This window comes from Cervus canadensis, chromosome 29 (assembly GCF_019320065.1).
Source record: "Cervus canadensis isolate Bull #8, Minnesota chromosome 29, ASM1932006v1, whole genome shotgun sequence".
NCBI classification, from domain to species: Eukaryota; Metazoa; Chordata; class Mammalia; order Artiodactyla; family Cervidae; genus Cervus; species Cervus canadensis.
The window spans coordinates 45,316,960-45,448,852 of NC_057414.1; the positions used below are offsets into that span (position 1 = coordinate 45,316,960).

The 131,893-nt window shown below is 61.2% G+C and overlaps 3 protein-coding genes and 2 long non-coding RNA genes across 30 annotated transcripts; 2 read left to right on the top strand and 3 right to left on the bottom strand.

Moving 5' to 3' along the window:
• Positions 1-1,279: 1,279 nt before the first annotated feature.
• TNNT3 (troponin T3, fast skeletal type) lies at positions 1,280-17,265 on the top strand. Of its 22 annotated transcripts, none has more exons than XM_043452766.1 (17): positions 1,280-1,406; positions 4,459-4,491; positions 4,604-4,617; positions 5,032-5,049; positions 6,110-6,127; positions 6,281-6,322; positions 7,267-7,287; positions 7,486-7,500; positions 9,822-9,840; positions 12,377-12,422; positions 13,120-13,236; positions 13,340-13,417; positions 13,688-13,801; positions 13,879-13,988; positions 14,073-14,163; positions 15,653-15,693; positions 17,066-17,265. In XM_043452766.1, the coding sequence occupies exons 1-17, from the start codon at positions 1,288-1,290 to the stop codon at positions 17,118-17,120; spliced, it is 951 nt and encodes a 316-aa protein (XP_043308701.1). In that variant the 5' UTR covers positions 1,280-1,287; the 3' UTR covers positions 17,121-17,265. The 22 variants fall into 22 exon arrangements, with proteins under 22 accessions (XP_043308701.1, XP_043308703.1, XP_043308715.1 ...); XM_043452764.1 differs by lacking the exon at positions 15,653-15,693 and adding an exon at positions 15,051-15,091 and having other exon boundaries at positions 1,285-1,406; XM_043452768.1 differs by lacking the exon at positions 7,486-7,500 and having other exon boundaries at positions 1,281-1,406.
• Positions 17,266-27,412: 10,147 nt separating this feature from the next.
• On the bottom strand, positions 27,413-48,679 carry LOC122431115. 3 transcript variants are annotated; one of them, XR_006266445.1, is made up of 5 exons: positions 48,607-48,679; positions 46,896-47,027; positions 45,726-45,969; positions 33,741-33,987; positions 27,413-31,472 (listed from the first exon to the last, which is right to left on the bottom strand). It is a non-coding gene; the product is annotated as an uncharacterized LOC122431115 (long non-coding RNA). The 3 variants fall into 3 exon arrangements; XR_006266446.1 differs by having other exon boundaries at positions 27,413-27,702; positions 29,766-31,472; positions 45,726-47,027; XR_006266444.1 differs by having other exon boundaries at positions 45,726-47,027.
• MRPL23 (mitochondrial ribosomal protein L23) lies at positions 47,189-53,860 on the top strand. 3 transcript variants are annotated; one of them, XM_043452215.1, is made up of 5 exons: positions 47,189-47,271; positions 48,994-49,116; positions 49,968-50,050; positions 50,561-50,616; positions 53,656-53,860. In XM_043452215.1, the coding sequence occupies exons 1-5, from the start codon at positions 47,255-47,257 to the stop codon at positions 53,818-53,820; spliced, it is 444 nt and encodes a 147-aa protein (XP_043308150.1). In that variant the 5' UTR covers positions 47,189-47,254; the 3' UTR covers positions 53,821-53,860. The 3 variants fall into 3 exon arrangements, with proteins under 3 accessions (XP_043308150.1, XP_043308149.1, XP_043308151.1); XM_043452214.1 differs by having other exon boundaries at positions 47,191-47,271; positions 50,561-50,634; XM_043452216.1 differs by lacking the exon at positions 47,189-47,271 and adding an exon at positions 47,352-47,514 and having other exon boundaries at positions 50,561-50,634.
• A 205-nt stretch (positions 53,861-54,065) lies between these two features.
• LOC122430764 (vegetative cell wall protein gp1-like) lies at positions 54,066-67,629 on the bottom strand. Its single transcript, XM_043451581.1, has 4 exons — positions 67,625-67,629; positions 67,220-67,396; positions 67,002-67,080; positions 54,066-54,515 (listed from the first exon to the last, which is right to left on the bottom strand). The coding sequence occupies exons 1-4, from the start codon at positions 67,627-67,629 to the stop codon at positions 54,066-54,068; spliced, it is 711 nt and encodes a 236-aa protein (XP_043307516.1).
• Positions 67,630-83,329: 15,700 nt separating this feature from the next.
• Positions 83,330-85,910, bottom strand: LOC122431075. The gene is made up of 5 exons (XR_006266431.1): positions 84,607-85,910; positions 84,396-84,518; positions 84,202-84,315; positions 83,989-84,117; positions 83,330-83,903 (listed from the first exon to the last, which is right to left on the bottom strand). It is a non-coding gene; the product is annotated as an uncharacterized LOC122431075 (long non-coding RNA).
• Positions 85,911-131,893: the final 45,983 nt, after the last annotated feature.

The following is a 131,893-nucleotide window of genomic DNA, read 5'->3' on the forward strand; positions in this document are numbered from 1 at the left end:
GGGAGGCAAGACAGCCCGGCGCCTCTGGCTTCGGGGGCTCCCCACCCCCAGGAGCTCTGGGAGGGTGGACAGGATGGGGGCTCCATCCGCCCTCTGGCTGAGGACGGCGGGCCCACCCTGCCTGTCTCGAGCCCCACGGCCTTATCTCCGGCTTGCAGAAATTGGATGAGGTGCTGAGGGAAACCTTCCAGAAGGCTCGGGGGGCCAGAGCAGGGCGCGGAGCCAGGGGGCTCCAGGGCTGGGGTGTGAGCGCGGCCGTCCTGACACCCCTGGCCCTCAGCCTTGGGAGGACAGGACCCTCATCCGAGTCTGCCGGAGACCACCCCCTGGCCTGGCCCCTGGCCCACCAGCCTCGGCTCTGGGTCAGGCCAGCATCCTCGGAGCAACCACGGCCCCACCGAGCCTCTCGGGTCTTTCAGGCCCCTCTCCCCTGCTCTGCATCTCGGCTTCCTTACCCGAGGGGCAGACCCAGAGGAGCGTGTGGCCTCAGTGGCCCACGAGGGACCCATGGGAGGCCGTGGGCGAGATGCCTGCCGATTGGATGGTGCCGCCTGGGGTCTGGTGAGAAGAGAAAGAGTGGGCTCCACGGGCGCGTGGCAGAGCCCGCCGTGGGCAGCGTGCGGAGCCCAGCCTGCGGGCAGAGGGGGGCCCGCAGGGTCTGGACCCCGAGGTGGGAGTTCCCGGGCTCACTGCAGAGGGGCGGCCCCCGGCACTGGGAGCTGCCAGACCCCGCGCGGCCAGACGCGGGTTAGCGTCTCACTCGCCCGTGTGTTCTGTGTGTCCCCAGCGCGTCACCCAGGGAACCCGGTCTGGCCACTAAACGGGCTCCGACCCTCTGGGGGCCTGGCCGAGGCCTCACAGGCCCTCCGTTCCCCAAGGGCGCAGAGACCGCAGGCCGCCCCCTCCGACGAGGAGGCTGGGTGGGCCCGGGGCCTGGCTGGACAGACGGCAGACCCCCTCTCTGGGCATCTCCTTGGAGGGAGGGGCAGCTGCCGGGAAGTCAGAGCCCCAGCCCTGGGGGCTCCAGTCCAGCCAGGCCCCAGGAGAGTCCTTGGCTGCCTCCTCAGAGCCACCCAACACCTTCTTCACCCTCCTCGGCCCATCAAGAATGTGCCCGCTGTCGGGGGAGTAAAAATAGAAGCTGACACTTGCGGGGGAGGAGGGCGCCCCCGACTCCTCGGACGCGGCCCCCTCCTCAGGCCTCCTCTTCTATTCCTATACTTGGTCAGGGGCCTCGGGGCACGGCCCCTGCCCGCCTGCACGCGCCCGGCCACCCAGGCCCGGCCAATGGGCTGCCGGGCAAGATCGAGTGTCACTATAACTCGAGGGCGTGCGGTTGGCGGGCAGTGCCTGAGCCGGTCTTGTCCACAGGGAGCTCCTGCCCGTCTCTCCAGACCCAGCTGCAGGTCAGTAGAACCATGGGCAGCCCCGGGCCTGGGCCAGCCTGCTGCGTGCTGGCAGCCTGGGGTCCCTGGACGTGGACACTGGGTCTTCCAGCCTCTCCACTCTAAGGACAGCATCTCAGAGATGCCGGGAAGCCGCCCCGGGGTCTCAAGGGTCTGGGATGTGAGCACTCCAGGGTCACGTACTCTGAACATTGGATGGGGAAGAAGCTGTTTTATACCTGAGCTCTGGGAGGATCAAGAGGGAGGAAGGAGGGGGCCTCTGGAAGGCCCAGGGGGGTGGTCCCCGGGGAAGACAGCCAGAGAGAGCTGAGGATGTAGGGTGAAGAGGCCAGGAAGGGGCTCTGTCCAGGGCTGCAAGGCCACCCGCCGCTGTGGGACCACTGCTGCCCACTTGGCCTCGGCCAGCGTTCCCTCGGAGGCTGAAGCTCTCGGCCTAGTGGCTGCTGCCCCCAACACCACCGTCTGTGAAGACGAAAATGAGGGTGGGCCTTGTGTGACGCCCTGCAGAGCGGGTTTGTGCAAGAGGGCGGCCGGGACCCCAGCAGTCTGGGAGTGAGTATCCAGTGGTCCAGGCCAGGAGTGGACAGGACGGGGGCCGGGGCAGAGGGAGCAGCGGGCAGCCGGCGTCTGTCCTGCCCGCCCGCCTCGGCCTGGGCAGAGAAACACGTGCTCCCAGGAGGCCCAGCCCGAGCTCCCCAGCCCCGTCCCCCGCCCGCCCGCCTTTCCTGTGCCCCCTGGGGCCGGGGCCCAGCCATCCTCCTGACGTCATGGGATGGGGCACCCTGGCTAGGCAGCAACCTTTCTGGCGCCCTCGACCATTCTGGGAGGAGACGGCTGGGGAGCCACGGCCACACGGGACGGCGGGGCCCCAGGGGTCATGGAAGAGGGTCAGGGTCCCACAGTGAGCAAGCGGCAGGGCCTCCTGGCTCCTCGCCCACACCCCCCCCTTGTCACTTGGGAAGGAAGGAAGGAGGAGGGGTCCCCGAGGAGCAGTGACCTCAGAGGCTGTTTGCACAATGGCCCCTCTGAGGGCAGGACACGAAATGGACAGCCGGTTTCCTTCTCAGCTGTCTCAGTGCCAGCCTGCCCCCAAGCGCAGCCCACCCCGGGCCCCTCCCTGGCGGCGGGGGGGTGGGGGTGGGCACAGAGGAGCCACGGCAGGCATCACCCCCCGGCCTTCACTGGGCGGGGGAGCAGGGGCCCCGAGGGCCCTCAGTTTCCCTGTTTGGAGGCTGGGCACCCTTCCCGGGGGTGCAGGGCAGAGTCCTCCAGCCCAGAAGACAAGAGGGCAAGTGGAGACCTGCAGGGGAGCTTACGGGGGAAGAGGGGTGGGCAGGCCAAGACCTGAGCCAGAGGCTGTTCTCAGCCCCCCTCCCACCATCTTGGGTTTCTGGGCAGAGGTGTCTTGGCTAATCTGGGTGCCTATTTCTGGACGTCTCAGCTGCCGCTGACTCCTTAAAAATAACCCACCCTGGACTCTAGCCATGACCACCCCTCTCAAGGCGGTGACAGGTGTCAGGCCCTGCCAGGGGGAGAGGTGGGCACAGCCAGGGTGTGATGGCATCCTGGGTGGGGTGGGGGCCCATGGAAGGCTGTGGGAGCCGTGTGCTGGATGAAGCAGGAGGCTGTGACTTGAGGGGGCAGCAGGGCCCCAGGAAGGGAGAGCAGGCTTGGGAAGCGCTGCTCGGTTTCCTGGAGGGGGTTAGCAGAGATCCATCCGCTGGTTAATTTTGCATGGAGCTTAAATTGCTTTGGGAAAATTAACATTCTTGACAGAGGCTTCGGAAAACTGTTCCCACCTTAGCAATGCGATGTAAATGCATTTTTCGATGATGAACTTGTGTTTTTCTTATACAAAGCTCCCGGGGGGACCAGAACGATTGTCTTCAAGTGGGCTGTAGCGTTGTCATGAACTCTGTTTTTCAAAACCCCGGGCCAAAATTCTGATGCAGCTGCCCCGCGCGTTCCCAGGCCCCGGCTGCCTCAGGCCTGCACGGGGGCCAGCTCACGGAGAGACGGTCCCTGAGCGTGCTGGCCCGGAGCCGGCCGCACCTGGACGCACGCAGCCGGGCCCGGGCAAGAGCTTCTTTGCAGACGTTGACAAATTCAAGAACATCTTTGGGGCCTGGGAAAGCAGGCTGAGGAGGAATGGGGCCGTTCGCTCGGTTCTCAGAGGGCGTGTGGGCCTGGCAGGGGCACAAGGCTGGGGAAGGGGGTGGCCACGTGGACTCTCAGAAACAAACCAGACCCATCCCGATGAGCTCAGGGCTCAGCCTGCGGGGGCAACGGGGAGAAGGGAGGGAATGGATGCCTCGTGCTCTCTGGTGGTTTTGGAAAAGGGCTCTGCAGAGGGCCGTGAGGGACCCCAAGGAATCCCCGGGTGCCCCCATCAGAGGACGCAGCACCCTCATGGGAAACCATGAGTGGGAGAAAGGAGCGTGGCTCATTCCTGAGGAGCAGGCCTTGTGGGCACGGTATGCAGGAAGGCCAGGGAAGGTCCACAGTGCCCATTTTGAGGAGGCAAGCTCTGAAATTCAGAGACTCCCTGGGAGCCCCCTCCCCTCCCGCCCCACTATCTAGACCCAAGAGCAGAGACCACCAAGAGGGATGTTTTGAGCAACCTCAGCAGGGCCTCGCGGGGGCCCGGAGCTGCCAGGAAGGGCCCCCCGCCCCGGCCCGCTCAGCCGCATGCTTTCTGGATGATCCTCCTTGGGGAACGTTGCAGAGAGCATTTCGGCCCGGCCACCACCTCCCAGCTCCCGCCCAGCTCCAGGATTCCAGGCTGCAGGCCGGAGCCAGGTCCGGAAGGGGGGCGGAGGGGGATCGGATCTGGGGCGAAGAGAGCTGGGGGCCTGGGGCCTCAGAGGAAGCAAGGCAGCCTGCCGAGGAGGCCCCGCGCAGGCCCGGCCCGCCCAGGCCAGGGAGCTGGCCCTGGACCCCTGTGCAAGGATGGCCCCCCACAGTCAGCTCGCTGAGCCCACCCCCCACATTCCTGCACCTCGAGGCCCAGGCAGCTCCTCACTCTTGCCCCGTCTCCCCCCACCCCCCGCAGAAAGCACCCAGCCGCCATGTCGGACGAGGAAGTGTGAGTACCCGCCCGCTTCTGGACCCCTGGACCTCGCGTGCTCAGAGGCCAGAGGAGATCCCCCCCCACCCCGCCAAGAATCGACCCCTCACCCTTGCCCCTCTCCCCACAGTGAGCACGTGGAGGGTAAGTGTGGACGCCAGACTCTCTCTGCATCGGCTCTAGACAGAAAGCCCAGGTGGGACGGGGCCCTCCATCTGCGGCCAGTGCCTCGCCCGGGGAGCCCCCCGGAAGCCACAGGCGTGTGGACGCCCCTCTGCAAAAGGGCCCCCACCCCTGACCCTGCGCCTCTTCTCAAAGGACAGGTCCCCAGCCCAGCCCGTGGACACCCTGCCCCGTGACACCCTGCTTGCAGAGTGGGGAGCGTGCTCCCATCGCAGGACCAGGCCTTCGAGGCCCAGACCCCTGCCCACGAGCCTCGGCCTCTTCGCCGTCCTCCCCTGACAGTGGGCGCCAGGCAGGCTGGCCCCCCGCCTCTGTCCAGGCTGGCCCCCTGCCACCCTCTAACCGCTTCCTCTCCTTTGTTCTACCCCCTTGCAGAAGAGTACGAGGAGGAAGGTAACGGAGGCGCCCCCCAGGCCCCCGCCCAGCTCACCCATTAACCGTCCACCTCCGTGGTCATTAATCCCCACCTCCCGCACCCCTAACAGCCACCTCGTCACTCCATCGAGAGGCGCTCATTAATTGTTCATTAATACTTCTGTATTATTATGTATCATTTATACATAATAATCTCATGGTATCCCTGGTGTGTGAGGTTAGCTGGAATTTGGCCATGAAGACACTCACCTCATTAATAGCAAGTCTGGTATGCCGCCCACCCATCCCTCACTCTCTGATTGTCCCTGTCTGTCTCTCTTTGTCTATCTCTGTCTCTCTCTGTTTCTCTATCTCCATCTCTACGTCTCTGTCTCTCCCAGCCTCTCCCCCTCTCCCTCTCTCTGGCAGTGGGGACCCCCAGGTGGGTCAGGAGACCCCTCCCGGCAGGCGCAGAGCCTGGCCCCGGGAAGGGTGTGCAGGGTGGTCTGCAGGCCCGACGGGCGCCCCTGGGCCCCACTCAGCCGCGGCCAGGCTCTCCCGAGCTCCGCTGGGCCGGCTCTCCTGTGGGCTGTTCTGGGCGCTAGGTTTTGAAAATATTTTGAAAACACTTGGCTACCCTAACAACGTGAGCAAAGCTCTTCTTTTTTCTGCTGAAAAGGTGGAGAGACTTCTTTCTGAGAAGGAAGCGTGGTCCCAGGCAGTGCCTTCCCAGGGAGTTGATGGGGCGCGTTGGCAGGTCCCGCGAGTGGGCTCCTCCAATGCCTGCCTCTGCCACGGGGCCCCCGAGGATGCCAGCCCACACCTGTCCAGGTCCCCACCTCCGGGACCTTCAGGGCCAGGTTACTTAGTGACGCAGAGACACCTCAGTCCACTCCCCAAGGACAGGGGAGGGCGGGACCCCCAGGACCCAGAGCAGGCTGTGCCGCAGAGGCCCTGCGGGTCCACGATGCCCACCAGCCTCCCTGGTGCCCGCGGCCCCCACCCCGGGGTGCCTCCCTTCCCGGCCGCCCCACGCCCGGCCCGCTAACGACTGTCCTATTCTCTCTCTCCCTCCTGCTCCCCCCGGTTCCCACCACAGAAGAGGCCCAGGAGGAAGGTAAGTGGGGTCCAAGACCCCGGCCCCAGCCAACGCCCAGCCCTCTGTCCCGCGACCCCAACCCTCACGCGACCCCGCGTGTCCCACCCTCTAAGGGCGTGCAGTGCGCTCCCGGCCTAACCTCTCGTCTCTCCTTTGGCCCTGCTCACCCAGCGCCCCCCCCGCCTGCAGAAGTCCCTGAGGTCCACGAGGAAGGTATGCGGACGCAGGACTTCTGACCCCCATGTGGGGCCCGGGGCTGGCTGCGGCACAGTGGGCGGGGGAGGGGGCGGCGAGGTGCCAGCCAGCCAAGGGGCCCCCACATGTGGCCGCCCCGTAACCCACTAACCATGGCCAATGCTTGACCTGAGCGGGCCGGCCCCCCGAGGGCCAGCACTACCCCCTCAACATGGGCCCAGCCACCCCCTAGCCCAGGGGGCGCGGGTCAGCGGGGAGACCGCTGGACCACATGAGACCTAGCTGCCCCGGGGGCATCCCTGAAGCCAGCCTCCTGCCCCAGGGTGGGCACCTGAGAGCCCCCGGCACCTGGCCCCCCCACAGGGGTCTCTCCTGCGGTCTGTGCCCCCGCCAGGCAGCAGTGCCCCCCGCGGGCCCCCTCCAGCCTGCCCCCGGGAGCTCCCTCCCGGGTCAGGGGCGGGACTGGGCAGTGGCAGGGCAGGGAAACCTGGGGTTGGCGCAGTGGTCAGGGCAGCTGAGAGCTGGTACCCAGCGCCCAGGCTCCTCCATGGGTGCAGAGAGAAAAGGCAGTGGGCGCCCTGGCCTCGGGCCGGTAGGAAGCTTCCCTTCCAGGCCCCGTGGGCCACCCTGCAGGCCACGGCCCTGCCCCCATGGAAGTCCTCGGGGGCCTGAAGGAGACGGGAAGCGGCGGCGGGGGCGGCCAAGTGAGACAGGACTCCAGTGGCCCCTCAAGCAGCAGGGGTGTCCCGAGAGAAGCGAAGCCCGGCGTGCAGGCAGGGACAGGACTGGGGGCGCTGCCCCGGCCGACATTGACCTTGTCTCGCTCACTCCCCACACGCTTCCCACCCGCCGGCCTCGGCCACTGACCCTCCTGTGGCGACCGGCTGTTTCCATTAACTCGGGATCCTTGCTCCTTTGACCTCTGACCCGCGTGTTGCCTCTTGCTCCATGGCCCTCCTTAGTCCATGAAGTTCATGAACCAGGTATGTGCCATGGCTCCAGTCCCGTGTGGGCGCGTGTGCACACGGGGTGTGTGTGGGTGTGAGCCGCAGCCTGGCCGACGAGGAACAAGAGGGGCCACGTAACCCACTCACCTGCTTGCCCGCCGCCTGCCCCCCGCCTCTGCCCGAGGTTCACAGTGGTTCTCTCTCCCCCCCCCCACAACGGTGCCGCTTCTACAGAAGAAGTCCAGGAAGGTAGGCTCGCCCCCCATGCTGAGGCCTGAGCTCCGCCGCTCCTGCCTGACTCTCCCTGCCGCCGTCCCGAGGGCTGGGCACGGGGTGGAACGCTTAGGCCGGGGATGGGGAGGGTGGCTGTGTGTCAGACGGCCGACAGGCAGCGAGCATTCGGGGCTGAGGGGGTGAGGCCCCGCCCGGGTCGCCGCAGGAAGGTGGGGGTGGCCAGCCTCGAAGGGCCTCAGAGAGGGGTGCTGGGAGGATGCCACTGGGGTCCACTGGGACCCCCGGGACCCACCAACCTGGGTGGAGAAGGGCAGGGGGGAGAGGCAGGGCCCCAGACAGCAAGGAAGGCAGAGTGGGGAAGCCGCGGGGGGGAATGGGAAGGGTGGGGAGGCAAGTGGGTGAAGCAGAAAGTCAGGCTGAGGTCGCAGGGGGGGCCCAGGGGCCTGGAAGTGCTGGGGCCCCCTGGGTGGAGCCATCAGGGCCCAAGTCAGAGCCCCCCGCCTTCACACAGCCCTCGTCGGGGCCGCAGAGGGCCTCCCCGCAGGGCCTGCACCCAGAGTGCAGGCTCCAAGCTGCCTCCCTGTCCCAGGCCTCAGCGAGACCGCCTGCAAGACAGAGGGGCCGGCCGGGCCCGAGGTCACGGGGTGGACACTGGGCCTGGCGGGGATGTGGGGGTCAGGAGGTCACCCAGTCACCCTGGAACCAGCCCTGGGGCCTACAGACAGACAGGCTGGGGATGCCAGGTTGCTTCCCGCTCGCCCGCCGCCTGGGAGCTTTGCCGCGTGGCGCTTTGCCTCCCCCTGCTCCCCGCCCCCCTCCCAGCCCTCCACCAGGTGCCGGGGGTGGGGGGCAGTGACGTCAGGCCCACCTGAAAGCTGAGCGGCCCCAGCAGGCGCAGGAGGCTGTTTGTGCGAGTGGGGGCTGGTTGCTAAGCAACCCAGGGATCTGCCAGGGGAGACCCTGACCACAGTCCTCCTGCCCCGGCAGCTCAGACAGGCTGAGGGCCAGATGTGAATGGCGCTGTCCCTGCCACCAAAGGCCCGGGAACAGGGGCAGGCCCTCATGGCCGAGCTGATCCAGGCTCCCGCGCCCCTCGGGGCTCAGCCTCGGTGCTCTCGTCCCCTTGGCTTGGGACCTCAACTAGCCAGGCTTCCGCAGGTCTGAGGCCCCAGGAGACATTATCAGCCTTCTTGTTTGAAAACCCCTGGGTTTCAACCCAACGAAATCCAGGAGTCAGGCCCCCAGAGCACCCAGCCCTGGTCACTGAGGCTCAGTCACTCAGGCATGTCCGACTTTGCTCACAGTCACGTCCGCGGAGTCGGTGATGCCACCCAGCCATATTATCCTTTGTCACCCCTTTTCTTGCCCTCAGTCTGGACCAGCATCAGGGTCTAGGTTTCCCATAGCTTTTCTTCCAGGGAGGCCACCCCCAGTGGAAAGGCTTAAGGAAGCCTGCAGCCAGAGCCCACAGGCCCTCAGCAGCCCCTCCAGCCACTGCTGGCCTTCTGGGGCAGGGGGCAGTCTCCCTGGGCATCCTGGCCCTGCAGCTAGCTCTTCCGACCCTCCTGGACAGAAGCGCTGCAGCCCTCAGAGGGGGTCAGCAGTGGGGTCCAGGACAGCGCCCGCCCGGGGGGCGCGGGCTCAGCTGTGCCCTGGCTGGCCCGCCCCTAGCCCGCGCCCGCGCCCGCCGCTTTCTCTTGCATGTGCGCTTTCACCCGAAGATGCGGAGCAGGAGGACTGGGAGGACCAGGCAGGTAAGGCCAGGCCCCTGGCCGCACGCGGTGCCTGCGCGGTCCGCACAGACCCTGGCAGAGAGGCCCGCCCGCCCGCCCGGGTCCGTCTTGAGGGCTCTCGGTGCCTCTGGCTCGGCCGCCTGCCCACCCGTCCGTCCTCCTCTTCTGACGCCGGGGCCTCCGAGGGCCGGGCCTTGCTGCTTCGAGCTGCGTCTGCCGCAGGGCTTAGCTCTGTCCTGAGCTTCACACCACCCCACATGGACACCAGGGGGTCAGCAGGCACATCAGGAGGCGGGCAGGAAGACGTGTCCTCCACCCGGGCCCCCAGCCTTAGCCTTGTCTCTGCCCCGAAGGCGTGGCACCCCCGGGCCCCTTCTCCCCTTCTCTCCGCGCCCCCTGCCCTGAGCCCTGCACCCATTCTCCTCCTCAGATCCCACAGGGAATCCTGTGGGCCCCGGTGGGGGCAAGTCCCTGGCCCCTGGTGGGTGGGAGGGCGGGTCCACTGTGGGGGGGGGTCCTGGTCAGGGGCGCGGGGACCGGCGGGCTGCCCTCTCACCTGGCCTCCCCTCTCCTCTCTCCCCCCGCCGCTGCCCTGCTGATCAGAGGAGAAGCCGAGACCCAGGTGAGTGCGGGGCTGGGCCGGGCTGGACGCCAGGCGGGCGAGGGGAGCCTGTGAGGCCCAGGGGCCGGGCTCAGATGGGGCTGCGAAGCTTGTTGGGCCCTGCAGACCCAAATCCTCCAGGGGCCGCAGCCACTCCTTTGCTCCTGAATTCGGGGTCCTGGATTCTGGGTGAGGCTCGCCCGGGGAACGGGGTCACCGGGGCAGTGGTGCACTCCTCCGGGTGGGGCTCACACCTGCCCTGGGGCTTCACCCCGGGGACGGGTAGGGACGGACTCTGGAGGCCCAGTCCGTGCCCCGACCATGCAGAGTAGACAAAGATGGCTTCCTGCAGGAGCAGGCGCTGGGCAGAGGAAGGAAGGGGGCAGGAAGTTGGGGGAGTCGGGGCAGAGAGAGGGAGGCCCCATGGAGCTCCCACGGCCCTTTCTGGTGCCCACCCTCCTGGCCACCCTGCCCCCTGCATCTCCCGGGGCCCCCGATATGAATGGTGGGGTGCTGGGAGGGAGGCTTTCGGCCTTGAAACCCGCCTGGGAGCAAAACCTTGACCGGAGCCCCAATCTTCCCCTTCGTGGGGGCCTTGAGCCCCCAGGGGAAGCTTCGTCCTGGTTCAAAGAGACTTTGGCTCATTTGGCCCGCGTGCTAGTGGTTCAGAGGTTTCTTGTTTTAATCTGGCGTTACTGATTTTCTGTTTCTGATAAGTACGTGTGAGCCCACGGCCCTCGTACGTGATCCACCCCCCGTCCTCGGGGGACACGTGCCTCCTTGCTCTGCGGGGGAAGGCATGTCAGAGCCCGTGAGCACAGGCCAAGTGCTCGCTCCCACTCAGGGGAGCCCCGCGGACTCTGCACAGAGGGCTGGAAATATGCGAGTGTGTAGCCAGCACATTTCCATCCGTTACACTTTATTTTTCAGCAATTTTAAAGAAAGCTGCCGGGTCACAAGATATTTTCTAGTTTTAAAAAAATGTTTGTGTTTTCATTATGAAAATAAAACACCTCATTAAAGAAAATTTGGAAAATACGTAAAAGTCCAATGAAAAAAAAAATCATCTATAACTCTCCCACCCCGCCAGCCAGACTGCGGAAAAGAGGAGAAAGAAATAAAAAGGCTTATTTCTTCCTACTCTTTTTCCATGCATAGGACTTGGAAAAAAGGTTTGAAACTCTGAGCTGTTTTTCAAACATCGTCTTGTCTATACAGCCTTGAATTCTGCTTTTCTAAAATGCAGAGCTGTGTCCTAAGTATTTTTCCATGTTTTTACATAGTCTTCTTAAATATTTTGAATGGCCACATAATATTCCATCAATTGGACAAACCATAATTTTCCTAACCATTCCTCTATTGCAGGATATTAAGGCTTTCCCCAATATTTTACTATCATAAATAACGCTGGGTGGAAAGCATTTTCTGTCTTTCGGGTTATTTCCCTAGGCCGCATTCCCAGAATGGAATTACTGGGTCAAAGAGTAGGAACGTTCTTAAGGCTTTTGATGTCCTCTGCCAAAAGGCTTCCACGAGGGCCGCCAGCGGCCTCCACACCACATGCCCAGGGCCCGCGACGTGCCTGCACATGGGCCTCTGGCGGGCGGGTGAGAAGCGGCCTCTCTGGCTTGTTTTTGTTCACATTCCTTTGATGGCTCGGGAGCCTCTCCCACGTGTGTTGACTGGTGGTCTTTCTTCTCGGGGAGCCGCTAGCGTTCACCCTCTGCCCATTTATCTAACGGCGGGGGCGTCTCTATGTTTTCTTAATCATCGGTTTGCATAAGGATATAAGTCTTCTCTGTATTTGCTGAAAATATTTTTCTAGTCTGGTTTTTCCCCCCCTTTCACGTTGTGCCTTTTTCCATAAGTTTTTCATTTGCATGGCCTCCTCTGGCCATCTTTGCCTGAGTGGGACCTTCTGAGCTCAGAAAATCGCTTCCCTCGCCAGCATGCCGATCTACGTTCAGTTCCACTCTCTTCTCTTTTGAAGAAGCTCTTGTTTCTGTTGTTGATTTAACTCTGTGCTCCGTTCGAGATGTATGGGGGGAGGGGGAGTCACGGCCGAAGGGATTCGGGAGGGATATCCTTTCTTCTCCGCACGACGTGCGTTCTGCCCAGCACCCCCTCCTCTGGATCCCCAGAAAGAAAGGTCAAAGAGGGACCAGAGAAACGCAAAGGGTCAGCCGAGATGGCCGTTCCTGACCACAGAGGCCAAAGACCCCAGAAGGGCCTATGGTGACTGCCTTGCCTTCTTTTGTTTGAGAAAGAGAGCAAGGTCACCCTTCCTGGGTGAGCAGGGGTGAAGCAGCCCTTGAGAGGCCCAGGAGTGGGCAAGACAGGCTGACGCTAAGAGGTTATAAACTTCTAGAAGGGTCAAGCCACTCTGGGGACAGTGGGCTATATATTTGACAAGAACAAGGTCAGGCCATGTGCCCTCAACTGGGTGCCAGGGTGAAGGGCAGGAGGGCCAGCCTAGGGCCAGGCCAGGTTGGGTCCAGCCCACCGTCCTGGTGGGGACCCACTCACCCGTACTCATGAGCCTCTCTCTCTTCTTCAGACTCACTGCTCCTAAGATCCCGGAAGGGGAGAAAGTCGACTTTGATGTAAGTTTACGGGACCTGGGTTCACACAGACTCCCCAGGCCTCCAGCCTTCGGCTCCAGGCTAAGCCTGAGAAGGGGACATCATTTAGAACAGCCAGAACTGGGGCCTCCTGGCTCCGTGCACTCTTGCTATGATTCATTCCTGCATCAGAGGGAACTCATCCAGGAATAACACCTCCTCCCCACTCATCCATCCACCCATCTCCCCGTCTCTCCCCATCCATCCAATCACCCACCCAACTATCCATCATCCATCTGTGCATCCTCCCATCTGTCCATCCACTCCCCACCCATCCATCCACTCATCTCTCCATCCATCCAGTCACCCACCCAACTATCCATCATCCATCTGTGCAGCCTCCCATCCATCCACCCACTTCCCACCCATCCATCCATCCCCCATCTACTCACTCATCATGCCCCCACTCACTGTTACACCCATTTACCCACCCATCCATCTGTGTATCCAACAGACTACTTCGTTCCCCAATTTCCTTTCTGTCCAACCCACCCAGGCATCTCTGGGCATAACAATGAGGCCAAGTCAGAGGAGTCCATCCCAGGGGTGCTCACTGACCTCAGGGCTCTGCATGGCCTGGACTCAGCCACAAGGAGGGTACCACTCTGACCCCATGGCTGAGGGAGCAGGCAGCCCGAGGATCGAGAGGAGAGCGGGTGTGATGGGCCTGTCCCCATAGGACATCCAGAAGAAGCGCCAGAACAAAGACCTCATGGAGCTCCAGGCTCTCATCGACAGCCACTTCGAGGCTCGGAAGAAGGAGGAAGAGGAGCTGGTCGCCCTCAAGGAGAGAATCGTGAGTCCAGCCCTGCAGCTCTGGGTGGAAGTCGGGCTGGTGGATGTGGCCGGGGGTCCAGGGGCGGGCCAGGCCAGGCTGACCCGCTTTCCTCCGGCCGCAGGAGAAGCGCCGAGCAGAGAGAGCTGAGCAGCAGAGGATCCGGGCGGAGAAGGAGCGTGAACGCCAGAACAGACTGGCGGTGAGACGGCCCCCCAGCCCCCAGCCCGGCCCCCAGCGCGGCCCCCAGCCCCCTGCTTCAGGAGCCCCGGCTCCCAGACCTCCCCCTTTCTGACAATCCCCTTGACACTGGCCTAGGAACCCAGGCCATCAGCCAAGTCCCCCTGCCCCGCAGAACCCCTGCGAGAGGGTGGACCCAACAGGGACCAGGACCTTCCAGAAGGTTCCAGGCCCAAGCAGGTCCTCGACGCCTGCGCTGAGGTCTTGGTTGGGGGTGGGGGTGTGCCCGCAGGAGGAGAAGGCGCGGCGGGAGGAGGAGGACGCCAAGAGGCGGGCTGAGGATGACCTGAAGAAAAAGAAGGCTCTGTCCTCCATGGGTGCCAACTACAGCAGCTACCTGGCCAAGGTGAGTGCGGGCATGGGGCTGAGCGCCCCGCCGCGGCCCCGGACCGGCTCGACGCGCCCCCTCCCGTGTCCCCCCAGGCAGACCAGAAGAGGGGCAAGAAGCAGACAGCCCGGGAGATGAAGAAGAAGGTCCTGGCCGAGCGGAGGAAGCCCCTCAACATCGACCACCTCAGCGAGGACAAGCTCAGGTGAGGACCCGCCCGGTGGTGGGGGGCGCCTGGACCCTCCTGCCGGGGCTGACCCAGCAGCCCCTCACCCACGGCCACCCTCAGGGACAAGGCCAAGGAGCTCTGGGACACCTTGTACAAGCTAGAGATGGACAAGTTTGAGTATGGAGAGAAGCTGAAGCGTCAGAAATACGACGTGAGTGTCCTGTCCCTGGCTTCGCCCGCTGGCGGGCGCCCCGCGTCCCCAGACCTCGACCAAGCCCCCTGCCCTGCGGGGGGCCCCGCCCGGGGTCCTCCAGGCCGGCCTCACGTCAGGACGGCGCTTATGGCTGGCGGGGGGTGCGGTGGCGCAGAGTGCCCTTGTCCGGGAGCAGGGGTCTGGAGACCCAGTGTCCTGAGCCCGCCAGGGGGGCATTGAGTTCCTCTGGGGTGGGGTTTCCACCTCACCCAGACTCCTCTGCACACCCAAGTTCCGGCCAGGCCAGCCCTGGGGACTCAGAGCTGGGGAGGGGGCCTGGGCGGGGTCTCCCCGACCCTGGAGTCACAGCTCAGGTCGGCAGCCCTGGGTGGACACTCCCCTCGGAGTCAACATGGGCCTGGGATGGGGCTGGGTACAGACCCTGATGATAGACCAGAGGCAGACCCTTCCCTCCAGCCTCCGGCGTCCCCCCGGGAGGACCGTTCACTCTCAGGGCCCCTCTCCCGCTGGCCCTTGAGACAGAGGGTGTGGGCGAGCAGTGCTGACAGATGGAGGAGTCCTGCCTCCTTCTCAGGAGCCCGGGGCCCTTGGGTGGGTTGCCTGGCCCTCCTGCACTTGAATTTCTCCACCTCCCTCTGGGGGAAAACGCTCCCCCGGCGGCCCAGGTGAGGGGGCACCACGCTCTGTGCCAATGCTCCCGGCCGGCCTTGGAAATGGGCTTCAGAGGGTCCAGACGGGCCCCACTCGTGCTGAGCCAGGAGAGCAGGCCCCGACACACGTGTGCACAGGGGTTCCCCAGAGCTCGGACCAGGCTGGCCCTGAGCACGCAGGGCACCCAAGCCTCGGCCGCCCACCCAGCCCCCTAACCATCTCGGTCTTTCTAGATCATGAACGTCCGGGCCAGAGTGGAGATGCTGGCCAAGTTGTAAGTAGCCGGGGTCCACCCTGGACCAGGCTCTAGTGTTCATGCACGGTGGGCCTCGCGCATGGCGGAAACCTGGGTCGTTGCGGGTGTCGGCAGCAGCGGGCACGGAGAACCCGGAGGATGTCCCTGGGTCCCCCGCCCGCCTCCTCCCCCTTGCCTGCCACCTGGGGGCTTCCGAGGCTGACCCGCTGCCCTTCGTCGGCAGTGGAGGCTGGCCCTTACCTCTCGGACCTCCCCTGGGCGGTCAGCAGGAGGGAGCAGCCGGGCCGGGGAGCGAGACGGCCGCGGGGCTCTGAGCTCCGGCCGCCAGGCGGGGGCTGTGTTTGCGAGCCCACCTCCGGCCCCTGCCCCCGCGCCACACCCTGCAGAGGTGGGCAGGTAAGTGGCCAGCTCTGGGGCTGCAGTGTGTCGTGGCCCAGGTGTCCAGCTCAGGCCGCCGAGAGTGAGTCAGAGACACGAGTCTGAGCTCCTCCAGACCAGAGGAGCCAGGACACGGTGAGAGCGCCGAGGCCTGCCAGGCCCCGTGCGGACGCGCAGGTGAGTCCCCTGTGTTGTTTGCAGATCACCAACCTCAGGAGCCGCATTGACCAGGCCCAGAAGCAGTGAGTAGCCCTGCCCGCCCCATGCTCTGCGCCAGGCACGCAGCCCCACGGGGTTGGCTGCCACTGCCCCCAGGGGCCCGGAGACGTCAGCCTGTGCTGGTGGCACGCGGCCCTCAGCAGAGCAGTAACAGGACTAACCGGCCGGTCCCTTGGGCCAGCATGTTGGGCCCTATGCCCCAGACCTGCAGCCTCCAGTCTCCCCCATCCCCAGAGCCCAGGAGGTGGGTTGGGAGGGCCAGCAGGAGGCCCCCAGGGTGGCCTTCAGGGTGACCTGGTGAAGCCAGCCTGGGCTCCTGGACAACCCGCAGCGTGTCACCTTGGCGATGACCTGGGCAGGGACTCAGCAGACCCTGCACAGCCTTGGGTGAGACCCCTGGTCTGGGGTTGATGAGCCTGCTGGGTCCACGGGACCCTTTGCAGCTGCTGCCAGGAAGGGCAGGTGCCACCTGCTGGGGTTCAATGCCCGAGCCTGGAGGCTGAGCTGGGGTGCCCCGAGGGCTGCAGAGGGGGCTGGCGTAGGTGCACGCCCTCCGCCCTGGGCTCCATGGCAGGAGGCAGGGGTTCTCGCAGGTCACTCGGCTAGGTGTGAGTGTGAGCACGCACGTGTGTGTGTGTGTGTGTGCATGGCCCGAAGGGTTCTCAGGCTGGCTTCCGCTCAGGGACACGGGCTGTGGGCAGGGCTCTCAGTGCCAGGCCTTCCCCTGCAGCCTCGGGAGCCGCAGGGCCCACTCCAGCCTGAAGCTGCCCACGACGAGTGCCGATGACCGCCCCCCGCGGCCCGGCCCCTGCCAGCTCCTGGCTCCCTGCTGTGCAGAGGGCTCAGGCAGAAGGGGGGCTCCCAAGGACCCCCATCCCCCGAGGTCCCGGTCTCATTGGTGACTGACGGGCTGAGATTCTAGAACAAGACAGAGGCCTCCCAGGTTCCAAGTCTGTCAGGCTGGACTGCTGGCCTGGAGTGAAGAACTGGACCTGCCTGCTGCCCCTGCCCATCCTGGCCAGGGTGGGGGCTGGCTCTTTCCAGGCCAGAGTTACTGAGAGGATGGCAGCTACCAGTAGGGACAGGCAGGCTTGGGTCCGCCTGACATAAGGGCCTGTGCCCCGAGTCCCTTGGGTGGGGAAGGGAGGGAGAGGGGCCCAGCCCTTGCCCACACCCCCTTAACCTCACTAACCTCCCCAGCACACAGTCGCCCAGGCCTGGTGGGCAGGCACAGGTGAGTCACCGCTGCTGGACCAAGGCTGGGGATGCCCCTGGGCTGCTAGGGCTGGGCCAGGCCGAGCTGCCAGGGTCTGGGGTCTGCTGGGGGCTGGGGAAGGGGCCAGCCAGGGTCCCAGACCCCCTCACGCTCAAGACCAACTTGCTTCCCATTTACAGCAGCAAGAAGGCCGGGACCACGGCCAAGGGCAAAGTCGGCGGGCGCTGGAAGTAGAGCGGCCAACGAGGCTCCCAGAGGCAGAGACCCTCGGCCCGGGGGACTCACGTGCGGGGGTCCAGCCCCCAGGGGCCCCCTGCGTCTCTGTCCTCACTGCGTCCATGCTCTGGGGCCTGTGAATAAAGGAGCAGGCTCCCCTTCACCGCGTGTGTGCTGGCTCATCAGTGGGGCCCCAGGGTGGGGAGGGTGTGGCGGGGGCTGCTCTGCAGCTTGGGAGCCCACGGGACCCAGCTGCTCACCTAGGGGTCAGCTCAGGAGACCCCCAGCAGTGGTCTTCTACGCCACAGAGACCCCCAGGTGCCCACCGGCTCTGCCAGCGGCTTCCACTTGTGTCAACGGACAGTCACCCCATCCCCACCCCGCGTGCGAGCCCACTTTGCTGGCCCCCAGCCCCCCCAGTTTGGGGTAGCAGAGCTTGGCCTTTGCAGGGCGTCCGGAAGGCAGGTCTGGGGCATGAACGTCCCCCAGAAACAGGGCAGAAGGGGGCCCGGAGCAGGGGAGGTGCACGCGGCCCCAGGGAGGGGGAGGAGAGCACATCTCAGGGAGCAGTCGTGGCAACACAGACCGTTCTTTCTATATTCTACAAGAACAGAGCACTCCCTGTGTAATAAGTCTGAAAGGCCTGACCAAGTAGAATTACGGAAAATATAAATCACAAAAATTGGATCAAGACATAGAGCCTTGCTCAGCCAAGTATTCACGGAGGAAGCTGCCGAGCCTGGATGGCCCCCCGGGAGGGCTCTGCGGAGAGGGGGGAAGTGGGGAGCATCCCAGCTCAGGCGGCTGCGGGGCGCCAGACCCCAGACAATGAGCTCGCCCACCCGGACGGTACGTGCCTGTACACAGCATGAACTCCAACACACACACACACACACACACACACACACACGTCCTCAGGCCCTCGGGCAGCCCACCCCCACACAACAGGGCTCCTTGCAGTTGATGTGAATACCCTGCGCCCAGCCACTGTGCCCTCCTGCAGCGGGGGCCTCGAGGGTGAGCACCTCCATGTAACAGTGGGGTCCCCCGATCCCAGCACTGTCCCTCCACCTCTCACAGGAATGACGGGATGAGAGCCGCCCTGGGGAGAGGCGGTCAGCGCACGGGGGCGGGGGTTCAGCTCGCAGAATCCTGCGGGTTCAGCACAACGTGAGCTGAGTTGCAGATGGTGGGAACACCAGGGAGGAACAAGTCGGGGACGGGAACGGGAGAGTTTCAAGCACATCTCGGGGTCACGGAGTCAGGAAGATGAGGGGCATGGGGGTGGGTATGTGAGCTCCGAGCAGAAAAATTAAGCCTGACTGATGGATGCCAATGGACCACAGTCCTTCTGAAGGAGAGTGTACATGGGAAACTCTGCAGGAACAGGTTATAGACAAGGCTTTGCAGCAAGCTTCAAGCTCTAACGGGCATGTCTCAGCCAACAGTCAGCCCTCCGCAGCCCAGTCAGAACCGATGGATGGCAGCTTATGAGCATAGGTTTAGAAATGCAAAAATGCACTCTGAACAGTTGATGGATCTCAGAGGAGATGGGGAGGACACTTAGGAAGCACCTTAGGACGAGTGATGATGCACGATCACAGAACAGGTCCTGCTGACTCGGGACCTACAGTGGGATGGCTTGTTCCGACCGCCTCGGTTAGAAAAGTGAGGGCAAGAGCCGTATTCGTAGTAAGTTAAACAGCTTCCTGGGTGGCTCAAATGGTAAAAAATATATTTGCAATGCAGGAGATCTGAGTTTGATCCCTGGGTTGGGAAGATCCCCTGGAGAAGGGACTGGCAACCCACTCCAGTATTCTTGCCTGGAGAATCCCATGGACAGAGGAACCTGGCGGGCCACAGTCCATGGGGTCACAAAGAGTTGGACACGACTGAAATGTCACAGTCAGAAGTTAGCAAAGGAACAAAAAACCAAACCCGAGCAGAAGAGAAGCACGGACGTGAGTAAGGAAGACAGAAGAAGACAATAAATAAAGAGACAAGATTACCAGGGAAAGTCAACAAAGTAAGAAGCGGGCTCTTCTGAAGGACTGATAAAATGTCTGGTGTGAAAACCAAGCAGATGAGGTGGGAAGGGGAGAAGGCACAAACCACAGTGAAATGAAGAGAAAGCCCATGGCAGAGACAAGTCTGTGGTAACTTTTCTATGAAAAAATATTTGAAAAATGAGATAAAATGGTCAGTTTCCAGGGGAAACGAACTGACTTCCCTGAAGCTTGAAACTTGAATAGACCGATTTCACATGAAAAATGTTGAACCAGTGATGAAATCCCTGCCCACCAAGAGCTTTTGCAAACTACATCATGATCAAGGGAGAATCCCCTCCAATGCAAAAATAATTTTATATTAGAAAACCGAGTAATGTAATAATTAAACACACATAAACATAAACAGTTTAAAGCCTGGGGAAACACGGGATGATACAGAGCACAGTTCATGGTTTCTTAGTCAACCTAGAAGGCAATTTCCTTACCGTGGGAAGGCGTCCTCCAAAATCCTACAGCAAATCATCCAAATAGTGAACGGTTGGAAGATCACCTTGAAGATCAAGAGTAAGGCAGGAATGTCAGCTTCCCTATTTTCTAGCCTACTAATCCCTGGAAAGAAATGATCATTCATCACAATCAGATAACTGTCTATAAAGAAAACCAGTGAAAACTGCAATTTTAAGTTGTGGATATGTCTGGTGTTGAAAGTAAAGTCCAATGCTGTAAAAAGCAATATTGAATAGGAACCTGGAACGTTAGCTCCATGAATCAAGGTAAATTGGAAGTAGTCAAACAGGAGATGGAAAGAGTGAACATCAACATTTTAGGAATCAGTGAATGGTCTGGGATGGGTGAATTTAATTTAGATGACCATTATATCTACTACTGTGGGCAGGAATCCCTTAGAAGAAATGGAGTAGCCATCATAGTCAATAAAAGAGCCCAAAATGCAGTAGTTGGGTGCAGTCCCCAAAATGACAGAATGATCTCTGTTTGTTTCTAAAGCAAACCATTCAATATCACAGTAATCTAAATCTATGTCCCAACCACTAATGCCAAAGAAGATGAAGTTGAATGGTTCTATGAAGACATAGAAGACCTTCTAGAACTAACACCAAAAAAAGCTGTCCTATTCATCATAGGGGACTGGAATGCAAAAGTAGGAAGTCAAGAGATTCCTGGAGTAACAGGCAAGTTTGGCCTTGGAGTACAAAATGAAGCGGGGAAAAGGCTAACACAGTTTTGCCAAGAGAACGCACTGGTCATAGCAAACACCTCCTTCCAACAGCACAAGAGGCAACTCTACGCATGGACATCACCAGAGGGTCAACACCGAAATCAGATTGATTTATTCTTTGCAACCAAAGATGGAGAATCTCTACACAGTCAGCAAAAACAAGACTGGAAGCTGACTGTGGCTCATTTCAGATCATGAACTCCTTGTGTAAAATTCAGACTTAAATTGAAGAAAGTAGGGAAAACCACCAGGCCATTCAGGTATGACCTAAATCAAATCCTGTATGATTATAGAGTAGAAGTGACAAATAGATTCAATCATCAGATAAGATCTGACAGAGAGCCTGAAGAACTATGGACAGAGGTTTGTGACATTATACAGCAGGCGGTGATCAAAGCCATCCCCAAGAAAAAGAAATGCAAAAAAGCAAAATGGTTGTCTGAGGAGGCCTCACAAATAGCCGAGAAAGGAAGAGAAATGAAAGGCAAAGGAACTCTGAATTCCAGAGTTCCAAAGTATAGCAAGGAGAGATAAGAAAGCCTTCCTAAGTAATTATTGCAAAGAAATACAGGAAAACAGTACAATGAGAAAGACTAGAGATCTCTTCAAGAAAATCAGACATACCAAGGGAACATTTCATGCAAAGACAGGCACAATAAAGGACAGAAACTGTATGGACCTAACAGAAGCAAAAGAGATTAAGAAGAGATGGCAAGAATGCAAAGAAGTACTATACAGGAAAGATCTGAATGACCCAGATAACCACAACGGTGTGATCACTCACCTAGAGCCAGACATCCTGGAGTTCAAAGTCAAGTGGGCCTTATGAAGCATCACTATGAATGAAGCTAGGGGAGGTGATAGAATTCCAGTTGAGCTCTTTCAAATCCCAAAAGATGATGTTGTGAAAGTGCTGCACTCAGTATACCACCAAATTTGGAAAACTCAGCAGTGGTCGCAGGACTGGAAAAGGTCAGTGTTCTTTCCAATCCCAAAGAAAGACAATGTCAAAGAATGTTCAAACTACTGCATAACTGCACGCATCTCACACACTAGTGAGGTAATGCTCAAAATTCTCCAAGCCAGGCTTCAACAGTATGTGAACCATGAACTTCCAGATGTTCAAGCTGGATTCAGAACAAAGAAAAAGTCAGAGGAACCAGAAATCAAATTGCCAATATCTGTTGGATCACAGAAAAAGCAAGAGAGTTCCAGAAAGACATGTACTTCTGCTTCATTGACTACACTAAAGCCCTTGACTGTGTGGATCACACAAACTGTGGAAAATACTTCAAGAGTTGGGAATACTAGACCATCTTACCTGCCTCCTGAGGTCAAGAAGCAACAGTTAGAAGTTGACATGGAACAACAGACTAGTTCCAAATTGGGAAAGGAGTATGTCAAGGCTGAATATTGTCACCCTGCTTATTTAACTTATATGCAGAGTACAGCATGTGAAATGCCGGCTGGATGAAGCACAAGCTGGAATCAAGATTGCCAGGAGAAATATCAATAACCTCAGATATGCAGATGACACCACCCTTATGGCAGAAAGCGAGAGGAACTAAAGAGCCTCTTGATGAAGGTGAAAGAGCAGAGTGAAAAAATTGGCTTAAAACTCAACATTCAGAAAGCTAAGATCATGGCATCTGGTCCCATCACTTCATGGCAAACAGATGGGGAAACAAAGGAAACAGTAACAGACTTCATTTTCTTGGACTTCAAAATCACTGAATATGGTGACTGCAGCCATGAAATATAAAGACGCTTGCTCCTTGGAAGGAAAGTTATGACAAACCTAGACAGCATGTTAAAAAGCAGAGACATCACTTTGCCAACAAAGGCCCATATAGTCAAAGCTATGGTTTTTTCAGTAGTCATGTATGGATGTGATATTTGGACCATAAAGAAGACTGAACACTGAAGAACTGATGCTTTTGAAATGTGGTGTTGGAGAAGACTCTTGAGAGTCCCTTGGACTGAAAGATCAAACTAGTCAATCCTAAAGGGAATCAATCCTTAATATTCATTAGATGAACTAATGCTGAAGCTGAAGCTCCAATACTTTGGCCACCTGATGTGGAGAGCCGACTCATTAGAAAAAACCCCGATGCTGAGAAAGATTGAGGGCAGGAGGAGAGTTGGGTGACAGAAGATGAGATGGTTGGATGGCATCACTGATTCAATGGACATGAGTTTGAGCAAGCTCTGGGAGTTGGTGAAGGACAGGGAAGCCTGGTGTGCCATGGTCCATGGGGTTGCAAAGAGTTGGACACGACTGAGTGACTGAACATCAAGTTTCAGAATTTAGGGCTAGGGTGTGTGTCAGTGAGCACAGGAAAGAAAAACTGAAAGTTATTAACAGAAGCAGGGTTCCCAGATGTCATTTAGAACAGAAATGTAAAAAACACAATAAGAATAAATCTAACAAAAGACGCACAAGATAGAGGTATAAGATCCCTTTGTTGAAAAGTATCGAAGATGATCGACATCCCTGGAAATGTCACCCCTGCTCAACGAGAGGAAGATGCAGTATCTTTAAAATGTTCATTATCCCTAAATTAATCTGTGAATTCAGGGCAACTCACCCACATTCCAAAATAGATTCCCAGATAAACTGACATTAATTCTAAAATTCCCGTGCAAGGAAATAGGGCCTGGATATCATAAGACTGAGGGAGGGGATCTTTCCTACCAGCCACCCCTCCGTGTGAAGCTGGGTCCTCTAAGCCAGTGGAGTGGATGGTCCTCTATGGACACAGAAGCGTGGAGCCCCCGACACAGGCAAGCCTGATGGGGGGACAGGTGTGGTGCCAGAAGCAACGGGGATGGGATGGGCTGTGTGGGCTGAAATAAGAACCTGCAACAGGCGATGTGTGAGTTTCAGTTTTATTTGGGGTTTTCGAAGGACTGGGAACCCACGTGGCTCGGTGGTAAAGAATCAGCCTGACAATGCAGGAGACGTGGGTTCTATCCCCGGGTTGGGAAGATCCCCTGGAGTAGGAAATGGAAACCCCCTCCAGTATTCTTGCCTGGCAAATCCCAGGGGTGGAGGAGCCTCGTGGGCTACAGTCCATGGGGTCGCGAGTCGGACACCATGGAGCGTGCACACAGCTCGCACCTAAGGACCACAGTCTGAGAAGCAGCCTCGCAGCAGCTTTGAGGAGCTGGTCCCGAGAGCTGGGGGCTGGTGATCAGCATAGCCGTGATTTTGTCAAAGGGTCCCTGCAGCCAAGCTCCTGTCTTGGTAGAATGTTGCTGAAGGTCATGAGGAACAGGTATCTGAGTTAATGGTTTTAGTGCTTCTCTAAGTATGAAGAGGTGCAAGAATGTGGGTTCATAAATTCTCTTCTGAAAATGTCTAACTAACTGAGGGCCTGTTCTGCCTGTTTCCCCAGAGCACAGAGTGTCTCATTCCTGGTCTCTGCATTGAATTCCTTCCAGGGTGTGTTGTAGGTGGGACTGGGTGGTGGGCAACATTCTTCTCAGCTGAAACAGCTGCACACCCACCGAGAGCGAAACAAAACACCAGCGTTGCCCTCCTTTGTGGTGGTTTGTGTTCCGTCACGACATCGTGTCTGACTCTCTGTGACCCCATGGACTGCGGCACGCCAGGCTCCCCGTCCCTCACCACCTCCCAGAGTCTGCTCAAAGTCACGTCCACTGGGTCAGTGATGCCATCCAACCATCTCATCCTCCGTCACCCCCTTCCCCTTCTGCCCTCAATCTTTCCCAGCATCAGGGTCTTTTCCAGTGAGTTGGCTCTTCAAATCAGGTGGCCAGAGTTCTGGAGCTTCAGCATCAGTTCTTCCAATGAATATTCAGGGTTGATTTCCTTTAGGATTGACGGGTTTCAATCCTGGTCACTGAAAGCTCTACATCTAATAAAGAAGGCATCTGAACTTTTAAGAAAAAAGTACAGGAGAATCATCAGAAAACTCAACTATCAAGGAAAATGTCTTAAACAGGCACAAACTCCACAAACCATAAGACAAAAGATCAATACATTCAACAAGAATAGGGTTTTAAAAAAATAAACTTTTCTACATCTAAAGAACCCACAAGTGAAAATGCAAGGCATCTCTTGGGAGGAGGTATTTGTAACACAGACATCAGCGATGAAGAATTAGTATTCAGTGTATACAGTAGGCCCTCTCCCTCTGGATTCAACCTGCCTCAGATTGAAAATACTCAGGAAAGAAAATTCCAGGAAGTTCTCAAAAGCAAAGCTTGCATCTGCTGCATGTCAGCAACTACCTATGTACTTATTTACGTTGTATTTACAGCTAGTCACACAACATATACATTGTCTTGCTGTTGTTGCCGTGGTTCCGTCACTCAGTCACATCTGACACTTTGCAACCCCATGGACTGTAGTCCACCAGGCTCCTGTGTCCATGGGATTTCCCAGGCAAGAATGCTGGCAAGAATCCCAGGCAAGAATGGGAAAGAGTGAGTTGCCATTTCCTTCTCCGGGGGATCTTCTCTACCCTGGGTTCGAACCTACGTCTGGCACATCTCCTGCATCGGCAGGCGGGGTCCTTTATCACTGAGCCACCAGGGAAGGGCTTCCTTCCTACCAAATACCAATACTGTATTTGGTATTTTAAATAATGTAGAGAGGATCTGAAGAGCGTGGGGGCATGTAGGCAGGGTACGTGCAGGTGTATCACTGTTTTATAGAAGGGACTTAACCATCCCCGGATTTTGGTATCTGTGGACCAATCCCCCTCAGACACCAAGGACCGCTCTGCAAAGAACTTGAGGACACCATCAGGAAGGCAAGAAATCGCACAGAAAAGTGGGCCAAACTGGGAGCCATCGACCACAGAAAAGGGACCCTGAGTGATCACAGCAAGTGGGAAGTCAAATACAGAGGATCACTGATGTCAGCTGAGACCAACGAGATGAGCAGAACCCAGATGCCAGGGAGGGGAAGGAAAGAATGAGGTCCATCAGCGCAGAGGGAGTGGTGGCCTGAGAGAGGCTCCGCGAACGTGATACTTGACTGAGGCAAAGGTCATCACCGGCTGCAGACGAGCCTGGATGAAAAATCACGCATCCAGAACACTCCGTCCCCGGGTCACACCTTCTGATGACTCAGGTCGACAGAACTACGTGCACAGTGTACCATGGGCATGGAAAAGAATCCTGAGCCAAACGAAGGACTATAACCCGGAAGGCAGTCTCTCGGATGACGCTGAGGGACCGCTGCCTGGAAGCGTGTTTTTCAGTCCCGTTTTATGTCTTCTCAGAACAAAGAACATCAAACAAGTCAGGGGTACATTCCTTCAAGGTTTCGAAGAAAAACAGACCAGCATGTACACAGTGAGTCAGGATGGCCTTGGCGCCTGGGAAGGCGGTCTTATCATCAAAGGAGCGCCAGCATTGGCATCCCAGGAAAGGAAGTGTTTGTCTTTATCTGTAATATGGACATTCTTTACCTCTGGTCAATACGCCCTTTTCTTGAATGATTAAAGCAGATGCACAATGCCTGTGGGGCAGGCCATAAACAGGCCGTTTTGACTGAGCTTAATAAAGTTTAAGCTGAATCGTGTATAAGCCAGAATTATTTCCCCCCAACCCTGAATATGCCAAAATTACTTTCATTATTTCTCTCCTTTGATCATACATGTTTCGATAGAAAGCATCAGTAACCAAAATATTTGTCCCTTGATGGCAGGGTGCTCATCATCCGCCCTGGGTCCATCCTGCCCCTTGCGTTAGGCCTCCTTTGTTCGTTTCCATGTGTGAAGAGATTGTCTTAGTTATCCACGTAGGGTGGACGCTAATCAGACTCAGTAAACAAGCACAGAGTCTTGCTAATGGGGAAACATTTCACAGGCTATGCATTTTATCAACCATGTCGAACGGTCACATAAACATTTAGCAGTAGACTTGTGTCATGGACGGATTGACAGGAAAAGACTGATAAATACATGTTATGAAAATAATAATTATCTATAAAGCAGACTGGGAAAAAATTGCTCATGCCTGCAAAGAGCCAGCTAAGCAGGTCATTTGAGGGGTCAGTTTTTCTTACATCTTGGGAAATTCCTTCTAGGCGAGTCTCAGCTGCTCCGGAGGTAAATGCAACAAGAACTCTTCGCCGTAGCACAGACGCCCCCCGTCCTGCCAGCAGAGCATCCGAGGCAGCCCTGTTATCTAATGTGACCCGGGCGAGGGAGTGGAAGGATGTCTGTTTTGCTTCAGTGCGTTTTGCAGCCTCCTCAGCTATTTGACCAGTGGTGCCTGATAGGTTTCTGATCATCTTGTTTACACACATTCCTGTGTCAGGAATTCGTTTTTCTAAGAGACTTTGCCACCAGGGTCTTGGTATCCTGCTGACACGGATCTCTTGACTCTGTAATGGGGAGAGTAAGGAGGATCGCTCATTTCCTTGTGTATTGACAGTGGGGAAACTTAATAAGCCAGCGACCATAAACCTGTTTGCCAGCTGTTGAGATGTTTACGCGCCCATCCTTGGCAAGGTGGATCGTTTCCAACGCCACACGTGAAACAGAGACCTGGGAAAGGGAGCGTGATTCCTCCCCGAGAGCCCCCATTGATAGCCTCATTAATTGGGAGTTTTGTTAACACGGTGTTACACCATGGGTCATTTCCTTTGCAATCTTTCCAAAAGCCATCTGTAATGGTGGTTGACAGGGGGACTCGCTGGCTTCATTTACTTGTGTTTTTCTCTTGACAACATTTGTTAATTAAGAAAGGGTCAGAGCGGGGCTGGGGGTGTCCTAGGGAAGTTGTGCTCAGTCTCTTAAGAACAGAGGGAAATATCAGACGAGAGACAGACACGTTCATATGCTGAAGAATTTGAACCTGAAAGGTCAAGCCAGAGGGAGGTTTGTCGAGCTGCGTGGTTATCTCGGGAACATCTGAAACGTCAGTGACGGCTGCTATGAGGGGCCTACATCAGCCTTGCACTGACCGAGGAATTCGATGACAGGCCCAACGGTCAGTTACTTTGCTCGACGTAGAGGTACTTTGTGACAACTTTACCAAAGAATTTTCTTTCCATCCTGAACACTGGGGCAAAAGAATAGGAAGAACAATAACTTTTTATTTTGCTAGGGAGACAAGCATTTGAATAACCGTTCAGCTGAACTAGCGGGGTGGGTCCCACAGGCCTGGCCCGGGTCCTTGGGTCAGCGGCCCCTCCTGCAGTCTTAGTCGTCCTGATGGTCGTTTTAAGGTGAGTTTGAGGTCAACAGTCCTCTCTGCAGACCAGTCTGATGCAGAGGCCTTTGTAAAGTGGGAAGTGCGAATTCAGGAGTCAATTCCCTTCAGTTTCACTGTGCGTGAGCTAGTGAAGAGTAGCTGGTAAGGGTCCTTCCATCTAGGTTGGAGAGAAAGTCCTTTAAATGATGTCTTTTTCAGTCTACACAATCTCCTGGGTGCAGGTCATAGGGTGTCTGATCTTCATCCAAAGTTAATTTACTGCGATCAGCCTCAGAAAGCAGCTTAGAACATCCTTTTAATAATTCACTTAAACTTTACAATAACGTGACACAGTAACAAGGAGTCATTTAGGAAGTGAGTTTTAAGCAGAAAATACCAAACCTCAAAGACAATAGCACCAGAACTTAATATCCACAAAGGTATACTGTTAAAAAACATATTTTGTCTCTCTAAAATTATCCTTATTTCCATCAAGTATAGCCAGATTGAGACTGTTTGCAAAAAATAAGTCTGGTTTCAAGAAACTTGGCCTGATTATTTACCTAAGGTTAATTGGACACATGGGCTCTTTCTTTTTTATTTAGGTATAGTCGATTTGCAATATGCCATTAGTTTCAGGTATGTAACACAGTGATTCGTCATTTTCATAGATTACACTCCATTCACAGTTATTACAAAACGGTGGCCGTGGTTCCCCGCGCTGCACAACATACCTTTGCTGGTTATCTGCTTTTCACTTTTATTTTATTTTTCACTGCACTGCACAGCAGGTGGGATCTCAGCTCCCTGACCAGGGTCAAGCCTGGGTGCCCTGCATGAGCAGCAAGGAGCCTCAACTACTGGACTACCAGGGAAATCCTGGTTATTTACTTTACGTCGTTTGTACCTCTTAATCCCATGCTTCTATTCTGCCTCTTCCCCCACTGCTTCCCAATGATAACCACTCATTGGTTCTTTGTATCTGTGAATCTGTTTCTGTTTTCTGATGTACAGTCATTTGCTTTATTTTTAGGTCCCACATAAAAATGATACCATAGACTATTTGTCTTTCTTTGTCTGACTTATTTCATTAACCATAATGTTCTCTAGTTAATCCACGTTGCTGAAAAATGGCAGGATTTCATTTTCATGGCTGAGTAATATCCCTCTGGGGCTCCCCAGAGTGAGTCACTAGTAAAGAACCCATCTGCTAATGTAGGAGAGGTGGATTCAATCCCTCAGTCAGGAAGATTCCCCTGGAGAAGGAAATGGTAGCCCACTGCAGTGTTCTTGCTTGGGAAACCCCGTGGAACGAGAAGCCTGGCAAGCTACAGTCCATGGGGTCATAAAAGAGTTGGACACGACTTAGCGACTAAACAACACCAAAACACTCCATTGTGTATATGATATATATACCACATCTTCTTCAGACACTCATCCTTTGCTGAACACTTGGGTGGCTTTCATATTGTAAACCATGCTGTTATGAGCAAGGGGAGGGGGGGGTGCCTTTTCAAATGAGTGCTTTCCTATTCTTTGGATATATACCCAGAAGTGGAATTGCTAAATCATAGGGAAGGTCTATTTTTAGTTTTTTAGGAGCCTCCATACCGTTCTCCATAGTGACTGCGCCGACGGACGTTTCCACCAACCAGGCCTCTCTTTTTCCCATGTCCTGGCCAACCATTGTCACTGGGGGTCTTTTTGATGACGGCCTTGGTGATGGGAGTGAAGCTACCTCTCACTGTGGGTTTGACTGTGATGCTTCTCTGATGATCGGTGACATGGGCACCTTTCCACGTGCTGTCTGCCCACAGGACGTCTTCTTTGGGGTTAAAGTGAGAGGCGCTCAGTTGTGTCCGACTCTGCGACCGCATGGACTACACAGTTCATGGAATTCTCTAGGCCAGAATGCTGGAGTGGGTAACTGTTCCCTTCTCCAGGGGACCTTCCCGACTCAGGGGTCGAACCCAGGTCTCCGGCAGTGCAGGCGGATTCTTCACCAGCTGAGCCATCAGGGAAGCCCTCTTTGGGGTTGTGGGCACGTTCACATTCGGCTGTGCTGAAACTAACTCCTAGAGAATCTCAAATTGGACTTTCCAAAGGCCTCCCACGGCCAGGAAAGCTCTGCTATCAGACTCTGCTGGCAGCACCTGTGCGTTTGGCTGGATTCCTGTCTTCCCAAGGTCCAGAGTGTCTTGAGCTTCCTGTGCCCACCAGGAAGTGGCCTTCCTTACTCACCTGGAAAGGCTGCTGGACGCTGGGGTTTCCTAGTGCTGAAGGGGTCAGGCAGAGAGAAGAGAGAAATGCTTCAATTCTGTTTACAAGGGTGGTAATTTACAAACTTGTTTCCAGTCATCATAAGCTTAAGGGGAGAGGTTCTTTTACATCTGGAAAACAAAGATTAAAAGCCAATAACATGTCAAACAAAAAGTCGTAAAAACTGTAATCACACTTATCAGGTCGCTCAGTGCCGTGTGATTAGTTTTTGTCCTGTGTTGAGTCCAGGCTTCCCGTTAGCTTTGTTGACCTCGCCTGATGACTGAGGGTGATAAGAATACAGATAATTTCAAGAAGTTTGTGAGGTTTTAGTTGTTGTTAAGACTTGTATGATTTGCCCAGCGAAGTGGGTGCCTTGATTATTGGAGACCGTGGGAGGCGAAAGGCCAAGGGGAACACACATTCTTAAACTGTTTCTTTGTCATTGTGAGGCCATAAGCCTTGCATCAAGGGAAGGCTTTACTCCATCAAATAAAAAATAGGGTTTGTCAGGGAGACGGGAGGAAGCAAGCGGCCGTCTTGGGTTTCCCACAGCTCTGATTGTTCATTTAATTTACAGCCGTTGTTTACCCATCTTAATTTCTCTGATTTAGGAGCAGGCTATTGCCATTTTACAAGGTCATCAGGATGGGAAACGTCTGACAGTGAGGGATAAATTTTGTAGATGCAGAGTGGACTTTGTCTACATACACCATAAACTTTACAGATTCTGTTTTTTTACCCTAATTCTTGGGTTCAGCCCCTTCAGTGGGAGCCTCAGTTTTTATGTCAGATAACATTTTATGTCAGAACACACAAGGCTTCCAGGAATTTCATGTAATTTCTGGAACACATAGTGTATAATATATTTATACAGACATAACATAAAGAAGGCTTAATGTTGTTTTTTGTTTGATAATATTTCCCATGTAATTTAACATCCTAAATAAGCCTAATTAGTTTAGTATCTTTATTTTTTAAATTTATTTATCTTTAATTAAAGGATATTTGCTTTACAATACTGTGCTGCTTCCTGCCACACAAAAATCTCTCTTAAAAATTCTTCAGGACAACATCACACTCTTTGCCCTCAACAAAATGTATTTCCATTTTTCACCTCTTATTTTACTGAAAACATTCATCTTATTATTTTCCTTCCTAGTTTCCTTGTATGCTGAAATGTTTCCCTTTTTAAGGTAGCTTTTTAAAATTTTATTTATTTTTAACTGGAGGATGATTGCCGTACAGTGCTGTGCTGGCTTCTGCCATAGACAGACATGAGCAGGCCACAGACACACGTGTCCCCTCCCGCCCCCTCGCCCCAGCCCGCCGGGCTTGAGCCCCCTGCGGCACACGGCGAGTTCCCACTGCCTGTTTCACACGCGGTGACGGACGTGTTTCCGAGCTACTCTCGTCCTCCTCTGCATCCACACGCCCGTCCCCCACGTCTGCATCTCCACTGCTGCCCTGAGCACAGGCTCATCCGCACCATCTTTCTGGACTCCATGTACACGCGTTAATACACGATAGCTGTTTTTCTCCTTCTGGCTTATTCCACTCTGTATAACAGGCTCTCGGTTCATCCACTTCATTGGAACCGACTCAGATGTGTTCATCTTTACAGCTGAGTGATATCCCGTTGTATATATGCACCATAGCTTCTTTCTCCATTCATCTGCCTGTGGGCACCTAGGTTAAAGTAGCTTTAATTACATATATATTATAATTTGTAGCCCTTAAAAAAAACCTGAATCTTTAGCAAAAACCAAGAAGCAAGCACCTGTGAACTGCTTGTCATCTCAACATCTCCTGGTGAGCAAACTTGTAAACCTATTCTGTAACCTCTAGAAACGTCCGCCCCCCCCCCCACCCCAGCACAAACCCAAACAGCTTTAGTTTTCCCTGTTAAGAAGATACAGTAGGTAAACTTAGACTTGCTTAGCAATTAGTGTTTTAGTATTTTATCTCCATTGGAAGTGATCTGGCTATGTAATGAATTCCCATCATTTAATTTAATTTAGCAAACCTAAAGTTTCAAATTACCAAAATCTGGAGAAACTGTTTTTAAGTAGACATACCATAAAACACAATTATCCTTTTTCTCGATTTTTTTAATTTTTAAGTTTTTGGCTGCAGCCCACAGCATGTGGGATCTTAGTCCCCTGAGCAGGGATCAAACCCACACCCCTTTCACTGGAGGCGCAGAGCCCTAACCACTGGACTGCCAGGGAAGTCCCTCAGTTTTTAAGAATGAAGCACAGTTGATTTACAGTGTTCTGCCAATCTCTGCCGCAGGGCAAAATGACTCAGTTATATACACACATATACATTCTTTTTTAATATTCTTTTCCATAACAGTTTATCACAGGCTATTGAATATAGCCCCCTGTGCTAGACAGCAGGGCCTTGCCCTTTATCCATTCTCTGTATAATAGTCTTCATCTGCTAACCCCAAACTCCCCCTCCTTCCCTCCTCCTTGGCACCCAGAAGTCTGCTCTCTTAATTATACTTAATGTCGATGGCCCTAAGGACATGCCTGTGTTAATCAAACCAACAACTTAAATTTATTTTCATTTATTGAAGATCAATCTTATATCACAAGGTTCCTTCTAAAAACTTAGTTTTTTGTTATATTTAGAAATATTTACACACTATATTTAATGTGTAAGCACTTGTGCGTGTGTGTATGTTCAGTTCAGTCGCTCAGTCGTGTCCCACTCTTTGTGACCCCATGGACTGTAGCCCGCCAGGCTCCTCTGTCCATCGGATTCTCCAGGCAAGAATACTGGAGTGGGTTGCCATTCCCTTCTCCAGGGGATCTTCCCAACCCAGGGATCAAGCCCAGGTCTCCTGCATTGCAGGCAGATATTTTACCGTCTGAGACACCAGGGAGGCCTCTACTGTAAGCCAACTAAATAGAGCTCTTTTATAAATTAATTTCAGTAATATTAACCGCAAGGAACAAAGGACCCTATTTATAAGCGTACAAAGATGTACGTACATCCAGATAGACACAGACAAAGATCTCATAGTTTTACTGATTCAGTTTTAAAAGTTTCCCCTCATTTTTTTTTCAGTTTTATGTTCTTCTCGCTGAGCCAAGGCTCTGGCCACAAGCAATGGGGGTTGTGCTTGCATTTCAAGGACATGATGAGTTCTAACACCGAGCTTCCTCCCGGGAGCGCTTCTGTCCTCTCAGGCTCAGAATCTTGAGAAAGGGATGTTTTACAGAGCTAGCTTCTTTAACTATAAGTGCAAAAATAAAAATCCATTTTGAAATGTCCGAAGGGTCCCCATCCAGGCCATTTTAGGGCCAGACAAGGCCTTGCAAGGATGGAATTTGTTCCAGGTATAGAAGCCAGCCAGGGCTCCTGTGGGCACTGCCCATCTGATGGGAGCTGGCAGGCTTTAAAAGCACAGTTCCCCACTTCTTTTTTAAAGTTCCATTTTACTATAAAATGGGCTTCCCTGGTGGCTCAGACGGTAAAGAATCCGTCTGCAATGCGGGAGACCCGGGTTGGATCCCTGGGTCAGGAAGACCCCCTGGAGAAGGGCATGGCTACCCACTCCAGTATTCCTGCCTGGAGAATCCCAGGGACAGAGGAGCCTGGCGGGCCACAGTCCATGGGGTCGCAGAGTCAGACACGACCGCGGGGACTAAGGACTCACCCAGCGAGTCAGTGTGGCCTTGGCACCCGGGAAGGGCATCCCACTGAAGGAGGGCCGGCACTGGTGTCCCAGGAGGGGAGGCGCTTCATCGTTATTTTAACACGGACATGCTTTCCTTCTGGTCAGTGCACCCCTCCCTCGAAAGATTAAAACAGACGTCGAGGGGACGTCTGATCGGCCACCACCAGGCTGCTTTCCTTAGCATAAAATTCAAGTTAAACTGGAATAAGTGCCTCACACCCTAGAGGTGAACATTTCTCCCATTATTTTTCAAGTTAAAAGTATACCTGAAAACAGAAAACTGGTGAGCCTCATCTGAACCCGGTTATCAGTCTCATTACGGTCAACAGCGAGAGACACAGGCCTTGGGCGCCTACACGACCATGAACAGCCCAGAGGACCCAACGCCACTGAAGCCGTGTTCTGGCCCCAAAGTTCAGCCTTGGTCTGACTGTGCAGAAACTGTCCAACCAATTCAATTGTGAGATCCTCTTCAAGAAAACTGGCCCAGACTCTTCAAAGCTGTCGCCGATCCTTCAAAGCAAAAAAGAACAAATGAATGACAAGTTCCTCCTGTGTGGCACAGGGAACTATGTTCAATACTCTGTGATAAACAGAATGGAAAAGAATATTAAAAAATGTGCACATGTGCATAACTGAATCGCTTTACCATACAACGGTATGGACACAGTGTTTTAAATCAACTACACTCCCATGAAAATAAATGAATAATGCATGCTGGATGCTACAAAAAATATAGAACCCACACAGCGACATATACAATTTGTTTGTTGTTTCTAATCTTCTTACACTCGGGTTTACCATGAACATGAGTGGAGAAATAATGAAATATCATGTGAAAACAACGATTTCATCATGGCTACTTAAGAAAAGAATGTATATCTGGCAATTTTATGTTCAACTATAAACAAACAAGAATGTTATGACACTGGCATCTGAAAAGTTAATAAAGTGACTGAGAAGAACAACAACAGAAAAGTGATGACTTCTGCTAGACCAAGAGAGATGAAAGGGCCGGACAAACGGGATACGTGGCCTTGATCATGTCCGGAACGCTGGAGGCCCTGTGTCGGTGGTGTGATCGGGGGGCGTGATCCAGGAGGGGGCCCTGTTCTCACAAGACTCCTGTCTGCACCTCCCTTTCAAGGCTCGGGGAGGGAGGTGTGCACTGAAGCGTGCTCGCCCATCCTGGGAGAAGGCGTTGGAGGATGAGACCTGGGAGACTCATTTGTCCGCCCCTGGGCAGCTTGCAAAGGCCCACTGGTTTCTGCTGAGTGCACACTCTTGTTGGTAATTATGGAAAATGAGAGCAGCTCCAATCCTCCACCGAGAGAAGGCACGTTGGGGAGTATTTGTGAGTGGGGTTGACGGTTAAAACAATGACCCAGAGCTGCATGCGTGCCCTGGCAAAGGTTCCCAGACAGCCCTGGGAGCGCTGAGAAAGGCGCCAAAGGAAAAACACAGGGCGATGGGACTCCGCAGACGTGGTTCAACACATGGAAATAAGTTCCATAGGCCTGGCTGTGAGGACTGCACCTCTCAGATGAGCAGTCCCCTCTGCAGGGGAGGGCTTCTCTGGTGAGGGGTCACTCAGAGCCACGGGACCCTTCCTCACATCCTTCGTCTTTCTTAAGCCAAGTGGTGGGCGGCAGATGCAGGTTCTTCCTACTTTTATTTATGTTTCTGGCAGGTCTTAAATAGTTCATGATCGTTAAACATCAGGGGAAGGATCTTTGCTGAAAGTCAATCCTTATTTCTGAGAACAAAACACCAAGCTCAATAAACTATAGAAAATTATAAATAAGCACTTCCTTTATCTACCCTGGATGGTGGAACACAGGGGTATCTGCAGTCCAAGACAGGAACCAAACAAGGATGCCTGCTTTTACCATTACTGCTCAGCCCTGCTTTATAAACTGAAGACAATGCAAAAGATGTTAAACGGAAATAAGATGTACAACTTCTGGAAAGGAGGAGACCAAAATACCACATTCCTAGGAGCCCCGAGAGAGTCAGCGGAAGAGCGTTCAGAATGAATGAGAGAATTCAGGAAAGGAGCCAGATGCAAAATACATATTTTACATCAATATTTTTATGATTTTCTAGCAACCACCAGTTAGAAGATAAAGCAGAATTTTAAAAAATGTTATTCTAAAACAAAAAGGAGAGGGGGAGCGAAGAACATAAAAATACTTGACAAAAAACCTTCTTCAGAAATGTTCAGGATCTGTAGGAAGAAAACAACATACTTTAATGAGAAATAAAAACATGAAGTCTGAAAAAGAAAGAAAGAGAAAACACACCACGTTCTTGGGTAGGACATTTGCAAACATTAGATCTTCCCAAATTCATGTATAGGTTCGCCAGATTTCCAACCAAAATTCTGATAGGATTTATTTGGGGGTGAGGGGTGAGCCAGGGGTGGGGAGGGAGCTGGCAAGACAAACCTAAAATTCGCATACAAGGAAAAATAGGCAGGAAGAGCCAAGAAAATTTTGAAAATTAAGAGCAGATTTCAGAAGTGAAGGCAGCATATCTGATGTGTGTGGAGAGCTCCCTGCAGACCAGCAGTCAGGCAAAGCTGCCTCGCCTTTGTCTCTTGAAATCCTCACAGTAGCCCCAGGAGGCAAACACTCTCATCACTCGCATTTTCCACAAGAGCACACTGGAGTTCAGAGTGGGCTAAGCTGAGTGCCAAGGTCACACGACTGCGAGAAGGCGCCAGACACAGGCAGCGCTGTGGGGCCCCTCGCCCTCCTCTCCTGTAGGTCGGGCAAGCTGTTTCAATTCTTCAACATTTATCACCCTGATACCACGAAACCAGAAGAATCTGGCAGCACCTCCATCAGAGGTTGCAGGACATTTAATCAGGAGGTTGAGAAAAATCAGAAAGGTATTCAGGAGGAGAAAAAGGTAATGAGCTTTTTACTCCAGGACCAAATATACCAAATATCAAAATACAAGCCAGGAGAGTTACAGAGGTCAGTATGCGAAGGGAAAAAAAAAAAGTTTTAAAATAAAACTGTAGAGAAATATAGGTATGTATTTACCTGCTTTCATCCTGGCAACAGTTTACAAACTTACAAACAATGAAAGTATCATAGAAGAAAAGACTCAGTAAATTTCATTGCTTAAAAGGCTTGTTTTTGTATATCAAAAAATGCTCATCCAAATTAAAAGGCAGACATTTGCTTCTGGCAAGATGGAGAAACAGGGACCAGATTTATCCTCCTGCCTGGAGCAACCCTCCAAACAAAACCAAACAACAAAAAAACATATAAGTACAAGAAACAATTTATTTTTCAGGGCAGTAAACATCAGACAGTTAAGAGCATCGGTCCCTAGGAGATGAGAAACAATCAGCTTCAGGCTTGGAATTGCTCAACTTGCTTCCTCGAGAGAGGAAGGGGGAAGTTGGGGGGGAGCCCAGTGGGATTCTTGAACTGATGAGAAAGAGCTGAGGGTCCAGGGAGACCCAGGCAACAAAAGTTCATGGCACAGAGTATCGGAGCAGAGAGCGTGAGCGGGGCCCCAGAGGCCTGCAGAGGGGCCCGCTCGCATGTCCAGTCGGGGAAAGAGCAACACGTGCTTGGGAGGAAATTATTCAAGGCTTGGAAGAGAACCACCAGGAGGGGTGGAGGGGCCAATGTCCACTGCTCAGGCAGGGCTGGGAACAGGGTCCGTTCCCACCAACCAGACTCGGAAAACGGACACTTCACGGGGCCGTGGGCACTTGGAAAATTCTGGGAGCAGTTAACCCCGATGGGGCACTTCCCCAGGCCCACCTTACAACCGAAAAAATCAAGACCAGAGAGGGTCAGATCATGGCCGGGTAACTTAACTGCTCCCCAGAACAAAGCTCCAGAACGTTCGCAGGAGTAGAAAGAGGTCCTGCACAAACAAGGGGGAAACACACAATGTCTGGCATCTGATCAAAAATTAGCAAACAGGCAAAGAAGCAGGAAAAAGCGAGCCATAAGGAGGAGGAAAACCAATCAATCAAAAACAACTGTGAGAAGTCCACACTGTAAACCCCTTAACGCCAGAACAACAGCACAGATCGAAAGACCCAGCAAAGAAGACAAAACGGAACATATAAAACTCTTGATTGACGCAGAAGAAGAGGTAAGAGGGAGGAAAAAGAGACAGGACCCGTAGAACATGGACGAGAAATGACGCACTTGCTTCCTTCCATGGTTAAGCACGTTACGTGTAACTGGCCTAAACACCCCAGTGAAGAGGCAGAGATGGTCATACTGGGGTTAAAAAAGGAAGAATCCTCCTACGTACTGCCTACAAGAAGCATGGTTTAAATATAAAGACACAAAAGGTTACTAAGAATTACAGACCTTTGAAATATACATAAAGTTAAACAGGCTATAACTGGTAGGATAATTATATGCACAGTTACACTCCGAGATTTCAGTACCCCTCTATCAATAATTAATTGGAAATTAATGATTAATTGTTTAGTGCAGAAAAATCAGCAAGAAGTTAGGAGACTAAAGCAGTACTTGACTTGATTGACATTTATAGAGCATGCCATTCAAATACACATTCTTTCCAAGTGCACATGGAACATTTACCAATATAGATCATGTTCTGGGCCATTAAACAAGACTTAATAAGTTGAGAAGGATTCAAGTTACATAAATTATATTCTTTGACCATAATGGAATTAAATTTTAAATCAATAACAGGAAAAAGTCTTTGGGAAATTCTCAAACATTTGGAATTTAAATAACACACTTCTAAATAGTCCTCGAGTCAAGGAAAAATCAAAAAGGAAATTAGGAAGGATTCTCAACAGACTGAAAACAAAAACACAGCAGATGAGAACTTATGCAGGACTGAGGGTGAGGTTTCTCCTACAAATGCCTGTGTCAGAAAGCAAGAGCAAGCTCGAATCAGTCCCCAGCTTCTACCCGAAGAAAATAGGAAAAGAAATGCGAATCGGCCCAAAGTAAGCATGAGAAAGGAGATAATACAGACCAGGAAGAAGCTGATGAAATAGAAAACAGAAGAACAATAGAAAAAGCAGGAAAACCAACCCAAAACTTTGTTTTTTGAGAATACCAATAAAAATGGATAAACCAGATCAGGAAAAGAGAAAAAGCGATAGAACTGAAGTGACCAACATCAGGAACAAGGAGGTGACATCAATACAGATTGTGAAAGTCAGTCAGTCATGTCTGATTCTTTGTGACCCCATGGACTATACAGTTCATGGAATTCTCCAGACCAGAATACTGGAGTGGGGAGCCTTTCCCTTCTCCAGGGGATCTTCCCAACCCAGGGATCAAATGCAGGTCTCACGAATTGCAGGCAGACTCTTTACCAGCTGAGCTACCAGGGAAGCCCAAGAAGACTGGAGTGTGTATCCTGTCCCTTCTCCAGCAGATCTTCCCGACCCAGGAACTGAACTGGGGTCTCCTGCACTGCAGGTGGATTATCTACCAACTGAGCTATCAGGGAAGCCCAATACAGATTGTGCAGCTATTAAAAGAATAACCAAGGAATATTATGCACAACTTTATGACAATAAATTTAACAAGTGAGATGAAAGTGACTTTCAAAACAAAATACCAAAGACCAATCAAAGAAAGATAGTATGAATAACTCTGTATCTATTAAAGAATTGAAAGTGTAACTTAAAACCTTCTCACAAAGAAAACTCCAGACCCAGATGGTTTTGCTGGTGGGTTATACCAAACGGCTAAAGAAAAAATAATAGCAATTACATCAATCCTAAAGGAAATCAACTCTGAATATTCATTGGAAGGACTGGTGCTGAAGCTGAAGCTCTAATACTTTGGCTACCTGATGTGAAGAACTGACTCATTGGAAAAGACCCTGATGCTGGGAAAGATTGCGGGCAGGAGGAGAAGGGGACGACAGAGGATGAGATGGTTGGATGGCATCACCGACTCAACGGACATGAGTTTGAGCATGGACGGGAAGCCTAGCGTGCTGCAGTCCATGAGGTCACAAAGAGTTGGGCACGACTGAGCTACTAAACAACAACAAGGTACAAATTCTACAAAAAAAATTTTGACTCATCTATGAGGCCAGCATTACCTTGATAACCAAAACCAAAGATAGTACAAGAAGAGAAAATCACAGACCACTATTCCTCATAAACATAGACACAAAAGTCCTAAACAAAATTTTGCAAATAGCACTCAATATGTATAATATTGATAACACATCAAGACCAAATGTGTTTTATCCCAGCAACGCAGGGTTGGGACTTTTAAATATCAGTCAGTAACTCACCATTTTAACAAACTGAAAAATAAAAACCATATAATCATCTCAGTAGGAGTAGAAAAAGCATTTGACAAAATTCAACACTCATTCCTGATTTCGTTAAAAAAAAAAAAAAGTAAAGCTCTCAGCAAACTTAGGAGTAGAGGAAAACTTCCTCTGCCCAACAAGGGCATCTAAGACTGAATGTCTTCTCACTTAAGCCAGGAGCGAGGCAAGAGTGTCTGCTCTCTCCACTTCCACCCAACATTGTACTCGAGGTTCTTGCTAGTGTAATCAAGCAAGAAGAAAAAGTCATGCAGATTGAAGAGCAGGAAGGAGAAACTCCTTTATTCATGGACAACTTGATCATCCACAGGTGCAGGGGCAATTCAGTGCAGAAGTAACAGCCTTTCCAATAAATCGGATATCCACAAGCAAATGAAGGGGAAAAAAAGAAGAAGAAGGAGGAGAACTTGGATTTATACCTCATACTACATCCAAAAATTAACTCAAAGTGAATGAATCATAGACCTAAATGTAAAACTAGAACCATACAAACACAGGGGAGAACTTCTGTGAATTCAGACAAAGCAAAGATCTCCTACATTCGATACGGAACGCATAATCCCTAAAAAAAAAATAAAAGAATGGGTAAGTTGAAATTCATCAAGACCTTTTAAAATTTGCTCTTCAAAAGGCATTGTAAAGACAATGAAAAGATAAGCCACTGACAGGGAGAAAATCTTTGCAAAGCGTACATTTCATAAAGGGCTGATCCAGAATATATAAAGACCTTTCAAAACACAACAATAAAGCAACTTTTGACAATGGGGAAAACCCAGTCTTAGAAGTGACACTTCACGAAACAAGATAATTGGATGGCAAATCAGGATGTGAAAAGGTGCCCGACACCATCAGTTACTGGGAAAATGCAAAATGAAATCACAGGGACACCATTCTAGGAGAGAAGCTAAAATAAAAAAGACTGACCGTCCAAACAGCCAGCGAGGAGGGTCCCCGCATCTCTGTTGGAAGCATAAACCAACACAGTTTGGCAGCGTCTCTTTTTCTGTAAAAGTTAAGCGTACAAGTGATCTTGTAATCCTACTTCTAGGCATTTCCCCACGAGAAAAGGAAATGTTTGTCCTTACAAAGACTTTCACATGAATGCAAATAGCAGCTTTATTTTTAATTGACAAAAACTGGAAACAACCCAAACGTCCATCGGCAGATGAACGGATAAACAGAATTCTTTCTGTGTCCATACGATGGCAATCAGCAGGAATGTCCCACTGATGCATGAACAGGCACGGATGAACCTCAAAATAGTTATGCTGAGAGACAAGAGGTCAGGCAAGAAAGAGTACATGCTGTATACTTCCATTTATAGAAAGCCCTAGAAAATGTACACGAACACAGCCACTGTTATTTAAGACCTGGGGGTGGGGTACGGCATGGCGGGGTGGCAGGAGAGGTTGCAAGGGCCAGAGGACCCTCTTAGAGGTGATGGATGTGCCTGCCTTCCTGAAGGGGGTGACGGCCTCACGGTGTCTGCACAAGTCAGAACTTGTCTTGGGATGTGTTTTAGAATGGGCAGTGTGTTGTATTGATATGCCAACTACATCTCAACAGAGCTGTCTTTGAAACACTAGACGTATAATGACAAAAGTGGGAAAATATTTTGGGTGAAATATGATAGACAAGGGGGTCATTGTTGTCGCTCAGTCACTAGGTCATGTCTGACTCTTTGCGACCCCGTGGACTGTCGCCTTCCAGGCTGCTCTCTCCTGCCTGGGCTTTCTCAGGCAAGAACACTCGGGTGGGTTGCCATCTCCTTCTCCAGGGGATCTTCCCGACCCAGGGATTAAACCTGTGTCTCCTGCGTTGGCAGCTAGGTTCTTTACCACTGAGCCACCAGAGAAGCCCCAAGGGCGTAATATAATTAATACACTAAATGCACTTGGAAATCCATAAGGAAAACATTAACACCCTAATTAGTTTGCTAGGTGACCATAACAAAGGCCCACAGCCTGGGCAGCTTAAATGGCAGACATTTATTGTCGTTTTCCTGGAGGCTGAAACCCGAGACCCAGGTGTGGGCAGGGCTGGGTCCTCCTGAGGACTCTGCTCTGCCTGCAGACGGCCGAGCTCCCCCATGTCTTCACAGGCCGGACCCGCTGCGTGTCTGTGTCCTGACCCCTTCTCACCAGGACCCGGGTCCGGCTGGAGCAGACCCACCCTAGTGACCGCATTGTCATCTGGTTGCTTCTGCAAAGGCCCCGCTCCTAACACAGCTGCATGCTGAGGTGCTGGGGGTCAGGACCCCCAGAGACGGGCCCATCGCAGAGCCTCAGAGGGGGCCGTGAGCAAATGACGGGCCGGTGACAGGGTCAGAAACACGGGTGACCCAGAAACACGCCGGAAAGGTGTGCAACTGAAGTGTGAGCGCAGACGACTGCGGCGCTGAGCCCCCCCCGCCCCGACCCCCGCTGCCCCCGAGCCGAGGGCCCTGGTCGTCGTGTACAGACCCCAGCGAGAGGCGGCCCCTCTACCCTCCAGGAGGCCAGACACACGGTCCCACAACGGTGCCAGGTCCCACAACTCCTGGGGGCAGACCCGCAGGGCTCAGGCGGCCTCCTCCAGCCAGGCCACACCAGTAGCTCTAAACATGGACAGCAAACACCTGAGGAAAAAAATTCAAGCTCTAAGGCAAGGCAAGGCAAATTTTAACACGACATTTTTTTCCCCCTGCCCTTTGGCCTCCCCGCTCCCCTCTGGTGGGCATTATGCATCTGCATTATGCATTAACCAGACCTCCCCAAGGAAAGGAATACCTGCTCAACCATAAAAATCTATTTTTCTTGTTTTGACGTCAACCATGTAACTCTTTAGAAGATAACATTCCTTTCTCGGTCCTGTAAGGGGTCACGATGACCCACCGCTGGCCTTGGACGTGCAGACATCTTTGGTGGACTTTATGAGCAGTGTATCATTTCCCTTAAAGATAGCAACTGGTACAGAACAGACGGGCCAGATGACTGGGGGAGATAGCGGGCCGCACCTAACATTCTCAGCTTAAAGACACGCTCATGACCTTATTAACGCCCTTTGTTATATTACGTGTATTCCGCCTATTTTACAAGACGATTGTTTCTTTGATCAACAACAACGCGATTGAGCCTCAGATAAAATGAATGATGATTACAGACGACTTGAAAGGATTGACCAGCCAGCCAGTTTTGTCAGATCCATCACTGTAACTGTGTAAAATTCTAGGGGTAGGAAGAAGCAGCAAGAGCGACCCGTTTCCTGGCCCGTGACAGAGGAGTCAGACTGGGGGTCCAGAGGTTCGGGGTGACTGTTGACAGGGTCTAGTCCAGTCACATAACCCAAGCCACCCGTCACGGGAATCCTTGCCATGGAACACACTGGTCATGCAATGCCATTGGAGTCTCGACTGAAGTGAAGGCGGAAGGGGAAGGGACTGTAAAATAAGGAATGTTGCCCACCATACAGTTCTACAGGAATGAAGTCATCGCCCAGCACAGCGCTGGCCGCCAACACGCCCTCCAGGAGCTTAAGACAAAGGGCAGGACGGGGGGCACTCTGGGAAAACTGGCAGAACTGGCCCACAGACAGTTTTCCAGGAGAACATGTCATAAAGCCGGCTTCCTGCATCTCCTCATACTTAGAAAAGCATGAGAACCATTGAAAACATCTTCCACGAGACGTGTGCTTGATCGCACGTACGCTCCATCAGGACTGTGTGCTTACTGCCCTCCCCCGCCCTCTTCAGAACGGCCCTCGGAACTTTCTGGAACATTCGGAGTCGCCCAGGTTGCAAGGCTAGGCTGTGATGCTAAGATTCGTGAGACCCGTATGTCTGGTGTTGCCCCCAGTCCCCGGCCCACACCTCCCTCCCCTGGAGCCCCCAGCAGTGAGACCCCCGACAGCCTCACTCGTTACAGCGTCTGCTGTCTTGTCCCCAGTTCCTGGACCTTCTGAGAGCCATGGAGCGGGCACTGGTGCCTTCTCATTTACGTTCAAGTCCCTTCTCCGCGCTGCTGGGTGACGCTCACGAGGAAGCTTTGGGAAAAGACCCAAGGAAGGGGGCTGACGGCCGGAGAGCCTGCCCTGAGTAGGGAGGGCCTCCAGGACCCCCGCCGCCTTGAGGAGGGGAGACAGGCCAAAGGCTGAGCGCACGGTCAGTAGCCAGTGATTTACTCAGCTGTGTTCTGTGATGAAGCCCCCCCCAACCCCGACCCCAGGATGGGGGGACCTGCTCAGCTTCTGGGCCTGTGAACCTGGGGAGACCTGCAGGCCCGGGGCTCGCCCCCACCCTGCCCTCTGCCTCTCTCTCATGTGGCTGGGGGCCTTCGCATGCGGCCTCTGCGTGCCCTGGGAGTGCTGGCTCCTCCAGGAGGCGCGCTGACAGCCGCATGCAAAACCACAGCCCCATCCCACCTCTGCCCCAAGCTCCCCACACCCCCAGCCAGGCCAGTACATCTCACTCTTTTATGTTGAGGCACCGTGGTCCTCAGCGGCAGCCCCAAAGCACTTCCAAGCTCATCTTATCTACCCCCCCACCCATCGCCCAACTTGGAGCCCTCCAGGGATGCCCACTACTCTCAGAAAGAAGCCCTCGCTCCCCAGTCTGGCTTGCAAAGCACAGTGGGGAGGCCGCCCCTGGGAGGGCTCCTGCCCACCCCCCTCCTCACCCGCCTGTGGGGGTGCCTCCTCCCCCGGGCCACTGCCGGGCCTCCCCGGCACCAAGCTCTGGGGGGCCCCACGTCAGGAAGTCAGATCTAACACATGAAAATGTTTGTTTAAAATAAAAGAACTATGTCCCTACACGTCTGTAAGGCCCGAACCAAAACACAGACACCAACAGATACCACCCTGTGGCTGGTGGGAAGGCGAGGCGCCGTCTTACGCACGGCACACACGCACAACGGGGTTCACCCACCACGATCCTTGGTTCCGAACCCCGAAGAGCTGAAAACACAGGCCCAGGCAAAAACCTGCTCCTGGATGAGTGCGGCGGCTTATTCATCACGGCCAACATGGGGAAGCCGTCAAGACGCCCCTCAGTGGGGGAGTGGGGACCCTTCTGCAGTGCATCAGGTGAGGGCCTATCAGCTCAGTTCCGTTCAGTCACTCAGTCGTGTCCGACCCTTTGCGACCCCATGGACTGCGGCACACCAGGCCTCCCTGTCCATCACCATCTCCTGGAGTTTACTCAAACTCATGTCCATCGAGTCGGTGATGCCATCCAACCATCTCATCCTATGTCGTCTGATGGAGTATCATTCAGCTCTGAAGACAAATCCACTCACAAGCCGTGAAAAGACGCAGAGCAAATGTAAGTGCCAAGGGAAAGAAGCCAGTCTGAAAAGGCTACAGAGTGTGTGGTCCTAACCACGGGACAGCCTGGAAAAGCAGACCCATGGAGACAGCAGGACGACCCACGGGTGCCGGGTCAGGACCGGGGGCGGATGGGAGCAGCCCAGCGGGTTTTCTGGGCAGTGACCCCCCCGTAGGTGTGGTGCTGTTACGTGGACACGTGTCCCTGTACATCTGGCAAAATCTGTAGACGGCCCACCAAGAGTGAGCCTCGAGCCGACTGTGGACTTCAGCTAATGACAACATACTAGCATCGCCCCATCAGCTGTAACATACGTGTCACGTTAGTGTAAGTGTTAATGCTATGGGAGGCTGAGGGGCGGGAGAAACTGAGTGTATGGGAATCCTTTGTACTTTCTCAGCAATTTCCCTATAAACTTAAAATCATTCTTTAAAGAGTCTATTAAAAAACAATAAAGACAGTTGTTTATCTGAGCTTTGAATTTAATTGGCATCCTCTCCTCTGTTTGGCAAACTCAGCCCCCAAAGCTGTGTGTTGCTTGGGAAGGGGGGGAGGTGATGACCCGGGCTGGGGGGAGGGTGGTGGGGAGTGGGGTGGGAGGCCGCCCGCGGGGCCCGGGGGATCAAGACTCACCCACCTCGCACTCACAGGTCCCAGGCCGGAAGGGGAAGAATCCAGCTGGCAGATAATCAGAGAAGCGGTCTAGTGTTGCGGGGTCTGCATTGTTGAGAGCCCATCGAGGACCTCCGTGCTCTCAGCCTCACTGATCAGAGCATCGCCTGCCGAGGTCCAGCAGGATGCCGACCCACACCGCCTCCCATCCGCGTGTTCCAGCCACGTTCTGAGCAACATGGAGACCTCTCTCTGGGTTGGCCACGTGTCTGCTGAGTCAAAGCTTTACAAATGAAGCAGAAAGTTTCCCGGCCTCCAGGTTGGGGGACCCCTGTCCTCCAGCTCCCGCCCTCTCCCCACCTCCGGGGCCCTGCCACGGTCACCGTCAGCCTCGCTGGGCCCTGGCCACAGCCGGCCATAGCCCTCCTCTGCCCTCCCCTGCAGGCACGCGGCCCCCCCACTCACAGCTGACCCCCCCAGCAGCCACGCCCCACCATGGGTCTCTTCATCTTAAATGAATCCACTTAGGGTCTCCGGCACCAAGCATGACAGTGAGGAGGGCCCTCCAGCCCCCTCCCACCCTGGGGCCCCCAGGAGCAGCCCCTGCGCCCTCCCAGGCTCCCCTGCTCCTGCCTCCTTGCTGTCCTGCCCCCACCCTAGAGCCCCGCTCCCCCCAGGTCTGCCCGCTGTGTGTACGTGGGGGTGGGTGTACAACAGAGGGTCTCTGATCCTGCTCTGTGACAGGGCCCCAGTGAGGGCTGTGCCAAGGCTAGAAGCAGGGCGGGCCCGCTGCGGCCTGGAAAAGCCAATGGCCTCACGGAGGCTGGGGGGCGGGCATGGCTGGGGGGCCCTGGGGGGCATCTCAGGCACGAGAACTTGGCCAGAAGGGCTGGGGTGGGGTGGTAGAGTTCCACGGACAGAGGGAGGCAGCCACTGTGGCCAGGTGGCGAGAGGTGGTAATTCAGCGATTCAGTTGTGTCTGGCTCTTACAACCCCATGGACTATATGTAGCCCATCAGGCTCCTCTGTCCATGGGATTCTCCAGGCAAGAACACTGGAGTGGTTGCCATTTTCTTCTCCAGGGGATCTTCCCAACTCAGGGATTGAACCCGGGTCTCCTGTACTGGCAGGCGGATCCTTTACCGACTGGGGCCTCCCACGAATTCACACCTTCCCCACTCCCCCAGTCTCCCACCTGGGCCACCAGCTGGAAGGGTGGCAGGCTCTGGGTGGTGGGTGGCCAGCAGTGTGCCTGGGCACTAGGCTGGAGTCGTGGGGGCATCCGTGGTGGTATCCGTGGTGGTATCCGTGGTGGTCCACTTGTGCGCTGGGCCCCGGGGAGGAGGGAGGACGTGAGGGGCTGGTGGCACTAGGGTGTGCTGCCGGGCACAAGTAGGGCGCTGGGTGTGCAGGGCTCAGGGCCCAGGTGGGGCCCAGGTGGGGCCCAGGTATGCGGGCGGTGCGCGTCCTCCCGGGCGCCAGGGGGCGCTGCGCCGGGGGGCGGGCCTAAGCTGGGCCCGCCCCTCCTTCCGCCCGCGGCCCCGGAAGCGGGCGATGGCGCGGAACGTGCTGTGAGTGGGGGGTCACGGCGCTCGGGGTCGGGGGCGTGGCCGCCCCCAAGGCTGGGCTCGGGGCGCCGGGCCGCGGGGTCGGGACTCGGGACCCGGCGGGACGCGCGGCGTCTGGGCGCCCGTGGGGGCGGGGCGGGGCGGGGCGGGGCGGGGCGGGGCCGGGGAGGGGGGTCGTTCCGGGGGTCGTTCCGGGGCCCGCGGGACACGAGCCTCTCCCGGGGTCGAGCCTGGCCTTCGGCGAAGGTGAGCGGGAGGTCGGTGCGGCCGGTCAGCGCCGGCCTCGGGCCTTGGGCCCCGCGGGCTGCGCGCGCCCCCCGCCCCGGCAGCTCCCAGGGGCCCGAACCGTGGCCCCTGCAGTGCCCGCGGCCGGTCACCAGGGGGAAGAGGCGAGCCTGGTGGCCACTCTCCGGCCCAGCCCCACGAGGACAGGGCGAGGCTCCGTCGTGGGCGGGCACGCCGCCCACCCCCCGACCCGCGCCCGACGCTTTGCCGTCGGGAGGTGCTGCTGCTGGTGTCCGGCAGCTGCCACGTGCGACGGGGTCACCAGGAGACCCCAGTAGATGTCAGCTGGCACTTAGCTCAGAACTGGTCTGCCCGCGGGCGTCCCCACCTGTGTCAGGGTCCAGAGCCTCTGCCACTCCCAGGATGCCCCATCCAGGACCTCGGCCCGGCCAGTCCTACTCCCCAGAGTTGAGAGGCCCAGAGGCATCCTGGGACTTGGCTTCACCGAGCCCCTCTCCCCTGGTTCTTGGTGCCCCCCCAGATCAGAGGCCGCCGTGTGCCATGCTGCAAACTGGTCACCAGGATCCCTTGATGGCATCGTCAGCCCCTGTGCCCACCCTCCACCGAAACACCTCTCCTTGGCTCCCAGTGGACCCCTGACCCCTCACAGGCCCTGCCGACCTTGGGCCCCCACCTCCTTGGACCATGAGCCCTGAGGCCTGGTTGGGTCCAGTTGGCAGTGTGGCCCTCCTCACCCACCAGACCCACGGGGGCATAGGTCCAGTTGGAAGGGATGGGTTGGAACCACAGGTGGTGCCCACCCATACGTTCTAGATGTCTCTGTCCCGCTTTGGGGTTTGAGGGGTGAGGGAGGCAGGCAGTGAGCATGTACTGGTGACCTGCACACACCGCCTTCCTGAGCCCCTGAGTCCCTTATCTTTTTTTTCCGTTGTTTGTTCACCCTTTATCGTTTGATCTTCACTCTTGTCAAGGATGAGCAGGCGCTTCCAGCATGGGGTGGGGGGGAGCGGGGGTGGAGGTGGCCCTGTCCTTGTCCTCTCAGCGGGGCTGAGCCAGCGCAGATTAAGCTGGTTCCGACTGATCCCACCTCACCTGAGCGGAAGGGAGCTGGAGGCCATGCTGGGTGTGGGGCCCATTCCGGGGGGACAGCCATGCGGGGGCTGCGTGCCTGTGCAGCCGGCACTTTGAACAAACACATGACTCTGAGCCTGTTGACAAGGCAGGGTGGGCACGTCGTCTGTTCGTGAATCATTCACTGGTTCTTTCCAAAGGCCGACCTTGAGGGTCAACAGGCCACACTGCCCCGGGGATGGGACTGGCTGCCCCATACCGGGTGAGGGAAGGGCTGACCTGTGGGTGACTGCCCCCTCGGCTCCTCAGCCCCGTGGGCGTGATGACCTGTGCACCCTGCTGGGGCATCCTGGGAGCCTCGTGTTCTGGGCGTTTGACATGACCTGTTTTCCCCCCCCCGCCTTGCAGGTACCCTCTGTACCAGCTGGGCAACCCCCAGCTCCGGGTCTTCCGCACCAACTTCTTCATCCAGCTGGTGCGGCCCGGCACGGCCCAGCCTGAGGACACTGTGCAGTTCCGGATCCCCATGGAGTAAGCCTCCCCTGACCCCAGAGGAATTCAGGCCGGGGGCCCACGGCCTTGGAGGTGCCGCTGAACCCCACTCACAGCAAGGGTCTTCCTACCACAGAAACTCTGCAGGCAGCCCTGCACCGACACCTGGTGTGTGCAGAGCCTTGGGTGAGGGTGCCTTGGGCTCCTTGCCACCCCCGGGAAGTCCAGCCTGAGAGACCCAACTTCTTTCCTTGCATTGGTCTGGCTGCCCTTCCCAGGAGGCTGGGCTCTGACCCCGGCACCCGCTCACCACAGCTCCCAGAGCCTCCGTCCTTCGGTGGGTCCTTCACAGAGGCCTCTGTTGCTGAGGAGACACAGCTTCTCTGCACCCCATGCTGAGGTCTCAGGGCTCTGGGATCAGCTCGAGCCTCCGTGGGAGCTGAGGGTCATGCCGTCCGCCTCGGAGGCCAGGCCAGGAGAGGCTGGGCCCTGTCAGGGGAAGAGGGGATGGCACCGCCATCGCCTTGGCCATCCTTGCTGGGAGACGCCTGTGCTGGTGGGGGGCGGGGGCGCCATGGACAGGGCGGCAGCTGCAACGCAGGCGACTGGGCACTGCAGGCGGCTCCCGGCAGCCAGAGGGCACTCGCAGGCCGTTCCTCCCCTCCGCTCGTCAGCTAGGCCCCCAGGCAGGGTGACCAGGACTGAGTCCTGGGAGCCGATCCCCCATCGCCCCCATGTTGCTGCGTCCAGACGCCTCTGCAGGGTCAGCAGGGCCCGGCCCCAGCCCCGGCCGGCTCCCACCTGGTGTCTGCGCTCAGCAGCTCACGCCACCCGGCAGGCTGCTTCCTTCTCCACCCTGTTCAGAGGCCCCTCTTTCCCTCCTGCCCCAGGATGACCAGAGTGGATCTCAAGAACTACCTCGAGCGCATCTACAGCGTGCCGGTGGCTGCCGTGCGGACCAGGGTACAGCACGGTGGGTCGCAGGCCCGGGGGCTCCTCCCGAGCTCAGCAGGCCTGGCCCCTGTCAGCCCCGCCAGCACGTGGTCCTTCGCCTGGGGGGAGAGGGGCCCTCCTTCCCGGGGCTGGGACTCGGAGGCCTGGTTCCCACCGGCTCCTCAGAGCAGGGCCCCCACTTGGCGCCCCCACGCTGGCCTTGGTCAGCAAAGTGCTCATTTTACTCCACTGGGGCTTTCTCATGCCTCCCCGTTGACCCCTGCTCCCCAGCCTCTGGTTTCCTAGTTGTAAATATGACGATCCTCTGTCGAAGGGAGGTCAGGCTGTGAGAGCCTCCATGACACCAAGGGAGAGCCAGTTCTCCGATTGTCTTAGACCCATCTGGGTTTGCACCAAGCAGAGGCTGGTGGCCATCCTCAGACGTAGGTGCCCACGTGTGTCCCTCTTTCTAGAAAGCGGGTTCCTGGGTTAGCGGGGCTGAGAGCTGCATGCTGGGAGTGAAGGCTTCTGTCTCTCCCGCTTCCGACAGGCTCCAGCAGGAGGAGGGACCACAGGAACGTCGGGATAAAGCAGCCCGATTACAAGGTGGCGTACGTGCAGCTGGTGAGCGCTCACCCCGCCGGGGCCCGGGCCGGGCAGAGCCCGGGGCCCAGGCTGGCCCTTCGTTCTGGTCCGCACGGGGCCCCTGGAGGAGCTGGGGCGGGAAGGGCTAGGCGGGCTCCCGGGAACTTCTCCGGGGCCAGCTGTGAATGTGCTGAGGACAGAAGCAGGCTCCCTGGCCTAGGGGTCGGTTCAGACAGTAACCAGCGTCCAGGCCAGGGAGCGGTTGGTGCCTGGGGTGGAGGTGCGTGGCTGCAGGGGCCCCCGTCTCAGGGGCAGACCACGTGGGGAGTCCTGGGTCCTGACTGACCCCCTCTCCTCTGGTCTGGACTGTGGGGGTCGGCACCCCCCCACCCCACCCCAGCCAGCTTCTCTTCACACGGTCTCCTGCCTAGCAGGGGCTCCGGGAATGGGGTCCAGCACCCCAGCTGAGCCTTTGCTGACCGAAACCCCGAGCTGGTGAGAGTGAGACCCGCATTTCCAAAGCCCCTCTCCACTCCTTCCTGCCGACCTGAGCTTCCCCTAGACAGAGAACCCCTGGAGTTAGGATCTGCAACCTTGGCCGCCGGCAGTGAGGCCCGTGGGCTCCCGGTGGGATCCCTCTGATGGGGCAGGTGACCTTGGACCCGCGCATGGAGTCAGCTAGCTGCTGTTTGAAACCCTGGCTGGGGTGGGGTGGGGGCAGGGGTCTTCTAGCTCCTTCAGTTTCCCTGTAAACAACCTGGTCGGGCAGGCGCCCACAGGCCGGCCGCTAGGTGGCAGTGGTGTTATTATGAAAACAGCTCTGCCCAGGGCCCTGTTTCGGGCCTTAGGAGGCAGTTTGGTGAAAGACCCAGTTAGCATGGCAGCTTTTCTGAAAAACAGTCACAGTTGTTCTAAACAGGGGCCCCCGTAATTATTTGGCCTAATATTTGCTGTGCATAAAATCAGCCAATCCAGGGCAGGAGAGCAGCCGTTGGCCTTATAAAGACGCCTGTGTCCTCTGCGTTCAGCCGGGCCATCTGTCTTTGTCATGGCAGCCGGTTGACACCCCATATGTCGGCATTCGCCACGAGGCCCTTGAGCGGGAGCTATAGTTACAAGTGGCTTTTGAGTCACCCGAGCCTGGCGTTTCCCGCCCCACCTCGCTCTGGAAGCCGAGCCGCGTATCTGCAGCTGCCGCCCGGCCGCCTTTCTTCCCTGTGAAGCCCCAGCGCGTCCCCGCCCGGCACGCTTCCCTCTGCTCCAAAATTAAATTCGTAACGGACTCCCTCCCTGCTGACTCCAGCAGATCTCTGCCTGGAAACGGGCCGGGAGGTTGGGCCCTCGCCCCCTGAAGGGCTCCGTTCTCTGTCCCCCACGAGTCCTGGCAGGCCTCCCCCCCAGCGTCTCATCAGAGCTGACAGTGCAGTGCCCCAACATCGGGCAGCAGGACAAGTGAAGCCCCCAGATGCATGTGGGGTTGGCTGCTTTGAGAAAGCCAGTCTCACGTGGTGGGGGTCCTGGATTTCCCCCCACAACCCAATGAACGTCTTTCTGGTGGAGAGTTGGGGAGCTGGCGAGCCTGGGTCACCCCACAGCATGGAGCCTCGGCCCCCAGCTGCAGCCTGCCAGGGACAGAGGCTATGTGTTTGTGGAGACCTCTGTTTTGTAGAGAAATCGGGACTCGGCCCCCACGCCCTCCCGGTGTCTTCACTCTTCACTGCGATGCCCCCCCCACCCGCTCCTTTGCTTTTCTGCTCATCAGCTTCACAAGGGTGGAGAGTTATTTCTGAAAGCACAGGGCGCCTTTCTCTAGGAAGGGAGCCCCGTCTTGGAGAGACGGTGGGGGAGAGCACAGGCTGACCTTCTCCAGGCACGGAGCCCGTCGCAGGGAGAGGCGGTGGGGGACTCTGCGTGGCGCCCTCCGTCCCTCCCAGGCTGTTGCAGATTGCCATCTTTGTATTTATAGTTAAAAATGTCACTTTGGGTTCCCCACCTCAGAAAGCTAGCAGAATCACCTCGGTATATTAAACATAAATCCCCCATTCTGGGCAAGCAGCCCTGCATGTAAACTATTGCCCTTTGGTATTTTAAAGAAGAAGAAAGAGAGTCTTGAAATGTGTAAGCGACCCCTCCTGCAGGCGGGCTACCGCGCGCACAGGCGCGGCCTTTCATGGCTTGGGGCCTGTGCTCGCCGCGTGAGCAGGCTTTGTGAACGCCCCACTCTCGGGGCCGGCGCTGTGGGCTGCTGCAGATCACGCTTGGCCGCCTGCCCAAATCCAAACTTCTTCACAAAACAAGGGTCTCCAAGAACCAAGCTCACTTCACTGATTTTACTTATTAAAACTTTCCAGATCCAGGTGCCAGCCTCCATCTCTCTGCCCATCCAGAGGTGGACGGCATGGCCCTGCAAACATCGGCAGGTCCCCCCAGTCTTTGGAGCCGCTTTGCCACGTGCAGCGTGCGGAGGTGGCTGCTCACCTCCCGCCATCGGGGTCCCCTCCTCTCCCCAGCCCCCTGACGGGCCGGACTGGTGTACCCCGGCCATGTGTTGGGGGTTCAGGCTGGGACTTAGCCAGCCCTCCTGCATTCTGAACTTTCAGTGAAAGACGTAAAACCAGTTAATTTGCAAAGCCGGTCTTGATTTATAGACGGCTTGCGTGTACATTTCATTGTACGTTACATGTGTTTTGTTTGCCAAGCTGAGCCAGGAGGGGTCTTGGTCTTTCATGTGGGTGAAGGCATGTAGGTACTTCGGGTGGGAAACGTCCCGGGGAGGCAGCAGACGCGCGCTGTGCCCCGTTCTACTTGCCCCCCTGCCTTCAGTCTGGCCTGGCAGCTCCTGCTGGGAGCGGGGCTTCACTGGGCTCCGCCAGTGAAGAGCCGGCCTCAGTGAGAAGGGGCCTGTCACAGCAGTGGCTTCTGCTGCTGAAGGCCGAGGCCCAGCCCGCGTATCTGTCCTCTGGCCGTGCGTCTGTCCTGCAGGCGTGGGGCAGGCAGCTCCATCTCCCCCCGGACCGCCCCGCCAGGGTCCCGGGCTGAGCCCGTCTGTTTTGTCCGCAGGCACACGGGCAGACCTTCACGTTCCCAGATCTGTTTCCCAAGGGAAAGCAGTCCGGAGGCCGCCCCACAGACGAGGACCTCCGGGACCAGGTGCTGGAGGAGCAGCGGCGGCTCCAGAGCCCCGACCCGCGGCGCGGGGGCGTCCCGGGCTGGTTTGGCCTGTGACGGGCTGGCCGCCCCGCCAGAATAAAGTGCCGCTTGTGGAGACGGCCTGGCCCTGTGTGCTCTGCCCCCGCCCCGCGCCGGGATCCGCCGTGTGAGCCGGCCTGGGTCCTCCTGGCCCCCTGGGCCTGCGGGCCCGAGACAGCCAGGCCGGCCCTGAACCGCACCCCCCCACCACCCAGCGGCAGGGAGGCCGCCTGCCCCAAGCCCTGAAGTCACCCTGAGCCACTCCATTTAAAAGCCTGCCTTCATGCCCTTTGGGGAAGGGGGCAGTTAGAAAGTGGGGGGGTGAGGGCAGGGGGTCTGGGTGACGGGAGGGAGCCCGCCTGGCTGGGGGTCCTGTGGGGCACAGTGGGCTTGCTGTGGAGGGTGGGGGGTCCGCAGGAAGCTGAGCTGAGTCCAGAGCGAGGTTGGTCCCCAGCAGGAAGCAGAGCCCGCAGGGAAGGTGGCTGCCGCCGAGGGCTCCGGGACGGGACGTGGCGAGCGGTCAGCAGAGGCTGCACCCGGGGGCAGGCGGGAAAGGAGGGGGTCTGGGGACCCGTGGGGTGGGGGGCAGAGGCGGCACGGGGCTCCAGGAGCTGGTGCCTGGGAGCTGCCCATGGCCTGGTGTCTCCTGGAAGCAGGCTGCCGCTGGAAGCTGCCTCGAGCACCCCCGGGGGGTCAGCTGGGCCCGGCTCTTGAGTGTCCGCGGTCTTGGTCTGGGAGACAAGCAGGAAGGCGTCGTGGGTGCTCTGGGAATCAGGCTGTGTTCTCCCTGGGTGGGGGGGGTCACAAGCCACAAGGGCTGGGGGACCACCCTCTGTGCAGCCTCCCGGGTCCCCAAAGCCCATCCTGGAGCTGGGCCGTCCCCTCGGTGGGGGAGACAGTGGGGAGCCAGCCCGCCGGCTCCCCCTCCCTGAGGGACCCCAGAGGCGTCACGTGGGCCTTTGAAGCTCCCCTCGCCTGAGGGTGAAGGTCCGGGCAAACTGCAGCCTTCAGCGTTGATTTAAAGTGATGGGGAAGGTCGGGAGGGAGGCCGAGCGCAGAGTCAATGGTATTTTCCTGAGAGAAATAATTCATGGGGCCCCGCGGCCCCGAGGACCCCGACTCAAGGCCAGGGGAGGAAGCCCATCCTTCATCCGCTGCACGTCCAGAGCCGGCCGCCCCCGGATGCAGGCCCCCCGAGCCCCCCCACCCGGTGGCCCGCCGCCCCGCTCGCGGGGGCCCCCATGTCCCCCAGGGCCCGGCATCTGCGGGTCACGGCCACGGAGGAGGGGGCCGCCCCCCACCCACAGTCTCCTCAAAACCCCCAGGGCCGGCGGGTGGGATGGCCACGGCCGGGCCGCTGGGACAGAGGCAGGCGGGAGGGAGGCTGGGCGCGGTGGCCAGGCAGGGGTGGGGGTTGCCTTGCAGGCCGCGCAAGAACAGGAAGCCAGTGGGCCTTCGGCTGGGGGGCTGCCCGCCCCACCCCCAGTCACGGAGCCTGGAGAAGGGGCTGTGTGACCCCCCCGCCCCTCGCCGGCTGCAGGCTGGAGGCTGACCGAGACAGCCGGCGCCTCGGGAGGCCCTGCCCCGGGATGCGGGCCCCGCGCTGCCTTCTCTGAGACCCCGGCTCCCACTTCCTCCCACAGCTGGGAGATGACGGCGCTGCAGACTCCTGGGCCCCGCCGCTTGTTCCCCTCTGCTCCCCACACACGGGGCCTGCAGGGGGGTCTCAGGAGCCCCTGGGCTGGGCTCGCCGAGGCCTCTGCTAGTCAGCCTTGTGGGGGGCTGGGCACAGGAGGGCCTGGTGCAGTGGACTTGGGCTCCCTTCCCTGTGTGGGGACAGCCCTGCTGGGAGCACCCTGGGCCAGCGCTCGGGGAGAGCCAACTGCACTGCCCCCCCAAGGTCCCCATCTACTGTGTGGCCACGGTGGCCAGTGCGGGGCCGTGAGACTCAGGGTCCAGCAGGGAGAGCTGGCGGGCCTTTGCCGCTGAGTTATGGCTGCAGCAGGCCCGGCCCATGGCCCCCAGGACACATCCCAGACCCCCTGGCAGCGCCAGGTGAGGCCTGCCCGCCGGGCAGGGCCGCCAGGATGGAGCGGAAACCCATCTGGCCACAGCCCCTCTGCCGGCGTCTGGTTTTCCTCTCCCAGGGCCGGGGGCCCCCGGGGGGCCTCCCCATGGTGTCCTCACTCCAAGCACATTGCGGGAGTCGCCCACTGCAGGCGCCCGCTGCCTGGCCGGCCCCTCACCACTCGGGGAGGAGTGCTCGCTCCTCCTGCTGCCGGGACCTCCGCCCGAGTCCCAGGAAGCCTGCCTGTCTGAGGCTCCGTCCTCTGTGCTCTGGGTGGGCTCCCCGGCTGCCCCGACAGGGGGCCCAGGACAGGGACACAGCCGTTACCGTTGCCTGCCCCCCCGCAACTCCACACCCCCCAACCCCCTGCTAGGCCTTAAAACACAGAGGGGACTGAAGAAATCAGATCAGGGGCCCTGATGGGGGCTCTGGCGGGGTCCCCCCGCCTCCCGACTTCCGTGTAATTCAGAGCTCCGTGCACAAAGGCCTGAGTGTGCGCCCCGGCCGGTCAGCCGCCCAGTCCTGCACGTCGGCTCGGCCACCCAGGAGAGCCCAGCCTGGGGTGCGAAGGGGGGGGCGCCTCCTAGGCTGTGGCTCCTGCCTCCTGGCTGCGAAGACTGGGGCTCCCCCTCCTCACATCACAGAGGAAGGAAGAGCCCGCCAGGGTGGTTCTTTTGTGCTTCCAAGCAGCTTTATGGAGGTGTGGTTCTCATCCGTACAGTCCTCCCCGGCACGGAGTGTCCAGGCGGGGGTGTCTCCGTGGCTGGCATCACTTTGAACACAGGTTGCTGTCACCCACAGAGCGACCCCGCGCCCCGCCCCGGCCCCTGCCCACACGAGCCTGCACTCCGTCTCCGGACCTGCCTGTCGACGTGGCATGGCCGTGGAGTCACGGGGGTGTGATCTCCTGGGTCCTGCTTCTGTCACTCGCCATCACGGCCTGCAGGCCCACCCAGGCCAAGCGGCACCTCTTTAAGGTCGAGCAACACTCCGCCGTGTGCGGGAGTGGACTTCACGTGCCGTTTGCCCGTGGGAGCTCGGCATGCGTGTTACCGCTGCTCTGGGGGGTGGGGAGCTTAGCCTGGAATGTTTCACGGCAGGCTGGGCCTGCCACACCACCACCCAGGTTGTTTATCAGCCTCTGAACGTCCCCGCAGGCTGTGGGGAGAGGGGCCGGGTCCAGTGCTGAGGCCTGGGTGGGGATGTCACCCCAGCCCGCCCCCTTGGGGGCCTGGGAGCACCACTGGGGCCAGGGTCAGGGTCGGGGGACTGGCTTGGGGAGGGGCTTTCCAGCCAGCCCTGGGACGGCATTCCCGTGCCCCCTGCTTGCCTGCAGTGCTTCTCCCCGGGTGCAGACAACACATGGCTCCGGCCCTCAGAAGGCCTGTCAGCCCCACGTGAGCTCTGGCCCTTTTCTCCTGCCTCAGCTTCATGACCCACACTGAGTCCCGTCCTGACCAAGGTGCCCACCCCCTCCTGGAGCCACGCTGGCTCTCCCTCGGGGTGCCCCCACCCCGGGCAGTTCCCTCCACTTCCGCCCGCGCCCCCACCTGCCTGCCCGGCTTCTCTCAGGGTGCTCAGCACCCTGGGAGAAACGGCAAGGTGGCCCAGAGCCTGGGTCTCCTTCCCAGCGCCCCACCTGCCCCACCCGGGGGAGCCTTGCCCCGCATGTGCAGCCGGACACCCCGAGGCAGACGCAGGGACCCCAGGGCCGCCAGCTGCCTGCACGGCACACACGTCGCTCCTTCGTGCCTGTGATCACCCCCAGCGCCCATTGCCCCGGTCACTTCATTATTTCTCTGACCAGGGCTTTTCCTGGTCAAAATGATCAACATTTTTTGTGCTGCTCCCACATCTGGCTTTGATTGGCCCCCGCCTCCTCGGGTGGGTCTGGACCCCTGAGTCTGCAGTGGAGGGAAGGCAAACCGGCCCACTCTCCTCCCTGGGGGTGCCTGGGGGACGCCGTCCTTCCCCCCCTCCCCGCCCCATATCTGCACCCTGCCTGGGCCCAGCTCTGCGGGCACATCCCCGGTTCCGCCTCTGCAGGGCTGGGGCTGGGGCGCCCCTCATGCCTAGGCCCTTCCCGCCCCGTGGCCCCAGTGGCCTCCAAGGGGGCCCCACAGACTCGGCCTGCAGGTCTCCTCGCCGGCGTCCTCCCTCTCCCCTGGGCGGGTGCTCTTTTCTCCATGAAGGCGCCCCCAAGAGTGTCCTCATGGAGAGTCCTGGTTTGGGGCGCCCAGCAGGCCACTCTGCAGGTCGAAGTCAGCCCCCCTTTCCTCTGGCCCGCCCGCCTGGGTGACCTGTCCCTTTAGTCCTCCCAGCCCGAGTCCCAGGAGCTGCTCGCCCCCTGAGCCTCTGCCCCGAGCCAGCCCTCCTGCTGCCGAAGCTGGCGGAGGGGACAGCACAGGCTCTGACATGGGGGGGTGCTGCTTTTTGAGCGGGAGAACCCGCCAGTGCCTGGATGCTCTTAGAATTGGCACTGACGGTGTAGGGGGGTCTGTGCCCCCTGCCCCGCTCCTAACGTGCATGTGCAGAGGCTTTCTGGATGCCCCCCTTGCTGTGCCTCCTCCAGCCCCGTGACACTCCGCATGGCCACAGACCCTGGGCAACAGGCCTCTGGGCTGTGGGCAGAGGGGTGGCGGGATGGTGCCCGCCTGCAGAAGCATGCCCGCCGACCACCAGGGAGGCCGGCCCTCAGGGGCGACCGCTGGGCTGGGCCTCGCGTCCCCTCGGAGGCGGGCGGTGCGGGCCTCACAGACCCCCTCAGGCCGCGCCGGAGCCCTGACAGCCGGGACAGCTCACGCTGCTGCCGGGGTCTCTCTGGACTTTGCTGGCGGCCAGAGCCCTAAATAACTCTTAGAAAAACCAGCGTCAGCCCCAAACCGTGGGATATCTGATTTGTAGCCCTAATAAAACCCCACGCCTGCGGTCAGAGGGGGAGCCGTGTGAGTCCGGAGGTAGAGAGGTCGTGTGTCACGCGGGTGTGTGTGCGCGCGTGTGAGCGAGAGTTCGAGTGAGGGGAACTGTAGGGGGAGGCCCCCTCAGCTCCGGGCCCCACTGAGGCCTGCCGTGGGCCCCGGGGCGGGCGGCCCCTCGCTCTAGTGCTGCGGGGCCTCGAGGCCCAGGCGTCCGGCCCTCCCCTCCGAGCTGCCGGCCTTGCTGCCATGAAGCCTGGGCTGCGGCCTTGTCCTTCTCATCTACTGATGTCCACGTTCTCCACCCGGGGGTGCGTCCCCCTGCAGACCCCTGCCCAGGCCAGGGCTCTGTCCCTACGGCTGCCCATCACCGTGCCCGGCGTCCTGTGCGGCCTGCCATGCCCCAGGTCCCTGCCAGGTGACCCCCGCACGTGGCCACGGAGTGGCAGGGTGGGCACGGCAGAGGCCCCAGGAGGTCAGTAGAACTGTGGGAGGGCCCACGGGGCATCCAGGCCTGGGATGGGGGGAGGTGGGCACCTGGTCACTGCCGGTGTGGCGGCCCCGAATGTGCCACCCATCCTGCTGGCCTGAGAAACATCCCTTCACGCTGGCCCGTGACCCCCACGGAGCCTTGGCGGCTGGTCCCTCCGGAGCAACTCCAGGACTCTGCTCCTCCAGCCCGTGTTCAATCTAACCCGCATACAGAGTGTCCCTGGGGGTGCGCCCAGCCCCACACGCTGCCCCTGCTGCCCGGCCAGCCCCTGGCACCCCCAGAACCCCGGCTGCCCGCTCTGTGGTCCAGGGGGCCACCTGGCCTCGGGAGTCTCTGCGCTGCTGTTGGTTCTGTTTCCACCTAAGGAGACCCTCCGTCCCCGGGTTCCTTCCTGCTGTGTCCCTTGGCCCCATGTGTCTCTCAGCTCGGGGCTCGTGAATTTCCCCTCCCACCGCTCTACGAGGCTTCCCCCCGGGCCTTGGGGGGCTTCAGGAAAGGCCCTCGCCTCCCGAGGTGCATCTGTGTGGCTGAGTGTGTGGGGGGTGATGCCCCCAGAACTAGTCCTAGTCACTTGTCCCCAGACACCACAACTGTTGTGCCCCCCCACCCACGCCACCCAGGTCTCCCCTGGATCTGGGGGCCACCTGGTGCGTGACCACACTGGGCTTGCCCTGTGTCCCCAAGAAGAGGCAGTGCAAGTGCCCCAAGGTGTCTCCTAAAAATAACAGTCGGGCACAGGGCCCTCGGGGCCAGTCCTGAAGGAGGCCAGTGGGATTAAGACCAGCTGCCGCTCCCATCCCCAGCCTGTCCTCACCTCCCGAGCGTCCCCGGCTTCCCCGTCCCCTGGCCTCACCCCGGCTAAATCCGCCTTGGCCCCTCGGCTGGTACAAAACGGGAAAACTGTGCGTTCCGAGCCTCCTCTGGGGCTTAGGGGGTAAGGGGAGCCGCAGCTGTGAGCAGAGTGGTGAGCGACGCCCTTTATCTGAAAATATCGAGTTGCCGCCGGGATGCTGGGCCCGCGTGCCAGCCCTCCTGGCTCCTGCTGAAATTCAAATAGCTTCGGGAGGTGGGTCGCAGCTGTCCACATCAGTCAAGATGACCCCGGCCGGAACGGGTCCCAGCTCCCCTGAACGCAGGCTTTGCCAGGGTGCTGGAAGGCCCCCCGGAGAGGCCCCCAGGAGGGGAGCAGAAAGTGACCACACTGGCCATCCCAAAGCCCTGGCGGCGGGCTTGGCCTCCATTCCCAGGGCCGGCCGATGTCCTCCCGATTTCTCCTCCCCACCCAGAGACCCCGTACGGGCCGGAGTGCTGGGCCCCGTCCCGGGCAGAGCCCCGGGCACCAAGGCCGCGGGGGACCGCGGGGCGTGGGGGCAGGAGGGAGGCAGGACAGGAAGTGTCGCCCGGGGTCTGTGTGCCGGGACAGAGGGGCAGGGAACCAGGAAGGCCCTTACAGCAGGAAGCTGGGACCCAGAGCAGCAAGGAAGAGGCTGCAGGCCGTGCGGTGACCCCGGGGCAGGAGGGGGCCAGGCGCCGGCTGGGCGTGCTGGGCCTGGCATGCGGGCCACATGCTTGCCCACGGGGCTCATGGAACATTCTTGCAGGGGGCCGGGGCCCGAGGTGTGTGCATCCCGAGGTGGGGGGGTGGGCGCCGGGCGCTATAACGGGAGGAACACACACACTTAGTCACCTCTGAGGTATGGCTCCCCGGCCGCACCCGTGTCGTTGCCATGGCGACTCCGGGAGGGGCTGCAAACAGCCCCAAACAGAGTGGCCCCCTGACTCCTGGTCGCCCCCTCGAGGGGTGGGACGCTCGGAGAGACACTGCCAAGTTTGGGAGAAGGAGCTTGCAGGCTGGCCTCGCTCCAGCCCTGTCCTGGGATGTGTGCACCCCATCCCAGCCCTGCCCCGCCTGGCCCGGAGCCTGGAGCCACTTGGGGGCCAGGGCACCAGGGCTGAGGGGCTGGGACCAGGTGGCCAGGCCCCCCAGGTTCAGGGCACCCCAGAGTGCTGGGCTGGTCTCTTTGTCAAGAGAGGGGCCTGGCTTGCTTCAAACTCAGATTCCGGGGGCTTTCGGGCCTGTGGCTCACGGACAAGCCCCCTCCCAGCACATCTGCCTCTCCTTCCATTAAAGTAGAGACCCAGTGATCCCCACCGCAAGTCCCCCTGCTGCTCAAGCTGTCAGGGTCCTGGGCCATCCGAGCGGGACTGGAGTAGGGGGCACGGGTAAGGAGGGGTCCCCAGGATGGAGTCCCAGGGCGGCCGCCTGATGAGGCAGTCATATTACACCCTGAGGGCGGTCAGGGCCAGCGTTCAGCCTGGGAGCCCTGCCCCCTAAGAGAGGCCCCTTCCTACCGCCCCCTCCCCAGGAATGCGGCCCGGGGCTTGGCACCCGCATGCCCAAGGAGCACCCACCCACCTTTCTGGGGTGCCGGCCTGGCCCGAGCAGTGACCTGGGATTGGCCAAGGGCTGAAGAGGAGGCTTTGGTCCAGGGCAGGGACTGCCGGGGACCACCCAGAGGGGTTCTGTCTGCAAAGCGGGGAGCGTGCCAACGGCCTGGGCAGCCTGGGGTATCTTCCATGCCCCCCAGCAGGCTGACACCTGGGCCCACCAGGGCAGCCCAGAGCTCCCGCACCCACCGCACCCAGGCTGGGCCCCCGGAGGGCGGACGGCCTGGGTGGACCCAGCGCCAGGGCTCGGGTGGGAGACGGTGTCTCTCAACTGTGCGTGCATCATGCCCCCGCGGGCGGCGCTGTCGGCCAGGAGGGAGCCAGGCCCTGCTCGGAAAGGTCGTGTGCGGTGACGGCTGCACTGCCCTTCCCGGCCCAGCTGTCAGCAACCTGAACCCCGGGCGAGGGCTAAATCAGGGTCTGACGCAGGGGCCGAGGCATCACGGGACGTCCGAGGCTCCATGGCCGCAGGCGCGTCCAGCAGGGCAGCCGGCAGCCACACGCGTTTCCCATCGCACTCGAGCATGCCCGCCGTGTGGATGCCTGGCCCCCCGAGGGCCCGGGCTCAGCCCCCTCCCCAGCCCCAGCTCAGGCCCCCAGCCCCTGCCTTCCGGCCCTCATCGGCGTTCCGGGTTAAGGGCCCGGGTTCAGCCCTCCTCGCACGGCTGGGTCTTATCTCTGGGAAAGAGATTATGGTGCTTCTGACATTAAATTTTCATGCTGAAGTTTTCAGCATGTAGTTTGAAAAGTTTTTTTTTTTTTTTTTTTTTCCCCAAATAGCACCTGGAGGGGAGGACAAGAAGGATGTTGAGTCTGCACAAAAACGACTTTGAACCTGGGGGTGGGAGGGACCCGCCATCCGTCAAGTCTCGCTCCATGCTGCAGCCAACCCCTCCCCCTCCCCGAACTTGAGTTATGGATTCTGGCCACACAAGCCTCCTCGCTGGGGCTCGGCTCCCACCAGAACCCCTCCAGCCCCCCAAATCCTGCCAGCTGCCGGTCCCTGGACTTGGGGTGGATGCCCAGGGTGGCCTGAGGTCACAGGGCTTTAGCATCGCGCATTGTTCTTTGTCCTGGGCGCCAGCCCCAGGCGGCCACGCTCACGTTTGCGGGGCTGCGGGCAGCCAGCTGTCCTGTACCCCACCCCCACCCCCGGCCCCAGGAGAGGCGCGCTGAGGGAACCAGGGGCTGGAGACCGCGCTGTGCCCTGGGGGTCCTGGGGTCCCCACTGCGGCAAGCGTTTCTGCCCAACTGTGTCTTCAGGAGGCTGAAGGGCCTACTTGGGAAACCTAGTCTCAACTCGTGGGTTGGGTCATTTCGATCTAGGGCTTTCCGAACATCGGGTCCACTAGAGGTCACCCACTGACCCCGGCCTGCCTCATTATGTCCCAGCCGGACGGCTGTGACACCTGATGGGATCCAGAAGGCCTGGGGCGGGCGGCGGGCTGGAGGTGGGGGTGGGGCAGCCGGCCGGGGTGGGCTGGGGGCTGCGGGCTCTGCTCGCCCAGCCTCACCCGAGCTCCAGGGCTCTGAGCAGAGGGCCCCCCTCATTGCCCACAGGCCAGCCGGGGCCTCCGGGGCCCGAGTCCGGGTGGGCTCCCCACATCCTGAATGTCCTCAGTGTCGGCCAGGCCCGCGTCCTTGGCCTGTGGGCCTGCTCCCACTCGGGACGTGGCCCTGCGCCCTCCAGGCCCACTCCCTTCCCACGGCCCCGAGGGTGAGGGGCGGCCCCAGGTACACCGTCCCCCAGGAGCCTCCTTCCAGCCTCAGCAAGCCCCGCGTGCCCCTCCTGGCGAGACGAAGTGGCCCCCACCCTGCCCAGCCCACCACCCCGGAGCCCCAGCTGCCCTCTACAGCCGGGGTCCCTCTCGGGCCATCCCTCCTGGCCCTCATGGCCTGTTCCTCAGGAAACGGAATTATCGGGCTTGATCCGAGACCCCCTTCTCTCTCGTGACCTCCCCGTGGCCCCAGATGAGGCCCACACACAGAAGAGGTCTCCCCGAGGTCCAGCGGGCTGCCCTCACCTCATCTCCAGACGAGCCCGCCCACCTGTGGTCCCAGCCTTCCCCTCTTTCTCCCTTGGGGTCCCTGACGGACGCCCCCTACACCCGCCCTGTGGCTCTTGGCCCTTCTCTACTTCCTGCCCAAGTGCTGCCCACTCTCACCCGCAGTGACCCACCAAGAGTGACCACTGGGGCATGCTCAGGTCCTTCCTGTGCCCGCCAGGCCTCCTCCTGCAGAAAGACCCTGGGGATTTGCTTCTGGGCTGCTCTGCGAGCCCCCCCAGTGCCCCCACCCCGCCTGGGGCCGAGCCCCGCCCTGCAGCCCCCGTCTTCCAGGCGCCAGTTAGCCCTGAGGTCAAGCCTTCCTCCGTCAGGAGGGGGCCCCGTGAGAACTGGGGGCAGGAGGGGGGCACGTGGGAAGGTGCCCTCGGGGCCGGCAGGGCCTCTGGCTCCATCCGCTTCCTTCCTCCTCCCTCGGCTCCCAGGGGAAAGGTGCTCGGAGCAGGGTCTCGGAGGAGGCCTGAGTGAGGGACCCGCCCCGGGATGTCTGACGCATGGTGGACGTTTAACCCTCTCCCTGGTGACGCGGACAGCCCGGCCCGGAGTGACCAGGCATGCCCGCCCCGGGCACAGAGCCGGCAGGGCTGGTGGCCCCGGAGCCCTGGAAAGGGGAGACAGGGCCGCAGTGTCCAGGGCGGGCAGCTGCCTCTTCCTGTCCCCTCTGGGCCCGGCTTGTGGGCTCAGAGCTCCGTGCTTGCTGCAAACCCCGCACGCAGCGAACGGCCCGGCCACCTTCCCCGGGGACCCTCCCACCACGCTCCTCTGGGGCCTCTCCTCTCTCCTTACCCTTCCTGCCCACCCCCAAGGCCCTTCCCAACTCCTAAGGGGAGCAAAGTGGCCAGGGTACCCTCTTCCCCGCCGCTCCCCCTCCACCTGCTGGCCCAGCTACAGAGACAGGCAGGCAAGCCCCGGGAGGAGGGCACCCCGGACCTGCCTGGAACCCCGCAGGCAGCCGTGGCCCCTGGGAACGGGATCCAGACAACAGGCCAGCACGTCTCTTGGGATGGGAAGTCCTGTTCAAGTAAGGCCTTGGCTCTGCTGGCTGGAGGACCGGGTTGTTTCTGGATCCCCTGTGCCCTCACCTTGCCAAGGGACCCCAAGTCCAGTCCCACCGAGGTTCAGAGGCTCGTGAGCGCTTCAGCGGGGCCTCAGGGTCATGTGGCAAGGTGAGCGGCAGTGCACCCTCACCCGGCGCTGGGACGAGGCGGCCTCGGCCAAACTCACATGGTCCGCCGGGGCTCAGCTGCCGGGGCTCAGCTGCCCCTTAGATGGAGATGCTCAGGCCCCAGTGCAGTGACCACTCACTGGCCCAGGCCAGACACGGCCCCGCCAGGTGAGACCCGCCCCCGTCCCAGGACAGGCTCCAGCCGCCCCTGGCTGAGGTTCTCCATCCAGTGGTTCCACAGAGAGATCCCCTGGCCCCTACGCACCCATCCCCACCCGCCGGCATGGCTTCCCTGGGCGTCCGTCAGCCACCTCGACCCCCAGGGCCCCCAGGCCACCACCGTCATGGCCCAGAGTCTCACTGCATCTTTCTTGCCTGCTGCCCTCCTGCTGCTCTGGGAGAGGCAGAGCAGGAAGCGGGTGGGAGTTTCAGGGTGGCCCAGAGCACCTCTGGGGAGAGGAGGTTGCCAGGAGGCTGGAGCAGAAACTGAACCACCTGTGAGAGAGAGCCTGGGAAGGGCAGAGAGCGTTCAGTGGGGACAACGGGAGGAGAAGAAGAAGGATTTGGGGGAGAGAGACAGCTCGGGGCTTGGGGAAGGGGACAAACATGAGCCTGGAAGAGGCAGAGGACTGGAGGGGAGGGAATGGAGCTCCGGGGCCGGAGGGAAGAGTGTCCTGATGCCCACTCCAGGGGAGAGGAGGGGGTGGGCACAGGGTGGGCAGCGTCCGTCCATCCGAAGAACAGCATCTTCCTTCTTGCTGAGGAAGCAAGATGGGAGCGATTGTGTGTGGCCGTGTGTAGCTGTGGGGGCCCTCGGCGCCCCCCTCCCCCACCGCCATCCACATGGGCAGCTGGGGTCCCCTCTAGTGGCGGACACAAAGCTGGAAGAGACATGTGTATCTCGGAGGTTGTCAGTGGAGGCAGGGGATGTAGGATGGGCTGGGAGTCCCTGGCCACATTCTGCCCTCCTGGCAGCCCTGTTGGAGGCTGGGGCATCTCTGGGCAATGTGGGGGTCGGGGCGGGGAAGGAGGGGTTATAGACAGACAGTGGTCTTCAGAGCTGTCCCGTGTTCCCTCCCAGACTGAGGGCAGGGTGCTGGGGTTCGGGGTCTGGATGAAGGGGGCCTTGTCCCAGGGGCCAAGTGGTGTCGAGTCACTCAATCAGAAGAGACACTGAGGAGACTTCTAGAGACCCAGATCTGCCTCCTCGCCCTTGCCCCTTTCCCAGGACCCCCCTCAGGGCCAGCGGGGCCCGAGCTCTGCGGCCCCCTGTGGACCCCGCCGCGCCGGGCCACGGGCCCCTTCCCTCCTGGCCTCTGTTTTCTCACCTGAGGGGACGGCCTGTCTCCACGGAGCTGGGGCTGGATGGTGTCTGAAGAAACCCCACAGAACGCACAGCACCGTGGTGTTCAAGGCCCAAGTCGGGGGGTGGGGGGCCAGGACAAAGGCGCGGGGCAGGGCCCGGACCCCTGGCGCCTTTGTTCAGCTGGCACCAATGATTTGCTTAAATCAGAGCTCCAGCCCAGTGGGGTTGGGGGCTCAGGAAATAGGGTGAGGGGCACAGGGGCCTTTCCCTGACGACGTCTGCTTCTCCCTGAAGCCGATTAGACTCCACGCAAGGCCCGTGGCGGTGGCCTACTTGTCCAGTGGGAGCAGGGTGCGAGAGGGTGGAGCGGACCAGCCTTCTGGGACCAGGGCGCCCTGGAGGGCCAGCTGCACTCCCTACCTCCTGGAAGCCAGGGTGGGAGGAAACAGGCTGACACTGCGTGGGATTGGAGACACTTCCTGATTTGGGGTGGGGCTGAGCTCCCCCAGGGGCCACGGCTGGACACTTGGGTGCCAAGGTCCCGGCTGGGGCTGGCAGAGGGGCGGCCGCCTCCAGGTGGGACTCGGACTCTCCTTCAGGGAGCGGTGGCCAAGGGGAGGCATCACCCCCTCCAGAGCAGGAAACCCAGCACCCCGTGGTCACATCCTTAGAGCCCAGAAGCCCTCACCTGGCCCTGTGCCGGGCTGGACCCTGAGGCTCTTCAAGGGCTAGCTCCAGCCTGGACACCTGGGAACTGACCTGTCCCAAGCTGGACAGCCGAGACGCCGTGGCCGTGCTGGGCTCCAGCCCAAGGTGGTCTCCGGGTTGGTGCTGGGGGCTGGGGGGAGAGGGTTGCTTTTCATGGTTTGGCTGAGGGGACGGCAAAGATGTCCTCCGTCCCAACCCAAGCGCCTCCTTCACGCGTGGACATGGCCGCACGCCAGTCTCCATCCCAGGTCCATCCTTGACCATCTCACCAAGACCCGGGGAGACACAGTGTCTTCTCCCCCACCGGCCGGCTGGGAAATGGCCCACGATGCAGGGCGCACGCCAGGATGGCCGGGGATTGGTCACTGCCTGAATGTCCGCGGACGGATGCCCGGGTGCCCTTGGGCAGCCTTCCCCTCGCCACAGGCTGTCCAGGCCGGGAAACCCTAAGCCAAAGGGATTAAGAAGAAAGGACAGAATCGGCAGTTCCTTTGGCTGTGCCTGATTGAGCCTCGTTTAGTGTATATTCGCTCGGTGGGTACAAACACGGAGGTGGCGACGCCAGGAGCCCGGCCCCGCTCCCATCTCTCTACTTAGCGGGCTCGGAGGCCGCCACGCCCCCACCACGTCCCACTGCCACGCCACGCCCCCACCACGCCACGTCCCACCACTACGCCATGCCCCACCCCCCCCCACCGCCACGCCACGCCCCCACCGCCACGCCACGCCCGCACGGCAGCCATGCCCCGCCACGCCCCCACCACGGCAAGGCAGGCCCCAACACACCAAGCCCTCACCACGCCTCGCCCCCACCTGCCACGCCTCACCCCCTGTTACGCCACACCCCCTGCCATGCCACACCACGCCCCCTGCCACGCCCACCGGTCCCAGGGGCGCCTTCTTGCACATTCCTGTCGTCAGCCAGGAGGGCTCCTTCGGAGGGATGGGATGCGTGGGGACCCTCTGCGTGCACCCCTAAGCCGGTTCCCAGGACCCCGCTTGGACCCCGCTCTGTCCACAGCCCGGAAAGTCCTTCCTCCCCGGGGTCTCCGCTCCACCTGGGTGCAGGAGCTGCCAGCCTCTTGCCCTGGGCCACGCTGGGGGACGCCCTCCCCAGACCCCGGCCCCTTCCCACCTGGGACCCAGGCATCTCCTGTCAGCTGAAATTCACTTTGAGGGGGGTCTGGGCACCCTGAGCTCCTGTAACTGCAGAGCTGGGGTCTTGGGCTGCCTGACTGGGGGCCCCAGGGTCCCCCCTGCACCCTCCTGGCTCCCTCCCCTGCTGGAGGCTTCCTGGGGTGAGGTGAGGTGGAGGGAAAGCCACTTGGGTCCTTCCCAGGGTGAGGGGCCACAGTGCCCTTTCTGCCCTCCCACCTGTCAGAAACAGGACATTGACGGTGGCCTAAACTGCCAAATACTGCAGGCCCCTTGGGGGTGGGGGAGGGCTGCCAAAGGGACCCCAACGGATGGTCCAGGATCTGCGCTCACCACCCCCGAACACACCCCTCCAGCCCACGCTGGTCTATCCCCTGCTGGGCGCAGCCTCCCACACAGGACCCTCCCGGGGTTCTGGGATGGGCCTGGTTCTGTTTTACTCTGTGACAGAGCCGCCGCAGTGCTGGCTTGGAGGGGTGTGGGTGGGGCTGGCTGTCCCCCGGCCCACTCACAGACCCGACCACTTAACGAGTAATGAAGTCCAGGTGGCCCCTTGTGAGCCTAGATCCTCGCTGGCTGCAGGACCCACATCCTGCCCTGGAGCAGCTAATGACAGCCAGAGGCTGCAAGGCGAGACCCCCTCCCCTTTGCTGGCAGGGCCATGTGGCCAGCCCTCCAGCCGGCAGGTGGGCAGCCGGGCCCCAGCCTCGGGACGTGGGCCCCTTCTCTGTATCTCCCTGGTCTATCCCCCTGGGTCCTGCCGCCTTGACCCAGCCTGGGGACTTGGGGAGAGTAGTTGACATTTCTGTCTCACGTGGCCCCTGAGGAAGTGACACCGACTGGCCTTCCTGCCCGTCTGCCTCCTGGGGTGAGGTTCCAGGAGGCCGGGTGAGGCAAGGCCTTTCTGCTTGAGCAGAGGAAGAGCCCAGAGCGATGGTGATGGCTGCCCAGGCGCGGGAGGGTGCCCACCACCTCCCTACCCCTGACAGATGAGCCCGATGCAGCCTCTGTTACATCCTTTTCACCCCAATAAAGCAAAGACCACTCACAGGGCTGTGACACAGATGCGCTCCGGACTGTCTGTAGGCGCCACGCTCCCCAGGGGGCAGTACCCATGGGCAGCAAGGGGGTGTCCCACCGGCCCAGCCCTGGGGCCGCTGCACCTGCTGGCTCCACCCGACCCCACCAGGACAGTCTCCTCTCACGCCGCCTGCGCAGACAGGCCCAGCCCAGGCCCAGGCCAGCAGCGGAAGCTGATGGGTGGGATGTGGGGACACACTCGGGGCTCCCTCTTCATGTCTCCCAGGAAATGGAGGATTTGTCCTCCAGGAAAGTAGCTGGGCTCAGTGACCAGGCCTGCAGGGTGGACGTGGAAAGAGTCTGGGTTTGGGGGGGCACTCTGAGAAGTTCAGAAAGGCAGCAGGAGCCCCCCCAGAGAAGGGCGAGGGGGTCACAGGATGCAGATTTCAGGTGGCCAGGTGCAGGTCAAAGTCAGCCAAGGTGGACACCAGGCCACACTGCCTCGGGGTTGTCCGGTAGGCAGGAGATGGAATTATGATCTTTGTTACGGAAAGGATTAGAAAATGGCTGCTGGAGAGTGTTGAGTTGGAGCTGCAAGATGGAGGAGCTGGGAGCTGAGCAAGGGGAGGCCGGCCAGCCTGGGGGAGGCCTAGGGTCCAGGCCCGTGTAGGGGCCGCTGGCTGCAGCCCGAGACCTGAGCGTTGCTGCAGCCCACCCCGGGCTGCCGTCCAGCAGAAAAGTGCTGGCCTTGCAACTTCAGATGGATCCAGAGCTGTTGTGCAACTCTGGGCTGGCTGAGACCAGGGCGGGCCTGCAAAAACGTGTGAGAGGAGGCCTGGGGTCTGCAGTCGGGCCCCCCCTGCTCCCCCATCGTCGGCAGGGAGCCCACCTGGGGCTGCAGGATTGGGCACCTCGCTGCCAGCTGCGCCTGTGCAAATACGTCCTTCGGGCCCCGGAGCCCTCGAGCTGGGCCTGGCAGAGCGGGTCCCGGCACCCAGCAGCTCCGGCCCTGTGCACTCCTGTGGCCCAGCCCACGTGCTAGCCTTTCCAGGAGGGCGCCTGGCCCCGCGGGAGGCCCCCTCCACACATCCAGGGCCCTGTCTGTGGAGCCCGCCTGCAGGCTATGTCAGGGCGTGGCTGGCCCATCCTGGGTCCCACGAGTGGGTGTCAGGGCTGGTTCCCGCGCCCTGAGCCAGGTAGCTCTGCCCAGGCTGATGGACTTGTGGGGCAGAGCCTGTGGCCAGGCGGACACAGTGGTTCCTGTTGGAGCCCCATCCACCTCCCTCGGGGGCCACTTGGAGGCCAGAAATCCAGTGAAGGAGCGGAACGGGGCTGCGGGCAGGAGGGGTCTGGGGAGCATCTCCTCGCAGCTTTCCCATGACGCCCCCATAATCTGGGCTCTTCTCCTTGGCACCCCCGCACCTCACAGCTGCTGGGCCCGGCCAGCTGCTCCTCCCCCTCCCCGGGCCAAGACGAGCAAGTGTCCGGGCACTGCGGCCTTTCCCATGGCAGGGGGGGGCGCTGGGGGCGGCGAGGAATTTGAGGAGGAAGCAGCAGTGGCCCGAGAATTTGGAAAATGTGTCCAACTGCTTGGAGCACTGGGAAGATGCCGGCCGGGGGATTAGGAGGAGGAGGGGGTGGACGCAGTCCTGGGTGGGCCATGACGGATGGGGCGGCCGGGGCTCCAGCGGGAGAAGGCGGCCCGTCCGAGCGGGTGAGCTGAGGAGGGCAGCTGTCCCCATCCCTCAGCCGGCCCCCTCCTGCCGGCATCTCAGCGGACACCTCTGACCCCAGGCTGCTGAGGCTGGACCCTGGGCCTGGTCTGCTCCCGCAGGCTGCCCTGGCCTGAGACGGGCCCTGGGTGTTCAGGGCGTGGGGTCCTCGGCAGGCAAGGCTGAACCCCGCTGACTGCCTCCTCCGCCAACTCTGTCTCCTCTCCAGCTCTCTCCTCAAGGGCTGGAGGCCCCCAGTTTGGGCCCTCAGTGGGGGCACCCATCCGGGAAGAGGGGGGAGCTGAGGCTGCTGCCTGGTGGGTCTGGCCCCTGGGAACCCTCAGAACAGCAGCTGGCCCTGCCGCTTGGAGCCGGCTGACAGGTTCGGCCAGCCCTGGGCTAAGCCCTCCGTGATTAATTGTGGTGGATATTCACACCAGGGGGAGTGGGCCCTTGGCTAAGCCCAGCAGCTGCTCGTGGGGGCCCAGGGGGGCTCGGGGCGCCTCCTCCATCGTCCACGCCCCACCCTGCCGGCCTGCACCAGCTTCACCGGCTTGCCTGAACCGGCCCAGTCCCCTCTTGGGGGTCTCAGGGAGGTGCCCCTTCCCCCTAGAGTGAACAGGCATGGGGGCCGGGGCTTTGATGACCTTACATAAACCAGATCGTCCCTGGGCCATGGAGGCAGCACTGGGACGTGAGATTCCAGCTGCCCCCCGCCAGGTCTGAGCTCATCTGCAGCCCCAGAGCTGCAGAAATCATGCTGCCCCCGCAGGCAGAGGCGGGCTCCGCTCCTGGGGACAGAGGGGCCCCAGGACCAGTGACTCCATGGGGATTGCAGGCCCTGGGGATGGGGAGAGGGGAGGAGCAGGGCGCGGACCGGGTGCCGGGACCACCGGGCCTTCCGGAACATCCGACCCCGAGGGGGCGGATCCGGAGTTGGATTTTGACCTGGAAAACAAGCTTTTTCCAGAAAAGGGAGAGGGGGCCCGCAGGGGCCGCTGGCCACATCTCCCTGACCCCTGACCCCTGGCTCTGGCGTTTGCTCAGCCAGCTTTGCAGAGACCCGGCAGAAAATCCCCTGGGTCACTGACTCCCGGGCCCCCTCCTGTGTCCTCCTCACTGGCCTCCTCTCCCTGCCCACCCCTCCCGGCTGCTCGGATTCTCCAGAGGTGCCTGGGAAAAGGCCCTGCCCCCCGCATCCTGGCGCCTGCCTGCCTGCCTGCCCCCCCAAGGGGAGCAGGGGTTCCGGCTCTGTCCCCCGTGGCCCTGAGTGCGGGGCACCCTCGTCGCTGTGCTCAGACAAGGGTGGGAAACTCAATGTGAGGCGACCCCAGAGGCCGGCCTGGGCGCAGAGGGCATCAGGCCTGGCGAAGGTCTCGTGCCGCCCACCTGCGTGGGCAGCGGCCCCAGAGTGTGGGCCACCTCCACCCCGTCCTGGCCTGTGGTCCCCTCTCTTCACGGGTCAAAGCGGGGTCCGCCTTACAGGGCTTCTTTATGCCCCGTCCTGGGCGTCCCCCAGGGGCAAGAGGCTGCAGTAGGGCCCTGCGGGCGGGTTCCCGGGGCACCAGCCTGTCCAGCCTGCCCCAGCCCAGGAGCCCTCCCAGGGCAGCGTAATTGTGGGAAATGCAGACCGCATGCCTCAGGCTCATTTATACCTAATTCAATACAATGAGCTTCCCGGGGCCTTTGATGTCCCAGGACCTGCCGGCCTTTAGTGCCTTGTGGGCTGCAAGGCCGGAAGCCATGGTTTAGGGCAGAGCTGGGCGCCTCCTCCCCTCTGCGGTGGGCTGTCAGGGACCCAGGGGCTGGTTTCCCTGGGGAGGGAAACCTGGTTGCCAGGCAGCCTTGGTAGCCGCACGGGCCTCCCCCAGCACCCTGGACCCCTCCCCAGACCACGGGCATCCTCTGGAAGAGCCAGGCACTGCAGGGCGGGGAGGGCCAGGGGGCCTCACGGAAGCCAGATTTGGAGAGCAGGTTCCAGGGTGGGCTCAGCGCCCATCAGGAGCAGCCCCAGGCCACAGGCCACCACACTGAGCCGCTGCCACCCAGGGGCCTCCGGACCAGCCCCTGGCCTGTGGGTGGAGGTCACACCTGGGGGACAAGGGCCAGCCGGCTCGGCTTGGGGGGGGGGGGGCTCCTGGAGATCATCGAGGACGGGGGCCATGGGGCCAGCTGGGCCCCAGTGTGCCCAACTGGTCAGCCTCCACCTGAGGGCCTGCGGGCAGGGGTGTCCCAGGGCCTTGCTGCAGGCAGCGGGTGGAGGGTGGGTGGGAGCATGCCAGCTACCCACTGGGAACAGGCCCTCCTGAACTCTTCCCAGGGGCTTCCTGGAGGTGGGGGCTCGGAGGGCAGAGAGGGTTGTGTCAGGCTGCAGGCCGTGGTGGACACCGGCTGGGAGCCCAGCAGGACGGGAAGCTCGTAGCTCCCCCGGGCGTGTGGTGAGAGAACACGCGAGCTGGAGCGAGTGTCCAAGAGCTCCGGGCCTGGGGCGCTGGGGCCTGTGGGCTGGCCAAGACAAGCTCGCCCTGCTGGGTCTGCAGGGGCGTCAGGGCCACGAGGGCACGGGAGCCCGAGGAGGGCCAGGGCCCGGGGCCGGGCTCCACGCCGTGCCCGCGTGCACACAGCGTCCCCCAGGATGGCCTCCGCCCCCGCCCCCACCCGGAGGGCCGGGCCGGCTCTGGGGAGGGGGGGACAGCTGTTGGTCTCTCACATTCCAGACTCGGGGCCAAGCATTTGGGTGAGGCTGTTTTTCTTAAAAAGTGTCATTTGAAAATAAACAGTGTTGCTGGCGCTTCTCTGATTGCCCCAGGTCCCTAGGGAGCAGCAACAGGCAGGCAGCGTCTGGGGGTCCAGGTGGCCAGGGTCTTCCAGCCAGGTCGGCCCCCCTCACCACCTCCCAGAACGGGCCCTGCCGCTGAGAAGGCCCACCAGGCTGGGGCCTCCCTCACCATGCCGATGGCTCCAGAGGCTGGGTGACCCCGTGGGCAGCCAGGCCTGGGGAGGTGGCCAGGAAAGACAAGGTCTTCCTCGTCACAGGGCAGGTCCAGGCAGGCCCAGTTGGTCTCACTGCCCAGGGGCTGCGTGGGGTGCCCAGAGGCCTGATGCCTCTGATTCACCTACACGCCCAGGGCTCTGGGGGGCCCAGATTCACACACACACACACCCCTCGCCGCCTTTGCTCTTAGCTTCTCAGTGAAGGGGGTAGGAGACCCCTTCCTGAGCTCCAGAACCTGAAGGCTCTGCGCTTCCTGGGGGGCTGCCCACCACCACCCCCCTGCCAAGCACAGTCCTAGCTAAGGCAACCACACTTTCTCCTCTTGGAACCCAGTCCAGCTCCCACCTTCTCAGGGTCATCTGAACCAAGGCCAAACCATGCCCTCTGGGCGCCATATCTCTCTCTCCTGCTTGCTGCCCACTGCCCACAGGACAGTCGTGCCGTGACCCACCCGGCAGGTGTGAGCAAGCCCTGGGCTGTCAGTCTTGGGGGAGGTGTGTGGACCCCCGCCGGCCTGAGGGCCTGGAGCCCCGTCGTGGCCCTGCGGCGTCTAGAAGCAGGGCTCACTCGCCTCTCCCACACGCTCGCTGCTCCCTCTGGCTGGACAGGAGGGGGGAAGAGGGAGCTGGCTTTGGTGCACAGGCCCACCTTGGCCTGCTCCCAGGCCATGCACCCCTGCAGAAGCTGCCTGGGGTGGCAGTTACTAGGGGTCTCATGGCCCCCGATGCTGCATGGGATGCTCTGTGCCTGCCCCGCACCCCAAGGAGCTAGGAATCCGGCTGCAAGGCCCTCCCCACCCAGGCGGAACCCAGGGCCCCTGCTGAGCAGAACAGCAGGCCTCAGAGGGAGAGGGTCCTCCTGGGTGGGGGTTTAGGGGGTGGCCCACCATGTGCCCCCGACACCACACTGCTGTGACACCGTGAAGCTGGGCTGCCCTGGGGGCGCGGGCAGCAGGAGCCCCCCACCCCATGCTGGACACAGTGTGAAGGACACGGGAGGCGAGGCGGCTCCTGCCCACCCCCAGAGCGGCCCTGTGTGCTTTCCTCCGCTGCGGACGTGCTGACCCTGACCCTCTGTCCATCCGGGGTGGGCCCGGCCCCACCGGCCCTGTTTGAGCTCCGAGGTCAGTGCCCAGGACTTTGCCTGGGGGCTGCACCCCAGAGACCATGCACTCCTCACCTGCCTGACCCGCCCACCCTGCCGGGGCTGGGGAGTGGGTGGCGGGTGGTGGGATGACATAGAGCCCGCCCCTCTCCGGCTCGGCCCGCGGAAGCCTTTGACCTTCCAGGAGGTTCCTCCTCTGCTCCCCGTCCGCCCCCAGGCCCCTCTCACACGCTCACACTCTGGGGCTGTTTTCCTGCTGGAGTTTGTCCCTCCGGGCCTGTGGTGACCCCTCCACCCACAAGTGCACACAAAGCCAGAAGTGGGGTCCGAGCCAGCTGCACCCACGTCCTGCGGGTCCCCTCAGAGCCTGTGGGGCTCAGAGTCCCCTCCGCCTCCCTGTGGAATTCAAGGGAGTGGTCGGTGTGCACGAGAAGCTTCCTGTTAGTGCAGAAGCACTTCCCCGAGGTCTACCTGAGGTTCTGGAGGCAGGGCCCACGGGCCAGAGCACACTCCCAACTGGCATCTGGAGGCCAGAGTCACCCCGAGTCTGGGACCCCCGGGCCCTCTCCCAGGAAGCTTCCCCAGACCACTCAGCAGCACTTCCGCCGGGTGGGCAGGGGTGCACAGGGGCTGGGCCTGACCCTCAGGGGGCGCTCCCAGTCTGGAGTGACCACAGCCAGGAGGGACAGAGGACTCGGGCCAGGCTGAGTGGGTGCTCTCACGGGGCAGGCTGAGGGGCGGCAGTCACGGAGGGAGGGTCAGGCTGCCCAAGCTGGTTGTCTGCCGAGGTCAAGTGTTAAAAAAGAGGGAGACTGTGTGTGGTGTGCCAGGGGTGAGGGCCGAGGGAGACCGCAAACCAGACCCGCAGCCACCCCCAACAGGGGGCAGCTTCTGTCCACCAGGGGCCAGGCCGCAGGGGCCGAGGGTCAGCCGGGGGCTTCCCCTTTCCCAGGAAATGCCCCCATTCGGAGACGTTGCCCAGGATCCCCCCTCTCCAGGGCCTCTCCCCTCCATCCTCACCCCTGGCTTCCTTTGTTTCTGGGCAGGGTTCCTGGGGAAGAGGCGGCCGCTGTGCGGGACCAACCCTAGGCCTCTGTTGTCCCCCAAGCTGACCCGGCCTGGGGGAGGCAGGGCTGAAGGACTGTTCCCCAGGCTGGCTGCCCCGAGAGCAGTGGGCTCATCCTTAGCAACAGTACTGCCATTTTGGACGTGGCGGGCCTTTTGCTCTTGGCTCAGGCTGGACTGGCTGCCTGCTCTCAAGGCTCCAGGAGCACGGCCTGGATCTGTCGGTGCCTCCCCACCACCACCAAGGCAGCCAGCGAGCCGGAGGAGGCCAGGGCTCCTGGGGGGAAGGATGGAACACTCGTGCGGGGGCCCATGTCCACAAGGAGAGCAGGGTCCCAGGCCCGGGCTGGGAAGGGGCCACTGGGGCAGCGCGGGCCCCGTGTTCACAGAGCGCGGGTGTGTGCTGGGGGTGGGCGGGGGACCGGAGCCTGCCTGGGGCCTCCTCCCGAGGGGAGCGCGTCTGGAGCACGTTCCTGGGTGACAGCTCCGTGATGGATGGCAGGGGAGCGGGGACGTCTGGGGCCCATCCTGACCCATGGGCTCCCTCCAGGCTGGGCGGCCACGGCCCTCGGGCCGGCCTCTTCCTACCGGCCCCAGCCTCCCCCGGGAGGGCTGAGCACGGCGTCCGGCTGGCTCGGCTGGGCCCCACGCTCAGCTCAGAGCGGAAGTGTGGGTGGCTCCCTGGGCCCCCGCGTGACAGCCGTGGAGGCCTGGGGTGGGGGTCTGCTTCCAGACCCGAGGCCTTCTTGCTGCTCCTGAGGCTCCCAGGCCGGCTGGGCGGGCGGGCAGGCAGGGGTGGCCCTTGAGCCATTTCCTGCAGACCCCCTCCTGCCCGCTTCCCACCCAGCCCCCACCGCCCCTCCTCTGCACAAGCACTTATCCGTGACAGGCACATCATGTCAGCCCTTAATCCCAGCGTCCCGGCCTCCCTCCTGCGGGCCCAGAGCCTCCCTCTCCCCAGCCCCTTCAGCCCCTCCTCTGGCCCGGGTGTCAGCCCCTGTGGACAGGGGCCGTGCCCACCAAATCCAGGACCCGTGAAATTTGTCCTTAATTAAGTCGTCGCATGACAGGCTCCCACATGTGGGAGGCTAATACTCTGAGACCCTCTCAGCCGCCTGCGGGGTGGGGGTTCCTGGGAGCCCGGGGGGAGGGCTGGCTGCTGGTGGGGGAGGCAGGGCTGGTCCCCCCGGTTGGCGAGCGTGGGCCCGCTTTTGCAACTACCCCCTCCTGCTCCCCTCGGGGCTCCATGCAGAGGGGCACCCGAGGCAGCGGCCTGGCCTTGGCTGGGGCGGCCCCACGGCCCCCTCTGGCTCCAAGCCCACTGGGAAAACAGCCGCTTTATCTCGGGCACCTCCCGACCTGCAAACAGCCGTGTGTCCCCCGGGGGCCGCTCTTGGCACACATGCCCTCTGCCCCCATGTCCCAGGTGAGGTCATTCACCCTCGGACGGGCCAACGGGGGGCAGAGGCTGTAGGCCCCCGGCCCTCAGCGGGCCTGCAGGGGCAGACGGGTTTGGACTGAGAGCCCTGGGCTCGGGGTCAGTCCCAGGAAGGGCCGTAGGTGGGGGTGGGGGGGCACGTGGCAGAGACTGGTGGGGGGGCGCTGCTGGAGGCTGTTGAGCAGAGCTGGGCCTGGGTGGTGAGCCCAGGAGCCGTCCTGTCGTTCGCCAGCCCTTCCCTGGTGACCAACAGCAGGAGCCCACTCGGCCCCCCACCACCCCAGGCTGGGGGCTCCAGGGCCTGCCCCAGGCCAGCAGACTCTTGGCCTGGGAGGGCCCTCCAGCCTGGCTTCCTCGCCACGCTCAGCCAACTCATCCTATCTGGGTCCCAGAAACCTTTGCAAAAGCAGCAGTAACCTCAGGGAGCAAAAGCTTTAAATCCGAGCCCTTCACAGGCCTGCACGGCGGTGTGGCAGCGGGGGGCCTGGAGGGGAGTGAGCCCAGCCTGTGCCTGAGGCCAGGCCTGCGGACCCCGAGACTTCTGGGGTCCCCTAACCCAGCAGAGTCTGCCTCCCCTCTGCTGAGGGTTCCTTGTCACACACAGGGGTTCCGGGAAACCAGGCTTTTGGGCCAGGCGCTGCCCTGCCTGTGCCCCGGGCCTCCCCACACTTTCCCGGAGATGGGGGTCTTGGCTGCAGAGGGCCGGCCAGCCCCCTGACCCCAGAGGAGGCCCCAGAGGTCTCACTGGCAGGGGCGTCACCAAGCCGGGTGGGCCGGCTGTCACCACACTGCCTCTCCCCACCTCTCCTCTGAGTAGGGGCCCCCGTCCAAGGCTGGGCGTCCACCAGAGCAAGGGGTCGGGAAGGGCTGGCCCCTTCCGGCTTCTCTGAGGTCTGTGGGGGCCTAGGCAGTATTGGAAGGGACCCACTGGAGCCCACTGCGCCACGCTGGGCCCGAGGCCTGTCTCAGAGGCCTCTCTGGACAGAGGGAGGAGGAGGCGGAGGCCAGGCCGCAGCCCCCGCGTTCCCTGGTGGGGAGCGCCAAGGTCTGGGGAGCGGATGGAGGGACAGGCAGCCCTGTGGAGCCTTGGGGGGCCTGGGCTCCCAGACCCCAGAACAGTGGGCCAGTGTGTGCGTTGGGGGGGCGCGGGTGGAGGCCCGGGCCGGTCTGGTCCCGCTCCATAAAGCCCGGCGGGAAGCTGTCGACTCCTTGGTGTTGACATAGAGGTGATGTCACTGCCGGCCAATGGGGCGCCTGCCGGGGGCTCCGTGTGAGCTGCTCTGCGGCCCGTGGGCCCCGCCACGCACGGGGCAGAATCTGAAAGCCACCTGAATAAACCCAAGGGGCCCGCGTCTCCCCAGGCCTTGTCTCCTGCCCGCACGCGTGAGGTGCCCGGGAAGGTGGGCCAGTCTGAAGACACCCGTGTCCTGAGTCTGCTCTGTCCTCAGATCTGAGGTCCTGAGTCCCCCCCACCCTGCCCCCGCAGCAACCCTTTAACCCCATGGACCCCTCCTCCTTCTTCTGGAGCTCCCTGCAGCTCACGGTCCCCGAGACCACACTCTGCACCCTCTCTCGGGAACATCTGTGCCCCCTCCATGTCCCCAGCCCAGTCCTGCAGCCCTGCTAGGCCCGCCACCCCTCTCCAAGCCCCCCAGGTGAGCCCGGCGCCCCCGGCACACAGCTCGCCCAGGCCTGGCCCGGCCCCCCGGCGACTCAGGGTCCCCAGAGGCCCCTCATGGCCGGTGACCACCCTGTTCCTGGCACCCACCCATCTGGCCCCCCCTGGTTCCTTGTCCCTGGGAGTGCTTTTCCCAGCCTGCCATCCTCCCCTTCCTCCCTTCCCTCCGGGGGCCTCTTCCTACCCGGTTCAGGGTGACCGCTCCGGCCCCGCTTCCTGACCCCGCTCCTCCACCCCCTCGGGCTCTCTGGGCTGGCCTTCCATGCGTGCTGAGGCCTCTGCAGAGCGTGGGAACCCATGGCCTGCCGACCCTGCACCCCTGCCCCCTCCTCAGCTCTGCGCCCGCAGCATCGTGGCCCCTGGGATGGTCCCGCCGGGGGGCGCACAGCCAGGCGAGGCCAGGCAGCCCGCGCGGCGCTGGGACTGTCCGCGGGCCCGGGCCGAGGCCTGCGTGGCGCCCCACGGCCCCAGCTGCCCGCTCATGTCCGGCCAGGTGTTCGGAGCTGGAGCGCGGCGTCTGCTTCATGCAACACGGTGCTGACAAGGAACAGAACACCCTCAGTGACCGTTTCCAGGAAACGGCGCGGGCGGGGGGCCGCGAGGGGCCCTTCCCAGCAACCGGCCTGCAGGTGGGCTTCCAGGAAGGGGGCCCCTTGTCCTCCCAGCCCCTGGCCAAGGGCCAGCCATGTCACCAGGCGCAGCCTGGGAGAGGTGAGGGGAGAGGGGCCGGGAAGGGAGGCGGGCAAATGGCCTGGGCCACGGCCCAGCATGGTCCCCACGGCCTCAGGAGAGGCCCGCGCTGACCACACGCCTTCCAGCACCTTCCATCTGCCCTTTTCAGAGTCACGCAGTCTCTGCTGGGGCCCCTGGCTTGGGAGCTTGTCAGTACAACACATCCATTCAGTTCAGTTCAGTCGCTCAGTCATGTCCGACTCTGCGACCCCATGAACCGCAGCACTCCAGGCCTCCCTGTCCATCACCCACTCCCGGAGTTTACCCAAACCCATGTCCATTGAGTTGGTGATGCCATCCAACTATCTCATCCTCTGTCGGCCCCTTCTCCTCCTGCCCCCAATCCCTCCCAGCATCAGGGTCTTTTCAAATGAGTACAACACATGGAGAGAGCTGAACACAAGAGGGAGGTGCAGAAAAGGGTTCTGAGCCCAGGCCGGGTATGAGGTCCTGGGGCTGAGCCCGGGGCCGGGCCTCCTGGCCTCCCTGCAGCCCGTAGCATCGCCCGGCCAGCCTCCAGCCCAGGCCCGCCTCTGCTGCTCCCACGCTTGCTGCAGCCCAGAGCCCAGGGTGGGACAAAGCCGCGTGGCAGCCCTGCCCTGTTCACCAGGCCTCCCAGGGCACCTGTCCACTGACCCCAGACATGACGTTGGCCCTGGTAGGGCATCACTTCCTAGACCGTTGGAGATTCTTCTGTCACCTTTCAGGGCTACAAGGAGGGCTGCCCCCCTCACCCCAGCGTCCACAGTCCCGGCCTGAAGGTGGGCACAGAGGTCATGAAAGCCGGGCCCAGCTCACGCCTACACGTGCAGCCAGGGCCGAGCAAAAGCCAGTAGGCCCTGCAGAGCAGCCCTAGCTGGACGGGGCGCCTCCACTGTGACCGGCCTGGCTAACGACCCCAAGCGGAGGCCCTCAGTCGTGCTGTGTCCACAGACCTGTGGACACACAGCCCAGGAGAGGCAGCCCGCTGAGCCTGTACGTGCCGAGAGCACACAGCCAGACCACTGGCCCGCACACACAGGCCCACGGGGACGTGCTGAGGTGGACACACAAGCCCACACATGGAGATTCCACTCACAGGAAGACACACATGGACACACACGGGCGTACACGCACCCCACAGACACACGGACACACGTGTGGACACAGGAGCGCAGGCACACGGACACATGAAGTCCTGTTTTCTGTAGGCCAGAGGCTGGACGGTTGCCCCGCCTAAATGCCCTGTAGCAGCGTGACTGCAGCTTGACCTAGGTGTGAGGACCCTGCGAGGGCTGGGCGTGGAATCCGAGCCCCTGTTTGCCTGGGGACCCAGCTCGGCGTAGGGGCATCTGAAGGTGGCTTTGGGTGGGGGCCTGGCTTGCCTTCCAGCCCCCTCTGGGCCTCTTCTCTAAGGCAGGAAGTGGGGCTGGGCCAGAGGTAAACACATTCCAACCTGGGGTCCCCGCTCCCCAGAGGGGCCCTGCGCAGGTGCTGGCCACCCGCTCTCCTGGCCCCGGTGGGGCCCCGGGCCCACCCCCGGCCTCCCCGCATGCCGCCTGCACCCCCGCAGGGCCCTCCTCGTCGCTGGTCAGGCAAGCAGCCTGGAAGCAGAGCCGGGGGCCGCACCCAGCATGCACAGTGCCCAGTGTCTACGGGGCGGGAGGCGGGTGGACGCAGCCTGGGTCAGGCAGGGCTTGAGGGCCTGGGTCGTTTCCCTGGGCGGGCCTGGCAAGGAGCGCCCACTCCCCCAGGTGAGCCTCAGGGTCCAGGGGAAGCCTGGAGCAGAAGAGTGGGTGTGACCAGGAGGGACTCAGAGCTCCTGTCCCCCTGCTCACCCCTGCCACAGCCCGTCACTCTCGGGGCCCCTGTGGCCACTTGTGGCACCCACTACACCACCTCCAGCCCCGGGAGACTGGGTTTTGTCTTCTGAGGCCGGCTCTGCAGAGCTCCAGGGGAGACAGGCTCGCAGAGACTACAAGTTTGGATTTCTTTGTCCTGCTGGCAAAGCCCATAGGGGCAATCCAGCAGGCCGTGGGCCCAGGGAGGGACAGGTCTTGCCCGTGAGCTGCCGGCTGGGGCCTGTGAAGCCCCCAGGGGTTGGGGGGTAGGAGGCTTTCAGGAGCCCCCAAGTGCGCCCTGGGTGGAAACATCATGAAATGCCTTCATCCCAGCACACCGTGCCGACCACCCGCCCGGCTGGTCTGGGACTGTCCCCCCTTGCAGCCCTGGAATTTGCACGTCTCCGCTCGGGGGGAGCTGGGCCCAGAGAGGCCAGATACAGAGCCCGTGGGGAGTGTGTGGAGGGTGGGGGCGACTCTTGGGGCCGGAGCCAGGGCAGCCAAGGGCCGGCCGCCCGGACGCTGGGAAAGGCACGAGCTGGGGGTCTCCCAGGCCTCTGCTATCTCCTCTCGGTCAGTCGGCCCGCAAGGCATTTCCTGACTGCCCTGAGCACGGGAAGGGGCCAAGGACCCAGCCCTCCTTCCAAGGGTTCCCAGCGTCGCGCCTGGCGCCCAGGAGCTGGGAGGCCTGGGGTGGGGGTGGGGGCTCAGAGGCAGAGGGGCGGCTCCGGCCAGCTGCTGCCTTGTACCCGTACTGGGGCCCCAAATGCAGGCGGGGGCTGCCCGTGCACCCCAGGCGCACCCCCAAGGCCAGACGCCAGCAGGACGCGGCCCCGGGGAAGGCTATCTCTGTGCGCCCCCCTTCCCCGAAGCCTCACCCCCTCCTACTGCTCCCCACTGTTGCCTGCCTGATGAGCGCTCAGCCCCCAGCCCCGTTCTGCCCCCCACTGCAGCCAAGCAGATTCCACGGACCTCCTGCCTGTAGCCCCCCTCAGCGCCCCCTCCCCGCCTCAGCACAGCAGAGAATGGGGAGAGGGGGCCTCTGTGTCCTAGCCCAGCACTCTGGGCCTGCAGTGCTGAGGACTAGAGGGGGCGGTGGGCTTCCTGGAGGCGTGGCCCACCTCCTGCCAGCACTGCAGCTTGCCTGATCCCACGTCAAGCCCACTCTCCTGGGACGATTCTAGAAAGCAGCCTCTTAGATTCAGGACTTGGGGGTCTGACTGGCGGCTCATGGTGGCCTGGGTATCGTGGGCGGAAGGGGCTCTCTCAGGGCTGACGGCCCCTTTGTTCCCCCTGCAGGGACCCCGGGTCCTCCTGCCCCTCACCCAGCCCCCACGTGTTGCTTGCTGCGGTCCCTGAAGTCCCGGCCCCCTCGGCCGCCTCTGCCACAGGACCCCACCCCGTGTCACCAGCCTGTTCATTGCCCACCCCTCACCAGCCCGTTCATTGCCCACCCCTCACCAGCCCGTTCATTGCCCACCCCTCGAGTCCACAGGCCCCCCCCTCTGTGTTCCTGCTCCAGGCCGTCCCCCTCCCCTCCCATGTGTCCCCACCCATGTGTCTGGCCCCTTGCGGCCCGATTGCCTTCTTGTGTTCCCTCGCCCCATTTTCCCCCCAGCCCCCTCCCCGTTCATCTCAAATGCAAGAGTCCTGAGACAAATTCCTGTAACTGAGTTTATTGATGAATCCAGGGCTTCTGGGGAGGCCCTGGCAGGGAGGGACATGAGCGAGATGGACACACAATGAAATGCTTGGTGTGCTCCTGATGTTTGGAGCCTCCAGACTAGGTGTGGGAAGGCGGGGCCCCTCACACTCGGGCCCCCCAGTCGGGCCCCCTCCCAGACACCCCCGAGGGTGGGCGGGGTGCTGGGTGGGGGGCACGGGCCGAGGAGGCCTACACATTCAGCAGTGGGCACACACACGCGCTTACACACGCTCAGAGACCAGGGCTGGCTCCAGAACCCCAACCAGTGCAAACGACTTTTAGTGCAAATTAATTCAAGAGGGACGGGGAGAACGGGGCTCTGAACGCTCTGAGTCTCCTGAGCAAAGGATAGCAGAGAGAAGATCAGAAAATAGAGACAGAAAAGGAGGAAAAGGAGGGAGGGAGGCTGTTGGTGGTCTTGGGGCTGTGGCAGGGGTTGGCCGCAGAGATGGAGTCGCCGGGCCAGGGTGGGTGTCGCCGCGGGGGCTGCTCTTCCGGTGGTGTGGGCCGTCCGTTCCTTTAGATCAACCTGCGGACAGAGACAAGGCGTGAGGGTCGGGTCTGGCGGGACAGGCTGGGCAGAGGGGCGTGGGGGGGCTTCGAGAGGCAAGCACCTTCCAGAGCTGATTCCTGAGTTAAGGTGTATAGTGGTTCCAAAATGCAGCATATTCTCGAGTCAGAGCTAGAAAGACTTGAAGAAGTCCATGTTCCAAGTCCCAGGCATGAGCTGGGTAGCACCATTTCTGCGGGGATAGGAGAGCGTGAGTGCCCACCTCTGGGGCCCGTGCCGCCCCCCCCCCACCCAGTGTGTGGCAGGGACCTCTCACCTTGTCATCTTGAGGGTTCTGGGGGTCTGAAGAGCAGCAGTACTGTGTTTGCTCCTTCAGGAGACTAAAAGAACAGAGATATCCCGACTCCTCGCGGGGCCAGCTGACAGTATTCTACAGGAGAGAGGCGCCCGTGAGGCTGAGTGTGGGTCAGCGGGCCCGGGGTGGGGGGCACAGCCCGTGTCTGCACTCACCTGGTAGGCTGGACGGTCCCACCTACTCTCTCCATCACGCCGGACCATATCATATCACTCTGCGCACGTCCTGGCCGCCCGGCCTCCGTGACTGGCAGGCACGACCACCCCACTAAGACGTGGCTGTGGGCAGGGAGAGAGGGGAGGGGGTGCTGACTGGGTGGGCAGAGGCAGCCGAGGGCATCAGGAGGGCAGCGGGCTGGACACTCACCATCGTCTCTGGTCCGAGCTCAGAGGCACCGATCCCGCTCCGTCATCGCCCGCAGAAGCCCGCCTTGGCCACGAGCTCGAAGTCCAGTGCCCCTCCCACCAGCTCGGTGCCCGGCTCCGGCCCCTTGCCCCTGCCTGCGCCCTGACCTCCCTTCCCCCGAGAATGCACACTCACGCCACCCCCCCCGCCCCGCCTAGCCTGGTCTCGCCCATGTCCTTGACTCCCCTGGGTGCTGTCCTGTCTATCAATGCCCGTCCCAGGGGCCTGCGGTTCGGGTCAAGTGTCCCCAGTGTCCCTAAGTGCACTGGGGCCCTCCCGCGTGGCCCCCAGGCCGCAGTGCCGCGTGGGGCTAGCGTCCGCGGGCTGGGCCCGCGCAGCCTCCCTGCTGCGGGTATCTCTCCGGGCCTGTCCCTGCGGCCACCGCCCCCCAGGTGACGTCCCGCCGCGGTTGCCCGCGCACTGCGCTGCCTTCTCTCTCTCTCCAGCCCTCGAGGCTCCGGCTCAGGCCTGAGAACGCCTGGCCGGAGCCGCTCCTGTAACCTGCTCCTAAATGAATTGCAGTGGGTGAAGTGGCGGCTGGGAACCCCTCTGTCCTGAGTCCCCGCCCTGTCCTGCTCGCCCCGGGGCCTGGGTGCCCCCTACACGTGCTGGCAGCCCTGCCTCCTGAGCTCCCGCCTGACTCTCTGGAAATGCCCTTGCCCCCTGGGGCGGCCTGCGGCCCCCCAGCCCGCTCTGTCTCAGCTCCCCCTGAGACGGTATCACCTGTGCTTCCTCACCAGCCTGCGTCTTGCTGCTCTGCCGGGAGGCCAGCCTCTCCGCCTCTCTGGCCCTCGCTCTCCAAAACCTCCTTCTGCAGGAGGCCAGGAGAGCAAGACCCAGGGAGGAGAAGGGGACTCACCTGGCCGGCAGAGCGCTGTCTTCCCCTGCCCACGGCTGCCAGCGACACCTCCACGGCCCCGGCTCCAGGGCGAGCCTCTCTGCAGCTCCCCTGTCCACCAGCCGCCACGACCTGAAACCAAAATTGACCGGGATGAATGCCTGGCTCCCCCCTCTTCTCCTCCACGCTGCTAGCTTGGGTCTTTTACCCTCCCACGCAGATGTTGCCCGGCCTGCGGGGCGCCCGGGAGCAAAAAATGATCCCCAAAAGGCTCCCGGGCACCCCGCGGCCCTCCCCAAGCCAGCCCCTTCACGAGTCCGCTCCTGCCAGGCTCCAGATGTCCAAGGTGATCCTTGGCCCACCCCACGCAAACTTCCCTGCACCCCACTTCCCCATATTCCCCCGGTTACCCCTCCGCTCCCCCGCTTCCCCAGTTTCCCCCGTGCCCCCCCATCCCTCCCACCACCCCCCTCCCACACCCTGCTCCTCGGGCCCTAGCCCGGGCTTTTTCTAACTGGAGGCGGCCCCGCCCAGCATCCCCGCCCCCGCCCGACCAGCCAATCAGCACAGGGACCGTGTTGGGGCCCCCGCGAGGCCCGCCCCCACCCGGGACGGTCCAGCGCACGTACCTCACCCATCCTGGAATTCTCCAAAGAGGGCCATCCCCACACCCCTCCTTTGGCATCCGGTGGGGAGGCTCTGGCATTGTTCCCGAGCGCCCCCCCCCCCACCGTGTCCCTGCAGGCGGCTGCCGCCCAGCCCCCAGGGGCACGCGCTGCCCCCGGACAGAGGTCTGGGCGGGAGCCGCCAGATGCCCCGTGGGACTTCAGAGTCGCCTCTTGCTGCCGCTGTGGCTGAGACCACACCGTGGTTCCAGAGCCCGCGGTGTGGGGGTGCGGGGTGCGGGGCTCGGGGCTCAGGGCGGCCAAGGGAAGTTCTCCGGGTCTCGCGGGCTGGCGGGGCCGACTCTCCCGCCTGAGGGCCATCTGGCCAATGGAGCCTGCTGTGAGCACCGCGCCCTGAGTGGGGCAGGGTCTCCGGCGTGGCCGGGGAGCCCCGTTCTGTCGCCCCCACGGCCGGTCCCACGTCGGGGCCAGGCGTGCCACTGTCCTCTGCGCTCGCAGGCGCGCCGGGGCAGTGAGCCTGATAGCCTCCCTGCCGGCTGCAGCCGCGGTCCACATCCAGAGTCCAGACAAAGACCAGAGCCTTGAGCCCCCCAGCCACCCCATCCCTGGGGCTACCACCTAGGCCTCATGGGGGTCTTTGGGAACCAGCAGTCTGGAGGGTTTGGCCACCACGTCTACAGTGACGGGGCCATGAGGTGGGGGGCATGCCCCAGCAAGGGACCCAGAGCTCTCCATGTCTGAGTGCACCTCAGTTAGGGCCTTGGGATGACCCTGCTCTCCTGGACATGCCTGATGGCCAGCCTTTGCTATGGGTGAACCCCCAGATTTACATGGGAAAACTCTATCCTTCACTTTGGGTGAGCTCACAGAGTTACATGGGAAAGTTCCAGCTTTGACCGTGGGTGGACCCCCAGATTTGTGTGAGAAAACTCCAACCATGGCTGTGGGTGAACCCCCAGATTTACATTGGAAAACTTTAGCCTTGACCATGGGTGAACCCCCAGATTTCTGTGGGAAAACTCTAGCTTTGACCATGGGTGAACCCCCAGATCTCTGTGGAAAAATCCCAGCCTTGGCCATGGGTGAACCGTCAGATTTATGTGAGAAAACCCTAGACTTTACCGTGGGCAGACTCCCACATTTGGCCGTAATCATTCCTCAGGCACAGCGGCCGCGGGCGGTGACTTTAGCCCTTGCACTGCCGCCTCGCGGCCGCATCTGTCTCCACACCTACAGCCACTCAGACCTATTTGGGGGGCGACCAGCCAGGGAGGTGGCCCTTGGTGCAGCAGGGAGGACCCCGGGATCCTCTGCCTTGGGCAGGCAGTGCCCGGGGCCCTGTGCCCTCAGGGGTCTGGTGCAGGAGGGGTCCCTCTAGAGCTACGGCTGTGCCTCACCCAGGCTCCCCATCAGATCCCTGTCACCCCCAGCACAAGACCTTTTAGTCCCCTGTCCCCACTTGTCCCCCACCTTGGTCACAGGAGGCCATGTCTCTAGGGTGCTGTGGGGCCCACTTCCAACAGCACACAGGCTCCAGGGCAGACTCAGGGGGCTTCCATCGGTCAGGAAACGCACGACCATGAGACTGTGAGGGTCCCAGAGTGTGGCGTGGAGAAATGACCAGCCACTGAGCACGCCTGCCCAGCCCAGATCCCCACCGGTAATGACCCCAGGGCACTAGAGTGCCTGCTGCAACCCACTTTGGTGGCAGTGCTCCGGCAACCAGCAGACCAGCCGTGGCTGAACCCAGCGGCAGCGGCAGCGGCACGCCCAGACCTTTAGCATTTCAAACAGCCGAGCTGCATGGAGATGCTAATGACCGACTGTTAGGGGTGGAGGCTCCCCTTGAAGGCAGATGCAGCTCAATAACAGATCCAGAGTTTGGGAGGTCTCTCTGGGGTGGGGGCGGGGACGGGGGCAGACAGTACACTGGGCTAGAAGCACAAAGTCCAGGTTTTAGCGGCACAGGCTGCCCTTCTCATGCCAGGGAAATGTCACTTCAGTCCCACACCATGAGACTTCAGTGGAGGTTGGGGGGAGAGGGACCTGTGGCTGAAGCTGACGTGTGGCCCGACCTGGCCCCTTAGGTGGCTCAGGTGAGTGCCTGTTCCCTCTATGGCCCTCATGGGTCGCCGTGATATGACTTGTGCAGACCATCAAAGTCTCTGGCCGGGCGCGCACGGACCCGGGCCGCCGCGTGGGCGAACCCCCTCTGCTGATGTGTGAGCCCGCACTGCCGCCTCGCGGCCACTTCTATCCCCACATCCGCAACCCTGGGCTCTATTCAAGGACTGTGATGGGTCTATCGGGGCGGCCCAAGACGAAGAGAGAAGACCCCCGAAATCCTCCTGCCCTTAGCAAGGCGGTGCCCAGCACCCAGGGCTGCCGAAAGTCCCATAGAAAGAGTCTCTCTCTGAACTCAGCTCCGCGTCGCCCCAGGTATGGGGATCCCTCATTGTCCCCGAGTGCTCTGTCTCCTCTCCCACCTTCAACAGTGCAGCCCAGGCTGACTTGGGGTGACACGGGGTAGCTCGGACAAGCGTCCCATCTCCCTGATGATCCTTGTGGACCATTGCAGTATCCAGCCTGGGTGGACCCGGGATGCCACGCGGGCAGATTGCGTGGTGGGCAGACCCCACCGCGGCCACCTTGGGTGGTGATGTGTGAGCCTGCACTGCCGCCTCGCGGCTGCTTCTGTCTCCACACCCACAACCACTCAGCCCTATTTGGGGTGAGACCAGCTAGGGAGGTGGCCCCTGATACAGCAGCAAGGACCCTGGGATCCTCTGCCCTGCGCACTGTGTCACCAGTGGTCTGGTGCATGAAGGGTCCTTCTGGAGCTAGGGCAGTTCCCCACCCAGGCTTCCCATCAGGTCCCTGTCACCCCTGGATATAAGGCCCTTTATTCCCCCAGCCCCACTTGTCCTCCGCCTTGGTGACCTGGGGCCATGACTCTAGGGTGCAGTGGGGCCCACACTCAACAGCGCATGGGCTCCAGAGCAGACCCAGGGGGCCCTGTCAGTTGGGAAATGCACCTCCAAGGTCTCACGTGGGTCCCAGAGTATGGTGTGGAGAAATGACCAGCTTCTGAGAATGCTTGCCCAGCCCAGATCCCCACCAGTTAATGACCCCAGGACACTAGGGTGCCTATTACAGCTCACATTGATGGGGTACTCTGGCGAACCGCAGACCCGCCACGGCTGAGCCCAGAGGCAGCAACACGCCCAGACCTTTAGCATTTCAGTGAACGGCATGGAGATGCTAATGACCGGCTATTAGGGTCTCCTGTTCCTATTGAAGGCGGATGCGGCTCAATAAAAGACCCAGAATTTGGGAGGACTGTCTGGGGAGGCAGTAGGCTGGACTGGAAGCACAAGTCCAGGTTTTGGTGGCACAGGCTGCCATCCTCCTGCCGAGAAGACATGACATAGGTCCTACGCCTTGGGACTTCGGCGGGGAGGCGGGTGTGCGTGTGTGTGTGTGGGGGTGTGTGTGTGTGGGTGTGTGTGGCTGAACCTGCAGTGTGGTCTGACCTGGCACCTTGGGAGGCTCAGATGAGTGCCCTGTCTCCCTTGTGACCCCCGGGCCCACCGCGGTTTATGGCTGCGCGTCTGGACCCAGGATGCCGCGTGGGCGAACCCCGGCCGCTGATGTGTGAGCCTGCACCGCCGCCTCGCGGCCGCTTCTGTCCCCACACTCACAGCCACCGGTTTCTCTTTAAGGGCTGTGACAGGCCAGCTAGGTCAGCTCAAGACAAAGAGAAGAGCTGTGAAATCCTCCTACCCTCGGCAAGGCAGCGCCCAGCACCCTGGGCTGCCGAAGGTCCCATAGAAAGAGTCTCTCTGAAGTCGGCTCCGTGTCGCCCTAGGCATAGGGACCCCTCATTGCCCCGAGTGCTCCTTCTCCTCTCCCACCTTCAACAGTGCAGCCCTGGCTGACTTGGGGTGACACGGGGTAGCTTGGACGGGCATCCCATCTCCCTGATGACCCTCGTGGACCATTGTGGTAATCGGCCTCGGCGGACCCGGGATGCCGCGCAGGCAGATCCCGCAGTGGGCAGACCCCACCGCGGCCACCTTGGGTGGTGATGTGTGAGCCTGCACCGCCGCCTCGCGGCTGCGTCTGTCTCCACACCCACAGCCACTTAGCCCTATTTGGGGTGCAACTAGCTAAGGAGGTGGCCCCTGATACAGTGGCAAGGACCCCGGGGTCCTCTGCCCTGGGCAGTGCCCAGGGCCCTGTGTCACTAGTGGTCTGGTGCAGGAGGGATCCCTTTGGAACTAGGGCTGTGCCTCATCCAGGCTCCCCATATCAGGTCCCTGTCACCCCAGATGTAAGGCCCTTTATTCCCCTACCCTCTCTTGTCCCCCGCTTTGGTGACCTGGGGCCATGACTAGGGTGCAGTGGGGTCCACACCCAACAGCGCATGGGCTCCAGAGCAGACCCGGGGGCTCCTGTCAGTTGGGAAATGCACCTCCCAGGTCTTGTGTGGGTCCCAGCGCGCAGTGTGTGGACCTAAACAGCCACTGAGCATGCTTGCCCAGCACAGATGCCCGCCCCTTCATGACCCCAAGACACTAGGGTACCTGATGTGACCCACACTGATGGCAGCACTCGGGCAACCAGGCGACCAGCAGACCCACCATGGCTGAGCCTAGAGGCAGCAATACGCCCAGACCTTTAGCATTTCAGTGAACGGCATGGAGATGCTAATGACTGGCTGTTAGGGTCTCCTGTTCCTCTGGAAGGTGGATGCGGATCAATAAAAGACCCAGAATTTGGGAGGACTGTCTGGGGAGGCAGTAGGCTGGACTGGAAGCACAAGTCCAGGTTTTGGTGGCACAGGCTGCCATCCTCCTGCCGAGAAGTCATGACATATGTCCCGCGCCTTGGGACTTCGGCGGGGAGGCAGGTGTGCATGTTTATGTGTGTGCGTGTGTGTGTGTGTGTGTGTGTGTGTGTGTGTGGTTGAACCTGCAGTGTGGCCTGACCTGGCACCTTGGGAGGCTCAGATGAGTGCCCTGTCTCCCTTGTGACCCCCGGGCCCACCGCGGTTTATGGCTGCGTGTCTGGACCCGGGATGCCGCGTGGGCGAACCCCGGCTGCTGATGTGTGAGCCTGCACCGCCGCCTCGCGGCTGCTTCTGTCCCCACACTCACAGCCGCTGGTTTCTGTTTAAGGGCTGTGACCGGCCGGCCAGGTTGGCTCAAGACAAAGACAGAAGAGCTGTGAAATCCTCCTACCCTCGGCAAGGCGGCGCCCAGCACCCTGGGTTGCCGAAGGTCCCATAGAAAGAGTCTCTGAAGTCAGCTCCGCATCGCCCCAGGCATAAGGACCCCTCATTGTCCCCGAGTGCTCCTTCTCCTCTCCCATCTTCAGCAGTGCAGCCTGGGCTGACTTGGGGTGACACGGGGTAGCTCGGACAGGCATCCCATCTCCCTGACGACCCTCATGGACCATTGCGGTATCCAGCCTCGGTGGACCCGGGATGCCGCGCAGGTGGATCCCGCGGTGGGCAGACCCTGCCGCGGCCACCTTGGGTGGTGATGTGTGATCCTGCACCGCCGCCTCGCGGCTGCATCTGTCTCCACACCCACAACCTCTCAGAAATTCTCGCAGAGGAAATGGGGCTGGGAGGTCAGCCCAAGATCAAGGGAGAAGACCCCAAATACTCTTTGCGCTGGACAAGGCAGGCCCCAGAAACCCTGGGCTGCTGAAGGCCATGTGGGAAGGGTTTTCCTCTGGACTCAGTGTCCTGTCCCTGGACAGTCCTCCCCTGGGCTCCCAGTCACATCCACCACGGGGCAGGGCCTCCCTGTCTGCCCCCGTGGACCTGCTGTCACTGTCCTGCGGGTGCATGTGGGGGCGCCCCAGGCCCGCTGTCCCTTGCGGTCAGGCTTGCCATATCACGTGGGTTCCTGGGTGGCCCCGGGGCACTCCTCTGGGCCCTTCTGCCCACTCTCCGGTCACCGAGCCGGGGCCCATCGGGGGGTCCTTCTGGTTTAGATGTGCACTTTTCTGGGGTGGGTAGCCACCGTTTCTGCTCACTGATGCCCTTGGGGGAGAATGGGAGGTATTTGCTGAGAGAGCTGGCAACCTCCGCCTGTTTGCATCCTAATGGGTTATTTGCATCTCTGTGGAAGGACTTGGAGGAGAGGGAAGACTTTAGCATCCAATCTCAAAGGCTAGAGTGGGCTCCCCAGTGGAGAGGCTGCGAGGCTCCAGGGCCTCTGGTGTTAGGCTGGTCTTGGTGTGACAACAGTGGGCGCGGCTCTTGGCACGTGGGGTGGCACCAGGAGGAGCTTGAGGATCGCCAGCAGACGCGGCCTTGGGTGTGGCCGGTCCAGGGCGGTGGGCCATCGTGGACAGACCTTCTCTCTCTGGCAGTCTTGCGCCTGTGCTGCCAGCGTCTCCAGCCCCAGGCTGGACCGGTGTCCCGCCACACATGTCTCCATCACCACCGTGTGCCCCGGAGTAGCACTCAGAGCGCGCCAGAGCGGAGGCGGCTCCACCCTCTGCCCCTCACCTGAGTGTGGGCCAGGGGCTCCTGACTGGCCCCCGGACCCCAGGCTGCTGCAGTCTAGCAGCCAAGCCAGAGGAAACGTAACTGGTGCCTAGACTGCAACCGCTGAGCCGTGTCCTGGGGACCCAGCGTGCCCCTTCCAGCCGCCAGGTAGGCGTGCACATCCACCTGGGTGCTCAGTACTACCCGAGTGCTCAGTACTACTTCCGGGGCAGGTAACACGGGAAGCGCTGCTGACGCTGAGAAGCTGGGGGAAAGTGCTGACTGGTGTCTTGCAGGGTCGTCGCCCTCCAGTCACCTACAGGCTTACGGGTGCGTGGAGAGGGGCTTGCCACCCCAGTGCCTGGAGCGGGTGTCAGAGAGAGGCCCTCACTCAGCCCCGGGGCAGGAGGCGGGGAGCACACTGGTGCCCGGCGGGCTTCCCTGAAGAGCTGAGAGTGACTCCCTGGGGTGGGGGTCGGGGGCTCCGTCCATCCGAACAAAGGCACGTCACTGCGTCCGGAGGGGCAGAGAGCAGGAGAATGGGGAGGGGGCGGGCGTGGCGGAGGGTTCAGGGTGGAGGGTCAGCTGGGCCCTCGGGCTGGGGCACAGCCAAGAGGACGGCGGATGGCACAGGCCCCGGGGCCACGAACAACGCAGGCCCTGGGCTGCCCTCACCCCTCACGCCCCGCGGCTCACACACAGCCCTGCCGGCTGCCTGCACCCTGCCTCCCAGGCCCTCGGACTCCCGGATGCTCAAGCCTCAGGGCTCACTAGGCCTGGGTGTGTCACCTGGAGCCCTGTGTGTGCCTCCAGCCCACCAGCCCCAGTCACAGCCGCTTTTTCTCCACCCTGCTTCTCTCAGTCTTTCCTTCATGGAAGTGGTCCCATCCTCATCACTCTCTCCCTTGCCCCCTCACCTTCCCAATCCGGTCATTGAGGAGGCAGTCACCGCACCTCCACGGGCCGAACCACCTACACCCGCATCCTGTTGGTGGAACTCAGCGACACCTCCACAGGGCACTGACCTCCTCTCTGGGTACCGGCCCCGCTGGCGCTGACCTCCCGCGTGTATCAGGGACCCCTTGCTCGCTTCTCTCCGTGGCTGCCAAGGCTTCTGGAATCCACCCTCGGCCGTTCTGGCCTCCCTGGCCTCCAGGCTGTGACCGCGCCCTTTAACCCGGATGTCACCCCCCAGCCCCTTCCCACTCAGCTCTCAGGTCGCCCCGGGGAGGCCCCGCCCGCTTCCTCAGCCAGCTCCTTCGCGGCACTGGGCTCAGGCCTGTCACTGTGTGGTGGTCCCAGCCCATGCACCTTCCTCCCCAGGGGCCCGAGGGGATGCCACCTGGGGCTGGGCACGCAGAAGGCAGGAGAGAGGGGCGATGCAGCCTGAGGGAGCTGAGCCAGCCGACCAGGGGCACGTGCTCCCCCAGCCTGGCCCGCAGGCTCCTCAGGACGCAGGGCTCTGTCTCCTGTGTGGTGTCCCGTCCAGCTGACCGTCCGCCACTGTCTGGGCCTGGAGCTGCTGCCTCACCGTAAACCCAGCCAGCACAGACCCGCACCTCACTCACCTGTCTGCATGGCCGCCTGGCCGCCGTGTCCAGGTACAGTCATGGGGCTGTCCTAACACCTCCGTGAGCCCTGGCTCCCGCCTCCTACTCCTGCTCAGAACCTTCTCTCCTCTTTCTCAGCTGCCGCCCAGACAGGCCTGGTCCTTGGTGCCCGTTGGACCCAGTGGTAGCCTCTTCCCTGCCTCCTCACTGCACGACACCCAGCCCACCCTCTCCTGGAAGCGGGGCTCGGCCGATGGTCAGAAAGAAAGGCCATTTGTTCTGACCCTTGGAGGGCATCTCTGCTGCCTGAATGAGGGTGGGCCAGTTTTCCCGATGGCTGTGGGTCCCACGGGCAGAGTGGCCTGGTCAGGCATTGGGCAGGTCCTCCAGGGCCCCTTCCTAGGCAGCCGACCCCCACCCCATCCTTTTCTTCCTCCCTCTGTGACCCACACAGAGACCCATCAGACTCAGCTGCAAGAGGCAGGCTCTCAAGTCAGACTGGCTTCAGCCAGATCCCAGAGCTGGGCCTCCACAAGCCCTTTGCAGCTCCCCACCCTGATACCTATTTTTTCTTGCTTTCAGAGACCGTCCATCCCCAGGCCAGTGTCCACTGCAGCACAGCATCTCTAGTGAGCCAAACAGGTGCTCAGAGGACATGTCCACGTCCTCATCCCCAAACTGACTCACTGGAAAAGACCCTGATGCTGGGAAAGATTGAGGGCAGGAGAAGAAGGGGATGACAGAGGATGAGATGGTTGGATGGCATCTCCCACTCAATGGACGCGAGTTTGAACAAGCTCCAGGAGATAATGATGGACAGGGAGGACCGGTGTGCTGTGGTCCATGGGGTCACAGAGTTGGACACGACTGACTAACTGACCAACAAATCCCTGAACCTGTGAGTGTGGCCTTATTGGGAGGAGAATCTTCACAGCTGTGATGAAGGATCTCAGTGGAGGGCATCCTTGGTTACCCAGGTGGCCCTAAATCCAATGGCAAGTGTCCTTAGAAGTGACAGAAGAGAGCAAGGGCGCGGAGGGGGCCAGGTGAGGATGGCGGCAGAGGCTGGGGTGATGCAACCACAAGCCCAGGGATGCCTGGGGCTCCCAGTGCTAGAAGGGGCAGGAAGGACCCTCCCCTAAGTCTTTAGGGGAGAGGTTGCGGCCTTTAGGGGAGAGGTTGCGGCCTTTAGGGGAGAGGTTGCTGCCTTGGGACTCCTTGACCTCAGACTTCCTGCCTCCAGGACTGGGGATAGGGGATGAACTTTAAGCTGTGCTTAAACCTAAGAGCTTGAACCACCTAAGTCCCATCCTGACCACAAGCAGAAAGCTGGACAGACAGATTTTTGTGAACCCATCAGAGAACCAAGGTCACAAAACAAATGACCATCCCCACATCTGTAAAGAGACGGGGGCCTTTAGTAGATACACAACATGAGCATTCTCTTATCTGAGGTAGAAGTCCCCACATGCTGGTAGGATGATGAAACTAGAAATTTTGGTGAACTCCTGGGGTCACACAGAGTCGGACACAACTGAAGTGACTTAGCAGCAGCAGCAGCTGGAAGCCAAACAGTCGTAGGAGGGCTCTGTTCCTCCTTTGCAAGCTTACACGTGGAAGACTCTCTTCTTGAGTTTTCTTTTATCTTGTTCTATTACCACGCCCCAGCAGATGGATAGGCTTCAGGGCAAAGAAGGCTTCTTTCTCAGTGGCCCCAGCAAAGGTCCCGGAGATGGACCTCATGACCTAGCTCAGGCCTCCCTTAATTCCTATGGCCCATAAGTCCAGGTCCCGTGCAGCAAAGGTGGGTTACCTTGCAGGACCCAGTCGGCAAAATCCACCCTGGCCCCCTCCCGCTCTCTGTTCATCTTCTCGAGTGTCTGCCCTGCTGGCCTCAAGCCCCAGCCCAGAGCAGGGGCACCAGCACCTCCTGGACCACCCAGGCCTCCGCCACCACCAAAGTCAGCTCCCTAAAAAGCGCCCCTGTCGTTTGATCTGCGTCCATGGTAGAACGCTGACTCCATCTTCAGCCCACAGAGTGGCGCTTAGACCAGACAGTGTGTCCTTAGGGGATGCAGAGCCGAGGATGGTCTTCTCCGCTGACTGGTGTTGGGACCCTGACCACCTCCCCCGACCTGCCCGCAGAGACAGCCCGTCCTCTGGGCCTCTCCCCGCTTCCTCGCAGACTGGCCCCCGCCTGGCTGGTCCAGGGAGGTCTTCTTCTCCTTGACCCCCGTCCTCCAACTCCTGGTGACCCTGCCTCTTGACAAGTGCCCGTGGACCCCGCGGACCAGACACCAGGGACTGGAGACCTCTGCACACAGCAGCCTCATGGAGGAGAGGCGTCCAGCCTCTCCCTTCTCCCAAGGGAACCCCCGCCAAGGGCGATGGGAAGGGAGTGGGCAGAGGGGGCGCTGATGCTTCTGTGAGAACGGGGGCCAGGATGCAGGGGGCGTATGTGAGAGAGGCTGCAAGGCGGGCGAAGCAGCTGCCCTGCTTGCTCCTGGCCGAGCAGGGGGACTTGGCCAGGCGGGGCCCTGAGCCCCTTCCTGCAGGTCTGTGTCGCAGCAGAGGTGTTTGTTGAATGAATGAGTGAACGAGTGCCCGAGAGGTTGAGCTGACGCTGCAAGAGAGGAAAAGAAGGTGGCTTCATCTTTTCAAGGTACGGAGGTGCTGCCCTGGTCCAGATTCCAAGCGGAGATTAAGGGCCTTCCTGCTGTAGCCAGGGCCATTGTTCCCAGCTCCTTCTAGAATCATCTGGAAGTTAATCCTTTACAAAACAAATATTTTAGACATCTCAGCACAGCCCTCCAAGGGGGAGCCTCAGCAGATGGCCGGAGGCCTGGCCACGCTCCCACACCCCCAGATGCAGGAGCGCCCCACGGCCTTAGAGCAGTGTCCACAGGGGACGCGGGCTTGGGCCAGGAAAGTGTCAGAGCCGCCAGCCACCTGCCTGGGCCCCCGCCCCTGGGCCCCGTCCATTTTCCTTGGCAGCTCCCGCCAAGGACAGGACATTCCTGAAGACTGAGGCTACACGTTGGGGGCCCGGGGCTGGGAGGCCAGGCAGGCCTGCGGCCGCCTCGAGGCCAAGCTTCCCCTCTGTCCTCCCTGCCCTTGGGGCTGGCCCAGGAGTAGGGCTTCTTGCCCTGGCTCCCTTCCCACACTCACGCCAGGGCCTGCCGGCTTTGGTCCTCATGCATCTGAGACCCCTCTCTGCCCCAAGTGCGTGACACGCAGGCCCAGATTCGGGGAGGCTTTGGGCCTGTCCCGGAGGCCCCCTGCAGGCCCACTCTCCTGCCCTTCTCACAGCTGGGGGGTGGAGGCTGTGCGTGGCACTTTAATGACCCCATCTGAGCCTTTTCTCCCGCATGGACTGTGAGCTCCCTGAGGACAGACTCAGGGAAGGAGGTCCCCTGCCCACCATCAGCAGAGCGGCCAGTCTGGGAGCCCCGGAGCGACCGACTGGGCATGGTCATGGTCCTGACTGCCACCCCCGACCTGCCCGCAGAGACAGCCTGTCCTCTGGGCCTCTCCCCGCTCCCTCGCAGACTGGCCCCCGCCTGGCTGGTCCAGGGGGGTCTTCTTCTCCTTGACCCCCGTCCTCCAACCCCTGGTGACTCTGCCTCTTGACAAGTGCCCGTGGACCCCACGGACCAGACACCAGGGACTGGAGACCTCTGCACACAGCAGCCTCATGGAGGAGAGGCGTGCAGCCTCATGGAGGAGAGGCGTCCAGCCTCTCCCTTCTCCCAAGGGAACCCCCGCCAAGGGCGATGGGAAGGGAGTGGGCAGAGGGGGCGCTGACGCCTGCAAAGACCAGGCGGCTGCCTCGCGAGGATGGTGGGAGGCCTGGGCAGGGAGCAGAGGGCCGGGGTATGCAGGCAGAAGGGGCCCCAGCCCCACACAAGACGGGCGCCCCGCAGGGAGAAGAGCAGGACGAGTGGGCGGCAGGGGCAGTGCGCTTCCATCCGGGTCTGCAGAGGGACCCTCAGCCTCTCCTCTGTCCCAGCGAGACGGGGGGCGTCTCCAGCATCCCCGGGTGTGTGGAGCCACAAGGCTGCAGGGACCTGGGCCCCACAGACTCCTGGAGCAGAGCCCCCGCCTGGTGGGGACAGGCCTGCCTTGGGAGCAGGACCTGCTGCTCCTGGGGGAGCAGGGGGGTGGGGGATTGGGGTGGCAGAGGCGACTGTGGGGGGCACGCGTGGAGGCCGCCCGGCGCCGTGGCTCTGCTGGTCGGGTACAGCAAGCCCTCCTGGGACCTGGGCTCAGACCGTCTGCCCCACGGCACGGAGAGTTAGGGCAGTCGGTGGTGGGGTGGAGGGTAGCGGGGGTCCGTGAGGAGACCAGGGTCCTGGGAAGGAGGGGCTATCAGCCAGTGGAGACCCCCGTCTCTGTTAGGAGCATCCCGGGCTGTCCTCTGCCTCACCCCTCAGGCCACATATTTCCAGAAAGAAATCATTCCCAACCCCGAGGCGCTCCACGGAGGCGGGTTTTTCCATCTGGGCTCTGCTGATGAGCTGATGAGCTCTTGTGGAGGAAAGGTCCTCGTGAGCTGCTTCCTTTGTCCAAGCCCACACGGGGCCCCTCGGGGGTGCCTGGGGGCTGCTGAGGGGAGAGGCCAGCTGGGCGCACACGGGGCCCCCCCACCCCATCCCCAGGCTGGGCCCCACCTGCCGGCACGGACTCCGGGGCTCGTGTGAGGGGGGTCTGAGTCCTGGGGCGGCCCCTCTGCCTCCGCCCAGGGCCCCTGGCACTCAGCGGGCTCCCCCAGCACGCCTCTGGCCCCCAGCCGGGCCCACCCGCCCGCCCTGCCGTCCCCGCGCCCACAGCTTCTCCCCGCCCCTGGGCCTTGAGGCTCAGCAGGCTCCCCTCCCCACCCCGTGGCTCACACCTGGCCCCAGCTCGGCTCCCAGGGCTCGGTTCTCAGGAGCCCCTTCCCCAGGCCCCGCTCCTGGGCCCGCAGCCCTCCTCTCCTCCCAGCTCCCAGGCTCCCCCTCCTCCCCAGGCTGCAAGGACACGACACCCTCTCCCCTTCCCGGGCCCCAGCAGTGGCCTCGCCGTCTTCTCTGGTGACGGGTCTTGCAGTGGGGACTGTCATGGGCTGACCTGTGTCCCCCCCCCCCCAATTCCCATGTTGGAGTCCTGACCTCCAGGACCTCAGACTGAGCCTGTGATTGGAGACGGGGGTCTTGACAGAGAGAACCCATTCAAGTGAGGGCCCTAAGGTGGGCTAATCCCCCAGGACAGGGGTCCTCACGGGAAGAGGAGGTCCACACCCAGGCATGCACGGAAGGACGACCCTCCACACGCCCAGGAGAGAGGCCTCAGGAGGACCAGCCCTGCCCATGCCTGGGTCTGGGGTTCCAGCCTCCAGGACTGGCAGGAAATAGAAGCCTGCAGGTGGCGTGGGTCTGTAGGACTTTGTAGGGACAGCCACGCAGACCTGCACAGTGACCTTCCTGCCTGCCTCGAGCCCCCCGTCATCTCTCAGCTGCCCTGCTGGGCGGCGAGTGGGAAAGTCCCCCTTTGCAGGCCTGTCACAGGCGCACCCGCCCTCAGAGGGCTTTGTGAGCCCACTCTGGGGTGACCAAGAGCACCCTCGGCCCCCAGAACCCCTCTGTGCTCTGATGCCCCGGTGGACCCCCGGCACAGTGCCCCCCGGCCTGCTCTCTGGTCTCACCCCGCCCCGGCGCTGACGCCTCGAGGCCCCTCCCCTGGGCACCTTGTGATGGCATTTCCGGGTCTGGACTGGGACCCCTGCAGGGTCCGTGCCCCTGGCGTTCAGATGAGGACCCCGAGGCCCAGGGCCAGTGGGGGAGCAGAGCCAGCCCGGGCGGGTGGGATGTTCCCCCGGCCTCACTGAGGAGCGGGCCCCGGCCCCCCAGGGTCAGGGGGGCAGAGCTCAGGATCCTATCTTGTCCCCTGGGCAGGAAGGCCGGCGCCTCCTCAGAGCGGATGGGAGTGGACAGTGGCTGCCTGTCGCATGTGAGGTAGGGGGCGTACGTGTCCCTTCTCGAAGAAGACTCGCGATGCACGGGCCGGGGTCTGCTTCCGTCACGGGTCTTCATGGTCCCCAGAGGCCCCGCCTTCCGGCCGGGCACCCTCCTCTGGGGAACTGCCCCCAGAATCCACTCCTGCAGGAGGACCTTTGGGGGTCTTCAAAGTCCATCCACCGCTGCCCCCCAGCAGCCACCCAGGCATGGGCGGGGGCCGCACACCCCCTCTCTGAGCAATCCCACCAGAGCTCCCTCCTGGCTTGGAGCTGCTGGGCCGGAGGGCCGGCCTTCAGCTGCCCCTCCTTGTCCCCCGGGGACTTTGCCCTGGGGCGCAGGCAGCTTGGACAGTTCCCCCCAGATGTGAGGCTCAGTGCCATCTGGGACGTCTCCCTGGACGCAGTGCTGCTGGCCGTCACAGGGCAGCCAAGTCCTCCCCTCCCGGGCACTAGGTGCTCCTTGGGGCTCCTGCTGGGGTCCTGGGGGCTCGGGCCCGGTCCGGCCTGGGCTGAGCTGGCTCCACTGAGGCAGTGCTCAGGGTGCCTGCACTGGACACATCCTCCTGGGGCCTAGGGGCTCAGGATAGGGCTCGGGCATGGACCCCATCCTCAAGGGCCATGTGAGGTGAGGTGGGGAGGGGTCTTCTGCCCCTCCCTCAGGTCCTCTCACTCTCCGCAGGGCTCAGCGAGGTCCCATGGTGTGAGATACCCAGGGAGGGCCCCCAGAGAGGGCCCACTGTCCACCTGAGCATGCACGCTCACTTGCTAAGTCGTTTCCGACCTTTTTGTGACCCATGGACTGCATGCAGCCCTCCAGGCTCCTCTGTCCGTGGGACTTCCCAGGCAAGAATACTGGAGTGGGTTGCCATTTCCTTCTGCAGCTGTCCACCCATCAGGCCCTGAATGTACCAAGAAAAGAGGCCCCCAGGCCTGGAACCCCTGGACGAGCCTGGCCAGGCCTGGGCCCCTGGGATCAGAGAGTGGCCGTCCCTCCAGCTCCGTCTTCAGGGCTGGGTGCCGGGCAGCGCAGCTCTGCCCACAAGACCCCGTCCTGCCACTCAGCCCAGTCCCGGCCCTGGGCTGTGCGGCTGCCCCTGCTCTCTGGCCCAGCCCCGTCTCCACATGCCCTCTGCAGCGCGGCGGCTTGTGGTCCTGCTCCCCTTACGCCCAGCCCGGCCCTGGCTCTCCTCGGGGCCTTCCTCCTCTGGGGGCTTTAGGTGGGTGGCTGGGCGACAGCCAGCTTCACCCCTACCCCTCAGCCCTCTGCCACATGCCCCCACCCTCTGCCTTCTGCCCTGCCAGGGCCCAGGGCCCGGGGGTTGGCATCCGGGCAGGGCTGGGCAGGGGTCTTGGCAGCCAGGCCACCAGGGCCTGGAAACCGAGAAGGGAAACCAAGCAAACTCTGTCTCCCCATGTCTGTCTCCCTCCTTCTCCCTGGGCCCCCTCCCCTCCTTCTCATCATAAAGCAAGGAATTTACTTTGCTCTGCCATGCGCCTGGGGTTGCAAACAACCCCTCCAGACGACCAGCTGTGCGGGGCCCGGGTTATTTGAGGTGGGGGGTTGCTCAGGGAGGCCTCAATGTTTTCTTTTGCTTTTGCAGGAACAGGGCAGGGGCTGGCCAGGCCGCAGGGAGACCCTGCAGCTCCCCCACTGGGAGGGGGCCTCCACGTCCCCCACTGGGGCTGAGGCTACAGACAGGGCACTCGGGGCCCGTGACCTCTGCCCTCTGACATCTTTGACCTCGGGAGAACTTTGATGTCTTAACCGTGCAAGCCCACTGTCACAGTCTGGTGGGTTGAGCGTGGATGACCCCCCCGGGAGGAGGACGCTGTGCTGTTGCCCTTGCTGCAGCCCCCAGGTCCCCAGAAACGGGCCTCACAAGCACAGCCGCCCAGGGGCCATCTTGCCCAGACGGCCTGGAGCTTGACCGCCTACCTTCCTCACTCGGTGCCCCCAGATACACCTACCCAGGGCCCCCCCGCATTCCACCAGTCCTGTCTTCCTTGGCCTGTGGGCCGGCCGTCTCCCGGGATCTTCCCGGAGGGAGCCCTAGTGGCCTCTGCCCTCCAGCCCCAGGGCCAGGGTGGTAGGCGCCCCGAGCCCGCAGGCTGCCTCCGTGAGAGGAGCCCACGGGGGTCTCAGAGGTCCAGCCAGATGGGTGGAGTCCGCAGGGGAGGCAGGCTGGGGCCCAGTCATGGACGGGACCAAGCCGAGGCCTGCAGCTGGGAGGAGGTGAGACCCGCTAGGGGCCCCTCACCTCACCTGTGGCTCCAGGGAGCAGCGTCGCCCACGAGGCCAGGCTCCAGCCAGGGTTTGGTCCTGCCGGTGTCCGGAGCCCCTCTGAGTGGCAAGTGCAGGACACTGGGGGGACGCGGGCCCCCTCTGCCCTCTGCTGCCCCTCCCCGAGGCCAGGTCTCCTCTCGGCTCTGGCTGCCCTCAGCCCGGCCGCCTGGAGGCCCCACGACCTCACTCAGAGGGGAGGCTCAGAGCTTCGGCAGATGCCGCAGAGCGGCCTTCCTGGGTCCCCATCACTGCCTGTGGCCAGGACCGCCCTGGCCCCTTCGGAGCCCGGCCCTGCTCCCCCTGCCTGCGAGTCTGGGCCCTCTGCCCTTGTGCGGACACATTTCCAGGGTCTCCTCTGCACGCAGCCGACCAGCCCTGCTCTGCCTGCTGGGAACCCAATGGGCCCCTCCCTGCCCAGCACCGAGCCTTGGGCTCTGGTGGTCTGGGGAGTGAGGTGGGCAAGGGGCAGCCTCCCCAGAACGTGCCCTGGACCTGTACCCTGTAGACATGAGTGCTGCTCGTCTCTATACGGCAGACGAGGAGCCGGACGGTGGAGGGGTTTCAGCCTCAGACAGAGAGACGGGGAAGGGACCGTGGAGGTCAGCTGAGGGCACGGAGCGACAGTGCAGAGCCCCGAGTGGGAGGGGCCCCTGCCAAGACAGGGGGACACGGGGCGGACCCTGGGCAGAGCAGGCCGCACGAGGGTCTGAAAGCATCCAGCAGAGCGAGCCGGGCGGGCACGTCCTGGACTGGCCTCTCCCACCGCCCTTCCCACAGGGCTCCGGGCCCACAGCTCCCCCAGCCCAGCCCCCTGACCCCTGGGCCCTTGAGCAGAGGCAGGACAGCCCCTACGAGACGCCCCACCCAACCCTGCCCTGGGCCTCCAGGTCTTCCTGCGGCCCTGGGGCCAGCGGGTCACTCCCCACCGTGGCCGTCCCCTTGCTGACTGGACCTGACCCCTCCCTCCTCCAGCTTCGGCCGGGAGAGAGGGTGGTCAGCCTGTCCCACGCTCGGAGCCAGCAGGGCCGGTCCCTGGGGTGGAGTCCAGCATGGAGGCCCGCCGCCCTCTGCCCCGGGTCTGTCTTGGCCTGGGTCTCGGCCTCCCCATCTGTCTTTCAGCCCCAAGCCCAGAAGCACGGGGGTGCTAGCCTCGAGCAGGCCTGGGATCGCAGGATTGATTTTCCCATCGCTGTGCCCCTCCGACCCTCCTGTTGTGGCTTCTTCTTTGTCTTGGACATGCAGTATCGGTATTTCTGAGGTTCCGGCGTCCTCCTCTCGGTTGTTGAGCAGCGAGCTGCGATGCTGGAGTTCTCGCAGGAGAAGCTGGGTGCACGTCCTTCTCCTCCGCTGTCTTGGCTTCTGTTGATCCAGGGCGCTAGTATGGAGGGGAGGGGGCCCAGACTGCTTTTACACCCCTGGTGTGGGTTTAGGGTCCTCCCGAGACCTGGGGGCCCCAGCAAGGGCAGTTGCAGGGAAGTGAGACACCATGATTTGGGTGCCTGGGCGGCATGGAGCCCTGTGTGCTAGGAAGGAGGCTCAGAAGAGGGGGTCCCCTCAGGGTTCAAGCCCGGACTCAGGGTTTCTGGCCTTGGTGAAAGCTCAAACAGAGGGTGCTCTCCGGGGCCCTCATCCCCCTCCACCCAGCTTGGGTGAAGGTGCTCCGGGGAGCCTGACCTGCAGCTCGGCCACCCGACCCCCGTCCCTCAGCTACAAGGCTGAGGTGCATGGACCAAAGCTGCTGGGATTCTCACGACACCAGCCTTGCTGGCGGAGGTTCCACTGCGGTTGGGGCCTTCTCCCCCTGCCCTTTATATGACAATAAAAGGGGCTGTAAACCCTGTGTGTGTACAAAGTGCCCCTATAAATGGCTCCTGGTGATTAGGACATCTGCAGCAGTGCAGCCTGGGAGGGGCAAACACCCCGGGCCCAGGGGTGGCCACGGCCCCCACCCCCCCCACAGCAGGCTCGGCCCTTGCCAAGACCGGCCCAGCTGGACCCGGAGCCCCCCAGGCCGGTGACCGACACAGAAGCAGCTGGGGGAGGAGGGAACGGGCTGCGCCTCGCCCAGGGCACCAGCCCCCGGGAGTGAGGCGGGCGGTGGCCTCTTCCATCCACGTGGCGTGTCCCTCAACCACGAGACTCGGCTTCCTCCTCCGACTCAGGGGCATCAGCTGTGGAGACGGGGGCAGGCCTGCAGGAGCCTCACTCTGGGAGGCCCCCAGCCTTCACGTAGCCCCCAAGTACAGAAGGCAGTGGCCCTGAGCTCCCAGAAGCAGGCAAGCTGAGACGGGGAGGGGGTGCTGGGCGCAGGGCGACGGCCGGCGGTGGGAGACGGGAAGCTGGAAGCCTTGCGGGAGAGCTCCAGGGATTAAGCCTTGCCCGCCTGCCCCCGTCGGCTCTGACCTGGTCCATCTCATGGAAGCTGTCCTGGGAGGACAATTACCTTTTACAGTGAACTTCCTGCTGTGATTGCTCTGTACAGAGAGTGCAGGTGGACTCTCAGTGGGGCCTTGGGGGCTTGTGGTGGAGTGACAGGGGGAAGGGACCCCCAGCACCACCGCCGTGGAGCATTCTGGCCCTCAAAATTCTACCCAGGGCCGACGGCCTTCCTCCATGGTGTCAGATCTCCTGTCCTTGTCTGACCCAGAGCAAATGTTTTCCCTTTAATAAAATTCTTGGGAAGAACTGCCAGCTTCTGGTCTTCAGGAACATGGCCTCCCAGAGAACACGAGGTCCTGATGCATTCAGTAAAGACAGGATTGTGGCCGCAGGGCGCCTAAACTGCAGTGTTGGCCCATCACCCTGGTGTAAATAGTCCCATCGTGCTGGTTTCAAGATGCAGCAGGCATCACTGGACACAGAGAAGGGAGGAGAACTGGCCATCGTGAGGTCTTGAGCAGCCTCACACCCCTGTGTCCATGAACTTGGGAGGCTCCCCCTTGGTTCATCTCAGCCTCCCCTCTCCCACCCAGGAGGCTGGTCCTGACTGGGCCTCCTCCAAGCACCCAGCACCCGTCAGAGACAAAGAAGAGACCTGCTTGGCTGGACAGGGCCTGCAGAGAAGGGACGTCACATGGGATCCGGGTTCTTGATTTGTCAGCACCCTCCACTGCCTTGAGCATCCTGGGGACAGACACCCAAACCTCATGGCCAAGCAAGATTCTTAGGTGGTTGGGGGTTCTGGGTCTGCCCAGTCATGCCTGGGGACCCCCAAATGTGGCTTGGTTCATTTTAATCTGTCAAGACGTCAGCAGCCACATGTGGCTGGAGGGGCTCCTGCTGGTTGGTGCACACTCAAGCCATTCGTGTGAAGCCGTGTGCACACTCAAGTGGGTCTGTGCGTGTGTGCACTCACGCGCTTCCTTGGGAGGCGAGGCACAGGCCTGGAGAGCCAGCATCACAGGGGATGGGGATGGATGAGGGCCAACCCCCTACCATGAGCGGGGGCCCGGCTTCTGTGTGCCACCATCCTGAGCCGTGGTCCTCTGGCTGAGCCGTGGCCCTTGCCCGTCCTCTCCGGGGAGGAGGGACATTGCAGGGCCAGGACAGTGGAGGGTGGTGGGCTGTACTTTGGCGGGGTTGGGGGACGGGGCAGGGGGAGCGGGGGGTGGGCTCAGGCCAGGACTCAGCTGGGCGTCCCCAGCCTCACCTGGAGGCAAGGGGCTGTGTGAGGGCTCTCAGCACCCCCTCCCCATCCCGGCTTCTTGGCTTCCCCACGCTGATGGGCGGCTCGAGTGGCCGGGGTGCTGGGTCCTCCGTGGGGCCGCCTTCTCGCCCTGGCCCTGGTCCTCCCCTGGGACCCGTCCTGTGTGGGGGCCGGCCTGTTGTGAGCTCGGCTGCCCATGGGTCTCATGTGGTTTGCAAATGTAGCTCAGGCTCAGTCACATTTAACGGAGCAGGAGAGGACCATTTGTCCCGAAACCACCTGACTGGCCCCAGACCAAGCGCAGCAAACCATGGACATCAGTCTCTCCTCTTTTAAAGCACGTTTTCTCTTTTATTTATTTTTTTTTCAAAGAAAATAATTCCAGACCCCATTTTTCTTTATGTGCCTTCCGGGCAGGAGCCCCCCGCCCCAGGGTTGTGGAGCCCAGGCTGGGCTGCCAGCCCCAAGAGGCAGATGGGGCCTTCCTCCACCCCTGGGGCTGCCCCTCTTCCCAGGGGGCCAGTCTGGGGCCCTGAGCTGAGGTTGTGCTCCAGCAGCTGCTCCCGAGGGGCAGGGAGTCCGGGGGGCTAGATGCAGGACCCCACAAGTGAGGGTGTGTGGACAGGAAGGCCCTGGGGGCGCTGGGGAGCTGGTCTTGCTGGTTGACCAGCCGGTGACCAGGCTGCACAGAGGCCCGTTAGGGGCACGGGCTCCTCCAGAGGCTCACCTCCAGCGGACAGCGGGCACGGCCTCCAGCCCTGCACAAGGCTGGGTGTCTGCCTCCTCTCCTCTCTCGTCCTCCTGCCCCGGCCTCCCCACGTCCAGGCCTTCCTCCCTCTGACACCTGGCCCGTGTTCTCCAGGGTGCTCACGTTTCCTTTGGCCTTGGCGGCTCAAGTTTCCCACTGGATGGCATGAAGGATGGTCAAGGTCACATGTGTCTGCTTGGCCAAAGGAGAGAAATAAAAACTTCTCCCAGCTGTCAACCAGATCAGGGCAACCAGAAAATCAAGGATGTGTGTGTGAGGGTCTGGTCATGCCCCAGACCTACGGTCCTGCACCAGCTTCTTCCCCTCCCCCAGTGTGCACAGCCTCCTCCCCCTCCCCCAGTGTGCACAGCCTCCTCCCCTCCCCCAGTGTGCACAGCCTCCTCCCCTCCCCCAGTGTCTATAGACTCCTCCCCCTCCCCCAGTGTGCACAGCCTCCTCCCCTCCCCCAGTGTGCACAGCCTCCTTCCCCTCCCCCCAGGTGTGCACAGCCTCCTTCCCCTCCCCCATTGTGCACAGCCTCCTTCCCCTCCCCCAGTGTGCACAGCCTCCTCCCCTCCCCCCAGGTGTGCACAGCCTCCTTCCCCTCCCCCAGGTGTGCACAGCCTCCTTCCCCTCCCCCCAGGTGTGCACAGCCTCCTCCCCTCCCCCAGTGTGTACAGGGGCCTTTGAGCCCAGAGCCACTGGCATCTCCTTTTACCCCAAAGGGCTCCATCACCCCAGACGCCCCCTCTTTAGCCAACAGATACATTTCTAGGGGCCAGTTCAGTGGGTGGTGGGGTTCCAGTGACTCTGAGGCCCTGCTTGCTCTGTGCATGCCCATCAGGGATCAAGGGTCTGTTCCACCCACCCCTGTTGACCACCTTCCCCTGAGGGAGGGGTGGCAAGTCTGGTCACTCAAGAGGGCCTCGGGAGAGCCATGTGGGCAGAAAGCCTTGGCCTCCTGTGGACAGCTGGTCCAGAGCAACCTGAAGATACCTTGTCTGTGTGTCTGTGCAGTGTCTTCAAGGCTTTCCAAACTCCACCCCTTCTAGGCCTCCTGGGCCAGAAAGGCTGCCCCTGCACCTGCTTGCTGCCCAGATTCAGGTGTGAGAGAGTAGGCTCATCCCCACCAGTGGGGACCATCATCTCCCAGGGTAGGCACGACCCGGTCTTCTGCCTTCTGACCTAGCCTCCAGCTCCTGCCACCCAACTGGCACGAATAACCACGCCACCCATGGGGGTCCCACAAGAGACTCCTGGGAAAAGTCAGGCACCCCATTTTCCCATCCTCAATCAGTACTCTGACCCATGGCTTCTCGGGACCACCTTCCTATCCCCAGGTGGCTGTTGGGGCCCTGCCCTGGCCTGGCGGGGCTGTCCTGGTCAACATGGGTGGGACTCTAGCCACAAAGCCTGCAGCCCGGGCTGGGAGCCCAGTGGGCAGTTGGCCTTGAGAAGGTGCCCTGACTGGTGGGGAGGGCGGCTGTCACAGAGGGCTGGCCATGGGGACCAGGGGCACATTTGCAGGGAGAGGGTGGTCCTTGCAGAATGCCCGCTGCGCAGCCGGCCCAGGGGATAGTGAGAAGAGGACAGGGCAGAGCTGGGCCTTGGGCATGGGTAGACACCGGCGGGGGGCTGGCCAGGGCGGGGGGCACATGGACGGGTACGGAGAGGGGTCCTCATGGGCAGGGGGCTCCCGGGGGAGGGGCCATGACAGGCTCAGAAAGGGCAGTGTGGGTGCTCAGTGCTGGCACCTGCATGCCAGGGGCCCAGAGGGGCCAGTCCCGCCCCGAACTTGACCAATAGGGAAACCGAGGCCCGAGAGGGAGGGCATTTGCCTGCAGCCACAGAGACGTGCGGAGCACACAGCGAGGCCCCCGCTCTGGGCGCGCTCCCCGAGACCAGCCGGCCTCTGCTTCTCCCCAGCGGGGTCTCCGAGCGAGTGGGCAGTGACTCTGGGGCCCCCCCGACCTCAGCAGCAGGACAGCTGGGCGCGACCCGCCGGGCGTGCCGGGAAGTGCCCTCCCAAGGAGTCAAGCTGTGCAGAGCAGGCTCCGGGTCACTCGCCCCGAGCAAGGAAAGCAAACACGGGAAACGGGAAGCAGTTGAAAGTGAGAAGCGTCAGCAAGTGAGAGCTGGCGAGGCCGGGGCCTCCAGGAGCGGCATCGCGCGCAGAGCGTGGCCTGCCGCGGGGCGTCCTTTCTGCCGTCCGCAGCTGCTCCTTGCGGCCCCCGGCCCGGGGTCTCCCCCGGCCCACCGCCTTGCTCCCACCCCGGCCCTGGGCCAGCCTGCCTGGCCTGCCCTGGGAGGCCCCCGCTGTCTGTGTGGGAAGAGGAGGCAGGACCCCCCACCCCAGCTGCTGGCCTGGGGGGCTCCCGGCCTGCCCACAGATCCCTGGCAGCAGGGAGACAAAGGCTGAGGGACAGCCAGGACACGTGGCAGGAGGGACACTCCCAGCGCCCAAGCCTTGCGCTGGGGCGGCCAGCCCCCGTGCCCAGGAGTCCCCGAGGGCCACTTCAGGGCACAGCCATTCCCAGCCTGGCAGCTCTTTTCCCAGAGAGGCAGGGATGTGGGCCCTGGGGCCAGCTGAGACCCCAGAAAGGGCACGAGCGGCTCGGAGACCCCAGGAAACACGGGAGGCAGTGCCAGCTCAGGGTCCCCCCGCCCACTCCGCCCCCTCCTCCTGCACCCTGCCTGCTGGTCCTAGCTTTCAGGGCCAGGAGGGTAGGGGCTGGTGCTCACGGACAGGACAGGGTGGTCTCAGCTGTGTGGTGCCCAGGATGACGTGGGACCCAATGGGGTGCTAGGGCCTGCGCCCTTTGTCCACAAGGCCCGGCTGGCTGAGGGCCTGGGGCTCCTCTCCCTGCAAAGCCTGGGAGTCCAGGCTTCTGCCCTGCTAAGCCAGGACCACCGAGCGCTCCTCTGATGCTGGGGAGCCAGAGGGGCCGCTGGGAGAGCGGTGGGCTCTGGCCAGCCTGGGCCTGGAAGGTTCACAGCCCCGGCCTCACCTCAAGCCCTGTCCTCAGCAGGGGACGGCCTCACGGTCCCTCCCTGCCAGCTGTCCCCTCTTGTCTCTGCCTCCTGCGAGTGGCAGCCCTGGCCCGCCCCCAGACCCCTGCTGACCCTGCTGGGTGCGGGGCCTTCTCTGGGCCTGTGCCCCACAGCGCCCCCCAGCCCTCCGCGGGCAGGCCGGTCAGCACGGGCACTGCACAGGCCCGCAGGCCACAGACGGCGGCAGCTTCAGAGCCACTCTCCATCCTCTTCCCAATGGGGAGGGCAGCAGGGACGCCCGCCCCACAGGCGCCAGCCAGGAGCCCCGAGTCCCCGGGATGGACAGCAGGGGCCAGGCAGAGGGGTCACCTCGGGCCCTGTCCTTCCGCTCAGGGGCTCCCAGGCTCCAGTTCTGGAAGTTTCACGGCCCTCTTCTCACCGCCCCGTCAATCTCGGGTTCTGGGAAGGTGTGGGGCCTCGGCCCCTTCTGAGGGCTCGCAGGCTGAGGGGTGGGCAGGACGCCTGCAGGCTCGGTGGCCCTGCCTTCTCCCTGCCCCACCAGACCTTAGTACCCCGGCCCCCTCGTGGCCCCTGGGCCTTTGGGGCAGCCCATGGGGAAGGCCTGGCTCTGGGGCTGGGCTCAACGATCTCGGGGACAGTCAGATCCACCATCGGGGACAGTCAGATCCACCCTGTTTGGCAAATTAGCAGGGCGAGGGGCGGGTGCAAGTTCAGGCCGAGCTACAGAGCATCGTAGAAGGACCGGGGGAGGCATGGCCTCCCCCCGCCTGCCTGGGACCCTGGGGCGGGGCGACATCCCCATCCTGAAGGCAGGGCAGGTGAGCCACACAGGGCTCCTCACTGAGCGCATGGCCAGGCTGCGGGACAGAGCGTGACCCTCTGCCCGTCCCCCCGTCTCCTGTCCTCGTCTGCCTTCTGCGCCCAGGGAGCCAGCACGAGCCCGAGCGGGCCAGCCCGTGTGGTCAGGGCAGGTGCAGCCGCAGAGGGCGGGCATGAGCGCCTCGCCCAGAGGGCAGTGGGGGGCGGGACAAGCGCTGTGGATGGCGTCAACCCGGCCGGGGTCCTGGGAGCACCCAGCGCGCTGGGCTCGCTCTGAGGGCCGGGGCCTCCGGGGACACCCCCTGGACAGGGCTTCCAGGTTGAACATGCTTGTCGGCGGCCTGTTTTCCATCCATGCAAGTGTGCAGACGTGGCCAAAGCCCTCCTGCCCGGGGCCAGGGAGTTGGCACAGGCACCCGCCAGGCAGCCCAGAGCAAGGGGCCCCAGAGGCAGGGTACCCAGGCCCTGGCCTGAGCCCCCGAAAACTGAGCCAGGGCCGCCCTGCCACTTCTGGGGTGGGGCTCCTGCAGAGTCTCAGCGTGGCACTAGCCCCCGGCCCCTGGCCCCCACACTGGCCAGGCCTGACCCGGGCATTGGGCACCGGGGCCCTCGCCCTCCCCGAGCCAGCAGGCCTCCCGCTTGGGGTGCGGTGGGTGGGGCGTGGGGGTGGTGCACAGCGGCGCCCAGGTTTTCTGCTTGGCCTGTGGGGTCCAGCACTTTCTCCGGGACTACACGCCTGAGAGCTGGGGTGGGAAGCGTCCCCGTTAACCGGAGGCTTCAGCTGGGGTGCTTACAGCTTGGGAGACTGTACTGGGGGGTGTCAGGGGTGCTGCACACTCAGGGCCCGTCAGGCGGGACTGCCGCCGGGTTCACGGGCCTCCTGTTCAGGACCCGTGGTGGCTCTGCCCACGGGGAGCGTGCGGTCTCCCTGGGTGGAGGCCAGGCCGGCTGGCCGGGACGCCCAAGGACAGCACAGCACCGGGCGGTGGCGTGCGCACCCTTCCTGGGGCGCCAGGCATGGTTTGGGGGCCAGCGTTCCCCAGCCTCGGTTCTGTGGCCACCATTGCTGTCGACAAGGCCAGGAGAGCTGGCCTGGAGTCTTGGGCAGGAAGGGCTGAGAGCAGTGACCGCCGAGCCTGGAGGTTTGGTCCTGGCCCAGCACAGCCAGGCTGGGCCTCCAGGCTGAGGCCGCTGGGGTCTCCCGGCCCTAGGTCCTCCTCACGTGCCCTAATCCTCCCCCAAACCCTCCCACGAGGGCCCCCCTGCCCTTCTGTTAGGTCTGGGGGCTGATGCTCCATCGAGGGGGTGCGGGGCTGTGGGAAAGGGGCTTTTTGGAGCCCTATTTCAAGAGCTGATGGAGGGTCCTGGGGGCCTTCAGCAGGGGACAAGCAGCTGCCAGGGTCCCAGTGCTTGCCCCAAGCAGGGGACCGGGGCTGGGTGGGGGTGTGGGCAGAAGTCAGGCCAGTTGGGCCCCAGGGTGTGACTTTCAGTGGGGACAGACCCTTCCCTAGGAGTTTGGCCCTGGGGGCCCCAGGGAAACCCACAACTTCAGCCTCCATCCTTCCAGAGGTCCCCTCCGACTGAGGGGCAGAGTCAGCCCTGGGCCAGCCCGTGGGCTGAGCTTGGGGACCTCTCCCCAGCACCCGCCTGGAGCCCAGGAGCGTGCGGTGCCCACCGGGAAGCGGCCGCCCTGCCAAGGGTGCCCGGTCAGAGCATCTCTGAAACGGCCCGCTGTCTGCTGGAAGCCCCCAGATGGGGCGCACCGCTGGCATCCCCAAGGCACCCCTGAAACGCTGCCTCAATTAGGCGTCACTGAAATGCTCCTGAGAGGGGCCATGGCGGGCGGGGGGCAGGGGTCCTTCTGTGAAGTGGCTCATCTCGGGGTGCCCATGTGCTGTGGGCACGGGTAGGGGTCACCTGCCAAGACTTCTCAGAGTGGCCACCCAGGCTCTCGGCACACCGCAGGGCCGGGGGAGTGGTGTTGGGTGGGTCTGGGGGGGCCTTGGTTTGGACAGAAGGGTCAGAGAGCCTTCTGGAGCCGAGAAGCTGGAGCCGCCAGCAGCAGAGCGTGGGTTGGGGGTGGGAGCCTGGCCCGGGGCGCTGACCGCGGAGCTGCAGCCATGATGAATGGCTTCCCTGGAGCCAGGCAGCTCTGCCAGATCCCTCAGCCTCGGGGTGCCGTCTCACTGCCCTTGAGGCCCCGGGGCCCTGGCACAGGACGCTTGTGCAGGCCTTGGTTTCCCGGGCGCTGCTCCCAGGGGGGACTGTACATGTGGGGCTGGCTCTGGGGGACAAGGGGAGTCCTGCAGGCCCTGCCAGCCCGGGGCAGGCGGCTCAGTGTCCAGCGGGAGGGCACAGCCTGGGAGCCCTGGGGACCGTGGGACCCACGCCCGGTCTGAGCGTGGAGGTGCGGCGTCCTCCCGGGCTGAGCATCCCAGCCCCGTGGACCCAGCAGCGGGCAGGGGCTCCTGGGTGCCTATGGAAGGAGGCCCAGGGAGGGGGCCCGGGCACGTCAGACACGTTCCTCTCCCAGCTCGGGCCTCAAAGCCTGCAGGACGGGGGTAGGGGGAGAGGCAGGGCGCCTGGGGGCTGCTCTGTCCCTGGGGGCTTCCTGCCCACTCACAGCCCCTCAACAAGTGACTCCCATCCCTGGCAAGCTTCGGGGGTGGGGGTGGGGTCCCTGCCCAACCAGGCTCACCCTCCCGTGCCTGGAAAGCAGCGCATCACAGCCAAGCTCTCTGGGGCAGACTCCACACCTCCCGCTTGTTTAGGGAAGGAGACCCCCACTGGTCTGTCCTCCAGGAAGCCTCCTGGATCCTCTGTTCCTGGGAGACCCACCCACTCACCCACCCCCGCCCCGTGCATGCCTCTGCCACCCAGCAGAAGCCAAAGCCCCAGATGTCGTGGTTCCCACTGCTGGAGGGGCCGGTCCCCAGGAGGACCCATGAGCCCTGGGGAAGCTGAAGCCAGGGGTGGGCCTTCTGTGTTGGGCAGCTGTGAAGCCCCCTGTAGTAGGGGCTTGCTGGTCTACAAGGATCCATGGTTTGGACTCTGAGACAGTTCCCCCTACGCGGGGCCTTTGCCGGCTAGAGAGGAAAGAAACTCCTTTCTCCTGGGCGATGCTGAGTTTGGGTAGGCCAGCCGCCTGCGTCCTTGGCTCCCTGGGACCCTGGGTTCCTGGCGGGGAGGATGCGGGTTGGTCTGGCCTGGGAGCCTCCCAGAGCGCCAGGCCTCCGGCTCTGTCTAATTGCTCTTTCTAAGAAATCCCTCAAAGCCTTTTGCAGGGAGAAAAGGCCAGAGGAGTGGCCTGGCCTCTTCCAAGTGGCCATGGGGAGCGGTGGTCATAGGGACAGCAGCGGCAACATCAGCTCAGAGCCAGACCCAGAAATGACTCCCCAGAGGCAGTCCTCAGGGTCCCCAGGCCAGCCCTCAGCTCAGGACCCCAAACTCCACTCTGCCCCCTCCTCCTCGCCCCGCTCTTGCTGCACACCACCCCACCCGGGCCAGGCGGGGCCACAGGCCTGCGGAAGTAGGGGTGGGGGAGACAGAGCATGCCCACCAGCCACCTGGGGGCCACGCTCGGGGGCTGCCTGTGGGACCAGAGGGGACCACGAGTGGGCCTGAGCGGAGCCCCACAAGCCTTTCTGGGAACACAGGGCCTGGAGTGTCAGGACACCACCCAGGGCCAGGAACGCAGGGCTAGAGCCAGAACCTCTGGGAGCCCAGAAAGCTGAGAGGGGCCCCCTCCGGGGCCACATTCTGTGCCCCTGGCCTGGACACCAGCTGGGTGAGCGGTGTCCGGACTCAAGCATGCCGTGTGGACTTGCCCTCCTGCTGACCCCCCAGAGGCCCCCTCCTCCCCCTCCTCCCCTCCCCTCCTCCCCCTCCTCCTTCTCCCCTTCCTCCCCTCTCTCCTCCCCCCTCCTCTCTCTACAGCCTATACATTCTGGTCACCCCCTCCCCCCACCTTAACGCGGGCAGTCTGCACACGGGCCTCCACTGCCCAACCCAAACGCTGGCCACCCAGAGTCCCACTGCTTCCAGCGAAGGGACTCAGGTCCCCACTGATGGGGACTGGCTGATGGGAGGACCCACTGCTTTCTCTGCGTAGGGGGTGGTTCCACAGATACTCCTGTGTCAGGCCAGTGGGGAGCCTGGAGCCCATCTAGGACTCTCCTCTGGGCAGACCCAGGGCTGCCAGGAGGAGACTTATGGCCCCGGGCAGCTCGGTGGGGCTCCCAGGCCTCTCAGACTCAGGCTAGAGGTGCCCACCCACAGGTGGCAGGCGAGGCCAGGCCCACACCCAGGAGACGCCCACAGCCAAAGCCTCGACCCAGGAAGCCGGGGGGAGGGAAGCAGGTGGGGGCGGAGGACCCAGGCCACCACCAGCCACGCTGGCTCCAGGGCGGCAGGAAGAGCGGCTGCTGCAACTGCAAGAGGGTCCCGTGCCCCCCGCAGATGGACTGTGCCGGCCGGCGGGGCCACAGGCCATCGGGGGGCCGTCAGCACCGTGCTCCCCACTGTCGTTCGTCCTGCTGGGGTGGCCGCCTCTCTGGGGATACCCCCACCATACCCCAGCCCAGGCTCCACCCCAGCCCCGCTCTGCAGTGGGCTCCACGACCCAGCAGGGCCCATCTCCCTGCACCCCCCACTCCCTCCTGACCGCCCCCATCTATGCGGCCCCAGGAAGGCTGTCCCTGGTCCACGACGCCAGCTGTTTCTCAAGGATAGGTATTTCCGACCCGGCCCGGCCCGCAGAGGCCTTTTCGGGGGCCGCTTCCCCTTCCTTGCTAATCCTGTTTCCTGTGTTTATCCCGCTGGGCCCAGAAGGAAGCCGCCTCGGAGGCCACGGGAGGGACAGTCCCGTAGGGTCCCGGGCCATGGGGAGGGGCTGGCATGGGTCCCATCGGGGGTCTCCGGGCAGGGCTGGTGGGCCAGGAGGGGTGTTGGTCTGTGGACACGCTGAGAAGGGGCAGGAGATGAGGGGCAGGGCAGAACAGCAGGGAGAGCCTGCCCCCCACCCCGGGGAGGAGGGACCGAGGATGGGGGGTGGGGGGAGGAGGGTGCCGCAGGCCGGGCGAGGAGAGCGGCCGGCCCTGCCCGGGGTCTCGGGGTGCCCGCCGGAGCGGTGGGTGGCCAGCCGGGTGCGAGGGCTCCGGCCGAGATGGGAGCAGTCTGGTTACCGTTCCCGGGCTGGCCACCCTGGTGCCTGAACTTCAGGGTCTCCGGCCTGAGTGGCACCTGAGTCCCCAGAGTTTGCGCAGTCCCCCGACCCCAGAGCTGCAGAATCCACGCAGGACAGACATGAGGCAGGAGCTGGGGGCTCTCGTGGTCCCAGCGGGGGACCCAGTCCCAAGCCCGCCTGTGGGGAAGGCTTTCCTGTTCCCCGTTACAGCAGCAGAGACATCCTGGGGGTGGGTGCTCCAGGCCACTCAGGGCGAGTGAGGGTCTTGTCCCCGGTGGGGGATGCAATCATGTCTGATGGAGGAGGTAACTCCACTCAGAAGGCATCTGGACCCTTTACCTGCTCCAGGATCCAGGGTCGCCAGAAGGAGCGTCAGGGCCTGAGGACCCTGCAGCCCTGGGCAGGCAGATCCCTGGGGGCCATCCCGCCCAGGTGGGAGCCCTCCTTACTAGGGCTCAAGCTCAAGACTGGCGGGTCCATGCCAGGCCACAGCCCCTGGGGATGCCGCCTCCCCAAGCAGAGGCCAAAGGGCCGGGATCCTAGGACAGGCTGGGGTCCTCGGACAGATAATGCTGCATCATTGTCCAGCTGAAGCCCTCAGCAGTGGCAACCTTGGCCTGGAAAAGCAGGTCTGCCAGCAAAGTGGCCAGGGCGCCGGGGCCCAGCAGGGAGGCTGAGCTCCAGGAGGGCGCAGCCGGCCCGCCCGGAGGACGCGGCAAAGCCCGAGCTGCGGCTGCACGAGGCTGGCCCAGCTCTGCGACACGGCCCTGGAGGGGTGTGTGGGTGGGGGTACCCTGCTTCCTCCCGGTACTAACGTCCAGAGGGGGACATGGATCCTGTGACCCCCAAGGAGGTCCCAGGGACACGCTGCGGCTGCCGGGAAGGCCACGCGGGCCATCCCAACCCCGTGCATGCGCGCTAAGCCTCTGCAGTCGCGTCCGCCTCCGTGACCCCCTGGACTGCAGCCCGCCAGGCTCCTCTGCGCCTGGGGTTCTCCAGACAAGAATACTGGAGCGGGCTGCTGTCCGCTTCTCCAGGGGATCTTCCTGACCCGGCGATCGAACCCGCGTCTCTGACATCTCCTGCGCTGGCAGGCGGGTCCTTTACTGCCGCGCCACCTGGGGACCCCACAGACAGGCGGACGGCAGGCCGCCCCAAGGGCGACGGTGGGGTCCAGGTACCCTTCTCGGAGGCGACGCGGAGCTGACCCCTGGGCCGTGCCCAGAAGCTGGGCGTGGGGGGCTGTGCACCCATGGAAGTCTCTGCCATGGGGGCGGGCATCTCGGGAGGCAAACCCTTGCCCCTCGGTTGGCCAGAGAGAGGGCAGGGTGGAGACACCATCAGCCCAGGAGTGGATCCTGAGTGTCTGGGCGGGCGGGCCACGGCAAGGCCCTGGAGGTGGGCCGGCAGAGTCCCAATCCTGCGTCCTGGGGCCCTGGGGGGCTGGGGAGTCCACAGCCACTGCCTGTGCGGACCCTGGCTCTGCAGCTGGATCATAGGCCGTCAGGGCAGGTCGGAGCCCCTGGGGAAGCCCCTGGGTGCTTCTGAGCGCGTGGCCGGGACACCCTCTGCTGCGGCCCGCCAGGGGGGACTGCTCCAGTCATCCGCCCCCTTCCTGTGCCAGGAGGTGGGAGGAGGGGCCCAGCCAGGGAGGGAGGCATGGAAGGACCCCGCCGAGCAGACCTCGCCCACCAGCCGAGGAGGAGGGACCCTGGGCTGCCTGGGAGACGCCGAGACGAAGAGGCCACCAGCACCAGAGTGACCAGCATGAGCTGGCCGGGGTGGTGGGGGGTGGCGGAGCACGGCTGGGCTTGGGGGGCGGGGAGGGGGGCGCAGAGCCCCTCTCCTGGGAAGGCATGTGGCTTCCATCAACCCCAGCCTTGCGGGGTCAGCCGACGGAGGCAGGGGGCTTCAAGATTTCCCCTCACCCCTCTCGAGGGACTCTGACACGCCCCCCGCCAGAGTCCGGGGTTCCCGCCTGCCTGGAAACTCCCCTCCACTGGACCCATCTCCAGCTTCCCCCCAAGCACAGTCTGATCTGAAGGGGGCTCCATGGGGATGAGGGAAGCCCCTCCTCTGTGCTGAGACCCCCCTAGAAGGGAGGGGCTGCTACACTCCCGGTTCGCACCGTGGGGGACTGTGTGTCCTGCGGACCCTGGCCCTGAGGGCGGTAGACGTGTGTGACCAGCACCCGTCCTCCCGCCCCCGGACAGTGTCCTCCTCTGGTTCCTCAGGGCCCCTGCCAGCAGCTCACGGGGCCTGGGGTGTCCGTGGCCCCCTCTTTCTCCCTAGTGACTCCCCATCAAAGGGACCTGGTCTGCTTGTCTCTGGGCCACACCCCGTGACCCAAGGCCCAGGGAACGGGCTCCTGGGGCCCAGGCCCCCCAGGTGCAGGCCTGCTCCCCCACTGGGGTGGAACGGCCAGCACGCGGGCTGTCCTTCCTGAGTGTCCCTCCCTGGAGGCCTACAGCGCCCAGGAGGCCATGCGGAGGTGGGTGGCCTGGGCATCCTGGCCACCGCCCTCTTATCAGCGTCCTCTGTTTAGACTGAGGCCTGCTGGCCGGCCTGGAAAGCTCAAAACCAGCCTCCTGGGAGCCTCGTCCTGCGGCCGGGGCCAAGCGCTCACGCGCTGAGCGCTGTGGCCCCCAGGCTCTGCTCCCAGGAGATCAGGGGTCGTGCTGTGTCCCTGAAAGCTTCAGCCCACGCAAGAACCACGGGCAGGGCCCAGCCTGCGGCTGGAGAGAGGGTCCTGCCCAGGCCGGACCTGGGGCTCCCCTCAGGACTGTGTGGCCGGCCTGCCGGGCCCAGGGGCTGAGGGGTCTCTGTGGCCAGCAGGAGGGTCCCCAGTTTCAGGGAAGGGAGAGGGGGCGGGGCCTCACCTGGAAAGAGCTGCCTTCTTTTCAGGCCTCTGGGCCGCCCCGGCAGAGAAACCCAGAAGGAAAGCCCGGCTTGGGGGCTGGTTGGGAGAGGGGCAGGGGTCCCCCCCGCCGTACCCCCCCAAACACCCCACCTCAGAGGCCAAAATGGGTGTCATGAGGTCCGCTGACCTCACGGGGGCGCAGGAGACAACAACATTTCAGCTGTTTGCAGGACAAGGACACGTGTGGGCTGAGCTTTTTTGGGCTGAGCCGGTTTGGGGGGACCCCCCAGCTCCCTCCCCAGTGTGAGAACCCTTGCCTACTCCTCCCAGCTGCTCCCCAAACCCGGGGCTTCCTGACAAGCATCTCCCCCGCCCCCCAGCAGCCCTGCAGCCTCTGCCCTCTGACCACATCCCCCCCACCCTCCCCTGAACAGGGCCAGGCCTCTGGGGCAGGTCGTGGAGGCCCCTCCCGAGGCCGAGCCAGGACTGAGACCCCGGGCCACGCGGCTCCACCCACTCTGTGCCTGTGGAAGGGGGCTCCAGGGGCACCAGCGGGGTGGAGGTTGGGGGCAGGAAGGAGGGACTGGGCAGCTCTGGAAAGGCCTGAGAGGGGGCCGGGGTGCGGCCGCCGCCGGAGCCTGGGAGAGGCGGCGTGGGAGAGGCTGGGTGGGGAGGCCCGAGTGCGGAAGGCCCGGGCGGGGGGCCGGGGGTGTTGCTGGGCCAGGACAGTGTAGCCAGAGCAGGACAGGAAGGTGGGGGGCAGGGGGCACTCCTGGGCCCCCAGCTCAGCTCTGTCGGGCAGGTCCCGAGGACGCTCCCTCGGCCCTAGGGGGCTCCCAGAGTCTCCTGGCCTGCAAGGGACATGGGCACAGCTCACCCTCACTCCCAAGCTTGTCAGACTCAGCTGCCCTCTGCGGACCCTCGCAGCAGGAGGCCTCCCTGGCCCCTAAGCTGACACCCCGCCCCCCTCCAGGGAAGGACTGGGCTCTGGACCTGGGGCTCCATTTCTTTGGGGGTTTCCCCAGAGGCCATTGGACACACGTTGGGTGGGGCCCACGGGGTGGGTGCCCCTTCTGCCTCGATGCTGGGACATGGGGCTGCGGGGTGGAGAGGGGTGCTGTGCCTAGGGCCCCTCCCCATTTGAGGGGCAGGAGGGCAGTCCTCCAGCAGATGCTGGGGAGCCATAGAAGGTTCCTGAGCAAGGGCGAGCCCTGGTCCAGGGAGGCCCAGTGGGGGAGCTCCAGGGACCTGGGCCAGACCCAGCCCACCTGCAGGCCTGTGGCCTGGGGTGTGGGCAGGAGCCCCAGCCCACCTCCACCCTTCTCAGCACGTCCCGGGGTTCTGAAGCAGATGCTGTCTCAGCCCAGTGGGGTCTGCCCTGACGGTTACACCGGCTCCGCCTGCCAGCGCCCTTCCCAGCCTGGCACGGCCCGGGAGGAGGGCACGGCAGAGGGGGCAGGCTGGAGGGCTTTGGAAGTGCCAGGCCAGCCCCGACTCCCATCCCGGGATCGAGGGCTGGTTCCTAGGGCCGGGGTGCTCCCTGCGCCCTTCCACCCCTCCTCCCCCAGCCTCAGTTTCCTCATCTGCTCGCGGGTCCCGGCTGGGTCTTGGCCCGTCTGTGGTCTGGGGGCTGCCTGGAGCTGCCCTCCACCTGCGGTGGGAGGGGAGGGTCGCGGAGGGGCAGGAGATGGGCTCTCATCCACCCCCACCCCACGACATGCTCCCCAGCCCATCACTGTCACTCGACTTGACGACAGGTGGCCAGGCTCGGTCCCAGGCCGCACGGGGAGTGGACAGGCCCCAGCCCCTTCCCCTCGGGAGAGAACTGCTGGGGGGGGGTGGGACCAAGACCCGGGGCTCGGGCCGGGGGGTGTCCTGGAAGGGACCTGATGTGTGTGGGCGAGCCGCCTTGGCAGGCTGCCCTGCTCGCCACGAGGCTGGACATAGGGCCTTTTCGTGGAAGAGGGATGGAAAGTTGCCTTATAACATTTGTTTTTCCCCAACCTTTGCTTCCTGGCTTGTGCAACGCCCCCTCCCCTCCCGCGGCCTTCACCTGGGCCCGGGGTGACGGCTCGCAGGTGCCCCCACTCCGTTCCGGCGCCCGGCCGCCCGCCTCGGGCAGGTCGATGGGCTCTCTGAGCCCCGGGGGGCTGCGGGGGGGCTGCAGGCACCTGCCCCGTCAGTCAGCTGCGGCCGCTCCATGCAGGCTCGGCAGGGCCGGGCCGGGGCTGGGCAGGCAGGTGCGTGTCTGCGGGCTGGGTGGGCAGGCGCGCCCCGAGGTCGGAGTCAAGTGCAGGCGCGCAAGCCTGGGTGTGCTCAGGCGGTTTTAGGAGGGGCCGTCAGGGTCCCAGTTTCTCAAGCCTCCGTCCTCCTCCTCGACAGGATATGGCTGGTGGAAACCTGTCCAGAGGCTTGGGAGCCAGAGATGGAGAGGGCGGGGAGGGAGGCTCCGATCGGAAGAGGGGCCCCGGGCGGTAGAGGCCGAAGGTAGTGTGTCTGCTGGCGGCAGGGTCTGTAAGGTGCAGAGAGCCGGTCGCCCCGTCTCTCCTGGACCTTGGCTTCTTCTGCGGGCAGGTGGACACCTAGGTTTGCCCAGCCTTAAGGAGAGTGAGGGGCCACAGTGCAGGCTGGGGCCCTCGGCCTGGAGGCGGGAGAGCCTCCTCCTCGCTCACCACTGGGCTTCCAGACCATTTTCTTGTCCCCCAAGACCTCCCAGCCTCGAGGCTCATGTCACCCTCAGGGCACAGACCCTGCCTTCCCAGCTGTGCTCCTCCCAACCTCAGGCCTCCCGTCGGCCCTGGGCACTTACCACCTCCTCACCTCTGCCCTCTGCCCCTCCTCCCGCCTGCATTCTGGGTGATTCTCATTTGTGCACCCAGCATCCTTCCGGAACCCGAGCCCTGAGTGCCGGGGCTGGTCCTCCCTCCTTGCCCCAGCCCCCCGGGAGCCCCTCGCTGGCCCCCGCACCTCCGGCCCCTGGTCCCACCTGTCCTCCTGCTCGTCCGGGGCCCAGTGACCTCCACCCCACCTCTGTTTCCTCATGGCATCAACTCTGGTGCAGGAGTGTGGTCCTGCTGCAGACATCCTCAGCCGCCCTGCACTCTGTGGCGCCGACCTGGCTGATCAAGGACCCCCTGACTTGGGACCTCTTTGCCCATTTGGGCCACACCACACCCCTGTCTGGGGCAGCCCAGTCTCTTCCTCATATCTGAGGTGTTTTAGACGCCACAGCTGACCGAGATCGTGAAGCGCTGGCCCCTGTCTGACTGAGCACACTGCCCTCGAGGTCCATCCGGGGCCATGGCTTCTAAAGCAGATCGCCACCTCGAGGGGCCCTACGAGCCAGCTGGCGGGGTACTCTGTTCTCCACACTCCAGCATTAACACTCTATACGTTCAGTTCAGTTCAGTTGCTCAGTCGTGTCCGACTCTTTGAGACCCCATGGACTGCAGCACGCCAGGCCTCCCTGTCCATCACCAACTCCCAGAGTTTACCCAAACTCATGTCCATCAAGTCAGTGATGCCATCTGACCATCTCATCCTCTGTCGTCCCCTTCTCCTTCTGCCCTCAATACCTCCCAGCATCAGGGTCTTTTCCAGTGAGTCAGCTCTTTGCACCAGGTGGCCAAAGTACTGGAGTTTCAGCTTCAGCATTAGTCCTTCCAATGAACACCCAGGACTGATCTCCTTTAGGATGGACTGGTTGGATCTCCTTGCAGTCCAAGGGACTCTCAAGAGTCTTCTCCAACACCACTGTTCAAAAGCATCAATTCTTAGGCGCTCAGTTTTCTTCACAGTCCAACTCTCACATCCATACATGACCACTGGAAAAACCATAGCCTTGACTAGATGGACCTTTGTTGGCAAAGTAATATCTCTGCTCTCTAATATGCTGTCTAGGCTGGTCACCACTTTCCTTCCAAGGAGTAAGCGTCTTTTAATTTCATGGTTGCAATCACCATCTCCAGTGATTTTGGAGCCCCAAAAAATAAAGTCTGACACTGTTTCCACTGTCTCCCCATCTATTTCCCACGAGGTGATGGGACCAGATGCCATGATCTTAGTTTTCTGAATGTTGAGCTTTAAGCCAACTTTTTCACTCTCCTCTTTCACTTTCATCAAGAGGCTTTTTTAGTTCCTCTTCACTTTCTGCCATAAGGGTGGTGTCATCTGCATATCTGAGGTTATTGATATTTCTCCCGGCAATCTTGATTCCAGCTTGTGCTTCCTCCAGCCCAGCGTTTCTCATGATGCACTCTGCATATAAGTTAAATAAGCAGGGTGACAACATACAGCCTTGACGTTCTCCTTTACTGCAGCATTAGTACCTGACACTCCACTCTCCACCCTCAGTGCTCCATGCCCCAGCATTAACACTCCACACTCTATCCCCCATGCTCCACACTCCACTGTTAAGCGTCCAGGCCCCGTTTCTTATTCTCCGTGCTCCTACTCCACTGAATATTCCAGTCTCCGTGTTTCACACTCCGTCACTAATACTCTGCACCCCACTTTCCATGCCTCTATTCTCCGTAACTCATACTCTGTACTCTACGCTCGGTTGTTAACACTCTACAGTCCATTCCTTACCACTTGTTCTCCACACTCCACGCCCAAGTCCACGACGGGCGCTCCATTCTCCGGGCTCCATGATTAACAGTCCCTGCTCCGCCTCTCATTCTCCACGTGCTCCTCCCTTCCTTCAGTTCTGCGTCCCCAGTGCTTCACGCTCCACCACCAGCGCTCTGCACTGCATTCTCTGCACCCCAGTATTAACACTCCATCCTCGATCCCCTCTTCTTCATGCTCCGTATTCCATTCAAGGCTGCACTCTCCATCTCTGTCAACAGAGCTCTGCAATCCATACTCCACTCTTAACATTTCATTCTCCATCCCTTATTCCCCATACTCCATACTCCACTAGCACTCTGCACTCCTTACCCCCACACTCTGTATTCCATCCTCCACGGTTATTGCTCCACGCTTCACTTCCTCTTCTCCATACTCCGTACTCCATTCTTGACGCTCTGTTCCCCGCCCCCATTCTCCATTATCGATGCCCCACACCTTCCTCCGTCTTCACGCCCCTTTGGGCCCATCTGTGTCCCCTCTCTCCTGGAAGGCTCTTCCGTTCCTTCCTTTTCTGACTCCAGTGCCTCCCCGGACTCCCACCCACCCACCTGTGGTCTGGACCTCCGGCTTCCCTGTGGCCCGACCCCAGCCCATTTCTGCCTTCCCTCCACTGCTGAGCTTAGCTCTCCCTGCTCCTCCAAAAGCCTCCGTCCAAGGGAGAGCAGTTCAGGGCCTCTCACCTGCACCAGGAGCCCCTGTAATGGGATGAGAGCCCCTGAGAAAGGGACCCCACCAAGGCCCCTCTCCCCCCAACGAGAGACGGCTCAGCTAAAAGGTGCCATCTGTGAACTGGAAAGGGGACCCTGACCTGTCTCTGTACGCCAGCCTTGGACTCGTGGCCTCCAGTTTTGTGAGAAATAAATCCCGTCTGTTTAGGCTGCCCTCTGTGTGACCTTCAGCTGCAGCAGCCCCGAACTGAGACCACCCCCTTCCCTAAGTTGCCTCCACCCCTCGCCTGGGCAGTCTGAGCCCCGGAGCACACCCTTCTGAGGCCGGGGCTGCTGACCCTGTCCCTTCATGGTTCCTGTTGGGCCGGGAGGAGCAGTAGGCACCCCCGCTCACCCGAGCCCTGCACGCGTCCCGCCAAGGGCGTGCTGGGCGACAGCCCTGTCTCCTCCCGCTGAGCAGGGCTTCTCCGCTGGCTGGCTGCTCACTGGACATCAGGACACTGAGGCCCCGGGGTCAGCCAGGCCCTGTCGTTCATGCCCCACGCCAGAGTGGGGGACAGAGCTCCAGCCCTGGGCAGGCTGTGGGCGGGGTGGCGAGGGGGCGGTGGGCCCCTGCTTCTACCCCTCGGTTCAGAGATTGGCGCATTTCCCGACGAAGGCCTTTGATACTCACCAAGGAGCCCCTCTAGCTGGGCCATGGGCAGAACATTCAACTCCCGTTCGGCAGGTGCTGCGTCCGCATCAGGGCGTGCAGGGCCGTCTCCCGCTCCAGGCCACGCTGCTCCCCGCTGGGGCTTCCACGCCGCCCTGGACACGGCCACGGAAACCCCTGGTGGAGGCTGTGCTGTCTGCAGAGCCAAGCCCCGCCAGGCCCCGTGAGACCGACTTCACAGGGGAAGTGACGTGCGTTCTGAAGGGTCCAAACGTGTCCCCAACCACAGGGCCCCTAGAAGCCGCTCCGGGGTCAGGCCTTGAGTCCCACAGGGCTCGTGTCATGCCCTCCTGCTCATCCTTCCCGGCGTGATCGCTCACAGGCTGTTAGTGATCAGTCACACCGTCACTGCTGCTGTTGGTCATTTAGCTGCTCACTCGTGTCTGACTCTGTGACCCCATGGACTGCACCCGCCAGGCTCCTGTGCCCATGGGATTCTCCAGGCAAGAATACTGGATTGGGTTGCCGTTTCCTTCTCCAGGGGATCTTGCCGACCCAGGGATCGAACCCACGTCTCATTATGTCTCCTGTGTTCGCAGGCGGGTTCTTTATCTCTAGCGCCACCTGGGATTCATGCCCTGTGCCTCTCCCCTCGGTAGCCTCAGATCTGCGTTTCTGACTCTGTTTCACGGAGGGGTTCTTTTCTGCCATATTTTGGGTTCCACATACAGGTGATGTCCCTGCTTGTCTTTGTCTGACTTACTTCGCTTAGTCTGATCATCTCTAGGTCCAGCCACGTTGTTGCAAATGGCGTTGCTTCTTTCCTTTTTATGGCTGAGTAATATTCCCTTGTATTAATACACTGCATCTGCTTTACCCAGTCTTCCATTGATCGACGCTTGGGTGGCTTCCATGTTTTGTAAATAGTGCTGCTATTGGGGTGCTTGTGTCTTTTCGAACTAGAGTTTTCTCTGGATACGCGCCCAGGAGTGGGACTGCTGGGTCACGTGGTGACTCTACTGTTAGTTTTCTAAGGAGCTTTCACACTCTTCTCCACGGTGGCTGCATCAACTTACATTCCAAGGTGCAGCTCCTTTTTTTAAAAACAAATTTCTTAAACCTTTGCCTGAGATCGACAGGCCCACAGCACTGCGTGTGTGCGTTTACTTTCGGCTGGGCGGGGTCTTCACTGCCGCACGCGGGCTCTCCCCTCTAGCTGCGGGGAGCGGGGCCGCCCTGGAGTTGCCGAGCGCAGCTTGCGGTGGCCTCTCTTGTTGCAGAGCACGGGCTCCAGGCGCGGGGGCAGCAGCAGCCACAGCACGCAGGCTCGGTGGTTGCCACCTGCTGGCTCGGGGGCGCTTGGGCGTCAGGAGGGGTGCCGCAGAGGCCCATGAGTTCGGGCTCAGGCCCTGGGACGTGCAGGCTTCCATCGCCATGGTGCACAGGCCCAGTTGCCCTAGCGTGTGGGGTCTTCCTGGACCAGAGATCGAACCACATCCCCTGCTTTGGTAGGTGGTTTCTTTTCCACTCTCCCACCAGGGAAGCACCAAAGGGCAGTTTCATAAAAAATTCAAATATACATCTACCATATATGTGCCCTAACCACTCCCCCTCCCATATAAACACCCCAACCGCTCCCACCAACCATATATACACCCCAACCACTCTCCCCCATATATACACCCCAACCACTCCCCCCCATATATACACCCCAACCACTCCCCCCCATATAAACACCCCAACAGCTCCCACCAACCATATATACACCCCAACCACTCTCCCCCATATATACACCCCAACCACTCCCCCCCATATAAACACCCCAACCACTCCCCCCCATATAAACACCCCAACCGCTTCCCCCCATATAAACACCCCAACCGCTCCCACCAACCATATATACACCCCAACCACCCTCCCCCATATATACACCCCAACCACTCCCCCCCATATAAACACCCCAACAGCTCCCACCAACCATATATACACCCCAACCACTCTCCCCCATATATACACCCCAACCACTCCCCCCCATATAAACACCCCAACCGCTCCCACCAACCATATATACACCCCAACCATTCTCTACCTCCCAAATATATACCCCAACCACTCCCACCTACCATATATATTCCGCAACCACTCCCTACCTCAGTATTTATCCAAGAGGAAAAAAGCATGTCCACACGAAGACTTGTAAGCGGATGTTCATGATACCTTTAATTGGAAAAATCCCAAACTGGAAACAAATGTCCATCAGTAGAAAAACAGATAAAAGCAAACAGGGGTAGCTCTATGTGACAGATTCCACTAGGCGGTGAGAAGGGGTGAACCAAGGAAGGCGGTAGGGGGAGTAGCAAAAGTCAGTCAGCCGTATCCGACTCTTTGCAGCCGCATAGACTACTCAATCCACAGAATTCTCCAGGCCAAAATAGCAGAGTGGGGAGCCTTTCCCTTCTCCAGGGGATCCTCCCAACCCAGGGGTGGAACCCAGGCCTCCCGCACTGCAGGCAGATTCTTTACCGGCTGAGCCAGCAGGGCAGCCCCGGATGGCAGGGACAGTGCGGAATGCAAGAAGCCAAGGAAACAGGCGGACTCCCTGGCTGGTTCCAAGGATAGAAAGCTCTGGAAGACGCGACAGCGAACATTTGCAGTGGGGCAGTGGGGGAGGGGCATGAGGACGCCTTGGGATCCATGGGTGCGTGTGCCGCCCAGCTGTGGCTGCGGTTTACACAACATGCTTGTGGGTGAGTTTGACACGTGTTGAAATCTATCAGGCTGTGAGTTGCAAATGCCCACAGGTTGCCTGTATCTCAGTGGAGCTGCTCTCGAAGGGAATGGACATGAAAGAGGCTGAAGGTGTGACGGCCCCACCGCAGAGCCCAGCCATGGCCCTGCAGCTGCATTTGCGTTTGTTTTCAGACCCAGAACCTGCTCTTGGGAGAGGGGAAGGTCCCACACACCATGGTAAGTACTACTGTTGGGGTCCCTCGACTGTTCCCCCAAAGTAACCACGGCCATTCACTCAAGTAGCTGTGTGCTCAGGAAAGGGGACCCCACACTTGTGGGGGTGTTAAATACAGATCACCAATACCCTGATCTTGAAGAGCTGCCATGGGTCCCTGTTAACGAGGAGACCCATGGGGTCAAGAAATAAACAGTCAGGTCAACTTCCAGCTACACTGGTCTACTGGGCTCACAGACCCACTCAGTGGTCCTTTTCACGGTCTCTGAATTTATAATTGACATTGAGACGCTTGACAGTAATCCCAACAACTGGACTATGAGAGCACTCTGAAAAGCCCAGTGAGGAAGGTTAGGGAGGGACTGTGTTTTCTTGGCCTCCAAAATCACTGTGGACAGTGAGCACTGTCTTGAAATTAAAAGACACTTGCTCCTTGGAAGAAAAGCTAAGAAAAACAGAAAGCATATTAAAAAGCAGAGATAGCATTTTGCCCACAAAGATCTATATAGTCAAAATTATGGTTTCTCCATTAGTCATGTATGAATGTGAAAGCTGGTCCATAAAGAAGGCCAAGCACAAAGAATCGAAGCTTTTGAATTATGATGCTGGAGAAGACTCTTGAGAGTCCCTTGGACTGCAAGGAGATTAAACCAGTCCATCCTAAAGGAAATCAGTCCTGAATATCCATTAGAAGGACTGATGCTGAAGCTTAAACTCCAATACTTAGGCCACCTGATGCGAAGAGCCAGCTCATAGGAAAAGACCCTGATGCTGGGAAAGATTAAAGGCAAAAGAAGGGGGTGCAAAGGATGAGATAGTTAGATAGCATCACCAACTTGATGGATATGAGTCTGAGCAAACTTCAGGAGATAGTGAAGGACAGGGAAGCCTGGCATGCTGCAGTCTATGGGGTCACAAAGAGCTGGACAGGATTTAGAGACTGAACAGCAATAACAACGATCCAGCAGTCCCGCTCCTGGGTAAATATCTGGACAAAACCATAATTCGGAAAAGTACATGCATTCCTGTGTTCACAGAAGCACTATTTACAACAGTCAAGACCTGGAAACAACCCAGATGTCCCCTGACAGATGAATGAATAAAGAAGATGTGATGTATGTAAACATATATCTATCATTCCACATTGGCTCAGATGGCAAACAATCTGCCTGTGACGCGGGAGAGCTGGATTTGGTCCTGGGCCCGGAAGATCCGCTGGAGAAGAGAATGGCAACCCACACCAGTGTTCTTGCCTGGAGAGCTCCGTGGACAGAGGAGCCTGGCGGTCTGAGTCCATGAGGTCTCAAAGAGTCACACACAACTGAGCGATTCACACACACGCACACACATGCACACACACATGCTCGCACACAGACACGCACACACGCACACACGCACACACACGCGCGCGTGCACACACACACAGTGGAATCTTACTCAGCTGTACAAAATTAAAAAATGGCATTTGTAGCAACATGGATGGGCCTTGGGGTTATCATACTAAAGAAGTAAGTCAGACAGAGAAAGACAAATCGTCTATGATATCAGTTAGACTAGATATCTAGTCTAGCAGAATCTAGAAAATGATACAAACAGAAATAGACTCACAGACACAGCAACAAAAATTGCGGTTACCAAGGGGGAAAGGAGGCGAGCAGGATCCACTAGGAGCTTGGGGTCAGCAGACACACGCTCCTGTGTATACACACAGAAACGTCAGGCACCTACTGGACAGCACAGCGAACTATATTCAATATCTCGTGATAACCTACAGTGGAAAAGAAAACAAAAAGAATTTATTTACCTAAATCGCTTTGCTATGCACCAAAAACGGACACAGCACCAGAAACCGATTTTTCAGAAACGGAAACCGCCAGCTGCGTTGGACGTGCGCGTCCTGCCGGCACTGCCTAACCCTCACATGCGTGGTCGTCACCCCCAACTGCTGACGCTCAGGGTCTGCCCCTGTCTGTCCCTCCCTCCCCTCTGGTAAGGTCTTGCATGTTGCAGGCTGGGCCATGCGGTGATGCCAGGCTTGCAGCAGGCTTGGAGGCCAGGAAAGGACCCCGGCTCCTCACACGGAGGGCAGCCGCTCCCACACAGGCTCAGAATGCCCGCCCGGCTCAGGCTGGAGCTCAGCCTCCCGAGGGCATCCAGCCAGCCACACCGGCTCCACCGTCGGGGCCCCAGGTTTTCCCGAGCAGGGCAGTGGCGGCGGCCCCGCACCAGAGGCTTGGACACCTGATGGTCACCCTGGAACTCACCTCTCTCTGGGAGGCACAGGGGACTGGCTTTCCTGCTCGGGTCCCCGGCGTGCACGCGTTGCCCTCGAGTTTTCACGGTCCTTCCGTCGAGTAACTTAATCACAACCCCGAGTACCGTTGTCCGCCTGCCGTCAGCCCCCTCCTCACCCCGTTTCAAATGCCGGAACCACTGCCCGAGTGATGAGACAGGGCCGAGATGGCATTGGTGGGAGGCCTCACTCACCTCCGTGCTCTGAGAGATATTTCTTCTCCAATTTCCTTCTCCACCATCCAAGGTGCCTTCTGCAAAGATACATGATTTTCATAGCATGGAAAAAAAAATAAACAAACCTCAGCCTCTTTATAAAACACAAGAAAAAGTAGACTTAGGGAGAAAAAATGAAGAGCTTGTGCAGCTGACAGTACCGACGGCCTCTGAGGCCTGAGGGCCGCAGAAGTGACTGCACCCATCACGGTGAGCGCGGATCAGCCCGCCCTGGCCTGCGGGGCCTTCAGCGCTCGGTCAGCCCTGCACCAAGTCATCGGCGAGGCCCCGGAGGGGGACGTCCTTCAGGGGAGCCAGCTGCCCTCTCCCACAACCCATGTTCTTCCTCCAACTCGCATAACCGCTCAGGTGGGTGTTCAGAGGGGCCTCCAGGTGGGACTCTGGGACCCAGGCTCCTCTTGCGGATCACTCAGCCCCCTTCCATCGTCCCGAGGAAGAGAGGGAGCCCCTCATTCTGACGGGTGGAAACCGAGCTGCTCGTGGGCTGTCCCCCGGGATGTCCCCTGGCCACATGCTGGGTCAGGTTCAGGGCTGAAGGCTGGAGTGGGTAGCGGGCTGCCTGGGGAGGCCTGGCGCTCTGAGGATGGGCGACGTCCAGCAGGGAGGACAGGAAGAGGGGCTGGCCAAGTGCAGGGGACACAACGCATCTGGGGAGCAAGGATGGAGCCAGCGAGAAGGCTGAGGGGGACGGCAGGGAGGTGCCAGTGCCAGCTTTGGCCGCCAGGTCCCTGGAGACCCAGGGGACCGCACCTAGAGGAGGATGAGGACAGGAGGGCAGGTGGGGTGGGGAGGGGTGGGGTGGGCAGAAAGCAGCAGTTTGAGGCTCAGATCCACTCAGAGGAATCTGGGTGCTCAGGGCATCGAGACCGCGGGAGGTCCCGCCCCCACACCCAGCCCCTGCCCCGGGGAAGACATGGCGGCACTTCAGCCACAGGTGAAAGCTCTCCGCGGCTCCCACTGCCCTGCATGTGAGTGTCTGCACCCTGGCGGGGCTGGCAGGGTCCATTGGGCAGGAACCTGGGGGCCACATGGAGGGTGTGGATCTAGGAAGCCCAGACCAGAAGGGGCATAGAGGACACTGACCCGGAGGGGGTTGGAGTCGCTGGAGAGAAAGATGATGGTGGCCTGAAGTAGGTGCTGGGCACTGGGCGAATCCAGCCTCTGGGCTGTGCTGGGGCGGCTGGTGTGATTTCTGAGCCGGGCAGCCAGGCTGGCCCACAGGCAGAACTTTGCCTCTTAGCCAGGCCCTGGGAGGTCTCTGGGGAGCACAGTCAGGAGCCCGCGCGGCGGTCCAGGCGTGAGAGGCAAGGAAGGAGAGAGCCTCCGAGGGGCCAAGACAGTGGATCGTGCAACGTGCAGGCGTGTCTGGGGGAAGGGGGCCAGAGGGCACAGCAGCCTGTGGGCAGGCCGTCGGCAGGGGCTTCTAGCGGAGAGGAGACACAGGTGAGGAATTATCAGGAGGGCGGGCTCGATAAGATCCGAGACCTATTTGACCTGAGCCCCAGGGAGAGGGCATGAAGGGGGACCCCAGATCCCAGCTGGGGTGACCGGATGGCGCTGCCCCAGGTGTGAGTGAGGGCAGTGCTGGTTCTGGCTCCAGGGCACGTGGGCCGGACACACAGGTGAGTCTGCAGCTCAGGAGAGGCGGCCCGACGGGTGGCTGTCTGCAGGAGGCAGGCACCCCAGCGCTGCCCAGAGGATGCCCAGGACAGAAGTACCCCAGGGACTGAGCCAGGG

Excerpts from the sequence above, each read along its gene's own strand:
- TNNT3 (XM_043452766.1), top strand. The coding sequence starts at position 1,288 with ATGGGCTGCCGGGCAAGATCGAGTGTCACTATAACTCGAGGGCGTGCG. Across the intron at positions 1,407-4,458 it reads CTCTCCAGACCCAGCTGCAG|AAAGCACCCAGCCGCCATGT; the intron begins GTCAGTAGAACC and ends CACCCCCCGCAG. Across the intron at positions 14,164-15,652 it reads TGAAGCGTCAGAAATACGAC|ATCACCAACCTCAGGAGCCG; the intron begins GTGAGTGTCCTG and ends TGTTGTTTGCAG.
- MRPL23 (XM_043452214.1), top strand. Across the intron at positions 49,117-49,967 it reads CAGTTCCGGATCCCCATGGA|GATGACCAGAGTGGATCTCA; the intron begins GTAAGCCTCCCC and ends CTCCTGCCCCAG. Across the intron at positions 50,635-53,655 it reads AGGTGGCGTACGTGCAGCTG|GCACACGGGCAGACCTTCAC; the intron begins GTGAGCGCTCAC and ends TTTTGTCCGCAG.
- LOC122430764 (XM_043451581.1), bottom strand. Across the intron at positions 67,081-67,219 it reads CTGTGTCTCCCCGGGTCTTG|CCCCCAGCACCAACCCGGAG; the intron begins GTGAGATGGTCA and ends CTCTCCCCCCAG. Across the intron at positions 54,516-67,001 it reads GGCTGTCCAGCTTGGGACAG|ACCAAGACCGCGGACACTCA; the intron begins GTCAGTTCCCAG and ends CTTGTCTCCCAG.